The sequence below is a fragment of the Mercenaria mercenaria genome, chromosome 1, assembly GCF_021730395.1.
Source record: "Mercenaria mercenaria strain notata chromosome 1, MADL_Memer_1, whole genome shotgun sequence".
NCBI lineage: Eukaryota > Metazoa > Mollusca > Bivalvia > Venerida > Veneridae > Mercenaria > Mercenaria mercenaria.
The window spans coordinates 111831629-111937859 of NC_069361.1; the positions used below are offsets into that span (position 1 = coordinate 111831629).

At 36.2% G+C, this 106231-nt stretch overlaps 1 protein-coding gene across 1 annotated transcript; it reads left to right on the top strand.

Annotated features, from left to right (window-relative positions):
- The first annotated feature begins 29295 nt into the window (after positions 1-29295).
- On the top strand, positions 29296-94387 carry LOC123526459 (DNA repair protein RAD51 homolog A). Its single transcript, XM_045305620.2, has 10 exons — positions 29296-29393; positions 38509-38626; positions 41178-41315; positions 52959-53076; positions 55715-55806; positions 57923-58017; positions 65579-65692; positions 73954-74083; positions 81390-81511; positions 83082-94387. Exons 2-10 carry the CDS (start codon positions 38540-38542, stop codon positions 83203-83205), a joined length of 1020 nt encoding a protein of 339 aa, XP_045161555.1. The 5' UTR covers positions 29296-29393; positions 38509-38539; the 3' UTR covers positions 83206-94387.
- The last annotated feature ends 11844 nt before the right edge of the window (positions 94388-106231 follow it).

Consider the following 106231-nt stretch of genomic DNA (forward strand, 5'->3'; position numbering starts at 1 on the left):
TAACTTTGCGCCTTTGATAGTTTGAGCAAAAAAAAAGATATAACGCTATTTTCTTAAATATCTAAACTGTTGAATACCAACAGTGTTTTAATATATTATCAATTTTTAAACAAGAATTGTAGATTTTACAATATGTCTCCCTTTATGATTTTATTAGATTGAAGTGTTCCCTGTGCTCAAAACATTTTAGATTATATAATTAATTGTTTGTGTTCAGAATTAACTCTTAGGACACAAATACACATTTTTAGACTTTGGGAGGTCCTAAACTTCAAACTGGAAATCCGTCTACCAGCTCCGTGACGAAATAGGAAAGTAATGGACCAGGCTCGCTGTCTTTACATGGATACCGCTGAGTTGAATCACGTCTTACAACGTTGTACTGCGTCTATAAATCATATAGTAGGCAAACGTAATCAATCTATACAATTAAAGAAATTAAAGTTCCGGTGCACGTGTTGCATATGAATCATAATAATATCTAAATACAGCCTTAATACCGTTGATTACCGTTAAATTTTGTAATATATTTTCAAACTGACCCACTCCGCCAAGAGCGCAATGTTGAACCTAAACATAAGGTTTGAATGTAAGTAAGCACGATTCATGGACTCATGTCCAAAGGTGAGCAATGTGGTATATAGAAAAGAAAAAAAGAAAGAAAAGAAATCAGTTTTTATCCTTAAGACGGACTAAACAGAATTCGAGCTGTCAGAATAATTTGTATATCTGATATATTGATAACGTAACACATAAGCACAGATAGTGATCGACTACATATTTATGCTATCATTGCTATAATTATTGTTGAATTGCTGTTAATAAAAGGATTTGGCTCATTTGTGGATCCCAGCATCACACATTATGTCATACACAATAGTTAAAGGGAACCAGATATGTGTTAGAGCAAATACTCGTTGTAAAATACTATGTATAAATTTGGACCAATCAGATACAAATTCTATAAATAGCACCAGTCAAAGCTTACGTCTGCTAAAGTATAAATAGGTAGATGGATGACAGAGAGATCATTTTCTGTATGGAAGACACATCGAGGATTCAACTAATAATTTATCCCAGTCCCTTGATAAGGAAGTTATTGCAACTACACTGTCAGGGCGGATAAATGATTAAAATGAAGACGTTTGAAGTTCATAGACTAAAGAAGAGTTGCAGAATTTCAACAAGGTTTTGAGCTATAGGGCCAGCGCATAGAAGTGTTACCTTAAGGGTAGTGGAATGCTAGTGGAATGCTATAGACGATAGCAAATATAGGCTGAGTATCGGAAAGCTGAGACAGAGACCCAGAGTTTGGTAATCTACTGAGATAGTAGGAGAGTTCCAGCTTATAGACACTGTTCAGCGTTGTTGGCGAAGTACAGCCAAGGCATCGGGGTTATATCTATATGATAGTTATATGCTACGTGTGATAGCATATAAGCGCTGAGCACCCAGGAGTCAGGGCAAACATATAGAGTTGCAGCTTTAATTAAGAGGACATAGGCTGAATATCTATGCGATAGGACTCGTACGTTGTTGTTCAAAGACATTGTCTGACGGGATCTTCGACAAAAAGACCAGTCAAGTATCTCCAGCCTATAGGAGTTTGAGCTGATTATCGTTAATTGAAGATTATAGTTTGAAACATTCAGTAATTTGCCTGATCCCTGAAATTATTTAGCTCATAATAGAAATCATTTACGAATCATTGGTACACGAATCATTTAGGTAGCCAGAGGAAAATTTTATATATGAGATATATAGTTTCACCAGCTATACGTTTTAACAAAGGACATTCTACATCGTTTGTCAGCTAGTCTAAGACATAGTCACCTTAGTGACTGGACCCATTTCATTGTTCAAGATACTAAAGGCGTAGGCACTTCCCTGGGTCATATAATTCGTATCCTGACACAAGCGTGAAAAAAACGCATTTTCAAAATATGAAACCATTCAGCTGACTTTCAAAAGGTCACTCCTTGCTTTTACCATGGTGGCCTCATTGGTCTGATGTAATACACACAGGGGCTCAATGAGTCTTTCTCTACATTTAAAAGCTGGAAGACCACCATATGACATAAATAGCGGCGGTTTGATAAGCAAATTCTGGAGAATTGAATGAATATTCGAAGACCTTATCGTATAACACATTTTCGGGGCGTCAAAAGCATTTAGTATTTTTTTAAAGCATTGGTTGAGTAAATTCGTTTTCTTGGAGTTTCAACAATATCGTGTTAAACAGAAGTAGAAATTACACTCATTTCAATGTCAATCGAAACAACCTTGTACATTTATAAGCACATATTGCAAACACGTTTAGTATAACAATAGAAATGTCACTGATAAATAAAGAAATAAGAAAATATCTACATTTGTTGTGTGTACATACTACATTACTATTCCAACTTGTCCGTAACAAAGCTATTTACAAACGAAATAGATCAAATATTACACAACATGTATATTTGAATATGTTGAAAAACACTATTGAATCGAACTAAAAATGGATATCTGTAAAATACAGTTAATTATTTAACGTTCAAGCAATCACAAAAGTTATGACGTCAGTCTTTGCAGTTAAAAGGCTGAACGTTTAATAGCATAATAAGTCATCGTGAAATTCAAAGAAAGAGCTAATGCAATTTCTGTTAAAGCACGTTGTTATATCCATCAATACTCTCGTTGTTCAATCCAACAGATTCTAACCTTTCATTTGTCAAAATAAAATGCAGAAATCAGTTGGTAATCTTTTCAGTTGTCATTAAACATACTGACATAAATATCATGATACAAATGATTTCATTTCCAAAAGTTTAATAAAAGAGCTCTTACCTTGAATCGTCCTTTTTACAGAGCTTCTCTGTACTTGAAAATATTCGTTTATTCTTTGTTACTTTCAAAAAATTCATGGCTTTGCACTTTTAATTTGTTCTCAAACTAGGATAACATTAGAAAGCATCATGTAAAGAATCGAACAATCAAGTTTTGTTTATTCCGGTACTTTCCGCAAGAGGTTTGTGCAAGATTTCATTCCTCACATTTAGACGCAGGTGACAGTTGAATTAATCAAAGCTAAAGCGGGAACCAATTTATGTTATTTGTATAGCTTTAAGTGACTTATATTTAACTACACAACACAAAAATCCACACCAAGAATGCATCATGAAAATAAACTTCTTTTAAATTATTGCTTCAGCTTCAGGACTGTTTCACGTAAGATTGATGTCGCCGCATAATATTTATTGCTTTAACATTCTGTATTTTTGGAAATGAGTATGATAGTTTGCTTGAAAGCACACTAATATTCCTTTGTATGGTAAAGATAACATCCTTGTGATATTTGAACGTTCTTGTTCTAGTCCCAAAAGTTGTCTATCTAAGCGGCTTACAATTCTTTTTTTATTTATTTAGAGTCGTGTTATATAATAAGGCGATTTTTTAAAATTTAAATGTCCAGTCGAAATTTCCTTTTCCGTAGAAAATAAACATTTTATGCCATTTAATGCCACAGTCATACGTCCGATACTACATAAAAGCAAAGTATCTGTAGGACGTCTAGGACCATTGGAAAATGCAATTAGAGACATAGAGACAATCATGAGAGCAGATTATGGCGGTTTTTTTTTCATGTATCGGAAAACAACAAATTTATTGTAGCAGAAGCGTACTTTCTTTAAAATATGTCTCTATTTTGTTAATTCAAAGGCATAATCATCATTTTATATTTCAAAATATGAAAAATTACTACAGAAAGTTTATGAAAACATAAAAGCAACAGGTTTATATGTATTAAAGTACATAGCATAGGTTCGTAATAGTACAATGTTGCTACATGTATAGCTAAAGATAAACAATAAATATTTACTACCGCTAAAATCTGAAAGTTTCTTTGAAAAAAAATACAAAATTCAATTGTGAACACAGTTAATTTATATATTAAATAACGTTAAATGATTGATGAGGATATCGTATATTTTAGGTCAATATCTAAACTTCGCAATTTAAAATATTTTAGTGAAAGACGGGCATTGGTGTTAAATATTCTCCATCTTACTTCTGTTAAATGAATCATTGGAACTTATACGAGAGTGGATATAATCTGTTTATTTGACATTTCAAATCGTGATTGGCTTTGTTTGTTGTTCAGGTCTATTTGCGTTTGATGTGATAGATACTCGAATGCCTAAGGATCTTTGTGGACGGAAAAAAATGATAGCTGATGTTCCATTATGCAATTTCGCACCAACCGAGAAAAAGGCTATCTACTGACGATATGATAATTTGTTTACTTATACATTAACAACAAAAACATTATCATTCATTGCCAGAGAGCATATAAAGAACAGTGTAGTTCTGTTGACCACAGTCTGTCATTCTAAAACTTTCCTATATAAGAAAGATAAAAGATCTACTATAATTACCCAATACAGTTTTTCGGAGTCGTGCATCTATATTGGAAAATGTGTTGATATTTTTTTCAATTTGTATGAAGTACAATTTCCCAGACTAGTTTTTTCTTGAAATGAGCAGTCGATCTGCATAATATAGTTATAAACAATTCTATATCGACAGTTTGTCTTAATTTAAGATAAGATGCCACTTTTGCAGTAAGTTATTACACCACAAAATATACATACATTGCACCTTCACAAAGTTTTAGTTCCCTCACGGTTGGAAAATGTACCCCAGATATAAAACACCGATGATAAACGAATACGCTCTGGATTTTGCCATCAAGTTTGATTTTAGTATATTTGTATTTTATATTGACACATTCATACATATACAAAGGATAACAAATAGCTTTAATTATTCTCAAAATTCCGACTATTTCAAAGACATTTTTAAGTCCCGTCCCGAAAACACATGCACAAATATCACTTTAAGTCGAATTCCGTTTATCTCGAAGTATAACGCTCGATCCGTTGGAATTTGAGATATCGGGTTTCAACTGTGTATTAAACAGCATCTCTTAGCAACCTTCAAATTCTTTACAAATATTACTTTAATTATTGCGTTTTATGGTCTGTTGTTCTCCAGCATGTGGCAGGTTTTATTCGATTGTCCGCTCTCGATCTATTTCTGATTGTAAAAACCGTCGATCTTACAATTAAATAGTTCGTTAACTTACATTATTTGGGTCGCATTAATTATTCAAGTCCAGTAAGACTTAAATTCAGAAAACTAGTTCATGAATTCGACAATATAATTCCGAAAGTACTTGACAATAAATTGGGTAACGATTTTATCAGTATTGAACACAATAATTTTAAGGTAAGTAAGCAGGGCATTAAGCTTAGTTATACGTCATTTTTGATAGAATCTGTCTCATGGCTAAAACAGAATCAATAAATAATACAGTAATAGACATATCCCTGAGAATGTAATATATTCTTTTATCAAAGAATGAGACAGTATGTTTGTTATACTTTTAGCAAAGGATATTTTCATCTTCAGTTTTTTTTCTACCTCAGAAACTTGCTGTAAAGACATTTGAGCTGAAGGTATAGGAGATGTGACTAAAACTCTTCAAATGATCAATATATCGTAGTAATGAAAAGATTGCAAAGCAAACATGATAGCGAAACAGCTTCTGCGTAAATATCACTGTAGTAATATTATCTATAAATTAATCACCGAAATCTGGTAACACTAACAGGGGTTAGATTTATCTATGTAAAGCGCCTTTCAACGTGTTCATCATTAAAATGGCGCTATATAAATCTTGTACAAAATATAATATATATTTACAGCATAGTAACGACTGGAGTACAGCAGTACTAAGACTTGCCAAGTGCACCGAATGGAATAGGGAAATATTCATACTGGCTTTTATTATGGTTGACAATTTAGAAAGAAACAATGATGATTGAGGAAATACCATGTTCCCAGAACTCTGTCAAACAGACAAACTATAGAAGTGAATGTATGGATGTGTTCATGATTAACATGCATACAACGACGACCAAAAGAACAAATAAAAGAACACAGAACACAGTGTGGCAAACTCCTTGGAACAGTCAATGTCAAAAGCACAACTGGGGAGTTTCGACAAATCCTTCACTCTTTATAACCCGGCTAGAATTTAAGTCAACAATATATCAAAACAACATTTTTCTTTGAAGTCTACTTTATTTTATCCATACTGACAATACTCTTTACTATGATATGAACAGAGTGCGTGGAAAAGTAAATAATTTTCTTCAATTTTCGTCGTTTTCTGTCTTGACCATTTCTGGAAGAATCCTTCCTGTGAAGGATGGTTTTGTTGGTAAAGTATTCTATTTTCAAAGGTAATTTGTTGTTGTTTTTTTTCATGCATATTATAGTTCCTTAAGCCTGATTAAGCTTTTCTTTAATAGCATATTACTTGTTAAGTCATGCTTGCAAATTCTATCTAATGTTTTAGTCTTATATTTCTGTTACCATGGCAACAATGCAAATTTTCTCAAAAGCAGACAATTTGACATTTTGAAGAAATAAATCTATGATACTCATCCATTTATTACATCATAAAGTATTAAAATACGATAGTTAGTCTGTAGTTTTAATAACAAACAGTTTTTGCTATTTTCTGTCATAACTCATCAGTAAGAACCTGCTAAGAAGTTCATTGTTCCGATAGATTGTGTTTCATGGATAAAGAAATTTGACAATAGCCAATAGCTTTTAGATTTTATGGTACACTTTCGAGAGCATAATCTACTGGTTACAAAAGCTCTGAAACAATTCTGTCATGGAACTGCATGTTTTTGCAGAAATTAATATACATTTGACATAGAATCAATGCAAGAATTTTCAAAGCTATGTACAAAAATGACAATAGACTGAATTATCACATATATAACAGAAATAATAAATTTTGGCAGCAATAAAAAAAATATACTTAGTAGATATTTTTCTCGCAAACAATTTACAGACGATGATATATTCTAATATCACGTGAAGAAATGAATTTTAATAATTTTCTTTAAGAAATCCGGGAACATTTATGAAAAGAGTAATTTTCTGATGTGCCGGTTTAGTTAGCATAGAATTTGATACATGTAGTTTTGAACAGTTCGTAAATCTAAATTATGTAGTAGATCTACTATAATTTACTATTACAAAATTGTTCTGAAGCCAATTCGCAGCACACTTCACCAAACATTTCTCTTGCTAAGACAATTCCATATTAATAACTCTTATTGTGTCAACAATGAAAATAACGTTTTAGGTTGTTTAGCTAAACTTTTACTTTATTTTGATATTTGTTTCGTATAAACAACTGTATTGCCTTCAGCATAGATATATGTACTTGAAACATTTGTTCGTGATGAATGGTGCATTTCTCTTTAGAAATGTTTTAATTTTCCCTATCGGTGTGCACGTTCAAAGTCATTTATCAGTCATAATGTTTGTCTGATATCATTTTTCGTGTACTGTAATATAAATAAATGATTTAATCTACTACGTAATGAGCTGACTTCCTTTGCATGTTTTCCTACACATCTTTTTCTAGAAATAGCGCTCGAATGGTTACTAATCTATTGATTTTTGTTTTACTCCAGATATTCAATCGAGTGCTTCCTTTGCCAGATATACATAAAAGTGATACGTACACAAGAGGTTGCTTGTCTCAGAGACCTTTAACTACTGTCATCCAATTTTGCTTAAACCTGCATTAGTGCTTTAATTTTTTCTCACTGGTACATCATTATCATGAGAGATCATTATGAAAACAAAATCTGTATCTTATCGGCAGTTTGCGAATTCTGTCTGGCAAATTTGTTACTTAGCGAGTTAAAGTATTGTATAAAGTATAAATTTAGAGCGTTGATGAATACGTTGAATATATTCCATCAATAAAGAAAAAAATGTATAGGAAGTACAATACTGACACCAAAATGAAACTGTACACTTGTTTAAGAAATAAAAGTTCTACCCTTAGGCAAATTTGGTATCAAAATGTTTGAAAATCTTTTCACGATGCCTTATTTTTGAATCAAATTCAGGTAATTATTAGTGCATTGTTTTACGCTTGAATAAAGTAGGGGTTAAAAGTAAAAATTGCGAATCTGTATTGTTTCCTAAGTGCTTACTTGCCTTCAGGTATTTGTCAAGAAACATGGAAATCAATCAGTGTCTGTTATGTCCTCCTCTTCTTCTACGGATCAAGACAAGTATTTTCGAACGCATTGACCTGACGTTACGTCTTATAACGTTGTTGGGCATGGCATTCCATTCATGAATTAAGGCGGCAGTCAAATCATTGATATTGTTGATGACATTGTTTTTCCTTGCTCTCCGCCCCAGCAAGTCCCACATGTGTTCAATGGGGTTCATGTCCGGAGAGCAAGCCGGCCATGGGAAAACGTTAACGTTATGTCTAGCGAGATAATTTCTGGTATGTATAGCAGTGTGTAGCCTTGCGTTGTCATGCATTAAACAACCAGGGTTTTTCTTGTAGGAAGGGAACAATTACTGGACGTAAAACATTGTCAACAAAACCTTGGAAATTTAAATTTCCATGATTAACCACAAGGTCTGTTTTCCTACCGCCCATGATACCTCCCCAGACCATAACACTTCCTCACACCGAAACGATCTCGCTCTAACAAACAGTTCTGGGCAAAACGTTCCCCTTTTCGCCTAAATACACGACCTCTACCGTCAGCAGTGCTAATATTAAATGCGACTCATCACTAAAGAGCACCCTAGACCACATGGCACGGTTCCAGCGTAAATGACGGCGGACCCAGACCAGACGAAGATTACGATGTCGATTATGAAGGAGGTCTCCTAGCCCTTAACGGATTTGTATTGGCTCGGAGCCGGTTTAGAACCGTTTGCCTACTTATTCCCTGCTCTACTGCAGTGCTTGTTGCAGTTTTGAACCTCTGACGTAAGTGCGTCAACGTCATGTATCTATCCTGACGTGCCGTTGTCACCTTCTGCCTGCCGGATCGTGGAAGTTCTCTAACGCTTCCATTTTGACCGTAACGTTTTCGGAGTTTCATGATGGTATTTCTGTGGCAGTTAAACTGCCTAGCGACATCAGAAACGCTGACGCCGGATGCAAGTTGCAGGAGTGTCAGAATTCGCTCATTTTCTTGAAGCCGTGGTATCTTGTTAACGAGTGAAATTCAAATGTATTGTGATTTTATTATTGCATAACCAGTAAAGATATCGGTCATTGACAATCTGCACTTGTAAACATGATGCACGGGTAGCACGTGCAAAAAGATGCATAATAGCCTTCGGTCAGTTTGAAGGGCATCCATGCGCTTAAATATTGGGTAAATTAGTGAAGATTATTTTGTCACTCATGATAGTAAAATCTATCTTTTTAAACTTAGTAACGAAAAAACTTCGCTCAATATAAAAGTGCAGTTTCTTTTTGGTGTCAGTATAGTATATGACGGGGAAGAATTTCAAGACTGAATTTGTAGAAAAGGAGACAATTAATAACATCTGATGGAAGTCGTTCAGGTGATTAAATTATTACTCTTAACCTTATCCACTTCTTCCTTGACTCATATACCAGGCGTAAGCGCATGTAAATGTCGTGCTTAAAGTGGAATTATATGCATTTTTCAAGTAAACATCCAGCTGAAATAGATGTGTGTGTAAAAAGGGTGGAGGGAATTATGGCTTTTAATCCAATATACGATAAGTTTCCAAATATGACTTTTCTTATTTAGACTGGGTCAGTCTTTTTAAGAAAAGTTAAACTGCACACAGGAGGTGCTAACCCTTCAACTTCAGAAATCTTCAGGGAGATCACTGTGTAGAAGATTGAAGAAAAGAACTATTATTTTATTAGTCCGATTTCTTCATTTCTTAAGCATCAACGTAAAATAGATATGCGGCATTGTTACACTATGTGCAGTAAAATGAGCAGAATGCCACTTTAAAAATTGAATATGGGAAAGGTTGGACGAAATGATCGTCTAAAACATAGACAGGAAAACTCATTTTATCTATACCCTTATCGCCATTCAGTCAGTATATTTTTGGTAAGCACCCCTTTTAACAGTTAATGGTACTGTCCAAATTGAAAGATGGGCATGTTCGTCATAGAAATGTAGCAAGGTACGGGTTAATTCATTCATTTATTTATGTATTTATTTCTATTGTCGTTGATACTAAATCCATTAGACACCAAAGCGATTGTTCGAGGACTTTTAAAATGTTAGTTCTAGATATTTTAATCAGAAACTGTACAAATAATGTAAAAGGGATTCTGTATGATTACGACATATCTACTTATATACTTTTACAAACAGTACACTGACTCAAAATTGTTCTCATTAATCTAGTACGAAAGAAATATTTCACCAGGGATTGAGAACGCGAATTAGTACCGTTTCAGAATGCTTATTTTGAATATTACTATTGTTGCAAAGATTTGTATTGACTTTAATATTAATTTTCATAAATTATCCGAAACTTCTGCCCTGGATTTTTAAGCTGAAAAGGGGGAAATACTCTAATATCAAATGTAAAGTATACAATCTGTGGAAATACATGTTAGAAATATAACGGTTTAAAATCTTACCTTCGACCTTTTCGGAACAGCATTTCTGCACTGGAAGATAGTTTTACGTTTCTTCGAATTTTCAGGAAATTCATATTTTACACTATAATTTGATCTCCAAATCCATTCTGTATAATTTCAAGAAATCAAATATTCTTCGATATAAATGCTAATTGTTTCCATTGTTACCGTTATGCATTCCAGCTAGGATTATATAGACAGACATTTTGTCATTTAGTTTGCTACAGCTTTTCTGTTTCAGAGACGCAGGTGTCTTTAATTCTTATTACCTCAGAATTGCAGTGATTCTCCTTAATACACAAACTCGTTCTGGCTGACATACATCTGTTTTCTGTTTTCTCTTTAACAGACAATGCGCTCATGTTTCATTTCATATTATGTCTGCCTTTTAAAGTTCACAGATACCGTTTATTTTCTGGCTTGCAAGAAAACAAATTCCGTTGGTAGTTTGAAGTTGCTTGTTCACAATGGTAGTGAAAGTCTTGTTTCAATTTCTTCTTTTCCATAGAGTATGATATAAAAAGTGTACACGGAACTGACGTTTCCGGTGACTTTAACCATAGCGGCAAAACCCATTTTGGAACCGTCCCAACCATAAACCCTTCCCCCTTTCTAGATTACTCAAGTCTAACGAAGTACATTTATTTACAAAATTCATGCCTACATCTTGATAAAAGTCTATTAAATTGATAGCTGATTTTTGATACATATTACACAATTTTGATTACAAGAAAACATATTTTTAAGAATTCTCGCCATACCTCTTAACATAAAAGCATGACACTTAATTTTTAAACGTCATTGTTTTTTTGTTTTCTTTGAAGATCGTGATTTCGCACTGTACCTCAATGTCAAATAAGGACGTTCATTTATCATGTTTTTGTTTAATCAAACAATCATACTTTATGGCTTTTGCCAATTCATTTTCAAGTACAACCTTGAAATATATCTAGCATTGCTATTAAAGCGCAATCAGATGGCATCTTTCCTTTATATGAAATGCACACAAATGTAATTTTGAACCAATGAATTTAATAAGTTAGACCTCACAATCATAAATTATTCTTGTACTAGTAGGCTAGATACTATAGAGATTCTGCAATTAGATTTACAAATGAAAAATATTTGGACATTTTTTTTATCATTAATCACTCGCAATGGCAGTGGAAGTTTAAAGCAATGCCTTAAAACTGTACGCTCATCCCTGCTGTCCACAGAAAAAGTTATTCGTAGTAGACAAAAGTTAATGGTCGTATGTCACATTTAAGTAACATTTTTTGTCAATTTTCCACCTTTCTTTTATTCTATTCGAGGTTTATTTCACGACCAAAACGACCCCTTACTCAGTCTTAGATCCCTGCTAGAAATTTATTTTTTTAAAAACTTTTGTTACCCCTCCCCACGCCACACACGCACACGCACACGCGCACACGCAAACGCACACGCACACGCACACACACACACACACCCCTACTACTAGATCCCTGCTAGAAATTCATATTTTTATAAACTTTTTTTAGCCCCCCCCCCCCCCCCCCCCACACACACACCTACCTTCGATAGTAATAAAAAGCGGAGTATTTCTTCTAATTTCAACATAATTTATAGTCTTACATTTACATTAACTAGATATTGGATTATTTAAGAATCTGAACCAAACTTGATGTAGATTCTGAAATTATTTATAGTTCCAATCTATCTTGGTTGCAAAACTAAGATAGGCAAAGGTAGGTAATAATGATTATATAAACTTGTATTTCTTTTGATTTTTGGCTAAATATGTAACTTTTAATGCAAGACATTTAAAAATATAATATAAATGTTCTTATATTCATATCATTCCTTAGGAAAAGTATGCTCGGCAAATTTGTTAAAAAAAATTAATATAACCATTGAAACTATCATGTATTTAGCTCTCAGCGAACACAAATAAGTGTAAGTGATAAGATTTTAATATTTTAAACCAGTCACTAAATTATTATAAACCACCTTTAAAACGGTTCATCACATAAGCAGGATCGATTAAATTGGTAAAACCTACTGAGTAATAAATATAGTTGTGAAGAAAAAAAATCAGAATTATACGGAAATATAAAATGGTTAAAAATGTTGTTGTTTTTTTTTACATTTAAATAAATGACATTTGAACTCTCTTTCTATCAGCAATAGACATTTTGTCATTTCAAACTGAATGTCATATTTATAATTATATAAATGCGTAAATGCTATTCAAGCTGTTCATAGGCATTAAACACAAAGAGTCATAGAAATCATTTAAAATAAATAAATAAAATACCGCCTATTTCTACTCAGTTATAAACAACACTTCTTACCTTGAACTTCCCTTTTTGCAAAGCGTTTCTGTACTTGAAAACCATCTTTTACTCCTGGTTATTTTCAGGAAATTCATCCTTTACTCTATGTTCACTAGCCTGCAGACTAGTACGTTAGAACTCAACATTTGGATAATTGAAATAATAACATTTAACTAATTTCTGTTATTACCATTTACTTAATAAGAAGTTCGTGCACAACTTTATTGTTTTCATTTTAGGTGCAGGTGTAAATGTAGCCGTCCTAAAGCTAAAACAGGAGCTAATTTGGTGATGTTTATGACTATAAGTGACTTATGTAATATCAACACAGCGTGAAAACAAAAGGCTTAGACGTAAAGTATCTGTGGTAAAACCAATTTTGGTTTACGTTTCAGCTTTAGCTGCAGCGCTGTTTCATAAAGTTTATGTTGTCGTATAACCGTCACTGCGTTGTTCTCCGGGAATTAGCCATTGGCAATGACGTGTAGCTGTGTGAAATATCAGGCGCACTTGCAATTCATATATTATATTGTCTTCTTTGTAAGTTTTGTTCGTGCGGCATATATATTAAGTTATTCAGGGGAGACCGTTTTCAATGTTCAGGTCTTTGTGACCTAGACTTTTGACCCCGCGGAACAAAACGGTCCATCTACTTTATTAGCCAAAAGGTTCTGGGTCAAGTGGTCAAGCTACTGGGCGCAAAGCGTTTTCAAGGTTCCGGCCCCTGTGACCTTGACCATTGCTTTACAGACCCCGAACACAAACAGGATCAACTACTTTATAAGTCAAATCATGCTTTCAAGTAGCTTATATTAATTTATTTTTGATCGAACCCACGACCTCCCGCACTCGAAGCGGGCGCTCTACCACCAGGCTATCGAGGCGGTTTTCGAGTTTAAATGTTCTGAGTCAAGTGGTTGGTTCTCAAGTTATTGGGCGGAAATCCTTTTCAGGGTTCTGGCCCCTTTGATCTGTTGACCCCAAAACTGATAGATGTCATCTACTATATAAGCTTTATCATGCTACCAAAGTTTGAAGGTTCTGGGTCAAGTTGTTCTCAAGTTATAAACGGGAAACGGTTTTCGATATTCAGGCCCCTGTGACCTTGACCCTTAACCTATTGAGCCAAAGCTATAGGGATCATCCGCTTAAAATGTCCTATCAAGCTTCTTAATTTGAAGGTTCAAGATCAAGTGGTTCTCAAGTGGTTCTAAAGTTATTTGGCGGAAACGGTGTTCAAGTTTCAGACCCCAGTGACCTTGACCTTTGACTTACTGACCCCAAAAACTATTGGGTTCACCTACTTTATAAGCCTAATCATGCTACCTGAAGCGACAGAGAGGTGCAAAGCAATATAATCCCGTTTCTTCGAAGAAGTGTTGGGCATAAAATATGAAGTCGACGGTTATTGCAGAGAATTGAACATATTTTATTACTCTTTTTTCTGCATATACATTACATGATATTAAGGGTTTAATCACATCATAAAACGGTTCTCCCCAACAGTATTTCACACAAATGTATAGAATTTGGATGATTACATACCAAAAAGATGTTAATAAACAGACCAATTTCCAAGAAAAATAGAATTTAACCAAACAAAAATAAATAAATGCATTTTAAGAGTTCCGTATTCTATGGTTATCTGGAGCGGGTTTGAAAGTTATATAATAAGTCAAATACTTGACAGGAATGGCGTTTAATTGCAATGATAATTATTTATATAATTAATCTACTTTCAAAACGCTGACAGTACTTTAGGTATTTCCGAACTTCGCTGATGATGTCTAAGTTTTCCTCATCCGGAAGTATTGGTTCTTTTCCGAAAAGGCATTTGCGAATTAAGAACAATACCTCCGCCAAGCGGTGCAATATACGCCCGAATGGTTATATCAGAGAATGAGAGCTTCACTGTTGAAGCCCTAAAGACAGGAACAACAAAGGGAAGAAATTCAAAAAATATTCTAAGTCCACAAAAATATCTAAGTCCGCAATAAACCCTTACCAGGTATAAATATGTCAAAACACACCTAAACATTGGAGGTACCATCCATGTTGTACCACAAAAAAGTGGTCTCGGTTTTTTCTCTACGGTCAATAATAAAAAAGTTACAAAATAAGCCATTTATAGTAACATAAAGGGAACTAATTCAAAAAAAAATCTTGTAAGTGAACAAAAACGGATCTGCAAAATAAAAACAAGAGCACCGCAATGCAGAGCAATATACAAACGAAACAAAGTCATATGACCTTGGCCCCTAAGTGTGACCTTGACCTCGAGGCCATCCGAAACATGCGCTCTGCACGTCGTCCCGATATGGTGAAAATTTGTGCCAAGTTTCTTTGAAATCCTTCAGGCAAAGCGGACAGGAAACAAACTCATATGACTTTTGGCCCCAAATGTGAACTTGACTTTGAAGCGAGCCATTCGAAACATGCACTCTGCACGTCGTCTCAGTGTGGTGAACATTTGTGCTAAGTTTCTTTAAAATCCTTCAAGCAATTCAAGAGTTACAGAGCTGACAGGAAAGAAACTGACAGGACTTTTGGCCCCTAAGTGTGACCTTGACCTTGAAGCGAGCCATCCGAAAGATGCGCTCTGCACGTCGTCTCGATGTGGTGAACATTTGTGTCAAGTTTCTTCGAAATTCTTCAAGGAGTTCAAGAGTTACAGAGTGGACACAAAATTGCTAATGGACAGACGGACACCGGGCGTATAATAAAGTGAGTGTGAACACCTAAGCCGATCGTTGAGAGATTTGTTTGTTAATTTTTCTGGCTGTCCGTCAGAGAAAATTTGTGTTACACATATCGCAAAAGGTATTGAATTATCGTCATGACATTGTATAATTATTTAACTCAACATAAGGAGTTGCGCACCCGAGTTTTTAGCACTTCTGAGCCCAAAGTGTTCGTTCAACGTGAGCTATTATGGCAGCGATGTGTCCGTCATCGATAAATAATGTTAACACTAAATATTGTATTTATACATGAGTTTACATAACATGTCTTCTGTTGCTATTGCGTATGTTAGGGTTACACCTGGCGGGGATAAGTTTTATTTACACTGTTCTGAGACTTTGGAACATGATGGGGTAAGAGTGAGGTTAGGTGCACCATAAATCGGTTTAAACTCCCCAACTGACCGTTCCAAAGCGGTGCCCCACTGTGTAACTTTCTTTTATTTCGTTTTGCCCTAGTGTGTTTGCTTTGTGTGTGTGTATGTGTGTGTGTGCGCGCGCGCGCGTGCGTGCGTGCGTGCCTATGTGTGTGTGTGCGTGTGTGTGTGTGTGTGTGTGTGTTGGTCTACACATCCGTGAGCTGGGTTAACGTTTGGGTAGGCTGCGTTTTTGGGACGTGGCTTTCCCTGTTGGATATTTACCTTTATTTTTATACAAATCACGATCTAGTTTGACGATTGAAATCTGGGTCATACGGTTGTATTTAAGAAAAAAAACATTGTTATCACTCTAGGGGCAGTATTTTCTACTAGATCTTGTGACATTGGTTCGGGATATTTGCGTTTATCAAATGCTGGTTAAATTTGAAACTGGGCCAGAAACTAAATCACTTTATGATAGAAGCTTGTATACACTATACAGACTAAATTGTTTACCTGACTTTCATGAAAAATAATCATAATGTTTGCTTTTATCAAGTGTAGGTAGTTTGAAACTTGGTCATCTAGCGTCAGAAAAGTAGGTCAGTTAGTTAAATCATAGAAAAACATTATTTAAACTAGATACCATATTTTCTACATCAAACTTAGTCTTAACATATCTCTTTATAAATCGTAAAACAAATTTAAAATAGGATTTATTGTCTTTGATATAAAACTAGGCCACTAGGTCATATCTTAGAAAAAAAATTCTTAACAATGTTTAGACCTTTTTACTACCAGGTCTACATAAATATTGGTCAGAAATTTTGTTGTTTTTTTTGTAAAATCTTGGTCAAGCTTAAATCTCAGTTGTATTGGGCCAATAACTAGGTCGCTAGGTTAAATCTTAGCACTACAGAGGCAATATTTTCTGTTTGATCAAAATGAAAATTTAGTAAGAACATGTGTCTTCATGAAGGCTAGTTAAATTGAAAAAGTGCGTTATCTGGGTATTATAACTTTGTTAAAGACCTGCTCCAGTCCTACCTTTTAATCTTAAATTGTCACGGAAAAAGCATGAAAATCCTGACTATGAACAGTGACGCCTGTCAAAATAGAGTCTATTTTATATAAAATTCTATATAAAATACCTGTAGTTTTGCGTGCTTAAGTGTGGCGCGTGGCCGTTAACTTTTACCTATTGTAATCATGGGTTGCATACACACAATAGAATTTGAATAGCCGCGGAGCAGGGCTTTAAGCATCTAGAGACAGAGTAAAGATAATAGGTAAGGGTTGATTTCTCGGAAGCACAGAGCACCACAAACACAACCTCAGAGCCACGCATTCCACGTTCGACCTAGTTTCAACCCGTCCGATATTTTGTTAAGACAAACATTCTAACTAAATTGAAATATACGATTTGGCCGTGTTCAAAGTGGAATCGTTTACGTTGGACGACGACGGCGGACGACTGACACTGGGTGGTCACACTAGCTCACACTGACCACTCCGTCTCAGATGTATAACTTCCAATGTTGCAGAACATTTCAGTAAAATGTAAAGACGGTACGTCAAAACTTTTGACGATATGATTATCACAAATTTTCTCTGACCAACAAACAGACAAAGCAAAATCTATAGCCCCTTTTGAAAAGTGATGCAACAATGAGCCAGACCTAATCACCATTATGAGCTTGTATTTCCTACCGCATATAATATAATTAAATTATGTTGAGATTGTTCCCTTGAAAATGTCTATTAATAGGAGAATATTTAGACCAAATGGATGAAACGTACGTTTCGCGCGAAAATGTTGTTCTCTTTGGTAGCTTCGTGTCGTGCGCTAGAGTTAAGATGTCGTGCGCTCGAGATAAGATGTCGAGCGCTCGAGATAGTATTTTTGTTTCTTTAATGCATGCATCATATCTATGTGTAGAATTCCATTGGACTTACTGTAATATGCTATAGTACAACAGTCATAGATGATTATGTAATGAAAACGCTTCTTTTTGTATGTTATAAAAGCTGCAGGATCATGTGGATAAATTGTTACCCGAGTCCGTTATAAGCCATAACGCTATTCTAGCATAAAACATATAAAGGAATTAATTTAAATGAATACCATGGCGTTCTTTTCCAACTCGTTTTAAATTCTACACTACAAGACCGTTATACGTTTACGTTTCACCTTACGGAACTCGCAAATGTCAAAAAGGTGTTTTAACAGCACTTTGCTTAATGTTTAACACCTTTCATTCCTCTGTTAAACGAAATAACATCGGTCTGATGCTAGAATATGCGTGTGTTGATGTATACGTTTGATATAATTTGTCAAATGATCATACATATTCTTAACAGTTGCTAGTTCTAAACTTATTACAGACTACTTTTTCTTCGCATTAGAAAAAAACGTCTTTTTCATCAATAAAGTTTGTTTCAAAATATACATCTGTACATTCTTACCTTGTTTTTCTGAACAGTGTTTCAGAACTGGAAAATATTTTCAAATTCCTTCGAATATTTAAAAAATTCATATTGTTCGCAAGTTTTTAACTCCAAACCTTTTCAGTGCAATTTTTATTTTCAAATTGAAATGCTCCTCAATAAAAGTGCTCAGAATTTCATTAATATACTAACGTATTCCTTACGGGATTAATTACTTAGACGTTTTGTCGTTACGTTCAATTTACATTCCTATTTTGGAGACGCAGGTGCAGATAATTCTTTTATCTTGCTTAACTCACTCATGAGCCATACGCTCGCAAAATATAGTGTTCTAACACAGAACATATCATGTTTTATTTTGGTAATACTAAAGTTGTTTAAAGAGAGAAAAGAAGTACAGTATCAAGTAGAATTAAAAAAATGGTAATATTTTTTTCATTTTCTTATTGTTATGTTTCTTAGAAACTGACATGGCCTGTTTCGTTGGGCCTTTAAAGTGTGTTGGCACTAGGTATATGCGTTGTCACACCCTATATGGCTCCTTTCGGATATAGCACCTCTGGGAGCTGTATACGGAGCAAGTATTCGTATATAGCTCCTACGGAGCTACATTCTTCGTATATAGCTCCCTTGCAAAAATTGGAGCTATAAACGGAACACATGTAGCTCCGTCCCGCATATAGCTCCCCGGTCTTGTTATGCTATTGGTATTAATATTACTCGTACTCTTCAATCTGTGGAGGCAATAAAGATAAAGATATCTATCTATTCACATTTATATAGTGAAAAACGACTACCGAGCTGCAATGCCAAGCTCGGCCATCGACATCCATTTTTATATGACTGAACAAAAAGGATATAGAGCTGGAATGCCAGCCTCAGCAATTTAAATTTAATTTTTCATAGTAATAAATGAATGTCGAGCTTAAATGCGGAGTTCAGCTACCAGCACCTAAGGGTCATGCTCAATGTGTCGCGACATTGTCTCTAAGAGATAACTTTTTTTATCGTGATAAAGCGAAGTTTTCTGAAAAGATTATCTGAATAGTTGAAAGTTTTCTGCAAATATTATTGCGATAATTTAAATTGTTTTCCTTCAAGAGATTTTCCCAAAAAATGGAAGAGAAAATACGTCTTCAAATTTCAATACACTGACCCTGATAGGAAGAATAAGTTAATGTTTTCAACTGACATTCCAGACGACCCTTATCAAGAAACCAAGAGTTGTTATCACCTTTCTTCATTCAGTAAAACAACTAAAGTCTTGAACAGAAGATAAACCTTATGAACCTTTCAAGCAATAGATCCATTTTTATCAGAGCCTCCTGACAGGGAAAACAAGTAAGTTGTTGGTGGATTGTCACGCGGCCCTTTGGGCCCTTCGGGCAGCGTGACAACCGACAACTTATACTTATTATCTCGATACTTTTTGCGTAAGTGCCCACAACTGCCATTTATTAGCTAGAAAAAGAAATCTTGATATTTCGAACTTTTCTGAAAAGTTTTCTGGAAATATTTTTGACCATATTATCTCGTTTCCTGGAAAGTTTAGAATATTATCATGGCATCTCGTGGCAGTTTCGAACATATTTTCACAAAATATTATTTATTGCGGATTTTTTTTTTTTTCAGAAAAAAAACACACATTTCCTGGAAAGTTTACATTATTATCGCGATAGCTACCTAGCTATCTCCTGGCAGAAATATGCCACCATACTTTCACATAGTACAGAAGATGGATGATTGTCATAGTATGATCAAGTATATATTTCGACTAAATCAAGGACATAACTGTCAGTCCATATTAAAAAATCTAAACCCAGGTGCGTATCGTCATTTATTCGAGGAGGCGGCGTCGAGTATATGGGATACACTTTAATTTCGGACCCTGTAAAGATGGTAATGAATAATTTCGGAGTAATAAACTGAACACAGTGAATAGTTTGTAAAAGGACCAACGATATTGCACAATAGATTTTAGTGAATAAACAAAAAAAAATGGCAAAAAGAAAACATAAAAAATGTATGTAATGCAACTTATTATGTGATATAAAACAATGTTATCTGTCTTTCCTCTCCTAATTTGAAGAGCAGAAAATATTTTTTTATTTAGAATTTCGTCTAAATGTTGATCCGATTTATTGATAAGGGAGGTTACTCTGTAAGTCAAGTTTTCTATTTCTGATCTTAGCATGACCTATAGCTACTTACCTATCTCATTTTCTGATAATAGAATACACCGCAGATATACCATACTGCAACGCGTGAATAGCGGACAAGTGAGAATTCATGTATTTTACAATGACCTTTCAGTAAACTTCGAAGAGAATATTAAAAAATAAAATTACGCAAAATTACCCTTTGCCTGCAAACAATTCCTTGAAAAAAAACGTATCAACAAATTAAATAAAGGAATCAATAAGCATACATATGTTGAAATGAACGAAGGAAGTGCCGCTGTTAACTTTATATTATTAACCTTTTGTCTTATTTTCTTTGTTGATAGATACAGTGATGTAATTTCAGAATGCGCACAACCAAGGTGTGCAATAAAGAGCCAGCATCTGGCTGAATTTGTCAGTGACAAGTTACTTCTTCTTTAAATGTGGTTACATCGAAATATCAAAAGCCATGGGACCATAGCTTATCAAAGCATCAGTGACTTTCAAATAGATTTCCTTGTTGAATTTATATTTGTATTTATATTATGACTAATCAGTAGCTCTGGTTGTATTATATCTTGTTACTTGTTTCTTTTTTTCTTTTTTCTTTTCTTTTTTTTTACTTTTATAGATAGTTTGTTTTTGTATCTGTCCATTCCTGACTTAAAAAAAGATTTTCATTAAAACATTTTCTACACTTTGGCAGTGGGTTATTTGGCTTGCTAAATTTCTTGTAATATTATATTTGAATCAAGACACTGACATATTCCTCGTAACCTTACGGTTAAACGAGGACTTCAAATTAATAGTTCGTCCGAAAAAAAAAGAATTCTATGATATTCCAAAAGTTATAAGAAAGATTCATGCTTTGTGAATAGGGGGAATATAGAGATTATTCATGTTACATCATTCTTTTCTTGGCCAAATTTTTTGGTTGTTTTGGCAACAGAAACAGTAAAATGTTGTGTGTAATCTAGATTCTGAAATCTATAATGTAGGTGACTAAAGTCCATGAAACTTCATCAGTGAATAGAAAACACTAATTACATTACATGATAATAAAAATAATGGTTTCTGTGAACCACAACTTTGAAATAATTATCTTTTAACATTTCCTAACAAACTGCATTTCTGTGAAACTTCATACACACGCTCCTGCATATAAGAACTTTTCACAGGTGCTGACCTTAGTGAAATAATTACTTTAATTTTGTATGTAAAGGGACCACCTACTCGCAATGTCAATGTCATTGCAAGTAGAGGATTTGTATTGCATGGTAATACTTTTCTATCATGTTTATACTTCATGTTTTAAACAGTTTATAACATATATTGTTTTATGTGTTAATGTTGATAATTTGTAGCCAGTCAGACTAATAAAGCAATGATTAGGTGATTTCTCATATTGCAATAAATGTACTTTAGACACAACACTGGCGGCGTCTTTGATGCTTGCATCAATGAATTTCCTTGTCATTTTTGTAAAGTTTAGTGATTATCAATCAATCGGTACTCATTTTCTTGACGTACATACGCTCGCTCTTTTACTCATTCGTACGCACGGGCAGAGAAGAGCAAATCTTTATGCCTCCCTCTCTTCCCAAAGGGAGACGAAAAAATCATATGTCCAAATAAAACTCTGCCAAATACTTATGTTTTATATTACCCTTACATTACTGTTTATAGTATTTTAATCAATGTTTAGGGAGTCATATGATGGGTTTCGTTCGGAGATGCTAGCTCGTATTCCTACAGGATCTTTGCCTTTGTTTTGTGTTTCTACATATCACGATTACTACATTATTACATGACAGTTTTCTAACAGAATCTAAATTCTCATCTAACATTTTCACAGAGTATGTCTAGCACTATTTTGCTGCATATCTTGTTTTATGTAAATTGTATGTCATCATGGGTGTTGTAGCCTATTTGAACATAATAAAGTTATCTTATCTTATATTTTTCCGCCGATAGTTAGACACTTTATTTTAATGGAAAGTTTATCTCGTTAACGATTTTTGCTATATTCTTTATTGTCATGTACCGGCTTTTTCGACATAGCAAACTAATGGCGTGTTTCAGATAGTTTAACAAAATGAACAAGACCTAATTAATTATAAGAGGTTGTAAATGATTCGTCGGTTGGTCTTAATTGGTTAGTTTTTTTTAACAAAACAAAAATCAGTTTATTATAACATCATTTATTTTACAACCACTGTAAGTCGTTTCTTTACTTTGATTTCTGAGGAAATTGGTGACCATATAATATTAATGAACCAAATGTGCATGTCGGTGCAAATTACAAAGAAATGTACCTGTACATTTATCTCTTCTCTTGCAAATACTTGGCATACCGATTTTATTCATATCCGGCATGTCTGTTATATACTTATTTGTGTCTTCTTTCCGTCTTTGTTTCAACCATTCAGTCTGTCTGTTTGTCTGCATGTTTTTTCTTTATCTATTTATCAACGTTTTTAGAGAAAAAACATACTTTTATTCTCTTTTGCTAACATTGTATTTATAAAGTTATGCCTGTGTAAAGATTTTAGCATTGTTCCGTCACTTTAACAAGGCTTTAATAGCTCTATATTTCGTACACCAAGACGGAACACGTAAATTCAGTTGTAATGACACCATAAAAATGTGTCATGGTTACAATTCAGATATTATCATATCGTAAACTGTATTTTAGAAGTCTCGTGATAATTAAATGAATGATTTATTTGTCCTATATTCAAGTAATATTGCCACAGAGAAAATCGGGATCGTTTTTTCTTGATTATGTGCTAATTCAATCATTTTAACTCTTAACTCGATTAAAATACAATATTATCCCATCTATTTTCATCTACCACATCCAACCAGCAAGAGTTTATCAGACAGATATTGTTTTGTCCATGGTTTACAAATCGGACCGATGTTGATGACACCTGTCAGATATTGGGCCATTTTTGTGGGGGGGGTTTTAAATCGCTTGAAGAAAATACATATATAAACGTTCAGATAGTAAAGAAAATAGCAATAATATCACAAAAATAAATTCATGAGGCTCATATTTGTTATATCGGGTATATACCGGATTTTTTTCGGACCTGTTAAAGAATATATATATTGTCAACTTACAGATATCTTGCTGGTACAAGCATTCTCAGTAGACAATTGCATCAAATGTATGATTATTTGAATGTACTATTTTCAATGCATTCGAATTTTAAAACGAAATATTTTCAACGGAACATTTCATTTATTCTATTACTCGATGACATTTTTGTTTTCGAAAGACAGTCCAGTGATAACATCAGGTAACAGACGATATATTCAGTTACGATTTTCAAGGACTTTGTGCAAAATGAAGATAAAACTCTAAAATACACTATGACATTACCTTAACAAACTTTATCTTTTTTTAGTCCGTGTGGGTATTTTCGTAGGAAGAACATGGGCACGGTAGTGTTTTCGAAGTTTGGGTCCAAGGAAGGGGAGAGTTGGGGAGGGGTGCGTGATATTTTGCATTCCTCTGAGTTTTAGAGAAAGAAATTTCTGTTCACATCCACGATGTCATTTTTACCTAAATAATATGTTATTAATTACATCTTGCTGTTTTGTTTATGTTTTAAGCCTAATTCCAATATGCTATGTTTAAAGGTGGGATTTTGACGCGAACTCACTAAATACCTGGTCTTCTCTATTCTATACTATGATAGAACTGACGAATGTCTACTGACTGCAGCACACATCAGGACCGATTTAAAATGCCTGTGACTTATATTTCTACGAAGAATATTGTCAGTGCTGAATAAAAATCAAAAGAAAAGTCATGTTTGATGCAAGAAAGATATTTTCATGTCAAACAAAAAATGAGACCCCAAATTGTAGTGGTGGTGTATGAGCTATGTTTTCATGACAAATTCTGTCATGCTATTATTTCATTTTGAAAATGCAACCTAAATGTCAAGCATAGTTCTGTCAAGTGATTTCAGCAAAAGTTGCGAAGAAAGTATGGAAAATGGCTCTACGGATCAAAATAAAATCTTAGAACTATTTGAATCCGCCATTATGCGACTACCATTTTTGCGCCATTTTCCTATTTAGTGTCTGTATACCTTTTGGGGTTCTCCACCTGAAAATTATGAAACATTTAAACGCCAAATCCTGAATTTAGCTAAAACATTTGGTTGATATTTTCTCCAGGTTCAAGACATATGGTTTGTTTTCTAAAACAATTGGGTGTGGGTACGGAATCCTGTTGGGGCCATTTATAATGTCGCCGTCGCGTTTGTGGGGTCGACACACGACAACGCGAAGTGACATAGCGAGATTACGAAGTGACACCCGACAATCGCAAACGACGGCGACAATCCCAAAAGACAATGTCGCGATATCCACTTTGAAATGTCGCCTGTCAAAAGCACGATATATCGCGATGTCACTTCGCGTTGTCGAGCGTCGTATCGCATTGTCGCTATGCCACTTCGTAATATCACGATGTCACTTCGCGTTGTCGTGTGTCGACCCTGCAAACGCGACGGCGACATTATCAAACGACATGCGGTAATTTCAAACGACACTCGGCAACGCGAAGCGACATTTTCCTAATGTCGTATCGTATGTCGCGTGTCGCGGGTTTGGGTGAGGGTCGACGCGCGACAATTCCAAACGATACACGACACGCGAAGTGACACTCGACAATACGAAGCGACATTTTCATAATGTCGTATCGCATGTCGCCCGTCTACCGGTGAAAAGGTAAAATATTTCCGTACTTTTCCGTACGGAAAATGTCCGTGTTTTTCATTAACTTCAAATAATTGTAGAATGTTCCAAACAAAAGATATTTTAATGAAATAACTTTTATAAATTAAATTCAAACATTGTCTAAACGGATATGTAACTTGTATAATTTTACCACCGACGGTTTCGTCGGAGAACCGTCTCAAAATGTATCAATTTTCGTGAAAATATGCGTACTTCTTCATATATTAAATAGAGGGGTGGTCCTTGTCTGAGAAGCCATATCTTCATAACCTGATGTCCGATTTTAATAAATGATACCTTGTTGCAAAGGACAAGTCAGTACCTAGAGAAAAGAGGCCACGTCAGGTTCGAACCCGGTCGGCTAGGGGTCTCCCTTTCGCTCATATGCCTTGGTTTTCGGTCAGGGCGCGAACTGGCAACCACATCCAAGTTATGCCTAAAAACAAAATGAAGGTAGAAACCCGTCTTTCCCGTTGCAGTAAATAGATTATTAAAGTCAACCTTAAGTTTTGAGGCCAAAAGTAGGGGGAAAGCATATATTACTCCCCTCCTCCCCGTTTCCACACACAAACACACACTCATACGCAAACGCACCGGTATGTCTAAACACCGAACATGAGTCATGTCCGCGGACATGACTGGTAAATACCGAACATGAGCGATAATTATTTTATTAAAGTAATTTATTATGTTTTTGTGATCTAAATTGATTATATATGCTGAAAAACTAGTGCATGCAAAAAAATAATTAAAATTAAACCATATTTATGCTTTTATTTTTTATAAAAAAGAAAACTGCCGATCTGGCTCATGTCCGTGAACAGACTGGTAAATACCAAACATGAGCGATTATTGTCTTATTTAAGCAGTTTTTCATGTTTTCTTTATTAAGACTAATTATTAATGCTAAAACACTAATGCAAACCAAAAATAATTGAAATTAAACCATATATATGCTTTTATTTTTTATAAAAAAATAAAACTAACGATCTGACACATGTCCGTGAACAGATTGGTAAATACCAAACATGAGTGATATTTTTTCTATTAAAGCAATATATTATTTGTTTTTGGTTTAAAATGATTATTAATATTAAAAAACGTGTACATGCCAAAAATGTCCAAACGCACACATACACACACACTACCACCTTCAGCATCCCAACCCTTTTGCTCCTAAATCTAAAAGAAGTCATTTTGGGGCAAAAGATGGGACCTCTGGGACATCTGGATAGGACAGAATAGAAATGCAGTTATCTACTAAGACTCCTCAGAAAGGACATGTTCCTTTGTGAGGGGATACTCCAAACTGGTTTATAAATAATTCAGTTGAGTTCAAACCTGCCAAATACTTTTATGAAAGCCTTAATTTATAATTAGAAGTCTATGTGAGAAGTGTGAATTGTGAGAAGCTTCATTTGGTCTAGACTGAAAAATCATTGTATATCGGCATAGGTATCGAACTTTCTGTACTAAACGCGACTGCTGATAAGCCATTTGAAAAACTGATAATCTCATAGCTTTGATCGTTATCTTCCGTCTATCTCCGAAATTTAGCGGGGACCCATAAACCATAAACCAGTCTAAATTGTGAGAAGCTTCATTTCGTCTAGACTGAAAAATCATTGTATATCAAACCAATGCCAGCAAATATGGTCCAAATTTCAGCCGATATCAAACATCCCCTGAAAACCGCTTTGTGACCGATATTACGACCACTTCGCAAAACTGATATCGGTTTGTTGTGGATCTAAATGTGGAGAAGGTCAAAACTGTAGAAAAAAGGAGTTATATGTTAACTAGACTGTCCTGTATTAGACTGGTGACAGTGTAATTAAGAGAGATTTGCTGTGATGTTATGACCTTGGAAATGGTCGGTGACAGATATTTTGAAAATCGAAAAATGCAGTTGTTTTAATGATAGTGGTATTCGTTTCGGATACTGTCACGTCATCATTCTTTCCTTATATGATTACAACCAATTTAATCTCATTTAGAATTTCTTACCTTGATTTTTTTCTCTTGAACAGCACTTCTGCACTACAAAATATTTTCATATTCCTTCGAATATTCAAGAAATTCATATCTTGCACAAATGTTAAACTCAGGTTCCTTTCAAAACAATTTCCCAGATTGAAAATTTCAGCGAATGTGAAAAGGATCTCAATAATACAGTTTGTATTCCTACCGGATCAATTAGTCAGGCGTTTTGTCTTTTGGTTTAAGATTACATTCCTATTTTAGAAACGCAGATGTCGTTACTTCCTACTACTTTAAACCCTAGATATTCCTTTCAGTGCAAAATTCCGCCCATTAATCATACGCTCAAAGATACACCAATTTTCTCTTTAAAGGCTTTGTTCCATTCCCGTTTTCATTTTATGTCCCTGAAAAGAGAATATGCAATATTTGACGCATTTTAGTTACATAATTATTTAAAACTCATATCAGAATAAATGTTCTGTTTTTAATGATATAGAATCGTTCTATGCTTCCAAAGGATCTTCTTTCAGATTTTATTAACTATCACAACAGCAATATTTAAGTGTCGTGTGGCGGCCGTAAAAAGTCTCTCCGTACTTGGATCCAGTGTTGTTATATTTTCTGGTCCTTTGGGATCATGGAGTTCCTCGATGTTCATTGGTAATAAAGCTCCGCTGAAGCCGGTGCTAGGGGCGTGACGGGTGTTGCACTTTCCACTTACTCTCATGAACAGACTCAATCAAACCGAGTCTGCTATTATTTTGCTTGGTTGCATTTTATGCTTCCAAACCTGATCTTCTTACAGATTTTATTATATTGTTGATATAAGTCAAAACATGGTTCTGCTATATGTTATTTCGCTTTTAATATGCATTTTATCTAAATAGGTAGATTAAACAGGGAAGCACTGTTTCATGGGGCATGAATGGCGCCGACATGACAACAACGCGTAATGTAACTTGATTATTATTTTTTTTTTTCCGTCTCACCGACACAATTATAAACCATACGGCGACTTTGTAATGTGTCTTAACAATGTTAAACTATGGAAAGCAACTCGTCTCGCAAAATAGCTAAGATGAGCGTACACATCTAGTGAGTTATTCTATACACCTAATAAAAGATAGAGTGTATGTGGTTTAAGTGCAACACAAGCCTGTTATAGAAACATCTTCTATATAAATTTTAAGCAGTTCTAATAGATCAAAATGACAGCAATCTTTCTCGGCGCTTGCATGGCACCAGGTTAGAGAACACCAATTGTTTTCCCATAGACTTACAGTATAACATTATGGTGTGTGCGACCTTCCATAAATCGAAACATGTATATCAAAACATATTTTTCCAAGAACTGCCTTAGTTCCACAAAAATATCGGACGAAAAAAATCATATGAATAGTGATACCTTATTTTAAGTATTTTTTGCGTGAATGAGATGACTTGATAAGTTCTCTGTACTTGTATGCATTGGTTGTCTCTTACCACCAAATAATATGTCGACGTGACGTAAAATTTCCATGGTATATAACACTCTCGGCGCTTGCCTGGCAAAGGTAAAGGTAAAATGTTTAAGGTAAATTTTATTTACCGTCGCTTTGTGAAACAATTAACATAAGCTCTGTAGAGCTTTTGAGCGACCCTATTTTAAGAACAGTTAAAACCATTACCTTAGCCCCAGAAATTTGCTGGTACCCTTTTACAGCTGGGTAGACTCAGGCAATCCTGATAAAGTGCCTTGCCCAAGGACACACCGCAATGGCAGTAGCCAGGATTCGAACCAGGGGCCTTCACCTCCGTAGGAAAGTGTCCTAGCCCTCTCGACCAATGCGTCCACACACCAGCTAATATAATATATTATACATTCACTTAAGGATCGCTGATAAGCGGCAGATAAGGTTCTTTTTATTGGATTTGGAGGGACACTTTAGCCTTTTAAAATTGTGTAAAAAAAACCGTGTTGAACGGGATTTATCCAAGTCATGTGCTCTGAACCAATCAAAATTCAGAAGTGATTAATCGGCGGGATTTCCGGATTTTATGTAAACAAGGGAACTTCTGCGAAATAAAACATTTAAAAACAAAAGAAGGTAAAGCCTCTGTTGATTGCTCAAGACTGATCGTTTCTTTCAATCTTTGACCGATATTCTCATCTGATTTACATGATTTCCTACCGTGTGGGAAAATGGGAAAATTATGAGTTGTAGAGTAGGCTCAGGAGCTGAGACATGACCTCTATATACTAGGCTCAAGATAAGATCATTTGTGCAGAAGTCCAATATCTATATTTCAGTACTGAATACAGGCTGACTCAGACCATGGCTGATTCGGACCAAATTTACTTGGCTTATTCGGCCCAAATTGTTTAAGTTTTCCTGACACTAATGTCATGAGTAAAAATAAAATTTATGAGTATTAAGTTTAATGTCTGATGCAAAGAATAATTAAAGTCCTTATTTAGATGCATTTTAGTTTGTCAAAACTTCTTACCTGCTTGTACGGTGTATATTTTATGTCTTTACTTCAAGTTAAACCTCTATATAAGCTATAATCAACATTATTTTCTTAAATTGCTGAATCATCCAAAATTTATGGTCATTATTGACTGTTAAATATAAGTTTGTGGCCTGAATCAGCCAAAATATATGGTCATTATGTACTTTTATTCGAAGTATGTGGTCCGAATCAGCCAAAATATTTGGTCCGAATCAGCCACGGTCCGAATCAGCCTGTTTCCTTCAGTACTGCATGGCAGAGAGGTGGTCTTACCGGAGTGCCTTCTAATGAATCGAGTGTAATTAACCTACACTCATTTTCATCAGGTTGGTCAGATAATCAAATTAATTGTACATGAGTCTCGATATTTTGATGGAAGTGTCCAGGGGTACGGATCCGTACCGCTAGAACCTGATTCTAGAGGTACGGATCCGTACCTCTAGACAATCCTGTTAGAGGTTTTCTAGGGGTACGGACCTCCTTTTTCTGGAGATTTAGGGTTATTTTTATCTTAAATTTTGTTGAAAATGAAATAACAAGTAAGTCTTAACCAGTCTTCACTTAAAACTTGGATCTAACTGGTTTACAGATACCAGTGTTCACCCGATTGTTTACCTTCTCTTTCAAAACCTAAATAACCGAAGAACTCCAAATGAATGCTGATTAGTTTGTTGTCAAATTTACTGTTGATAACGGCTAGATTAATGAATGAATCTACCCCTTAAATGATTTCTATTTGAAAATAAATAGGCCTAAATTAGGCATAATAATATGCACCAATTTTTTTTGTGTTATTTTACAAGGTACAATGATAATCGGCATGGAACTGATTGTTTAATAATCAGTTAAGCGAAGTAAAAGAAACTGTTTTTGAAAACATCCCATGTATCTCGTAACGGTTACCAAATGTGTGAAAAACATGAATACACTATAGGGTTAATTATTAATTAAAAATAGCTTTTTCCCCAACATATTTAACATTATTATGTTTAATCTTTATATCTTTTTTTTCTGTCAGTTCGAATCCTCGTGATTTATTTGGTGTTCCTCGGTTATTTATGTTCCGAAAGAAAATGTAACAAATCGGATAAATGTTAGTATCTGGAAACCATTTAGATCCAAGTTTAAGGTGAATTCTGCTGAAATGTTATTTGTTATTTCATTTGCAACAAAATTTGAAATGTAAATTACTCTTAATCTCTAGAAAAACTGAGGTCCGTACCCCTAGAAAACCCCTAACAGGCTTGTCTAGAGGTAGACTAGACACTAGACCCTAGACACTTCCTATTTTGATAATGGCACTGGTCAATATCTCTCCTCCACATACACTCGAGTAACCGCAAATTGTGATACCCTTCATTTCGTGATACTGGAAATATTTACATGAAGCTCGCGCACAGTTTGGTTTTCTGACGTCATAACCTGGAAGCAAACTTGAGAAACGTCAAGTCATCTTCTGCACTCAAAAAATGCTCCGTTTAGTACTTGGAGGCAGGGAAAACAGTTTTAGTTTCCATACTAACATGAAATAGTATAAACATACTAGTGCAATAATTCACCTTACTTCTTCCTTTTAATATACAATACATCGAGGTTTCCCTAAAATAGCATGTTGCAACCAATTGCTTACACTTTGCACAAGAAGGTCGCGACCTCGGAAGACTGGTTCAAAAGCTTTAATTAATTTATTGAAATAGAGAGAAAAGGGTACATCCATATATGGCTAGAGACTAGAAAAGACTTTTGTACAGTGTAAACAATCATGAAGTATTGTTGTTGGTTAATAAGAAGCAGCATGCCCACTCATTTTTAAAGTTGAGGGTACATGTACCCCCTGCTTTTGCAAAATAGGGATACACTTCAAAATTTGGGGGTACACTACATGGCAGATCTGAAAATTTTCTATTTAACTACTGAAATTTGTATTTACATGTTGTTTTTTTTTTGTTTTGTTTTTTGTTTTTTTTACATACAGAACTCTCGTGGGTGGGGTATAACAGATGAGATAATTTTAGAAAATATAAAGTGTTTTTCCAAAGTTAAGATAGGAAATTCTGAATCAAAAGACCCCTCCCTATATTATACTAAATATAAATAAGTTTTCAGCAAGGTTCATGTATTCCCAATTTCGTGAACGGAACACGATTCGTCCGAAATAACATACAGTCAACTGAAGACTGGTAAAATTCGTCCATCAATAATAAATGCCCAAACTATTACAGATATGCAATGTGTATCAGAATTGCAGTTAAATATCGAAAAATAAAATACTGTTAACCTTTTGCTGTGTTTATTAAAGCTAAAATGCCTTTTTGCGTTTCGTATCCATTCTTTTTTGCACACAACCCGTGTGACGTTCGACTAAATCATTTACCAAATCCCTCTATACAGCTGACAATTACGGGACCGACAATTACGCCGAGAATTTGGTGATGGAAACAAAATTATAACGTTCGTGGACCGGATCTGCGTTTTAGACCATACCAAACAATTGGCAAGTGCGCAATGAAATAAACAGCGATTTGGCAGCTGAACTGGGGTTCTGAATCTCTGCATGCATGTACCCCCAACAAGTGATTTTTATGCGTGCATTTGATATTTTGTGCATGATTCACGTACTGCAGTGCGTGAATGGGCATGCTGAAGAAGGTCATGCTTATTTGTTTCAATCAAAGCATATTTTATCAGTACACGGGTAACGGTCATATTCATTGATAGATAGATTGTTCATTGTAAACTTTTTTGTAAAATTGATGTAGGTGTATAGAAGCCCACCTCTAGCAAAACGATAATACAGGCAGTATTCTCCAACTATCCTTGGCAAGGCCAACGCGAGTGTTAATTTGTGTATGCAAATTAAATTATAACAGTATAATGGTGTCAAAACTGATAGAAAACGAATAAATTTCAAATGTTATAGGGTCTCTGTTATTGTAGTACCTTTCATTTCGTTTAATTCAACCATCTCGCAAAGGTAACGGAAACTGTTCTACCAGTCTAAATGGAAGTCAGTTCCGGTTGATGTTTAAAAATGGCAACGCCCATCAGTTAGCAACATAAAATACGTTTTGAAACTGTGGGGATAAAAGGAGGAAAGATTTTCACTTTATATCTAAGTAAAATAGTTTGAGACTATACAATTATTATTCAATAAATTGTGCGCTGTTTCCTTACCATAACGGAAACTGATTACTCGAGGGTACATCATAGGAAGGACCTTTTCTGTGGTGAACCTTCCGCGATGATTCTATGCGGCAATTTTTGAATCCGATTTTAACTTAAAAAAACAAAAATATTAGTGAAATTTTAAGATATCTGGAAAGAATATCCATTTTTAGCTCGACTATTCATAGAATAGTGAGCTATTGCACTCGCCCATGCGTCGGCGTCCGCGTCGGCGTCCGCGTCGGCGTCCGCGTCCCGATTTTGGTTAAGGTTTTGTATGTAAGCTGGTATCTCAGTAACCACTTGTGGGAATGGATTGAAACTTCACACACTTATTCACTGTGACAAACTGACTTACATTGCACAGGTTCCATAACTCTATTTTGCTTTTTTACAAAATTATGCCCCTTTTTCGACTTAGAAATTTTTGGTTAAGGTTTTGTATGTAAGCTGGTAACTCAGTAACCACTTGTGGGAATGGATTGAAACTTCACACACTTATTCACTGTGATGAACTGATCTACATTGCACAGGTTCCATAACTCTATTTTGCTTATTTACAAAATTATGCCCCTTTTTCGACTTAGAAATTTTTGGTTAAGGTTTTGTATGTAAGCTGGTATCTCAGTACTTACTAATGGGAATGGATTGAAACTTCACATACTTGTTCACTATCATGATCTGACATGCACTAAGCAAGTCCCATAAATCTACTCTCTTTTTTTTCAAAATTATGCCCCTTTTTCGACTTAGCAGTTTTTGGTTAAATTTTTGTATGTAATCTGATATCTCAGTATCCACTAATTGGAATGGATTGAAACTTCACACACTTGTTCACTGTCATGATCTAACATGCACTGTGAAGGTCCCATAACTCTACTTGGCATTTTTACAAAATTATGCCCCTTTGACTTAGCAGTTTTTTGTTAAGTTTTTGTATGTAAGCTGGTATCTCAGTATCCACAAATTGGAAAGGATTGAAACTTCACACACTTGTTCACTGTCATGATATGACATGCAGTACAGAGGTTCAATACCTCTACTTTGCATTTTACAAAATTATGCCCCTTTTTCAACTTTTGTATTCATTCAATTGACAAGGCTGTTGAATAGTCGAGCGTTGCTGTCCTCCGACAGCTCTTGTTTTCCTTCCATTCAATTAAGGTTTGGCAGTGGCCAGGGGCGTAGCTAGCCCTGTATTGATGTGGATTCATAGGTTTTGTAGGGGGTTCGGGGACATGCCCCCCCCCCCCCTTCACGTCTGAAGCTTTCATGATCTCTACTGAACAATGTTGGCAAAAAGCCGGTCAATATGAGTATTGACCGGGCCGGCGGTCAATACTGGTTAAAACCGGTCAATACTGGTCGATTGAATACTGTGGTCACTCTTGGGTGGTCAATACTGGTTTATTCAACACTTTTACATAATGTACATTCACTGATTAGCATAGTCTGTAATAGTAAATGTAAAAATAATAAAGCAATTTGAATAATATAAAATTTTGTTCATTAAAAAGTATTATGGTCAATACTGGTTGATTCAATTTTGGTCCTTGGCAGTGTGTCCTAGTCAGGCTTAATTCTGGACAATATACTTAAACTGGTCATTTGTCAATACTAGTTTAGTCAATGCTAAATTTTAGCATCTTACAGTAGCCTTTGTTTTTAATTAATTAAAGTATTTATTACTATTAATTACACTCATTGAAATGGAGAGTACTGATCAATTCAAATTTTGGTCCTACGCAATATCCCTGATCAATACATATAGTGATCAATACTGGTCAGTTGATTACTTTGATTGCTTAACTTATTTTATAAAAATAATGTTACCATGTTCAAGCTTCGCATTAATACAGTGGGATTATTGATCATGACAGCTAATTAGTGACTAGCTAGACAGGCCAGCTGCTCTTGGCTTTGAAGGTTCTACTTCTGCCATGGCCACTGTTTTGCCATACAGCTCATCCCACACAGAATCGTCCGCTCTCTTGGCACGGAATGTTGCTATATGTCATCTATACCTGGCTCTCCCTGACTGCCTCAACTAAGTCGATATTTTGCTTCTGTAAAAGTTTATTCAGCAGCATTACACCCTGATTGAAGCACAAACTCAACAACAACCAGAGAGACGATAAAGTCGAACTCAAAGATGCTACACCTATAGCTGCGTGCTTTGGAGTCTCCTTCTCGCTCTAGCACCTCGAGGGCATTTACTATAGTGTAGTGGGGTATGCGGCTCTAAAGGTGTAGAGCAAGTCTGCACAACTGGCCCATTTTGTCTCAGAGACTCTGCAGGCGGGTTCGCTTGTTCATTTCTTCTCTAGCAACAGGGTCGTTTCCCAGCTCTTCCAGAAATGCAAGTAGACGTTTTGCAGAATACTTGAATGCAATTTAACCAATTTGCTGCACTGTGTCCAGCAAGTTTCTAACAAGTGCTTCTTTGCAGGCGTGCACAATGGAAAGATTCAAGCTATGGGCTTTGCAGTGAACGTACATGGCTTGTGGAACTAGTTGCTGTACCCGAGCTTGTACACCACGATGACACCCCGACATATTACTGGCTCCATCGTAACCCTGTCCACGCATCTTAGTAATATCTAACCCAACATTCCTCTGGCCTTCAATGAACTTGCTGAGCAGAGCTTCTCCAGTAGTTGCCTCTGCTTAAATAAACCCAACGAAACCTCAGGGACGTCATTTTCTGTCTCGGAATAATACCTCACACACATGGCGATTTGTTCCATAGTGGAGGCATCTGTCGCCTCGTCTGCAAGAAACGGATAACAAACAGCATCATTGCATTGCTTCACAATTTTGTTGCTGATATATTCTCCACACAAAGTAATCAATTCGCTTTGGATTTCAGGGGATGTGTATGTTACTCTTGAGTTTGAAGCCAAATGAGTTTTCAAGATTTCACACCTAGTAGCCTTGTCATTCAACAGCACCATAAAGTTACTGTTGCTGTCGTCATTGCTTCTAAGTGGGATATTTTGACGACCACAAAGAATGATTACCTCTATTATCGATCTTAACACATGTCAATTTCTGGCAATGTGTCTGCGTGGCTTTTAGACAACTGTGCTGTAATGCTCTTTTGTTTCCCTTTGACAATTTTCATAAATCTATCAGCACTGGCACAGCAGCTATGATGACTTGAACCGTCCACGACATGCCTCATGATATACTTTCCTAGATTCGACCATTTTGATACTGGAGTGCTGATAAATGTTTTTACCTTTGAAGATGCAGATCCAGTGATTTTTTTGCCCTTTTGGGAAAAGGTCCGGTACCGGATAAAATGGGGAAAATAGGGGGGGTTTTACTCGGATTGGGAATTTTTATAGTTAATTAATAACATCATTTATCTATCTATAAATACTGCATGACACCCTTGTGAGTATTTTATGCAGTTATGCATTTAGAATGCTTCTTCCTTTAATTCCATGTAAATATCATCAAACAAACTTTGAATGGTTAAATCATGGTGAATGTCAATGTAACTAAGTTTTCCTTCTGCAATCCGGATTCAAAATGCAAACTTAATTTGGTCATTTGGGGAATTTTTGGATGATAATTTGGAAAAAAGATTGCATTTTTCAGTTGGGAAAAGGTCCTTTTAGGGGTACTTTATAAAGAAGGAAAAAAATCCCTGAGATCCAAACAGGAGACAGGGTGCACAGTAGATGGAATTTTCAGAAACTGAATATCGTAGCCACTCGTATTTCTGTAACGAATCATTTGAGAATTGACACTTGGTGCCATACTCTGGGCTGAAATATTAAATCATAATGAGAAGTTGATAACAAAGAACCGCATCACGAATAAACCTACCTCCACCATGGATTTAGATCAACCTGCATGCAAGACATATATAGTCTGCTTTTCGCTGGTCATCAACTCGTAAACAAAGGGAGATAATACTAGCAAGTCATGAACATAATGTGCATTTCAGAAGTGGACTGACCCGAGTCCATGGTCCCCCACAGGTGCCAGAAGGTATATTTCCGATTTCCTATGAATTGGCCCAATTATTATAGTCAATTTACATAAATGACTATAAGTGATGTTCAACTAATGATAACGGACTTAAATGGAAAAATCTGAGCCTAAGGAACTTATGCTTGACTGTTCACATATACTAGGGACATGTGAATATAAGAATTTGGGAAGAATCGGATTCATTAATTGAATAATTCTGCTTCATCACATAATGTATGCATATTTAATAGACGTATATACCGGCCATGCGATTTAGATGTCCAGCATACTTAACGCAAACCTCGTTGATCTGAAGCAAACAAATGATCATCTAAGTATTTTTAATGCTAATATATGATATTTATTTACAAATGAGTGAAATGGCCTGTATATTGTTGTGCTTACATTGACTTGAACTCGAATGTTTTTGCCCATTCTCTGTTGTTTTGAAGAACTGTCATCTTCAACGCGTCGTCTGAAGTACATGACAACTTTGCTGGATCTGGATACATCGTGTGAGATTGCCGAAAGTTTATCTGGCTCATCCTCTTTTGTAGGCTCAGTTGACTGATTCTCTAACTCGTCAGATAGCGTTTCTTCCGACCGGACAGTAAAAAAACTGTCAGTTCTACTCTGCAACATGTCAGTTAACTTGTACAAAACTACAATGTCTAGAAGTCCCTAAAATTGTGAATAAATGACTCGTATAGTATGATGATATAAATGTCTGTGACTTTCAGTAATGTTATTAAAATTACCTCATTTAAATTATTACGTATATATTTAATGTTTCTTGAATATTTCAAGACTTAGTTGAAGTTATCCAAAAACAACCGAAATGAAGACCATATATATATATCTCTTTTTAGCTCACCTGAGCACGAATTGCTCAAAGGTGAGCTTTTGTGATCCCCCTGTGTCCGTCGTCCATCTGTCGTCATCAACAATTTGACTGTTAACACTCTAGAGGTCACAATTTTGGCCCAGTCTTAATGAAACTTGGTCAGAATGTTACTCTCAATAAAATGTTGGATGAGTTTGATATTGGGTCGTCTGGGGTCAAAAACTAGGTCACCAGGTCAAATCAAAGGAAAAGCTTGTTAGCACTAGAGGTCACAATTTTGGCCCAATCTTAATGAAACTTGGTCAGAATGTTACCCTCAATAAAATCTTGTACGAGTTCGATATTGGGTCATCTGGGGTCAAAAACTAGGTCACCAGGCCAAATCAAAGGAAAAGCTTGTTAACACTCTACAGATGAAAAATTCATAATTTCATGAATTCCATTTCGCTGGGGGCATAACACAATTTTTTGCCACTTTTAGAAGTATAAACACTTAAAATGCCTGAATGCTGACAGATTCACTCCCCGTTTGTTGTGTTGGTTAAGGAATTGCAAAAAGTTGTAATAAAGCACCACAAAAGAACCCTTACTTCATACTGTTCATCAGAAATACCATATAACATGCTCAGCCACCAATGTGCGCACTTTATTGTGATATTGCAGTTAATCAGAAATTATGGATCTTTATCACAATTCGAAGGATTTTTTCTCATCAGTTTTACAGGAGACATTTCTCAGTTAGTCAGTATGGCCCAGATGCAAGCGCAAAGGTCAGGCCAGGCAGAAGAGGTGGATGATGAAACATTTGGTCCTTTGCTACTCTCTAGATTAGAAGTAAGTTCCTTTTTCTCATCCTTTTCAATATGTACATGTATTCATAAACCCAATTAAACAAGTCTGATACCTTATATTCTATAAGTAATTCACTTCCCACTAATAAATGCACCCCACTAAAAGAATACTAGCAGTATAGTTGTGGTCTAATTGTTAATTTATAGTTTATGTTTGCTAAAAAATATGGTACCTCATTTTTGGCTTTAATAAACACTACATTTTGCTAATATTATAGCCTCTAATAGCATTAATAAGGCCCAATGGAATATATGGTAAGATAAGAAATGCATATACAATGTGTAAGAACTGTAGATGCATGTATACACAGGTTATCTCCCATCAGTCTACTGCAATAGAGTAGGGTCCACTTATTCATAAATTTGTTTTAACTGTCGTAAGAAAATTACATTGGCACAATTATATGTGTAGAATATTATTACCAGGAGAAAGCCTGGTATCGTATTCTACAAATATTTTATCATTTTCATTCAGTGAAGGCCTAAAAATTTCTGTTTTGGTCAGTCTGACCCTACATAGCAATCCAACCCATTCAGAGGGGCCACCAAACTTAGACAGAAAGCAAGTTGAAAACGGGCACTGCCTTTGTATGGTAGTAACCTATAGAATTTCTTGGGTTTTTAATGTGTTTGGGGCATGCCCACTTCACACTGACCCTATATTCAACTAGATAGACAAGACACTGTAAATCAAATAAATCTGTGCCAAAATACAGGCTTTCAAGTAGTCCTACTTTTCGAAGAAAAAGTAGAGCTATTGGTAATTGCTCTCGCCGAAGCGTCAGCGTCGGCGTCGCCATTGGTTAAAGTTTTACTATGTTACTATCAAAGCTATTGACTTGAAACTTAAAATACTTATTTACTATCAAAGTCTACACCAGGAGAAACAATTCCCTTAACTCTGATTTGAATTTTGACAGAATTATGCCCCTTTTTAACATAGAATTTTTGGTTTAAGTTTTTGATAAAGTCAAATATCTCTGTTACTATTAAATCTTTTGACATGAAACTTAAAATAGTTATTTATTATCAAAGTCTGCACAAGGAGAAACAATCCCCATAACTCTGTTTTGAATTTTGACAGAGTAATGTCCCTTTTTAACTTAGAATTTTTTGGTTAGTTTTATAAAGTTTTTACTGGCAAAGTTCTCATTCAGAGTCAAGCACTGAGAAAAGTCGAGCATGCTGTCTTACGGACAGCTCTTGTTAGGTCTGTTCCTACTTTTTTCCTACTTTTTGAAAAAAACTCCTATGCCTACTTTTTATTTATAAAAGAAGAAATATGCTGACAAATGTTGTTAGTCTATTTGCAGAATGAATGTTGTTACATAATATAAGGACTGTTGGTATACTAGTGAGGCTCTGCTTTGTACAATTGGACCTCAGAGCATCATGAAATAGACAGACCTTATATATCATATATATCAGGCCCCCCCCCCCCCCCACCAATATGAACAGAGGCGCCCTCCCATACCTACCCCATCTAAAGGTGATGCTTCTGTTCTAAACTGGCACCCCCCTCCCCCACCCCACACACACACCAATCAAACAGCTCTGGAACCGAGCCTGTATATTGTGATTGAGGTTCATTTGAAGTGTGTACCGCCTCAATAGCCTAGTGGTAGAACGCCCGCTTTGAGTGCGGGAGGTCGTGGGTTCGATCCCCGGCCGCGTCATACCAAAGACGTAAAAAATGGTACTAGCAGCTTCCTAGCTTGGCGCTCAGCATTAAGGGGATAGTGCTAGGACTGGTCAGCCCGGTGTCAGTATAATGTGACTGGGTGGGGTATCATGCCACGTGTCTACGGCGTGATATTCCAGTGAGGCAGCACTATAAAGTTGGGCATTGTGCTCACTGCTACAAGTAGACACTGTCGTTTATATGACTGAAAATTTGTTGAAAAAGACGTTAAACCCGAACACACACACATTCATTTGAAGTGGCCTGCTGTGTAACTTTGAGTAAATATAAGAGATTTTTGTTTTCGTAAGTTCCTACTATTTATTATTAGATTCCAGAACTTTTCTCCTACTTTATATCAGAGGCCCCTACTTTTCTCCTACTTTTTCATCAAAGATGACGAAAGCCTGAAAATAAGCACAAACATCAGTGACAAAACACCAGCAGGGTTGGTATTTTTACCAATAGGGGAAGGGGCCCAGGCCTGTGATTTGGGGAAAAAATAGCTCAGTATTTGGGCAAAGGGGAATAAAAAAAACCTGATGTAAAGTCAATTTTTGGGTAAAACTGCATGATTCAAAAGAAATTTTCTGAGGGGAAGGAGCCAGTTGATGGCACCTATTATAGAAGGGGAATAACCTGACCAGACTGTAAAACATATGAATATGGTCAATCCATGGTATCTAATATGTCTGAAACCAAGAGCACAAAGTTTGAAGACAGAACTAGGCAAGTTGTAAAACAAAAAATCCACTGTTGTATTCTGTTATTGGTGCTCAGTCTTGCATTATAACCCTTTAGCCTGTCAAAAAATCTTTTAAGTCTGTTTTAATTCCAGTTTATTTTATTTTAGGCTCATGGAATTAGTGCAACAGATGTGAAGAAGATGGAAGAAGCAGGATTTTATACTGTGGAGTCAGTAGCTTACGCACCGAAAAAAAATCTGTTGGCCATCAAAGGCATCAGTGAAGCTAAGGCAGACAAAGTTTTGGTAATATATTTCATAAATTGATAATATTTCCTGTGCTTGTTTTATGCAGTAATTATATCCCCAGAAACAGAAGTATAAGAGAGAGTTTGCTGTATTGAATTCACTCTGTGTCTGTCCATCCTTTATTCATTTCCAGAGCCATGTTTCCAAATCCACTGAATGGTTAGATAACTACACATTAATGTTTATCATCATCATGCAAGGAAGTGCACCCATGACCAAGGTGAAGGTCTTACTTGGATGTTAAAGATTCTTCCATTCTTCATATCAAATTGGTGGAAAGATTTTCACACAACATATAAGATTTACCTTATCAAGACAACATGCAGATTACATGACCCAGGTCACCAGGTTGAGGTCACAGATCATTTTACCTTCCCTCTAAAGTGAAGTCTAGAAGGTAGTTATCATTTTCATTGATAACTCTAGTTTTATACTACCCGGTAGTTGATTTTAGCTTGGGATGCTAGAAATTTATTTAAATCACTTTGACTTTGCTTCTTGGGGGAAATCCATTACTGGTGCTTCATAAAAAGGCCTGGTCATAGACTTTCCAACACGACTCGAACTTGCAACCTCCAGTCCACACCATGTTCAGTAGATCACTGCTGTCCAGTTGATGTAAGATTTAACATATATTGATAGTTAATTTTAATGTATCATAATTAGCATTGCTTTTAAATGTTTCTTGTATTTATCCTACACAGTTTTCTCACTTTGTTGGGGAAAAAAGAAAATTTACAAGATAAAAGGGCTAAAATGTTTGTTTAACCAACTTGATTTTTGCACAAATTCAATTATGTTTATGTATTTAGGATGTTGTAGAATAACAAAGTACAGCAAGTAATAAATCTGGTCTACAGCCAATCAATAAGCTGCATGACAGGAAGTCTTGGTAATTAGTGCTATACATAGATGCCAGTAATTGGATATCTGCTGCTAGCAAAGATTTATGTTTGTTAAATTAACTTTTAGTGTTTCTAGATAAGTTTCTGTAGCCAGGAATAGGCTGAAAATAACAATGCTTTATTTCTACACATAAGGCCACACCAAATTTAGAGCTCCAGATAAGATACGTATTTGTGTAAATTACGCTTTGAAATAATGCATATACGCATGTCTGATCATTTCTAAGCATATAAAATCGTATAAGAAATTATAGAAACGCCCGCAATGACTTTTTACTAGTGTAAACAAAATCTGAATCGTCTAAATGCTTTACGTAACGGAGCACGGTCAGCATTAATTCTCCCATATAGAATGTACACACGCATTGAATATTACTCTATAAACCTAAGTAAAACTTTATTATACATTCAATGCATGCGTAAATCAAATAGTTGGGAAACTGAACTGCAAACAAATTCATGGATGTTACACCCAATAAATATGTTATAAAACCAATTTCTGTTGTTGTTGTTTTTTTTCACATTTACAAATTTTCACCTTGTAAATTTCAGATTATACCATTTTACTCATTCACAAAAATTATGATGAGTAAATACTCACAGGCCAAAAAAAATATCTGGAGCCCTGCAAATTGAAAAGTTGTTCATCGCATTTTTTTCTGAAAAAATTGACGGCAAGCGAAAAAATTATTTAAATATTTTTTTTTTGTTTTTGAGAAAATCAGGAGTGAGCGAAGAGCGAAGAAATGTATTTGTCTTGATTTGGCTCTCGATTGTCTAATAACAGCCTTAAAATAGAATGTACAGCCATTTTACTTTAGAAATAATTCACCAGGGATTGAGAAAATTTGACCTGCAGACGTACATAAAGTGAACTCATGAAAAAAGGTATGCTTTTGAAAATGCTGTTAGAAAATATGTAATATACAACAATGCATAACCTTAAACCATAGATATGTGACTTGAATATGTACTGCCATGAAAATGTAACATTTTTAGCTCGACTTTTCAAAGTTTTTGATAAAGTCAAATACAGTCGAACTTCGTTCGCTCGAATTCGGATAATTCAAACACCACCTTTCACTCAAACTCATCGTCAGGTTCCAGTAAAATCTCTGCATAATGTATATTGGTCGATAACTCGAACTACCGATAACTCAAATTTTGTTGGTCTCGACGAGTTCGAGTATCTCTGTTACTATTAAAGCTTTTGACTTGAAACTTAAAACAGTTATTTACTGTCAAAGTCTACACCAGGAGAAACAATCCCCATAACTCTGATTGAACTTTGACAGAGTTATACCCCTTTTTAACTTAGAATATTTTTGTTTAAGTTTTATATAACGTCCAATAGCTCTGTTACTTTCAAAGCTTTTGACTATTATGCCCCTTTTACTGGCAAAGCTCTTATTCAGAGTCAAACACTTGGAAAGTCGAGCATGCGGTCTTGTTCTAACTTTAAACTTTCTTAACAGATTAAATTTATTGAAACAAAGGTCTGAAATGGAGATTAATGTGCATTAACATTATTCTACTCGAGGATTGGACAATTTGAAAATCTAAACTGGTCTGAACACCACTCATAATGCTAATTCCTAACCCCACCCACTTTCGTATACAAATGCTGATCATTTTGACAGGAAAAACAGAAAACAGAAAAGTGACATGCATCAGTACGTATTTACCCTTACAAAAATAATGTAGATTGATGTTATCAAATAAATTAGTATGTTTTTTCATCCAATTTTCAATGAAATAAATCCAATTTTTACAGCCACTCAATTTGGTAAACATTTGAAGAAAATGACGTGATTAAAGTTCATTTTAGAACAATATAAGCATTTGTACACTGTTACTTCCGTAAAAGGTAGCACACCAACAAATTTTGGGTTGATTTTTTAGCTCACCTGTCACAAAGTGACAAGGTGAGCTTTTGTGATCGCGCAGTGTCCGTCGTCCGTCGTCCGTCCGTCCGTGCGTCCGTCCGTCCGTAAACTTTTTGCTTGTGACCACTCTAGAGGTCACATTTTTCATGGGATCTTCATGAAAGTTGGTCAGAATGTTCATCTTGATGATATCTAGGTCAAGTTCGAAACTGGGTCACGTGCGGTCAAAAACTAGGTCAGTAGGTCTAAAAATAGAAAAACCTTGTGACCACTCTAGAGGTCACATTTTTCATGGGATCTTCATGAAAATTGGTCAGAATGTTCATCTTGATGATATCGAGGTCAAGTTCGAAACTGGGTCACGTGCGGTCAAAAACTAGGTCAGTAGGTCTAAAAATAGAAAAACCTTGTGACCACTCTAGAGGTCACATTTTTCATGGGATCTTCATGAAAGTTGGTCAGAATGTTCATCTTGATAATATCTAGGTCAAGTTCGAAACTGGGTCACGTGCGGTCAAAAACTAGGTCAGTAGGTCTAAAAATAGAAAAACCTTGTGACCACTCTAGAGGTCACATTTTTCATGGGATCTTCATGAAAGTTGGTCAGAATGTTCATCTTGATGATATCTAGGTCAACTTCGAAACTGGGTCATGTGCGGTCAAAAACTAGGTCAGTAGGTCTAAAAATAGAAAAACCTTGTGACCACTCTAGAGGTCACATTTTTCATGGGATCTTCATGAAAGTTGGTCAGAATGTTCATCTTGATGATATCTAGGTCAAGTTCGAAACTGGGTCACGTGCAGTCAAAAACTAGGTCAGTAGGTCTAAAAATAGAAAAACCTTGTGACCACTTTAGAGGTCACATTTTTCATGGGATCTTTATGAAAGTTGGTCAGAATGTTCATCTTGATGATATCTAGGTCAGGTTCGAAACTGGGTCACGTGCGGTCAAAAACTAGGTCAGTAGGTCTAAAAATAGAAAAACATTGTGACCGCTCTAGAGGTCACATTTTTCATGGGATCTTCATGAAAGTTGGCCAGAATGTTCATCTTGATGATATCTAGGTCAAGTTTGAAACTGGGTCACGTGCAGTCAAAAACTAGGTCAGTAGGTCTAAAAATAGAAAAACCTTGTGACCGCTCTAGAGGTCACATTTTTCATGGGATCTTTATGAAAGTTGGTCAGAATGTTCATCTTGATGATATCTAGGTCAAGTTCGAAACTGGGTCACGTGCCTTAAAAAACTAGGTCAGTAGGTCTAAAAATAGAAAAACCTTGTGACCACTCTAGAAGTCACATTTTTCATGGGATCTTCATGAAAGTTGGTCAGAATGTTCATCTTGATGATATCTAGGTCAAGTTCGAAACTGGGTCACGTGCCTTCAAAAACTAGGTCAGTAGGTCTAAAAATAGAAAAACCTTGTGACCACTCTAGAGGTCACATTTTTCATGGGATCTTCATGAAACTTGGTCAGAATGTTCATCTTGATGATTTCTAGGTCAAGTTCGAAACTGGGTTACGTGCGGTCAAAAACTAGGTCAGTAGGTCTAAAAATAGAAAAACCTTGTGACCACTCTAGAGGTCACATTTTTCATGGGATCTTTATGAAAGTTGGTCAGAATGTTCATCTTGATGATATCTAGGTCAAGTTCGAAACTGGGTCACGTGCCTTCAAAAACTAGGTCAGTAGGTCTAAAAATAGAAAAACCTTGTGACCTCTCTAGAGGCCATATATTTCAAAAGATCTTCATGAAAATTGGTCAGAACATTCACCTTGATGATATCTAGGTCAAGTTCGAAACTCGGTCACGTGCCATCAAAAACTAGGTCAGTAGGTCAAATAATAGAAAAACCTTGTGACCTCTCTAAAGGCCATATTTTTCATGGGATCTGTATGAAAGTTGGTCTGAATGTTCATCTTGATGATATCTAGGTCAAGTTCGAAACTGGGTCACGTGCTGTCAAAAACTAGGTCAGTAGGTCTAAAAATAGAAAAAAAAACGATGTCATACTTAAAACTGGGTCATGTGGGAAGAGGTGAGCGATTCAGGACCATCATGGTCCTCTTGTTTCAATGGGGCAAGCGCATGCTAAAAACAAAAAAAAATTGTGTTTCTGAAAATATACGGGCGGGAAATCCGATGAACAACTTTTTAATTTGGTGAGGCCTAAATGAGCATTATTTTATTTCTGGACTGAATTTCAGTTGGAATTAGTTACCATTATCAGAGTTTGTTCATTAAACTTTATGTTGCCTACCGGTATGTTTAAAACCTGAGTTATTAGATTGGGGTATGTCATTGGTCGGGCGGGCGGCGGCGTCAAACTGGTGTTTCCGGTCAATAACTTTTGTTTCGATAAAGATATTTGAATAAAACTTAGTATGTATGTAGCTTATATCAAGACAAAGGCTGGGTTTGATTTTGGGGTTTCTGGGGTCAAGGTCAAGGTCACTTACTTAAAATAGAAAAAGGGTTTCCGGTCAATAACTTTACTTAGGAATGAGCTATCATGATGAAACTTGGTGTATAGAAAACTTATATAAAGTTGTAGCTTGGGATTGATTTTGGGGTTTCTGGGATCAAGGTCAAGGTCATTGTTACTAAAAATAGGGTAAGGGTTAGGTTAGGGTGGCACTTTACTCGGGAACCACTGCATCCAGGACCTTCAAACTTCACGTGCTGATAGTACTTATTGAGTACACCACCCCTACTGACTTTGGGGTCACCAGGTCAAAGGTCAAGGTCACAGGGGCCAACGTTAACTTTTTGCACGAAGGCACTTTACATGCAAACCACTTCATTCAGGACCTTCAAACTTCACATGCTGATAGTACTTATTGAGTACACCACCCCTACTGACTTTGGGGTCACCAGGTCAGAGGTCAAGGTGCTGCGGGGGCATTTGTCACCATTAGTGACATCTCTTGTTTATTCTTATGAAAAGTGTTGAAAACCTGGTTTCGTGGCAATGCCGCGTTTCTTGTTTTAAGGAGGTAGGTTACCTTGTTACAAGGCTAAATTCAAATTAGTTGAACCGCAGCATCTTTTTGTATTTCGTGTAATATGAAGTTTTAACTGCTTAAATCTCAGTTTCGTTTGTCTCTGTCCCTTCAATTTCAATTTTTATCCAGGTTTGAAGAACATGACCCTCCAAAGGTATTTCATATTGAAAGAAGAAGGAAAATACGGATATTTAACACTTTTCAGTGTATTTTTGTTTCATTGATATCCGTAGAAGTCAGCATAATCTATAATTTTACTAGTATGCACGTTAGCTTTCTAATATAAGCTTAAAATGTATATGTCGCGGGGCTCGTGTTTCCATGGTAACGCATTTTCTCTCATTTTTAAACAACTATGTATGAAAGTAGGGGTTTTCGACGGCTTCAGTGCCATTCTGTTAATGACCAATATGGAATATTTGGAAAATATTATTAGCAAAATACCAAGCACTATACATGGTACCCTATTTTTCTTAAAGTTTAAAGTAACCATGGCAACAGAGATGTTTAAAATGGCTTATATCTTGCTTTTTGTCGTAATTTCTTATAAAATAATATTGAATAAGATTATCTTTCTAGTTGATGTAGCTTTAAAACATATTATTTCTAACATAAGTTATATTTTCGTGTTATCTGCATTTATTCAAACAAATTTCTAAGCTTAGAATATTTACAGCAGTATCCCCCGTCTGGCATTTTTCATGGAAAAATCGTTCAGCATGCTACTATTATTCTCATGGATACTGTTGAAAAGAAAATAAAAAGCCGAAGCTGTGTTTCTTAAATAGACTAGTGTCAACCAGGGGTCTAGCTAGGTCCAATTTTTTGGGAGAAGTCACTTCTCCCTCAAGCTGATTTAGGGAGAAGTGAGGAGACTTTAGGGAGAAGTGGGAAGACTTTTCCTACTGCAATGATGTTGAGTGATTTGAAAGGTGGCTGTAATGTTCTTGATAAAAAGTATTGATGTGACCATTCATTTTCTTAGTTAGATCATTTCCCATACAGTGGTTATTGTTTCGTTAAAAAATTCTGAAAAAAGTCGTTTTCAAAATTCAAGCCGATTCTGTAAATGTAACCCGCCGAATTTTGGTTATATCTTGTATGAAGTGTTTATTATTAACACCGAGTCATTCACCGAGGAATGTCAGTATCTCACTCGAATAAAACTGAAAGTAAACTGAGTAATCTAGAAATACATATTCAAATAAATTCATCGATGGAAGTCAATTTAAACATAGTTTATACATTACATGTCGTTCTTTTATCATAGATAACAAATAATTGTGTACCAAATTCCAATTAATCGCATGGTTAATCAGCAGATTCTTTAAAAAAACTTTGCTTTTTGCACTCAAACATGTTGACAATTAAGAACGAAGTGTCAAAGATGTAAACGCGACGCTAATTGGCTGAACACAATCAACGAGGTGTATCGGATAATTTGATTCGCTTTCACACTTCTCGGGGAAAATCTCGCAAGTACCTGAAGTAGGCGGAGCTTAAATTATGCTCCCGGCGTGTGTTTGTGTATTCGGCACTCGATATGACACCGTGCAAATTGTCAACAGTCCGGGTAGCACTAATTAGTGAGTGCGGAAATCAAAGAAAATCGGGCGACTTGCATTTCGCTTTGAGGTTAGATTTGAGCGAAGTTTGAAGTTCTAGAGCGCCTATTTCGCTCAAGTCGCCCACTCGCGAGAGCCCTGGTCAACGCTTTTGAATTTTACATTTAGATACATAGGTCACGGGCTTCGTTTCCATGGTAACATCAATTTAATTAAAGAAACAACAATTTTCTAGTGAAATTTGAACAATTTTAGATCTTAGTTTTAGTATATAAGTAACAAATTATCAACGGAACCTGAAAAATAGGTATTACAAATCAAACTGCTAGATTTTTTATTTGAAAATGGCCGTAACAAGTAACCTCTCACCCAACTATATTCCAAATAACATTGGTTACCATCATCCATTTTCTTACATTCCGCAGAACATTTCAATATAACTACATAAAAGAAGCAAAATATTGATTATTATTCAGAGCAAAAGACTCATAAAAACATTTCAGCAAAAAATGGTTATTTGAAAATAGTTTGAAAGAAGAAAATGCACAGAATTACGTACTTTCAAGATAAAAGCTATTAATTTTGCGCGGTAACTGACACGTAACGTCATGACGTCAATGACGTCATTTTAAGGCAACATTGTTTTGAAGCGTTTCTGCGGCAATTTATTCATTATTTCTGCATTATTAAACCACAAAGCGTCAGATCGAAGACAGGTCTATGATTTGTTTTCAGAAGAATGAATATTCAAACACATTTAGTTTGTCGTAAACGTCGTCGTAAATCGTCACGTTAGCTTCCGGTTGGACATGCGCACATACAAATATAAAGGTAACCTACCTCCTTAATAGTATTTTGACCAAAGACTTATAAATGACACTATATAGGTGTGTTATTATGTATGTGAAGTTTTGCACTGAAATTTTTGTTAGGATTTCACACAGTTAAACCAGTCTAGCTGTTGACGTGGTCAAAAAACATGCATAAAGGGCCTAACCATTATGTTACTAATATCTCCAAAAGTATTTTACCTAAAGTTGTGAAATAGGAATGAGAGCTGGTATGCAAATCCAAACCACAGTGACAAGGTGATGGGCCATGACAGAATGATAAAGTAGTTAATGATCGTATTTACCTTGCAGAAATATTTATGTATTTTTAGCTCACCTGTCACAAAGTGACAAGGTGAGCTTTTGTGATTGCGCGGTGTCCGTCGTCTGTCCGTGCGTCCATCCGTCCGTAAACTTTTGATTGTGACCACTCTAGAGGTCACATTTTTCATGGGATCTTTATGAAAGTTGGTCAGAATGTTCATCTTGATGATATCTAGGTCAAGTTCGAAACTGGGTCACGTGCCATCAAAAACTAGGTCAGTAGGTCTAAAAATAGAAAAACCTTGTGACCACTCTAGAGGTCACATTTTTCATGGGATCTTGATGAAAGTTGGTCAGAATGGTCATCTTGATGATATCTAGCTCAAGTTCGAAACTGGGTCACGTGCCTTCAAAAACTAGGTCAGTAGGTCTAAAAATAGAAAAACCTTGTGACCTCTCTAGAGGCCATATATTTCACAAGATCTTCATGAAAATTGGTCAGAATGGTCATCTTGATGATATCTAGGTCAAGTTCGAAACTGGGTCACGTGCCATCAAAAACTAGGTCAGTAGGTCTAAAAATAGAAAAACCTTGTGACCACTCTAGAGGTCACATTTTTCATGGGATCTTGATGAAAGTTGGTCAGAATGGTCATCTTGATGATATCTAGGTCAAGTTCGAAACTGGGTCACGTGCCTTCAAAAACTAGGTCAGTAGGTCAAATAATAGAAAAACCTTGTGACCTCTCTAAAGGCCACATTTTTCATGGAATCTGTATGAAAGTTGGTCTGAATGTTCATCTTGATGATATCTAGGTCAAGTTCGAATCTTGATGATATCTAGGTCAAGTTCGAAACTGGGTAACGTGCGGTCAAAAACTAGGTCAGTAGGTCTAAAAATAGAAAAACCTTGTGACCTCTCTAGAGGCCATATATTTCATGAGATCTTCATGAAAATTAGTCAGAATGTTCACCTTGATGATATCTAGGTCAAGTTCGAAAGTGGGTCACGTGCTTCAAAAACTAGGTCAGTAGGTCAAATAATAGAAAAACCTTGTGACCTTTCTAGAGGCCATATTTTTCATCGGATCTGTATGAAAGTTGGTCTGAATGTTCATCTTGATGATATCTAGGTCAAGTTCGAAAGTGGGTCACGTGCCACAAAAACTAGGTCAGTAGGTCAAATAATAGAAAAACCTTGTGACCTCTCTCAAGGCCATATTTTTCATGGGATCTGTATGAAAGTTGGTCTGAATGTTCATCTTGATGATATCTAGGTCAAGTTCGAATCTTGATGATATCTAGGTCAAGTTCGAAACTGGGTAACGTGCGGTCAAAAACTAGGTCAGTAGGTCTAAAAATAGAAAAACCTTGTGACCTCTCTAGAGGCCATATATTTCATGAGATCTTCATGAAAATTAGTCAGAATGTTCACCTTGATGATATCTAGGTCAAGTTCGAAAGTGGGTCACGTGCCATCAAAAACTAGGTCAGTAGGTCAAATAATAGAAAAACCTTGTGACCTCCCTCAAGGCCATATTTTTCATGGGATCTGTATGAAGTTGGTCTGAATGTTCATCTTGATGATATCTAGGTCAAGTTCTAAACAGGGTCATGTGCGGTCAAAAACTAGGTCAGTAGGTCAAAAAATAGAAAAACCTTGTGACCTCTCTAGAGGCCATACTTGTGAATGGATCTCCATAAAAGTTGGTCAGAATGTTCACCTTGATGATATCTAGGTCAAGTTTGAAACTAGGTCACATGCATTAAAAAACTAGGTCAGTAGGTCAAATAGTAAAAAACCTTGTGACCTCTGTAGAGGCCATACTGTTCATGGGATCTGTATGAAAGTTGGTCTGAATGTTCATCTTGATGATATCTAGGTCAAGTTTGAAACTGGGTCAACTGCGGTCAAAAACTAGGTCAGTAGGTCTAAAATTATTAAAATCTTTTGACCTCTCTAGAGGCCATATTTTTTAATTGATCTTCATGAAAATTGATCTGAATGTTCACCTTGATGATATCTAGGTCAGTTTCGAAACTGGGTCATGTGCGGTCAAAAACTAGGCCAGTAGGTTTAAAAATAGAAAAACCTTGTGACCTCTCTGGAGGCCATATTTTTCATGAGATCTTCATGAAAATTAGTGAGAATGTTCTCCTTGATGATATCTAGGTAAAGTTCAAAACAAGGTCACGTACCTTTAAAAACTAGGTCAATAGGTCAAATAATAAAAAAACCTTGTGACCTCTCTAGAGACCATATTTTTCAATGGATCTTCTTGAAAATTGGTCAGAATTTTTATCTTGATAATATCTAGGTCGAGTTCAAAACTGGGTCACATGAGCTCAAAAACTAGGTCACTATGTCAAATAATAGAAAAAACGACGTCATACTCAAAACTGGGTCATGTGGGAAGAGGTGAGCGATTCAGGACCATCATGGTCCTCTTGTTATTTAAGTAAAGGCCCTTCAGGGGCTTCGCATTTTGCAAAGTAGCAGTATATATAGATAACCTTGACCTTCATCCGTCCGTACAGACCAGATTGCCTACAGCCAACATTAATGACCCGATTAAGTTCATATTTAATGCTCAGCAGTCCTTTTGGCAAGACCTACAAACTGACCTATAGATAAATGACCTTGACCCTCATATGACCTTCAGCTTCAAACTTTAAACCTTTCTAAACAAAGTTTTGGTCCTACAGCACAAATTAATTTAGTTCATACTTGCACTCAACAAGCCGTAAACTGACCTATATATAGATGACCTTGACCTTCATATGATCTTCACCTTCTTTAAACTTAAAACCTCATGTTTGGTCATACTTAGTGCATGATTTTGCGTTATAATTAAATATGAAGTATAATTCTGACTTCTAATGAATGAATTTTAACTACTAAACTAGCACAACACTACCGGCATTCACTTATATAAGTAATATATAAAACAATGTACATATTTGGGGAGTGTTATTTATGGGAATAGTTGGTATACAGTTAATTCTGTGTTAAGCAGCAAGCCAAGTGAGTGACACAATTGCACTGCTTAAGGCAGGTGGCAGCTCAACACAGAATGCCAATTTGGGAAGTTAGTTGACTGGCTGCTTTAGGCAAGTGGCTGCTTTATACAGGTCTAAGACAGATCTAACTATATATGAAATTTTGAAATATTTGTAATTCAGGCAGAAGCAGCCAAACTTGTACCAATGGGATTCACAACAGCTACAGAGTTCCACCAGAAACGCTCTGAGATTATTCAAGTAACATCAGGATCAAAAGAGCTGGATAAATTATTGCAAGGTATGGCACTTGTTACTTATAAAATTGACTTGTGGTGTTTTCAAACAGGTTTTTTAAAATTATAAATGTGTGATTAGAGTGGTAAATGTTGTGTGGCAGATGAATGTGTGACATCTAATTCGTCATGTCCATTGAATAAATTCTGTTAGGATTGAAATATTGATTTAAAAACCAGTATGGCTTGTAGGTACATGTAAGTTAAGGACGCATGATTGTGGCAGTTTTGGGTAAAAAAATCCCAATAATAGAATTTGTTCAAACTTTGTATATGAACACAGCGTCATGTTAGAAACAGAATTATGAAAAACAATCGAAGGTCACCGTGCTTGTTCAGGAGTTATCTGCCCTTGAATATGCAAATTTGTAGACAAATCCAGTTTTAAAGGCAGATAAGGGCACAGTGACCTATGATTGTTTTTGCATTTTTAGTGCAATGGAAGTCCCACAAAATGAATTTGTCTGTCAAAACAGCAGATAATGATGATATGAGTTCAGAGAACACAGAGTTGATGATGCAACAAGATGTTGTTAAATTGTGTAATGGAGCTTGTATTTTGAATTTAAAATATGTACAGTCAAAACTCGGTATCTCGAATTTTAACTCAAGGGACCGTGCTTTTTATTTCAAGATAACCGAAATTCAAGTTATGTGGAGGGACGTATATTGACGAAATGATGAAAAAAAGTTGGTTCCAACCTTTTTTAATCTCCAGCTATTGGGAACACTATAAATATAGTATACCTTGCAATAAATCTTTTAAGACGCAACACAAAATGGTTATATATTTTAGTATACTTTGCAATTTATTTCCATGTTAACATAATCAGAGCTCCCGGAGGATTGATAACATTTTGACCTGGCATTTTGAACGAATGATGCTTTCTCCAAAGAAGCTATTTTTGTACCCCCCGACAACAAAGTTGTAAGGGGGGGTATACTGGTTCAGGTTGTCTGTCTGTCCGTCTGTCTGTCCGTAGACACAATCTTGTGCGCACCATCTCTCCTCATCCCCTTGACACAATTTAATGAAACTTCACACAAGTGATCAGTAACAACAGTTGTTGTGCATGGGGCATGTTAGGTTATTTCAGAAAAAATACTTGTAGAGTTATGGGACTTTGTTTTTTGTTACTATACTATATACATAGACACAATCTTGTGCGCACCATCTCTCCTCATCCCCTTGACACAATTTATGAAACTTCACACAAGTGATCAGTAACAACAGTAGTTGTGCATGGGGCATGTTAGGTTCTTTCATAAAAAAAACTTGCAGAGTTATGGGACTTTGTTTTTTGTTACTATACTATATACATAGACACAATCTTGTGCGCACCATCTCTCCTCATCCACTTGACACAATTTTATGAAACTTCACACAAGTGATCAGTAACAACAGTAGTTGTGCATGGGGCATGTTAGGTTCTTTCAGAAAAAAAAACTTGCAGAGTTATGGGACTTTGATTTTTGTTACTAAACTATATACATAGACACAATCTTGTGCGCACCATCTCTCTTCATCCCCTTGGCACAATTTAATGAAACTTCACACAAGTGATCAGTAACAACAGTAGTTGTGCATGGGGCATGTTAGGTTCTTTCAACGACAAAAATTGCAGAGTTATGGGCCTTTGTTTCTTGTTAACATACTATGTACATACAGTCTGCATATGCAGTCTTGTGCGCGCCTAATCTTCCGAACCCTTGCACACAATTTAATGAAACTTCATACAAGTGATCAGTACCAACCCTAGTTGTGCAGTTATGCATGTTACGTTCTTTTAGATAAATATTCTGCATAGTTATGGGACTTTGTTTTTTGTTACTAAACTGTATACATACAGTCTATATACATACAGTCAACATAATTATGCAATCTTGTTTGCGTCAAATTGCAATGTACTGTGTCAGTGCATGCGGGGGGTACATTCATCACCTTTAGTGATAGCTCTAGTTTTATACAGTCTCATCGCGATTACCTCTAACTAATCTTTATGAAAGATCCCAACTGTTCAAATTCATTAATTCTTTAGTTTAACTTCAAAGCAATTTTCATAACGTCACAAAAACAAATGACCGCTGATTAAAAGAAATCTAATGTTTACATCAAACAATTATCATTATGGCACGTGCAAACAAGTATGACATAATCTCACTTTGATATTCGCCGCACCTTTGATATGCCGGCATCACGGCTTTCTGGCAAGGCAATAAACATGGACATGAGTTAAAAACCAACCACATTCACAATGACATGTGTTAAATTTTAGCGCATATTTTTCTCACTTCGACTTACCGAGTTTACAGTGCACTTGAATTTTATTGACGGGACTGAAAAACCCTTTCGTCACATCCGAAGTCTCGGTAAGTCAAATTTTGACGTAACCGGAGTGGAATTACATATATAAAGAAGGAAATTTGACGGGACTTGAAAATTTCATCGACTAAAGCGGAATTTCGAGGTAAGCTAGTTTGAGATACCGAGTTTCGACTGTAGGTAGGTAATCAGTTTTAAGACCAATGTTTGGATGGCATATGAGACTAGCAAGGTCAAGGTTAAAATTACTTTTTTTTTCCTAAACTGCCTGCTAAACAACTCCAGTTAGAATCATGTGAATCAGTTGTACTCATTTTCAGGTGGAATAGAGACTGGTTCAATAACAGAAATATTTGGTGAATTTAGAACAGGGAAAACACAGCTCTGCCATACACTTGCTGTCACATGTCAGGTAAACAACTATGTTATGTAAACATGTACATCTTACAGGTAAATAAAGAAGAAAAACAATATAGAATAACTTAAAGATCATAATTATGCAGAATGCTGATTGTTTTATGATTCAAAAGCTTTGCAATGCTTAAACACATCTTTCTACTACATGTATACACAAAAAATATGCCAGTTTACTCTAAACCAGCCCAAAGACCCCTTTTAAAATTATGGGGAGGTTTGTATAATTTTTAGCTGCATCATGTCTGAATGTATGACTTTCTTTCTCAAATGTTTATCTGAAATATTCTGAAACCGAACACTTACTTCAACATAATTAACAGTAAGGATTGGCACCAGTCGTTTCAGAGTTTATTAGTTCACCAGTTTGGGAAGAAGAAAATAGCATGATGTATTATTAAATGGGGAAAATCCTGATGTATACCTAGTTCATGGGGGGAAATGGCTTAATTTGAAATCATTTTTTAGGTTGACTTTTCGAAACAAAAGTAGAGCTATTGCACTCGCCCCAGCGTCAGCGTTGCCATTGGTTAAAGTTTTTGATAAAGTCGAATATCTCTGTTACTATTGAAGCTATTGACATGAAACTTAAAATAGTTATTAACTATCAATGTCTACACCAGGAGAAATATTCCCCATAACTCTGGTTTGAATTTTGACAGAGTTATGCCCCTTTTTGACTTAGAATTTTTTGGTTAAAGTTTTTACTGGCAAAGCTCTAATTCAGAGTCAAGCACTGAGAAAAGTCAAGCGCGCTGTCATCAGACAGCTCTTGTTTATGAGAATGTACCTGTTAACAGCCCTTTTTATAGAAAGAAAAAAGCCCAGCTTTCATTATTATCCCCCGCCGATGAAATCGGGAGGGGGGTATTGAAATGGCGTTGTCCGTCCGTCAGTCAGTCCCTCCGTCAGTCCGTCGCAGCCATTTCTCAGTAACTACTTGGTAGAATTTCATGAAACTTGAAAGAAACATGAACCAACATACTGCGATGATGCCCGTCAAGTTTTTTTTTTTTTGATTGGTCAATTTCCCTCAGAGTTATTGCCCTTGATTTAATAAAAAATGTCCGTCTGCAGCCATTTCTCAGTAACTAACAGGTAGAATTTCATCAAATTTGAAATAGACATGAACCAAGATACTGTGCTGATGCCCGTCAAGTTTTTTTTTTTGATAGGTCAATTTCCGTCAGAGTTATTGCCCTTGATTTAATGAAAAATGTCCATCTGCAGCGATTTCTTAGTAACTAGCAGGTAGAATTTCATCAAACTTGAAATAGACATGAACCAAGATACTGTGCTGATGCCCGGCAAGTTTTTTTTTTGATAGGTCAATTTCCCTCAGAGTAATTGCCCTTGATTTAATGAAAAATGTCCGTCTGCAGCCATTTCTCAGTAACTAGCAGGTAGAATTTCATCAAACTTAAAATACACATGAACCAAGATACTGTGCTGATGCCCGTCAAGTTTTTTTTTTTTGATAGGTCAATTTCCCTCAGAGTTATTGCCCTTGATTTAATAAAAAATGTTAGTCTGCAGCCATTTCTCAGTAACTAGCAGGTAGAATTTCATCAAACTTGAAACAGACATGAACCAAGATACTGCGACTATGCCCTTCAATTATTTTTTTTTCAATTGGTCAATTTTCCATATAGTTATTGCCCTTTAATTGTTTAAAAATCCACAGATCTGTACATAACAAACCAACCAATTGGAAGAATTTCATTAAACTTCTTTCATTCTTTTCCATGAACATTTATTATAAACATGTGATGTTGTGTACCTACACCTTGTCACCACCTTACCTTGGTCCCATCCCCCCCCCCCCCCCCCCCCCCCCCCCCATTTTTTATTTTTATTTTTATTTTCATTTTTCATTTTCTATCAATATTTATAATCAACATGTAAACTGTTGTATCCTCACCCCACCCCCCAGCCCCACCCAAACAAACTATTCATTTTCTTTTAATTTGATTTTGACTAATGAAATTATTTGCTTCTTGGTAACATTCTTTACTTTTTGCTGGATATATTTTTTTGCTGTTCCTCAACTCTGACCCTTTCGGCGGGGGATTCCAATTCATCGAATTTGCTTGTTGAGTTTTCTTTTTCAATAGTTACCTATAGATATGGGTGGAGGAGAAGGCAAATGCTTGTATATAGATACAGAGGGTACCTTCAGACCAGAGAGATTACTTGCTGTGGCCGAAAGGTAAATATATCTTACATACCGATAACTGCTTATGATAAGACTGTTATTGAAACTAAGTGAGAAAGTAGGTTTGCAGCTGAGTCTTTTGTTTTAGTTGAGCTTTCAAAAGTTGTATTGTCTCATGTGATGTTACTGTTCCTCTGAATGCAGTAATTCCAGAAACATGACCTTTCTTTAGGACTGAAGCATTCAGTTTCACAGTCATACTCTGAATGGTTTTTATCCTCCAGACCCATGTTACCAGAATGCTGATTCTGTATATATAAGTTTTATATAAACGAAAAATTCAGAAATTTTGTATGTGGGTAACTCCATTTTCAATACTGTATAGTGGGTTATATTCATGGAGGCTTAATTTTCGCTATATTCGCGGTCAACATTGACAGTGTGAAGATTCACCAAGAGAGGCCACTCAGTTACAAACTTTCCTCATTCTTACATTGTTACTTCCCCTGACAAACACAAAATTCTCACAGATGGTATTGAAAAGAAAATCAGTATGATGGAGCACAAAACAGAAACACAAATAAAATACATGTAATCAGTTAATGTTATTCACCAAATACTCCCTTTATCGGTACTTGCTTCGATCCTATAAATATAGAAATTATGCACATGTGATCAGTAAAGCTGTGAAAAACATCGTATTGTTATATAGCGGTTATACTTTACAAATAGATTTTTGATAATTGCATCTTGCGCTATTATACTTTGCTTAATACAATCACCGTACTGTATTTTACAAACAACTTCCTATTCATAGTATTGTCTATTTATGATTATAGCAGTTACAGTAAAAAAGAAAACATGTTTTTTTTTATCCTAGCATTAATATCAGTGTGAAAAACATACAAACTGTGTGCAGAGCAACCAAAATAAATCAGTTATCTGCACAAACATGTTCATTAAAAACACGGAAATTGTACGAGTACAACTTGTCACGTGTATTGATACATGATAATGAATATAAATCAGTCAAATAATAGGTTTAACAGACGTGGTGAGATAATTTTATTTCTATTAATTTTCATTGTATTTGCTCAAATATAAACACGGGGGTTTGTATGAGTATGTCGTAAGAAGCTATACTTCCATGTGTTTGGATATGTGAGTAAATATTAGTAAAACAGTGGTGAGACAACAAACTTATTCGCGTGTCTATTATTATTTGCATGTCTAGGAAGAATTACCTCCCTTTCTGTTGTTTACAATCAAGGTTTATAATTCACGGTTGAAGTAGATTCTGCGAAATTAAGACACTGTGAATACAAGATTCATCAAAAAACGCAAACATTTGGCACCATGAATATAACTAGCTATACAGTATTGAACAGATTTGGCATGAGCTGTCACAAGTGGTCATCCAAGATGTGCAAGTAATGAACTTAATAAAGATATTTTTGGGGGTATCCCTCTACCTTGAAAAGCAGGGCAGTCATCAAGTGACCTATATTGTGGCTGTGTGAGATTAAACCCAACAAAAAAACTTACAAAAATAATAAATTGCATTTTAGAACAGAGCAAATATACTTGGTGATTTAGTTGTATTTACATGGTTTAGGGTAGTTTATGAAAGTGGCTTAACTCTTGATATGCTGATTGAATTTATCTGTTGTAGTTGTTTCCCTTCAACTTCCAGTAGAGAAATGGGGTTTATGACAATCCATGAAAAATGTCTAAATAAGCTCTATCTAACATGAAATGAACACTTTTTATAGGGAAAAATACTCTTTACTTACGTTCTTAAAAATATATGTAATCGTATAATAAGCATACCAACCAGTCTTAAGTTAGAACTGGACTAGAGTTATTTAATCTTCTCAAGTACAAAAGACCAGTATAGCCACATTAAAGTGGTATATCTCATTTTAATTATGATAATTGAGGCTTAAATTAAAATTTTATTTGTTTGCCGCTTCCGCCTGACCCACTAGAATTGCGCCAGTCCAAAAAAAAAATTGACCAAAAAAGTATGATCATCTCCGAATAGTGGGGCTATTCTACTCCTACTTCTATACCAAAGGTCAAGGTCACCAAGGTGTTATACTTAGGTTATTTTTAAGGTTAAAGATTTTCGGCAACCTTTGTTTTTCTGTAATATCTATAAACTGTCCAGCATACAAACAAAGTATGTGCAGGGGCTGGACCCATTATACCCAAGGTCAAGGTCACAAAGTTGTTATACTTGGAATTATTTTCATGTTAAATGTTTTTGAAAGCTTTGTTTATAGACATATCTTTGGTTCTCTTAAAGATAATGACTTGAAATTAAAATTATTTCTTTATAATATGTGTTACAATCCCCATAACTCTAATTGTATTTTTGACAGAATTATGCCCCTTTCATACTTAAAATTTTTGGCAATCTTTGCTTTCTTGATGTTACTTTAGTACAATATAAGATAAAGACTTGAAACTTGAAATGTATCTTTATCATCATCATCTGCATGAGTGGTAACAATCCCCATAACTCTGTTTTGTATTTTTGACCAAATTATGCCCCTTTCATACTTAAATTTTTTGACAATCTTCGTTTTCTGGACATAACTTTGATACTATATAAGGTTATGACTTAAAACTCAAAAGATATTTTTACCATCATCTTCTGCATGTGTGGTAACAATCCCAATAACTCTAGTTCTTGACAGAATTATGCCCCTTGTTGTATCTTCCTTTTAAAGTAGACGTTTCTTATTGAGACATATTTTTATACGCCCGTTTGAAAAACGGGACGTATTATGGGAACGCCCCTGGCGGGCGGGCGGGCGGGCGGGTTGGCGGGCGGGCGGGCGGCGTCCACAGACCTTGTCCGGAGCATACCTTCTACATGCATGAAGGGATTTTGATGAAACTTGGCACAGTTGTTCACCATCATGAGACGGAGTGTCATGCGCAAGAACCAGGTCCCTAGGTCTAAGGTCAAGGTCACACTTAGAGGTCAAAGGTCAAATTCAAGAATGACTTTGTCCGGAGCATATCTTCTTCATGCATAGAGGGATTTTGATGAAAGTTGGCACAATTGTTCATCATCATGAGAAGGAGTGTCATGCGCAAGAACCAGGTCCCTAGGTCTAAGGTCAAGGTCACACTTAGAGGTCAAAGGATACAAGAATGAAAACTTTGTCCGGAGCATTTCTTCTTCATGCATAGAGGGATTTTGATATAACTTGGCACAAATGTTCACCACCATGAGGCGGAGTGTCATGCGCAAGAACCAGGTCTCTAGGTCTAAGGTCAAGGTCACACTTAGAGGTCAAAGGATACAAGAATGAAAACCTTGTCCGGAGCATTTCTTCTTCATGCATAGAGGGATTTTGATATAACTTGGCACAAATGTATACCACCACGAGACGTAGTGTCATGCGCAAGAACCAGGTCCCTAGGTCTAAGGTCAAGGTCACACTTAGAGGCCAAAGGTCAGATACAAGAATGACTTTGTCCGAAGCATTTCTTCTTCATGCATGGAGGGATTTTGATGTAACTTGATACAATTATACACCATCATGAGACGAAGTGTCATGCGCAGTTCCCTTCTTTAGAATTACTTCCCTTTGTTGTTACTATAAATAGCTTATATTGTAACTTTTTCATTACTAGTCGTAGGGACAAATCGAGACCACTTTTCTGTAGTACAACATGCATGCTACATCCAATTTTGAGGTGTATTTTGACCAGTCTCTACCTGGTAAAGATTTTTGTGAGGACTTACAATTTTTTTTTTGATTTTTTTTTTTTTTTTTTTTTTTTTTTTTTTTTAAGATTAACTTCCCTTAGTTGTTACATAAATAACTTATATTGTAACTTTTTTATAATTGACCGTAGGGAAAAACCAAGACCACTTTTCTGTGGTACAACATAGATGTTAGCCTGGTAAGGAGTTTTTTTGTGGACTTCGAAGACAAAACACTTAGTTATTACTAAACAACCACAAAATTAAAATTCCATTTGCAAATACAGGTGCTAGAGTAAAGGAATTTGCTGTGACGGGCGTATATTGTGACATTCTTGCACTCTTGTTATTTTACTGTCAAATCGCCGAATAGTGGAGCACGCTGTCTTGCAGACAGCTCTTGTTTTTATTTATGTTCATTAAATATTATTTTTGTCACATATCTTCTCGTTGAATTTGCAGTCTGGATCATGCTTTAAATTTCATTGAGAACGTCATTGATCGCCGAAAGAATTATGTCAATCAAGATGTCCTGACGTAATGGAATCGTGCCACCTATTATTTACTGTATCTCGCACATGAGTAGATGTCGATAAAATCCGTGGAGACCGATTGATTCTTCCATTTTCCCGCCAACCAGCACATGAAGTTTATAATGCATTGACCTAGAACACGTGAATATTCCGTGTGTTTCCGTAATTAATTTTCGTTGAAGGAAACTAAATAATGATAAACATTGAATTTATTAATTAATTAATTAATTAATATCGCATGTGCAGATCCATCCCGTTGTTGTTAGATGGAGTCCTCTGTGTTACGATATCATTTTGTATTTCATCTGTGAACTTAACAGATGGGAAAATTGTCACGCTTTAATATCATGTTTTCGTGCAATTTCATGAAAAACTACTCTACTATTCAACATTAATATTCGTCTTCATGCATAATAGTTCTGCAAAACGAAATGTTGACTAAAATCTTCACGAGTCGGACAAGTGTTTTGTTCAATAAACGGACAACGTACACGAAGAAAAATACAGGTAATATGGATACAATTACATTACATAGAATTAAAATTGGTCTGAGCAGAATTCGAACCCATGGTGACGTGCGTAAAAGCTGAAGAGCTTACCACTACGCCAGCTTGCCATTGGTTCACAAATTTATATAGACGTTTTCGGACAATAATTTCGTAATCTAATGGCAGTTTCGCATACACACCAAAAGTGAACAGGGAAAAGAAATAGAATGCATTGCTGCTAACGAGAGTTCCAGAAATGAAAACAGAGCTGAAACGAAAACGTGCTTGAATTGAGAACAAATTCTCTGTATGGAGAACCACTGTGGAGAACACTAGTTGAATTCTTCTTTGCCCATACAAATACAATGTAGTAAAACAATTGTACAGAATCCTCGTGATTCACATGTTTATAAATCACATGTACCCATTTCATTAACCGAAGGCGACGTAGTGCCTTTTGTATCAGTAACATATCATCGTCATCCATAGACACAGGAATTTCTTCTATATATTTGTGAAGGCACAGCCGATTCCGAAAGGTTCTTATAAGAAAATATATAGGTCGCTAGGAAACCTCGTATCATAATGATCCCCGGCAGTCCTCTATTAAGTAGTTAACTTGCTGACTGCAGTTTTTACACTCATTTTCTTTGCAAAGCTGTGGCACGAAATTGTTAGCCCAAGGTATTTAAGCTGTTGCGCACGTGTTTTGTCTGTTTTTCTGCCGAATTGTTTGGTTACATTGCCAAAATCAATAAGGATATGCATCAGTGCAAAGTTAATTCTAAAGATCGCAAACATCCTTTTTAGCTCGACTATTCAAAGAATAGTAGAGCTATTGGACTTGCCCGTGTGTTCGCATCCCGATTTGGTTAAGTTTTTGTATGTAAACTGGTATCTCAGTAACCGCTTGTGGGAATGGATTGAAACTTCACATACTTATTCACTGTGATAAACTGACTTACATTGCACAGGTTCCATAACTCTATTTTACTTTTTTACAAAATTATGCCCCTTTTTTGACTTAGAAATTTTTGGTTAAGGTTTTGTATGTAAGCTGGTATCTCAGTACCCACTAATAGGAATCGATTGAAACTTCACACACTTGTTCACTATCATGATCTGACATGCACTAAGCAGGTCCCATTACTCTACTCTTGTTTTTTTTTTAAATTATGCCCCTTTTTCCACTTAGCATTTTTTGGTTAAGTTTTTGTATGTAAGCTGGTATCTCAGTATCCACTAATGGGAATAAATTGAAACTTCACATACTTGTTCACTGTTATGATCTGACATGTAATGCACAGGTTCCATAACTCTACTTTGCATTTTTAAAAAATTATGCCCCTTTTTTGACTTAGAAGTTTTTTGGTTAAGGTTTTGTATGTAAGCTGGTATCTCAGTATCCACTAATGGGAATAAATTGAAACTTCACACACTTGTCCACTGTGATGATCTGACATGCAATGCACAGGTTCCATAACCCTGTTTTGCATTTTTACAAGATTATGCCCCTTTTTTGACCTTTGTTTTCATTCAATTGACAAGGCTGTTGTATAGTCGAGCCTTGCTGTCCTCCGACAGCTCTTGTTATTTTAATATTTATACAAAGAAAACATTATATTTCCATGATAAAATACAAATTGATTTGCAAGGTGAACTTTTCTGTTAGTTTGTCGCCAGATTAAAGCAAATGATAGGTAGCCCTGCAACTTTTTTTTTTTACTTTAAATTACAATGTATTACTGACAAAGTCAGCTGTTTTACGATGTTGTAAAAAAATATTATGAGACTTGTGAAATACTTGTTATCGTTTCCGAAGCATAACTGTCTTATTATTTTCTGTTATTCTTTAAGTAGTATGTGGCCAAAATGATCATAATGTTTGTTTTAGCCATTTAATAAAAGTGTTCGAAAATATGTTTACTAAAACATGTACTGCACAGTATCATCATTAGAAATGACAAGCCTTGTCGGAGTCAGGACATGCCGATCATACATGTATGTTTTAAAATAAAAATGCCCTTGACTCAACAGGATTTTCCAAAAACATATTGCTAGATCCATATATATCGTCTATATATTTTCGTAGGCAGACTTTCCGAATATTTGGTTGAACATGGGCGCAAGTTGTAAAGAGCCAGTCTGAACGAATGAAAACACGTAAATGTCGGCCCATTTTAAACGCCATAATGGACTTCCAAATGGAACGGGAAGCAGACGTCTCATTAATTATTTTGGCGGGAAAACTGCACGTGCTTTCCATGATGCTACTCTGGTATTGACTGCGAATTTACAGTTTATTTGCGTTATAATTTTGTATTAAATATCGGACCATCTTATACGCCATAATGGATTTCCAAATGAAACAGGAAGCAGACGTTTCTTCAATTACTTTGGTTGGAAAACTGCATGTGCCTTCCATGATGACCGCGTGTTTACAGAAAATTTAGTAGATCTATATGCGTTATATTTTCGTGTCAGCAGCTATGATGAAATTTTACTGGAATTGTAAACAAAATATTCTAGATCTACAACCAAATGAAAATGCATGCTTCAGAGCTTGAATTTATTTCGTTTCTGTAGGCCAGCGGCTGTTTCTGAAATGGTTGAGTTTATATTTTTCATTCAAGTTTTTAATATTTCATTGATGTGTTCAGTTTCCAAAAAGAAAGGATGTTAATGTTTAAACAGCAACAGGCTGATAATGACGATTCTTTCACTTATTTTGAAAAAAAAATTAAAATTACCGACACAGTCCTTGAAGTACTGGGTCGGAAGCGGCAAACGAAGATATTAAGGGTGGCCTGACCAATTCTGCCATTTTAGAAGTGATGTTTTACTCTGAAATGTTTACTGATTCTCAACAGATATGGATTATCTGGTAGTGATGTACTGGACAACGTAGCTTATGCTAGAGCTTACAACAGTGACCACCAATCTCAACTCTTGATACAAGCTGCAGCAATGATGGCAGAATCAAGGTAATGTTACTTGTCAAGCTGCAGCAATGATAGCAGAATCAAGGTAATGTTACTTGTCAAGCTGCAGCAATGATGACAGAATCAAGGTAATGTTACTTGTCAGACTGCAGCAGTGATTGCAGAATCAAGGTAATGTTACTTGTCAAGCTGCAGCAATGATAGCAGAATCAAGGTAATGTTACTTGTCAAGCTGCAGCAATGATGGCAGAATCAAGGTAATGTTACTTGTCAAGCTGCAGCAATGATAGCAGAATCAAGGTGATATTACTTGTCAAGCTGCAGCAATGATGACAGAATCAAGGTAATGTTACTTGTCAGACTGCAGCAGTGATTGCAGAATCAATGTAATGTTAGTTGTCAAGCTGCAGTCATGATGGTTGAATCAAGGTAATGTTACTTGTCAAGCTGCAGCAGTGATGGCAGAATCAAGATAAGGCTATTTGTCAAGCTGCAGCCATGATGGTAGAATCAGTGTAATGTTAGTTGTCAAGCTGCGTCAGAAGTTGTAAAAACAGAAATAAAGTTAGTTGTCAGTCTGCAGCCATGATGACAGAATCAAGGTATGATTAGTTATAAAGCTGCAGCCTTGATTGCAGAATTAAGGTAAGGTAAGTAGTCAAGCTGTAGTCATGATGGCAGAATCAAAGTAAGGTAAGTAGTCAGGCTGTAGTCATGATGGCAGATATAAGGTAAGGTCTGTAGTCATGATGGCAGAATCAAGGTAAGGTAAGTAGTCAAGCTGTAGTTGTGATGGCAAAATCAAGGTAAGGTAAGTAGTCAAGCTGTAGTCATGATGCCAGAATCAAGGTAAGTTAAGTAGTCAAGCTGTAGTTATGATGGCAGAATCAAGGTAAGGTAAGTAGTCAAGCTGTAGTCATGATGGCAGAATCAAGGTAAGGTAAGTAGTCAAGCTGTAGTCATGATGGCAGAATCAAGGTAAGGTAAGTAGTCTAGCTGTAGTCGTGATGGCAGAATCAAGGTAAGGTAAGTAGTCAAGCTGTAGCCACAATAAAGTTAAGTAGTCAAGCTACAGTCAAGATGGCAGAATCAAGGTAAGTAGTCAAGTAATTACAGTAATATTAGTTGTCAATCTGCAATCATGATGATAGAATCAACACAACATTAGTTGTCAGGCTGTACTCATAATGATAGAATCATGGTAATATGTTGTCAATCTTCAATCATGATGATAGAATCACAGTAATGTTAGTTGTCAATCTGCAGTCATGATGATAGAATCATGTTAATATTAGTTGTCAAGCTACATTCATGATAGAATCACGGTAATGTTAGTTGTCAATCTGCAGTCATGATGATAGAATCACGGTAATATAACTTGTCAGTCTGCAGTCATGATGATTGAATCATGTTAATATTAGTTGTCAGGCTGCAGTCATAATGATAGAATCAAGGTAATATTAGTTGTCATTCTGCAGTCATGATGATAGAATGACGGTAATATTAGTTGCAAGCTGCAGTCATAATGATAGAATCACCATAATATAAGTTGTCAAGCTGCAGTCATGATGATAGAATCACCGTAATATTAGTTGTCAAGCTGCAGTCATAATGATAGAATCACCATAATATTCGTTGTCAAGCTGCAGTCATGATGATAGAATCACCGTAATATTAGTTGTCAAGCTGCAGTCATGATGATAGAATCGAGGTAATATAAGTTGTCAAGCTGCAGTCATGATGATAGAATCACGGTAATGTTAGTTGTCAATCTGCACTCATGATGATAGAATCACGGTAATGTTAGTTGTCAAGCTGCAGTCATGATGATAGAATCGAGGTAATATAAGTTGTCAAGCTGCAGTCATGATGATAGAATCACGGTAATGTTAGTTGTCAATCTGCACTCATGATGATAGAATCACGGTAATGTTAGTTGTCAATCTGCAGTCATGATGATAGAATCACGGTAATATAAGTTGTCAATCTGCAGTCATGATGATAGAATCACGGTAATGTTAGTTGTCAAGCTGCAGTCATAATGATAGAATCACGATAATATAAGTTGTCAAGCTGCAGTCATGATGAAAGAATCACGGTAATGTTAGTTGTCAATCTGCACTCATGATGATAGAATCACGGTAATATAAGTTGCCAATCTGCACTCATGATGATAGAATCACGGTAATATTAGTTGTCAAGCTGCAGTCATGATGATAGAATCACGGTAATATGAGTTGTCAATCTGCACTCATGATGATAGAATCACGGTAATGTTAGTTGTCAATCTGCAGTCATGATGATAGAATCACGGTAATATAAGTTGTCAATCTGCAGTCATGATGATAGAATCATGGTAATATTAGTTGTCAAGCTACAGTCATAATGATAGAATCAATATTAGTTGTCAGTCTGCAGTCATGATGATAGAATCACGGTAATATTAGTTGTCAGTCTGCAGTCATGATGATAGAATCACGGTAATATAAGTTGTCAATCTGCAATCATGATGATAGAATCATGGTAATATTAGTTGTCAAGCTGCAGTCATAATGATAGAATCAATATTAGTTGTCAGTCTGCAGTCATGATGATAGAATCACGGTAATATTAGTTGTCAGTCTGCAGTCATGATGATAGAATCACGGTAATATTAGTTGTCAAGCTGCAGTCATGATGATAGAATCGCGGTAATATAAGTTGTCAAGCTGCAGTCGTGATGATAGAATCACAGTAATGTTAGCTGTCAGTCTGCAGTCATGATGATAGAATCACAGTAACATAAGTTGTTAATCTGCAGTCATGATGATAGAATCATGGTAATATTAGTTGTCAAGCTGCAGTCATAATGATAAAATCAATATTAGTTGTCAGTCTGCAGTCATGATGATAGAATCACGGTAATATTTGTTGTCAAGCTGCAGTCATGATGATAGAATCGAGGTAATATAAGTTGACAAGCTGCAGTCATGATGATAGAATCACGGTAATGTTAGTTGTCAGTCTGCAGTCATAATGATAGAATCACAGTAACATAAGTTATCAATCTGCAGTCATGATGATAGAATCACGGTAATGTTAGTTTTCAGTCTGCAGTCATGATGATAGAATCACTGTAATGTTAGTTGTCAAGCTGCAGTCATGATGATAGAATCACAGTAACATAAGTTATCAATCTGCAGTCATGATGATAGAATCACGGTAATGTTAGTTTTCAGTCTGCAGTCATGATGATAGAATCACGGTAATATAAGTTGTCAAGCTGCAATCATGATGATAGAATCAAGGTAATGTTAGTTGTCAGTCTGCAGTCATAATGATAGAATCACAGTAACATAAGTTATCAATCTGCAGTCATGATGATAGAATCACGGTAATGTTAGTTTTCAGTCTGCAGTCATGATAATAGAATCACGGTAATGTTAGTTGTCAAGCTGCAGTCATGATGATAGAATCACAGTAACATAAGTTATCAATCTGCAGTCATGATGATAGAATCACGGTAATGTTAGTTTTCAGTCTGCAGTCATGATGATAGAATCATGGTAATATTAGTTGTCAAGCTGCAGTCATGATGATAGAATCACGGTAACGTTAGTTGTCAGTCTGCAGTCATAATGATAGAATCACAGTAACATAAGTTATAAATCTGCAGTCATGATGATAGAATCACGGTAATGTTAGTTTTCAGTCTGCAGTCATGATGATAGAATCACGGTAATGTTAGTTGTCAGTCTGCAGTCATGATGATAGAATCACAGTAACATAAGTTATCAATCTGCAGTCATGATGATAGAATCACGGTAATGTTAGTTTTCAGTCTGCAGTCATGATGATAGAATCACAGTAACATAAGTTGTCAATCTGCAGTCATGATGATAGAATCACGGTAATATTAGTTGTCAGGCTGCAGTCATGATGATAGAATCACGGTAATGTTAGTTTTCAGTCTGCAGTCATGATAGAATGGAGGTAATACTGTAAAATCATTTAAGTTCGTGGGCATGAAATTTCGTGGTTTTTGTCAAAACAGCAATTTCGTGGGGATATGAATTCGTTCTGAACATAAAATGAATGGGAAGTTTACTTGTTCTTTGGGATTAAATTTCGTGTATTGACTCAACCACGAAATCCATGAAAATTAGTCCCCAACGAATATTAATGATTCCACAGTATAAGTTGTCAAGCTGCAGTCATGATAGAATCACGGTAATATAAGTTGTCAATCTGCAGTCATGATGATAGAATCACGGTAATATTAGTTGTCAGGCTGCAGTCATAATGATAGAATCAAGGTAATATTAGTTGTCAATCTGCAGTCATGATGATAGAATCACAGTAATATTAGTTGTCAGGCTGCAGTAATAATGATAGAATCAAAGTAATATTAGTTGTCAGTCTGTAGCCATGATGATAGAATCACAGTAATATTAGTTGTCAATCTGCAGTCATAATGATAGAATCACGGTAATGTTAGTTGTCGAACTGCAGTCATGATGATAGAATCAAGGTTCAAGCTGCAGTCATGATGATTGAATCACGGTAATGTTAGTTGTCAAGCTGCAGTCATGATGATAGAATCAAGGTTATATTAGTTGTCAAGCTGCGGTCATGATGATAGAATCACGGTAATATTAGTTGTCAGGCTGCAGTCATGAGGATAGAATCAAGATAATGTTAGTTGTCAAGCTGCAGTCATGATGATAGAATCACAGTAATGTTAGTTGTCAAGCTGCAGTCTTGAGGGTAGAATCAAGGTAATGTTAGTTGTCAGGCTGCAGTCATGATGATAGAATCAAAGTAATATAAGTTGTCAAGCTGCAGTCATGATGGTAGAACCAAGGTAATGTTAGTTGTCAAGCTGCAGCCATCATTGCAGAAGCTGGGTAAGTTGTTAGGCTGCAGTCATGATGATAGAGTCATGGTAATGTTAGTTGTCAAACTGCAGCCATTTTAACAGAATTATTGTTAGAGCCCTCTGCCATCACAAAGCATTTTAGCATCCGATATATGGGTGAGATATATTGATTTTGTGCTGTCTGTCAATTTTGTCGGTCTGACACAAAAGTTTGTCTGGACAACTTCCCTAAAACAACTGGTGGGGTTTCAACAAAACTTTGCAGAAAGGTTTAGTACCGCGGTTACTTACATGTTTTTTTGGCAGTTTCTAATTGACGACACTGTAATGGGGTTATAGCCCCATAAAAGTCATTCTTAGATAAAGTCTGTGCAAGCTGTCTTACAATATATTTGAAATGATAATATCTGTTATATAGGATGGTACTAAATATTGCAGGTAATATATATTTATATTTTACATGACTGTATGGTCTAGCACAGCTTATTCTTTTGAGAAAGCTTCTTGAATTTGTCACATTTATTTTGCTAATATTATAGAGATAGTACTTTATTTTTTCTGATCATAGATATGAAGTTAAAAAGCTTTGAAATGCAAGCAAATGGCCATATATTTCTCAGTATTTTAACCAGAAGTGTATAGTTACGAGCATTTAAAGTTTTCATAAAAAAGAAAATTTTGTGATCAAGGAAATGTAACTCTTCTTGAAGATGGAGAGCAGAAACATCAAAGGGACATAATATATTGGATATTTATGCCCCCTTCGAAGGAGGAGTATATTGGTTTGCAGCTGTTGGTCGGCCTGTCTGTCTGTCCGTAGACCAATCGGTTTCCGGATGATAACTCAAGAACGCTTAAGCCTAGGATCATGAAAGTTGATAGGGAGGTTGGTCATGACCAGCAGATGACCCTAATGATTTTGAGGCTAATAGGTCAAAGGTCAAGGTCACTGTGACCCAGAACAGTTTAACGGTTTCGGATGATATCTTAAGAACGCTTGGGCCTAGGATCATAAAAGTTGATAGGGAGGTTGGCCATTACCAGCAGATGACCCCCATTGATTTTGAGGCCAGTAGGTCAAAGGTCAAGGTCACAGTGACCCGGAACAGTTAAACGGTTTCTGGATGATAACTCAAGAATGCTTGGGCCTAGGGTCATGAAAGTTAATCCAGAGATTGGTCATGACCAGCAGATGACCCTTATTGATTTTGAGGTCAGTAGGTCAAAGGTCAAGGTCACAGTGACTCGTAACAGTTAAACTGTTTCCAGACGGTAACTTGAGAACGCTTGGGCCTAGGATCTCGAAACTTAATAGGGAGGTTGATCATGACCAGCGGATGACCCTATTGGTTTTGAGGTCAGTAGGTCAAAGATCAAGGTCACATTGACCCAGAACATTTAAACCGTTTCCGGACGATAACTTGAGAACGCTTGGGCCTAGGATCTCGAAACTTAATAGGGAGGTTGATCGTGACCAGCAGATGATCCCAATTGATTTTGAATTCTGTAGGTAAAAGGTCAAGGTCGCAATGACCCGGAACAGTTAAATCGTTTCTGGATGATAATTTGAAAACGCTTGGGCGTAGGATCACGAAACTTAATAGGTAGGTTCATCATGACCGCAGATGACCACTATTAATTTTTAGATCAAGGTCACATTGACCCAGAACAGAAGAACTTTTTTTTTGCCAAATAACTAGAGAATGCTTTGGTCTAAGATTTGATACGGAGGTCACTTATGACTGGTAAGTGACCCATAATTATTGATTTGAGGTCAGTATGTTAAACGTCCAGTGCACAGTGACCAAATAATTTCTGTTCCTTGTGCAGTCACTGAATGCATCAAGGGGGCATTTCGTGTTCTACAAGCTCTTCGATCCCAGGCTGCATCGTACCAAAGACGTAAAAAATGCTACTAGTAGCTTCCTTGCTTGGCGCTCAGCATTAAGAGGATAGTGCTAGGACTGGTCAGCACTGTGTCAGTATAAGGTGACTAGGTGGGATTTCATATTACGTGTCTGCGGCGTGATATTCCAGTGAGGCAGCACTATAAAGTAGGGCATTGTGCTCACTGCTACAAGTAGACACTGGCAATTTTCGTATAAAGAAAAAATGTAATATAATTTTGCCAACATTTTTATCAGTCAAAGCTGCCCAAATTTCTCTTGACATGTTTCTTAGAATATGAACTTACTAACTGGTTGTACCAGTGAAATATAATTTACACCGAATCTTTAATATTTGCCCTTTTAGCAGCATGCGAACGGCAAAGACAGCGAGCTTTGTCCAAATTTAAGCAATAACTTTACAAGTTTTGAGAGGAATTCAATTGAAAGGAAATTACAGTTAAAAACTAAATACCTTTCTGCAACACAGGAAGTCATTAGCATTCACTGTCAATCACTGTTATGACTATGATCGACTGTTATTCATTCATTTCAATGATTCATAGACATAGACCGTTGTTTGCATTTTTACTCGTAACTGGTACACTTGTAAAAACCACTATATTTGCAAAAATCGGTGTACGCGAAGAACTCTTGTATGGTCGCTAAATATTACTCAGCCTTCAAGTCCATATCTTTAACTTGAAATATAGAAGCATTGCAAAACTAATAGCATGAAGTTTGCTCATGTAAGAAAAAATTGTAACAAGCTTTATACTGCAAATACAATCAACCTGATGAAAAACCTCATTACCTGTATATGGCCTTGCCCTGCTGTATCTGCAAATAAATTGTTTCAGTATAAAAAAATCTTCAATTCCTATGTAAAACAAATCAGGTTTAATGTAAATGGAATGTCAGATATATATTGATCTGTCAGAATAATTATTAATGAAGTGATCTTCATATCTGAACTTTATGATTCCTTCTTCTATAATTATGTGATACATGTATGTATACAGTCGTCATTGTATTAAGAGACCGCCCAAGGGACTGCTAAAAAGTGGTCTCTTAATGAATTTCAATCAGGTGGAGAGAAACGTTATTTTAACTGTTAATGTAACTGTATTTATTATGAACATACATATTTGTATATATATTTCAAAGTGTATACAGTCATGTATTGTCTCTGTTTTATACAATAAAATCATCGCCATTATCATCATCAGTCATCACCAACATCAAAACATACTCGCTAATTACACAGGTGAAGTAATGCCCGGCAGGAATTTGGTACCTGGTTGCTTTATAGTACTTTTATCGAATATTTTACCGGTCGGGACTACATTAATGTGGTCGCTAGTCATTTAATAAAAAAACGTTTAATGGAATGAATTCTTGTACTAAAAACGTCCGGGAGGGATTTTGACCGGTCGTTTAATAAAAAAGTCACTTAATAGAGGTGGCCGCAAGTACGATGTCGACTGTATGTTCATGTTTGAAATTCCATGACCTGTGTTTTAAAAGATACTTCATCTGTTAATTGATTTTAATTGCAGGTATGCTCTGTTGATAGTAGATAGTGCTACAGCTTTGTACAGAACAGATTACTCCGGGAGAGGCGAACTGTCTGCTAGACAAATGCATCTTGCCAGGTTTCTCAGAATGTTGTTACGACTAGCTGATGAGGTAAAGTTTTTTACTCACCTGAGCTTGTTTAAACCAATTTTGTGCTCCCAACATTTTTAGTTCATCTGAGCAATGCTCAGGTGAGTTTTTATGATCGCTCAATGTCCAGCGTCTGTCTGTCAACATTTAGCTTGTGTATGCGATAAGGCTGTATTTTTCAACTGATCTTCATGAAATTTTGTCAGAACAATAACCTTGATGAAATCTAGGCCAGTTTCGAAAATGGGTCATCTGGGGTCAAAAACTAGGTCACTAGGTCAAATCAAAGAAAAACCTTGTGTATGCAATAGAGGCTGTATTTTTCAACTGATCTTCATGAATTTTGGTCAGAATGATTACCTAGTAACCTTGATGAAATCTAGGTCGAGTTTGAAAATTGTTTATCTGGGGTCAAAAACTAGGTCACTAGGTCAAATCAAAGAAAAACCTTGTGTATGCGATAGAGGCTGTATTTTTCAACTTATCTTCATGAAATTTTGTCAGAATGATTGCCTTGATGAAATCTAGGTCGAATTCGAATATGGGTCATCTGGGGTCAAAAACTAGGTCACTAGGTCAAATCAAAGAAAAACGTTGTGTATGTGATAGAGGCTGTATTTTTCAATTGATCTTCATGAAATTTAGTCAGGATGATGGCCTCGATGAAATCTCGGTCAGATCGGTCATCTAGGATCAAAAAGTAGGTCACTAGGTCAAATCAAAGACAAACCTTGTGTATGCGATAGAGGCTGTATTTTCAATTGATTTTCATGAAATTTGGTCAGAATGATTGCCTTGATGAAATCTAGGTCGAGTTTGAATATGGGTCATCTGGGGTCAAAAACTAGGTCACTAGGTCAAATCAAAGAAAAACCTTGTGTATGCGATAGAGGCTGTATTTTTCAATTGATCTTCATGAAATTTGGTCAGAATGATTGCCTTGATGAAATCTAGGTCAAGTTCGAATATGGGTCATCTGGGATAAAAAAAAACTAGGTTACTAGGTCAAATAAAAAAGCCTTGTGTTTGTGATAGAGGCTGTATTCAATTGATCTTTATAAAATTATGTCATATTGATTGCCTTGATGAAATCTAGGTCATGTTTGAATATGGGTCAGCTGCAGTCAAAAACTAGGTCAAATCAAAGGAAAACCTTGTGTATGCAATAGAGACTGAATATGGGTCATCTCTGGTCAAAAAGTAGGTCACTAGGTTAAATCAAAGAAAAACCTTGTGTATGCGATAGAGACTGTATTTTTCAATTGATCTTCGTGAAATTTGGTCAGAATGATTGCCTTGATAAAATCTAGGTCAAGTTCGAATATGGGTCATCTGGGGTCAAAAACTAGGTCACTAGGTCATATCTAAGAAAAAGTTGCTTAAACTCAAGAGACCACGTTTTTGGTCCAATCTTAATGAAAATTGGCCAGAATATTTGTTTCCATGAAATCACTAGATCAAACATGTTTACACTGTTATGGTGTGTTTCTCAGGCGAGCGACCTAGGGCCATCTTGGCCCTCTTGTTTTGTGAGGTTAGGGGTTGGGGCCACTAATGTTTTAAATTGGTATCAATGATTTTAAGCAAAATAATGACTACTGCACATTTTTAGCTACGCTGCAGGGGTGAGCACACATTGTCATAAGTCAAATCCTTCAACATTTTCTTCAAAAAGCATTATTTTCTCTGACATCATTTGATTGAAGTAGGCGGAATTTGGCTTGGTCCTGTTTCAAAGGTGTTCAAGTTGAAAATAGAAAAGTGGCCGATTGGTTACGGTTGCTGACTTTGAATCAGTTGCCACTCTTTGATGTGGGGTGGAGTAGAATTCTTCATTGGAGGAAACTAACAGGCTTATGGAAGGTTTGAGGTTCTACCCAGGTGCCCATCCCTGCCAGAAATAATGCTCCGAGGGGCACCTGGGGTCTGCCCCCATCATCTAAAGCTCAAAAAGTTTGACCTACATTGTATAGATGTGATTCTAAACTCAACTAAAAGAAAGAAAAAAATAGATAAATCATTTGAAAACAAACCCTTTACCACTGAGGGCTGTTCCAGGAAAAAAGGCCTGGGGGGTTAGGAACGAGTACCTTTTTTTTTTCTCTAGGTGGGGGGTATTTTTGGTATTTAAATTTCCTTGGTTGGGGGTGTAATTGGTATTTTAATTCTGTTGGTGGGGGGTATTTTGCACACTAAAACATATAAAAATGTTTCTTGAGATTTTCTATGTGAGTATATTTTTATCACGGACAATAATGCGAATTTGATACTTATTAATTTGATCAACGTTTTCTTACGCTCAGGGAAAAATGCCGGTATACGGTACACGAAACGGTACAGTTGTGATGATAGCCTCTCTGTAGCAATCTGCTTCTATCTCTTACTCTTATACTAGGTAATGTCTAATTATCATATTGTGTACATCATGCATGTTGAACAATAAAAAAATCATTTATAAATATTAACAATAAATGTTCCAATCACAGAGAATTTTTTTTTTTTGTTATTTTTGCAGCTGATCAAAGGCTGTTTCCCCTTGCCAAAAATAGCTAATATTTTTCCCTAAAAATGGGTTTATTTTCCCCTAAAGAAAGTCTCATTTTCATTATGACGTCCTTAGAACCCCAGTTGTGAAACATCACCATGTTGTAGGTGTCAGAATACTGTTTTAGAATATAAATAATGGCAAAATGTACCTGATGGTGAAATAAGTAGGTTGAATTCAACAACACATCAATGCAATTACTTTGTCATACATGTCAAGAAATTATGTTTGATATCTTTTATTGACGTTATATTCATAAAATGAATTTATTTACATAGTTATTGACATGTAAAAAATACAAATGAAAACATCTTGACTGCAAAATTCACACAGATCCAATAATTAAAATTATGTGGGTAGGGGGTATCAAAGCAATAAAAATTCTGTTGGTGGTCCCCCAAAAACAATTAAAATTCTATAGGTGGTCCCCTAAAAATTGGAGCTCGTTCCTACCCCCCAGGCCTTTTTTCCTGGAACAGCCCTGATCCAATTTTGAAATTGTCGCAACCAAATTTTCCTTGAATGGCCGTTGACCACAACAGTTTGAATAACTTTGCTTCATTAAAGTGCTGCTCTGGGATGTCTTCACCTCACTGTGTGTATATTGTTAGAGCTTCAGAAAAAATTCTTTTCACAACTTCAGAATAATTTGATCCTCAACCAAGATTGTTCAAATTATTTAGACTTCTGATTAATCTCCCTTTCGGTTGAAAAAAAGTGGCAGGGGATATGGCTGTGCCTCAGACTATTCTAGCATCTACCTGCTTACCTCAGTAGGGAGAGTGCAGGTCTATGGATCATGGGGTTGTGAGTTCTATCCCTGAGCAAGGCATATGTTCTCTGTGACGAGGGATAAAAGACATGTCTGAAACAATTTGTCCTCCATCTCTGATAGATCATGGAATGATGATACTTAAATGGGAAGAACATGTTAGTACAGATACAGGAACACTGGTTAGATTAACTGGCCACCGTTACATAACTGAAATACTGTTGTAAAACAGCAAGAAACACAAAACAAACAGACTACCCTATTAACTTTAGAATCTCAGATCAGCAAGTTCATGATTCAGTGAAATATGAGCCGCGCCATGAGAAAACCAAAATAGTGGCTTTGCGACCAGCATGTATCCAGACGAGCCTGCACATCCGCGCAGTCTGGTCAGGATCCATGCTGTTCGCTAACGGTTTCTCTAATTGCAATAGGCTTTGAAAGCGAACAGCATGGATCCTGACCAGACTGCGTGGATGTGCAGGCTGGTCTGGATCCATGCTGGTCGTAATGCCAATATGTTGGTTTTCTCATGGCACGGCTCGTATATTGTTTCTAAACCTGAAACTGAATTTTATACGAACAATTTGATAAATTGGCATTTAGGAGTGCAAATTCGAAAAGGTTCTCAAACACAAACATTCAGTACACCAGAATTCAAACTAGTATCTGAATATCATTTAAAGGTGGTCAGTCACATTTAATCAACATTTAATGACATTTTTTACTTTTTGTATATTCTGATAGAGACTTATTTAAGGAACAAAAAGACCTATTACATAGAGTTAGATTCCTATTTGAAATGTATATTTTATTATTTTTATAAAATTTTGTAATTACTCCCCTTTGATATGAAAGTATGTAAATAGCTGGGTATTTCTGTTTATTTCTATACAATGTCTAGTTTTACATTTGCATTTGATAGACATATCAACTATTGAACAATCTGAACCAAAATGCAAGTTTTAAAGCTGTGTGTAGTTTCTGAATTCATTTATTTCCAATCTATCTTGGTTGCGCAACCAAGATAGGCAAAGGGAGGTAATAATAATTTTTCAAACTTGCGTTTCTAATGAATTCCATCTAAATACATTACATAAGTACTTTATACTTATGATAAAATAACTCTATCTTGGTTGGGCAACCAGGATAGGAAAATGAAATTTTAAAAATACCTCCAGTGAAAATCTAATTTGTATTAAGTGTTAAGTGAACATAAATGAGTGTAAATGATCAGATGCTAAAGTTTCGAACAAATCCGTTACATGGCCAAAATCTGATTATCCACCTTTAATGCAGGTTTTATTTTTTGTAACATTTCCAATTTGCAGTATTCCAAGATATTTCTAGGGCAGAAGAATATTTATTTATACAATCTGACTACTCCTGCCCACACTGACCTCGAAGCAGTGAGAATATTTTCTCAGTTCCCTGAATGCCATTTTGTGTTAAATGTCAAAAAAATGAATTCTGCTTTCGTAAGGATATTGGCACTTTAGCCAATATGCCTATGTAAATAATGTACTGCTGAAAGGTTATCAGTTATGTATGGAATATTTTTTATCCCCCGCTGATGAAATCGGGAGGGGGGTATTGAAATGGCGTTGTGCGTCCGTCCGTCCATCCGCAGCCATTTCTCAGTAACTAGCTTGAAATAAACATGAACCAACATACTGGGATGATGCCCGTCAAATTTTTTTTGGGATTGGTCAATTTCCCTTAGAGTTATTATGTCTCCCTACACACAGTGGTGTGGGAGACATATTGATTTACTCCAGTCTGTGTGTGTGTGTGTCTGTCACAAAGCTTGTCCGCACTCTAAGTCGAACATTTCTCATCCGATTTTCACCAAACTTGAACAAAATGTGTTTGACCATAAGACCTCGGCCAAGTTTGATAACTAGCCAAATCGGTCCAGTCGTCTTGGAGTTATGGCCCTTGAATTACCAAAAATCGGTCTTTTTACTCTTGTCCGCACTCTAATTCGAATATTTCTCATCCAATCTTCACCAAACTTGAACAAAATGTGTTTGACCATGAGACCTCGGCCAAGTTCAATAACTAGCCAAATCGGTCCAGGCATTTTGGAGTTACGGCCCTTGAATTATCGAAAAATCGACCTTTTTACTCTTGTCCGCACTCTAAGTCCAACATTTCTCATCCGATCTTCACCAAACTTGAACAAAATGTGTTTGACCATGAGACCTCGGCCAAGTTCGATAACTAGCCAAATCGGTCCAGGCATTTTAGAGTTACGGCCCTTGAATTACCGAAAAAATCCGTCTGTTTACTCTTGTCCGCTCTCTAAGTCGAACATTTCTCATCCGATTTTCACCAAACTTGAACAAAATGTGTTTGACCATAAGACCTCGGCCAAGTTTGATAACTAGCCAAATTGGTCCAGGCTACTTGGAGTTATGGCCCTTGAATTACCAAAAATCGATCTTTTTACTCTTGTCCGCACTCTAATTCGAATATTTCTCATCCAATCTTCACCAAACTTGAACAAAATGTGTTTGACCATGAGACCTCGGCCGAGTTCAATAACTAGCCAAATCGGTTACATTTTTTGTACTAAATACAGATTTGTTTTTCACTGTGATTGACTTACTAGCTTATATGAAGTACTGGCTTTGTATTTAGGGTCACTATTAATAAAAATAGAAGAAATTTTTAAGCATTTAGTATAACAAGATGACCTGTCCATTACAATATGTAATTACTTACTCGCAGGAAACAAACTTCCATGTCCTAACATGATGTAATAGGACATCAATGTCCTATGAACACATTCTAGTTTCTCATGAACTGTTTAATGGATCTTCATCAAAGTTGGTCTGCAGCATCCTTGGATGGACCTTTCTCAAGTTTATTTAAACGGTTCCACTTTATTGAACTTTTGGGCTACCAGAGCTGAAACAAACAAACAAAAAAACTTGAAAACTTCTTTTTATGAACCACTTGATGGATCATTAAACATGGCCAGTAGCATCCTTAAGGTTTTCCATTTGGTTCATTTTCTGTATTTGAGAGCAGCCATACCTAAAAATAGAAAAAAAACTTTAAACAGTTTCTTATAAACCCACTTAATAGATCTTCACCAAATTTGTTTTGTTGTAGGCCAAGTTGTTTTGCTTGATTAGCCTTATTTATAGCTCAAGAAATTAACTGTTACTGTGAAATCATTAATATTCGTGGTTGAGCCAATCCACGAAATTTAATCCCAACGAACAAGTAAAATTCCCATTCATTTTATATTCAAAAGTTGAAATCCACAAATTCATATCCCCACGAAATTGCCGTTTTGACAAAAACCACGAAATTTCATGTCCATGAAATTAAATGATTTCACAGTATTATCTTTCTGATGAGCCCACTTGCAGAAGCGAAGACATAGTTGTCCAAATGGTTGTTCGGTGTATGTGTGTCCGTCTGGATTCGTTTGTCCGGACCATAACTTGGACATGCACGGAGCAATCTTGTTTATATTTGGCATGAATGTTAACCAGTGAGATGGAATGTCATATGCAAACCCCAGGTTCCTATCTCAAAGTTCAAGGTCACAGTTGGAGGTCAAAAGTCATGTCAGATCTTGTCCGGCCCATAACTTTCACATGCATTGAGGAATCTTTTTTATATTTGGTATGAATGTTTAACTCAATGAGATGGAATGTATCTCAATGGTCAAGGTCACAGTTAGAGGTCAAAGGGCAGGCTCGACATGTTGCCTGTGGGCATCTAGTTTTATACAGTATGCTTGCTCTTGGTAAAGGACTCTTTAGATAAGATGGTACATGTACCGGTATATGAATTAACTTTTGTGGATTTATCTCTCCATGCAATAACCAGCATTAGAGTCCGTAGATATATTTCTGTTACAGTGCTATTTTTGAGTCGATTATACAATATATGCAATCATGTAATGTTTTTCTGTATTTTTCAACGTTTTATATTCTGGTACCTTCTATTTTTCGATCTGTTTTACATGATGTATAGGTTTGTTGTTTCAGTTTGGTGTGGCTGTAGTTATAACAAACCAAGTAGTTGCTCAAGTTGATGGAGCTGCAATGTTCTCTGCAGATCCAAAGAAACCAATTGGAGGAAACATTATCGCCCATGCCTCTACAACAAGGTAGGTTTGTTAAAATAGACTATAACCCATGCCTCTTCAGCAAGGTAGGTTTGTTAAAATAGACTATAGCCCATGCCTCTACAACAAGGTAGGTTTGTTAAAATAGACTATAGCCCATGCCTCTTCAACAAGGTAGGTTTGTTAAAATAGACTATAGCCCATGCCTCTACAACAAGGTAGGTTTGTTAAAATAGACTATAGCCCATGCCTCTTCAACAAGGTAGGTTTGTTAAAATAGACTATAGCCCATGCCTCTACAACAAGGTAGGTTTGTTAAAATAGACTATAGCCCATGCCTCTACAACAAGGTAGGTTTGTTAAAATAGACTATAGCCCATGCCTCTACAACAAGGTAGGTTTGTTAAAATAGACTATATTCCATGCCTCTACAACAAGGTAGGTTTGTCCTCTACCAAATTGTTCTAACAGTTCTGCTTGGTTGCATATAGGGGCCGCCAAAGCTCAAAATAGAAAAATCTTCAGACAACACGTTTAACAGCTAGGGGACTTTGTCACTTTTCCCTTTATGTGTATATTGATGTTCTTGTCAGAAACTGCAGGCGGAACTTTAAAACAATTTTAGACAAATGTTTCTTGGAAATTTGGAGTGTGATATCAGGGTTTGACTGTCTACCATAATTGATCAAATTATTGCCTTAAGTTAAAAAATGGCCATGCCCATGTATGCGACATTTATAAACTATAGGCTAATATAAAAGAAACTTTGACTATCTTCCTCTCTGAATTCATAATAGCTAGAGCCTTGATATTTATATAAACCTAACTATGTACTTGTACCATTTCGTTAAATACAAACATGCCTTTTACACAAATGGGTGTTTGGCCCTCGAAAGGTACCATTAGAGCTAAAAATAGAAAAGCATATAAATATCTTGTTCTAACAAATATGATCTTCATTAAACTTGCTCTGTGGTGTCCTTGTACAATCTTCCCTGAAATTTTTTCAAATGGGGGCACATGACCTGTTTTATTTTTAGCTTGACTATTCAAAAAATAGGTAGAGCTATTGGACTCGCCCGTGCGTCGGCGTCCGTGTCCCGATTCGGTTAAGGTTTTGTATGTAAACCACTTGTGGGAATGGATTGAAACTTCACACACTCATTCACTGTGATAAACTGACTTACATTGCACAGGTTAAGGTTTTGTATGTATGCTGGTATCTCGGTACCCACTAATGGGATTGGATTGAACCATCACACACTTGTCCACTGTCAAGAGCTGATAAGCACTGTGCAGGTTCCATAACCCTGTTTTGCATTTTTACAAAATTATGCCCCTTTTTCTACTTTGTATTCATTCAATTGACAAGGCTGTTGAATAGTCCAGTGTTGCTGTCCTCGGACAGCTCTTGTTTTGTATGGTAAGCACCAGTTTGACCATTCATCATTCAGTGTATCATACATATAAATAGTCAGGTAGTCAGTGTCAAATGGGCGTCTTAGGGCAACTATGACCCTCTTGTTAATTTTGAAGATAGCCTGTCAGTACTTCCTGTCAATACCTTTTAAAATTAATGATATCATTATCTTTTTTTTATTCTATCCTATAGATTATACCTTAGAAAAGGAAGAGGAGAGACAAGAATTTGTAAGATTTACGATTCACCATGTCTGCCAGAGGCAGAGGCAATGTTTGCAATAAACGCTGATGGCATAGGAGATGCCAAAGACTGATTCTTTGTTTTGAACAGAAGGCATAATTCAGTTCCTTACATTAGTGAGATAATGTTTCTTTCTGAGATTCGAAAGGAAATGTTGTGTTCAAAGATTACTGGCATGCAGATAGAGTGCAGGAAGTTGATGGCCTTTATCATGTGACCAACATCAGGGTGGCCATCCCATATGACAAGGATATCATACACACAGAGAAAATATCCTGATTCAGGAAGCATTTAGCCTATATTTTCCTTATCACTTGACAGATTGTCATAAGGCAAAGAGCACCGAAGACAGAAAAATGAGTGCTTTCCTCCGCAAACAATTCTTTGTACTTTTCCCAACAGCAAAAATGTGTACGTTATCTATACAGTTGGTCCATGAAGTTACTGAGAACTGATGGCAAGTGCTTTGTGTGGATAAAAGCACTCATTTCTTTGTCTTCAACACACTTTATTATACGCCCGAAGGGACGTATTATGTTATGGTCTAGGTGTCCGTCTGTCTGTCCGTCCATTAGCAATTTCATGTCCGCTCTGTAACTCTTGAACCCCTTGAAGGATTTCAAGGAAACTTGACACAAATGTTCACCACACTGAGATGACGTGCAGAGCGCATGTTTTGGATGTCTCATTTCAAGGTCAAGGTCACACTTAGGGGTCAAAGGTCATATGAGTGTGTTTCGTGTCCGCTCTGTAACTCTTGAACTGCTTGAAGGATTTCAAAGAAACTTGGCACATATGTTCACCACACTGAGATGACATGCAGAGCGCTTGTTTCGGATGACTAGCTTTAAGGTCAAGGTCACACTTAGGAGTGAAAGGTCATATATGACTTTTCTGTGTCCGCTCTGTAACTCTTGAACTGCTTGAAGGATTTCAAAGAAACTTGGCACAAATGTTCACCACACTGAGGCGACGTGCAGAGCGCATGTTTTGGATGACTCGCTTCAAGGTCAAGGTCACACTTAGAGGTCAGAGGTCATATATGACTTTGCTTTGTGTATATTGCTGTGCATTGCAGTGCTCTTATTTTTATTTGGCAGATCCCTTTTTGTTCTCTTACAAAAAAAAATTTTGAATTACTTCCCTTTTTTTGTTACTATAAATAGCTTTTTTTGAAACTTTTTTATTATTGGCAGTAGGGAAAAACCGAGACCACTTTTCTGTGGTACAACATGGATGGTACATCCAATTTTTAGATGTATTTTGACATAACTTTACCTGGTAAGAATTTTTTTTTGGACTTGAATTTTTATTTTTGGAATTTTTTCTTTTTGTTGTTCCTGTCCTTTGGGATTCAACAGTCAAGTTCTTGAAATTTTACTCCCATCCTTTGATTTTACCCCTTCGGGCGTATATTGCCCCGCTTGGCGGCGCTCTTGTTTTCTCTGTTTGTACAGTTTCTGAAAGTCACATGGGTTGGTCACCTTGCAGCATGCAATATGAGGAGAACAGTTGAATTTTATTGCAGTGAAGATATTCATTTACTTCCTGCAGTGTGTAATTATTTATTTTGATGCTACAGCTGTTCTATATTTGTCCTCATGCCAGTGAAGTAGAAATGTGAAGGCTTGTAATACAGTATAGTTATACAAAAAACTGTACTTCAGCAGACAGTGCTAATATGATACAGTTAATATTATTTAGGGCAAAGTGACACAGACAGGTTAATTACAGGATAAAACAGATGACAGTAATGGATTACTGTTGCATCAGTGCAAGCCAGAGAAAAAAATTATATGTTAAATGTGCATTAGATGCATCTTAATTGTGTTTACAGACAGAATTATGTCAGACAATCCTATGGCTGATCCTACTACAAAATGCTAGATGTAGTGTAAAAAAGAATTGTTCTGTTTTAACTGTAAAACCGTAACCAAGTACATGCATCATTAATTAAGTGTTTACTTCCGTTTTGTGTTAGTAAGTCCTTAGGAAAAATACTGATTTTAGTTTCTTTTCAGAAAAAATTTTACAGATTTCTATAATACAGTGAAACACCGCTCGCTCGAGGTCGCAAGGGGATGAGCAAAATGCTTGAGTTATCCATGGTTTCGAGCGACCCAAACATTGACCAACATAAGAAAATTGAAGTTTTATTTTACCAATTGTCATCGGCACCATTTGCAGAGGAACCGGTGATGCGTTATAATAACAAACTCGTGACAAGAAAAAAAAAACGTATTACAAACGTTATCTATGATGTAATAAGTAATAACATACTTGCTTTAATCTAAAGCAAACAGTAATTGGTAAATATTTGATCAATAAAACTTTTCTTCAACCTTTCATCAATAATTAATCTCATTATCATATCAAATATACCGACAAACAAACATTTAGGATAGTCGGGGAATAGACTATGCAATTCTCACGGCGTGCGAAAATTTTAAATTAACCGATACATTCTGATTGCCGAAGCTGTGAAAACATTTGACACCTCTGCTCGAGTTAGCCAGAAGCATCAAAGAGTAAATTAATACACAGGGACCAGGTGTCATGCTCGAGCGATCGAGTTATCGATGCTCGACTCAGCCATGGTAATTTCACATAGAAAATAGAAGGAAATCGGCCGGGACCACATGAATTGCTCGAGCGAGCCCGGGTGCTCGAGTCATCGATGCTCGAGCGAGCGGTGTTTCACTGTAGCTTAATTCGACTGACTCTTAATTTTGCGAAATATTGATCGCACACATCAGATAATGCAGTGGTACAGAAATAGTTTTTTAGCTCGACTATTCAAAGAATAGTCTAGCTATTCTACTCACCCCGGCGTCGGCGTCACACCTAGGTTAAGTTTTTGCATGCAAGTACATACAGCTATCATTTAAAGGCATATAGCTTTGAAACTTATTTTTTCTTTTTCTAGGTCAATTACCAACCTTACTGGGTCAAGTTCCATAACTCTGACATGTATTTTGAGCAAATTATGCCCCCTTTTGGACTTAGAAAATTCTGGTTAAAGTTTTGCATGCAAGTTACTATCTCCAAAACTAATGCAGATATTGAATTGAAACTTCACATGTGTCTTCGGGGTTATAAAACTTATTGATAGCAGCAAGTCCCAAAACTCTGACCTTCATTTTGGCCAAATTATGCCCCCTTTTGGACTTAGAAAATTCTGGTTAAAGTTTTGCATGCAAGTACATACAGCTAGTACTAAAAGGCATATAGATTTTAAACTTATTTTTTCTTTTTCTAGGTCAATTACCAACCTCACTGGGTCAAGTCCCATAACTCTGACATGTATTTTGAGCAAATTATGCCCCCTTTTGGACTTAGAAAATTCTGGTTAAAGTTTTACATGCAAGTTACTATCTCCAGAACTAATGCAGATATTGAATTGAAACTTCACATGTGTCTTCGGGGTTATAAAAATAGTTGATAACACCAAGTCCCAAAACTCTGACCTTCATTTTGGCCAAATTATGCCCCCTTTTGGACTGGAAAATCCTGGTTAAAGTTTTGCGTGCAGGTACATACAGCTATTACTAAAAGGCACATGTGCCTTCGGGGTTATAAAACTAGTTGATAGCAGCAAGTCCCATAACTCTGATATGCATTTTGGTCAAATTATGTCCCCTTTTGAATTTAAAACTCTTTTGATATTTAACTTCCTGCTTCTGGGACAATATTTCGAATAGTCGAGCTTGGCTGTCTTACGGACAGCTCTTGTTATGAAATTGTATTCAGAGTAGCAAATATTTACTATGGAAAATACCGTGTGGAAATGAACACTTAGTGATTAATTTAAAGCTTATAAATATGATTGTAAACTTCCAATTTTTTTAGCTATTCTACTCACCCCGGCTTCAGCGTCACACCTTGGTTAAATTTTTGCATGCAAGTACATATGGCTATCATTTAAAGGCATATAGCTTTTTTTTTTTCTTTTTCTTGGTCAATTATGAACCTCACTGGGTTTAGTGCCATAACTCTGACATATTTTTTGGCCAAATTATGCCCCCTTTTGGACTTACATGGTTCGCACAGGTCCTTGAAAGTCCTTGAATTTGATCCTAAGTCCTTGAAAAGTCCTTGATTTTTTTCTTCCAAAAATCCCCTGAAAAAGTACTTGAATTTTGAAAAAAAAGGTAGAAAAGTCCTTAAATTTTGCTAAAAACTGGGGTGCAAACGTATTGTAGGGGAAAAATACAAAAAATAAATAATAAATAAGTCAAAACGAGCGAAAAAACGGTGTAAAATAAAAATACATGCACACCCACGGAGGGAACGCTAGTTGAACACCGTTTCGGTACGGAAGTTAGATTCGGAATAGCGATTTTCACAACGTTAAAATATTATGCGCAAGGTCATTGTAGCGTGACTTATCAACAACAACAATAAGTGGCCCAAAAAATAAATGTAGTTTCGCGAATAAATGGCTTACACAGGATGATTATTCATCGTGGTTAAAGGAGTTTAAGTCAGACAAGCATAAGTGTATCTGATAAACTCATTGATGTCGGAACTATGGGAGAAAGTGCGTTGAAATCACACGCGAAAACAAGAAGTGAAGTCCCTTGAGGACAAATTGAAAACTAGTCTTGAGAGCTTGAAAGACCTATAAGAAACATGTACTAAGTATGTATACAGGCAAATATAGCTCATAAAAGGTAATCCCATTGAAGATCTCATAAAGGTTAAGATATGCTATTGTAGCTTATGGAAAATAAAACTGTTCTGTAACTTTTCTTCTGTCATAATGCCTTATGAAGAGCCTAAATGGTTTTGTAATTTAAGATTTAAAGCGATTAAAATAGTCCTTGAAAATCCATAAAAAGTCCTTAAAAAGTCCTTGAAAAGTCCTTGAATTTTTTTTTGCCAAGTCCTGTATGAACCATGACTTAGAAAATCCTATGCAAGTTACTATCTCCAAAACTAATGCAGATATTGAATTGAAAACTAGGTGATAGCCCCATAAAACTTTTTTTTTTTTTCTAGGTCAATTTCAAACCTCACTTGGTCAAGTCCCATAACTTTGACATGTATTTTGGCCAAATTATGCCCCCTTTTGGACTTAGAAAATCCTGGTTAAAGTTTTGTATGCAAGTTACTATCTCCAAGCATCAAGTCCCATAACCCTGACATTCATTTTGGCCAAATTATGCCCATTTTTAAACTTAAAACTTCTGGTTAAAGTTTGCATGCAAGTTACTGTCTCCAAAACTAATGCAGATACTGGATTTAAACTCAATAAATATTTTAACATTTAGGGTAATATTCCTGCATGCTGTTACTTAAAGGCATATAGCTTTGAAACTTATTTTTTCTAGGTCAATTACCAACCTCACTGGGTCAAGTCCCATAACCCTGACATGTATTTTTGGGAAATTATGCCTCCTTTTGGACTTAGAAAATCCTTGTTAAAGTTTTGCATGCAAGTTCACAGTGTATAGACTCCCTGTACGCCCAACTGGAAGTCGCCAAAAACTAGGCGTTCAGAAATCAAAACACAAAGTTTTGCTGTCGCGGATGGCTTGGATTTTCATTGTTTATTTCGTTAATATCGTATAAAGTAAGTGTACTTTTAATCAACGTATTGTTTAAGAGCTACTGTTTACGTAGATACCAAACACGCCTATTAAAACTCTTAATATACTTCATTTCAAATCAAATAACGTGTGGGTATTTGTTCGATTTTGTAATAAAACTATCAATTCTTTGAAATGCATATATCTTGAGCTTTTGCAAAGAATTAAAACCTTTGCTACTTCGTAGATAAATATTTTACGCATCGATAAATACTAGCATGGCTCTATGGTAACGAATGTGTTTGTAGGAAAATGTGTTTTTCTGAGACATATATGCCGATTACACTGTCCCACTAGTCGATACATTACTGGCCCACTAATCGCAATTTCTAAAATCCGGACTGAACGCTTAGTCGAAAAACTGTACACCTATTCAGAACTTCTTTTCATTCATGTATTTCAATAATTTGACTTTGTGTTATGATAACCAACAGTTAAAAAGTAATAGTTATAATATCTTTCGTTTTTGTAACAGTCACGGACCATTTTATATGTTATTACTGCAGTTTCGAATCCACTTTTCGTAAAGGTTAGTGTTTATTAGTAAGTAATTAGCAAATCAATTTAGTCTAGCGCGGCACTGCCGCGCGACTAATTCAATTTGGTAAATGCGTACTAATAAACTCTAACCTGCATAGTGTTTGAAATTATTTTTTGTAATAATGACTAGATTCTTTACACATAAATCACTAACGCATCATTCATATAATCGTTACGTGGCACAACTCAGTGTTTGATCCATTTCCGGCATTTCAGAGACTTGTTCGAACTTTACCTCGGGAACTTTATCATCATTCACAGAAGAAACAGCTGCCGTCGGCGCGGTTATTGGTAATTTCTGTTTATTTTAACATCCGGCTCCAAGTCACAGTTGATATCAGTCAAAATCAAGCAGATTGAAGCTAATATCCAGTTTTTTTTTTTGTTTTTTTTTGCATTAATAATTATTGCAGTAATCGCTACAAATCAAAATGAAAATGACCTGGCTCCTTACGTTTACATCAGTTGTTCTACACGTATAACTAACCACCGTCTTGGAAGGTATATGAGCGGACTCGTTTTGGACACTTTGATTGTACAAAGTTTTCATATAGACAGCGCGTTTGTCTGTTGGCGGAGCTTAAACTCAAAAAACAAAAAAAAAAAAAAAAGAGAAAAATTTCAAGAACAACACAGAGTGACATTCACCTTGGGTATAATGGGAAGTCCCTGCATAAAAAGGCTTTGTTTGCACAATGTTTATGTGAAGTTACAGTAAAGTATAAGCAAAAGTAAAACAAGAAAAAGATGTGACAGAAAAAAGGTTGCCGAAAAACTTAACTTTAACCGAAACCGGGGCGAGTAGAATAGCACCGCTATTCCCCGAATAGTCGAGCTGAAAATACAAAGGAAAAAAAAACAGTGTCCTGTCAAGCTGAGCGGAATAAATATACAACATGTATATTTTTCTCGTATGTTAACCGAAACACGTACACAGATTATATTTCTTGTCCAAGACAAGGACATCGTTGGTGAAACAGACCAATAAATACTGTTTCACTGTCGCAAGTAAAATACAAAACAAAACTTATATTTATAAATTCAATAAGTACAGTGTATAGAGCCTACAAGCCGAAACACGTCGTCATTTCTTTATTGAATAGGCGTACAGTGTTTTGGCGAATAGTGGGACAGTTTTATAGAAAGTTTTGCGACTAGGCGGTCAGTGCATAATTCAGATGCATGTTGAATTAAACAATATTTAAACTATTCAGGATTGTAAATTCATATTTGTAGGTATAAACTCACTTGCATGGATTTATAATTTAACATTCGGAAGCGGTTCTGACATGTATTTCACTCGCAGTTCCTAAATAATGGGCATTTTTAGCCTGAATGTATCGTCTTTTGCTTTGACCTGCTGGGTTTTGGATGAAAATACGTTTTAATTTCATGTGTTAATGTCTATTTAACGGCAGTTTGTTGCAGAGACATTTATCATACATTGAAAAATATATACAACAAGAATATTTATTTCAAAGAGCCAAAGAAAAACATAAAAATACTCACTACCGACAGCTTCCAAAAATTTGAAAAACGAAAATGAACGCCTAGTTATTGGCGACTTCCGTTTGGGCGTACAGAGAGTCTATACACTGTGAAGTTACTATCTCCAAAACTAATGCAGATATTGCAATTGAAACTTCACATGTGTCTTCGGATTTATGAAACTAGGTGATAGCATCAAGTCCCTTAACTGTGACATGCATTTTGGCCAAATTATGCCCCCTTTTGGACATAGAAAATTCTGGTTAAAGTTTTGCATGCAAGTTACTATTTCCAAAACTAATGCAGATACTGGATTTAAACTCTATAGATATTTTAACAGGGTAATATTCCTGCTTTTTGGACAACAATTCAAATAGTCTTCCATTGACTGCTTTACAGACAGCTCTTGTTAGAATAAAAAAGAAATTTGTTTTGGTGAATAGATAAATCAGACATTTATAATGATGAAATGATTTTATACTATACAGATTTTAATTATGCAGAATCATCATGAAAAAAAGTGAATTTACATAGCAATAAAACAGCTAGATGATATGCATGTCATCAGCTTTAATTATAGAAAAGTGAATAAATTGATTTTCAGCACTCAGCTGGATTGTATGATACATCATTTTAATTGAACCACCTTGTTATTGTCAGTGAAGCATTATACCTAAGGTTTTCCTTAGCCTCAATGTTTTGTACAGGGTAAACATAAAGTATGTGAGTAGAATAATATTCTACTTCCTTCTACAGCCCTCTTAAGATAAAACAGTTGTTAACTGGTGTTTAATAATAACCAGCTTGATTGTATCATGGTATGTTGTAGAAATTAACTGAAATATGTAATTGCATATTATAACCATATACATTTACTAGCAAACATTTTCAAAGGGGCATGTGTCCAGATGTACATCTCAGACATATCCTATGCCCATTTTTGCATTAGATACTGATTTCAAATGTTGAAAATCCTGAAACATAATGCATGGTACTGTTAATGCACATAAATACATAAATTTGTTAATTGTACCCCCCCCCCCCCCACCCCCACCCCCCCGACAACAAAGTTGTAAGGAGGGGTATACTGGTTTCAGGTTGTCTGTCCATCTGTAGACACAATCTTGTGCACACCATCTCTCCTCATCCATGTGACACAATTTAATGAAACTTCACAAAAGTGATCAGTAACAACAGTAGTTGTGCATGGGGCATGTTAGGTTCTTTCAGAAAAAAAAACTTATAGAGTTATGGGACTTTGTTTTTTGTTTCTATACTATATACATAGACACAATCTTGTGCGCACTATCTCTCCTCATCCACTTGACACAATTTAATGAAACTTCACACAAGTGATCAGTATCAACAGTAGTTGTGCATGGGGCATGTTAGGTTCTTTCAGAAAAAAGTTGCAGAGTTATGGGACTTTGTTTTTTGTTAATATACTATATACATAGACACAATCTTGTGCGCACCATCTCTCCTCATCCACTTGGCACAATTTAATGAAACTTCACACAAGTGATCAGTAACAACAGTAGTTGTGCATGGGGTATGTTAGGTTCTTTCAGAAAATAAATTTGCAGAGTTACGGGATTTTTGTTTTTTGTTACTAAACTATATACATAGACACAATCTTGTGCGCACCATCTCTCCTCATCCCCTTGACACAATTTAATGAAACTTCGCACAAGTGATCAGTAACAACAGTAGTTGTGCATGGGGCATGTTAGGTTCTTTCAACGACAAAAATTGCAGAGTTATGGGACTTTGTTTCTTGTTAACATACTATGTACATACAATCTGCATATGCAGTCTTGTGCGCACCTAATCTTCCGAACCCTTGCACACAATTTAATGAAACTTCACACAAGTGATCAGTACCAACCCTAGTTGTGCATGGTGCATGTTACATTCTTTTAGATAAATATTCTGCATAGTTATGGGACTTTGTTTTTTGTTACTAAACTGTATACATACAGTCTATATACATACAGTCTACATGATTATGCAATCTTGTGTGCGTCAAATTGCAATGTACTGTGTCAGTGCGTTCGGGGGGTACATTCATCACTTTTAGTGATAGCTCTAGTTTTAGGTTTACTTTAACTACATGTTGTAATTGTACCCCTCTTGAAAGAAGAGGGGATATATTGATTTGCACCTGTTGGTCGGTAGAGCAAATGGTTTCCGCTTGATAACTTGAGAACCCTTCAAACTTGGCAGCATGGTTGTGGTAGCTTATGAAGTAGATGAACCCTATTGTTTTTGGGGTCAGTATGTCAAAGCTCACAGGAGCCTGAACCTTGAAAACAGTTTCCACCCAATAATTTGAGAACCATTTGACCCAGAACCTTCAAAACCCTATAGTTTTTGGAGTCCGGTCAAAGTTGTCACAGGGGCCTAAACCTTGAAAATGGTTTCCGTCCAATAACTTGAGAACCACTAAACCCAGAATGTTCAAACTTGATAGCATTAGTAGGCACATGAAGTAGATGACCTCTACCATTTAGGGGCCAGTATGTCAAAGGTCAGTGTCACAGGATCTTGAACCTTGGAAACGGTTTCAGCTCAATAACTTGAAAACCACTTGACCCAGAATCTTCAGCTTTGATAAAATGAGTGGGCTTATGAAGTAAATGACCCCTATTGTTTTTTTTTGGTCAGTACGGTTCCGCTCAATTTCTGGAGAACCACTTGACTCAGAAACTTCCAACTTGAAAGCATGACTGAGCTTATGAAGTAGATGACCCTATTTATTTTTTGGGTCAATAGGTCAAAGTCAAGGGACCTGAACATTATAAGGGTGTCTCCTCAATAACTTGAGATCCACTGGACGCAGAACCTTCAAACTTAATAGCAGGATTGGGTTTATGAAGTTGAATATTTTTGGGGTCAGTAAGTCAAAGACCAAAGTCAAAGGAGCCTGAATTTTGAAAACTGTTTCCACTCAATAACTTGAGAACCACTTGGCCCAGTATGTATAAACTTGACAGCATAATTGGGCTTATGAAGTTGATGACCCCTGTTGTTTTGGGGGTTAGTAAGTCAAAGGTCAAGGTCAATGTGGACACGAGACTGAAAATGGGACAACCCATCATGCGGGGAGAGGGGGGTGGGGGGGGGCTCTTGTTGTTCATGTTTCCTGTATGAAGTTGGGTCTAGTAGACCTATAAAATAATCAAAACTAATTATAAGTCTTGGATATAGCTGTAAAGTAGAATTTACAGCATCTTTTCACTATCTAGCAGTTCATAGAACCCACTAAATTCACTTTGTCTTTACTTTTAATTTACATTTACAAACGTATAAAATCACTTTCCAGTTGTTAAAAAATACTTTATTCTAGATGCATGTCCCTTTCAAACTGTCATTTGTTGTATTATTATATTTCACAGAGTCAGGTACCCTTGAGTGAATTATTCTGATACTTAACAACCTCAATCACACATTCGTTATAAGTGGAATAAGTCGTCCATAACACACAGAATGAATCACTTATGAGTATTTGACTATGATTTTTTTAGTTTTGTTATAGAATCATAGAAAGTGATGCTCTTTATTATTGGAATGAAATGTTATTACAAATCTGTAAATATAGCAAAATAAATAATGCAATAATTTTGTGGAAAATAATTGTGTTATTTAATCTTTGTATTTAAGTGATACAGGTATTTATTTGTGTCCGGTAAAAGTACATGTCAACCATGTTTGTAAGGTACCCAGGCTTGAAATCATTGGTTCCTATCTTGTTATGACCAAAGGGAGAAAACTATTAATCTGGTTTGCATAAGGGTGGTGGGGTTTTTTTTTTAAGTTCCTGAAACAATATTCTGGTTTTACCTTTGGTCTTATTAAACTCTAATCTAAAATCTAGTTCAGTTTTGAAACTGGTTAACCTCAGATCTTAAAATAGGTCACTAATTAAAATCATAAGAGACACCTTGTTCACACTTTAGAAGCTACTTAGTCTTTCTTAGAATGTTTCTCTCTTAATCTATGGAAAAAATGGTAAATTATAAATCTGATTACCTGAGGCCAAGAACTAGGTCACACAGTCACATCATACACTCTAAAGGTCTCTTTGTAAACTTGATCTTCATAAAGCTTTGTCAGAATGTTTGTCTAAACTAGGCACTAGCTCAAATCATAGAAAAATCATGTAAATATTCTTCAAGCCATATTTCACTTTTGATCTTAACATATAAATGTCAAAACGATTTTTCCATGAAATCTAGATGAACATTGAAACTGAGTTTTTTAACTAGGTAATTTTATTATAGGAAAATGTTGTTCACACTCCAGAGGCTACTGTTTCTACTTGATCATCATAGATCTTTGTCAAAATGCTTGTTTTAGTGAAAGTTTGGGTAAATTGAAAAGTTGGTTGCCAGGGATAAAAGAAGAAGGTAACTAAATTACGTCATAGAGAAACGTTGTTAACACTTTGGAGGCTACATTTTCTTCTTGATCTTCATAAAACTTTCTCAGAATGTTTGTCTTTGAAAAAAGGTCAAGGTTGAAACTGGATTATCTAGGTCTAAAACTAGGTCACTTGGTCAATTCATAGAAAAACCTATTTAACACTCAAAAGGCCACATTTTCTACCTGATGTTCAAAATAATTGGTCAGAATATTTGTCTGGATAAAATCTATGATAACTTTGTAACTTTGTCAATTGAATGAAAAACTAGGTTACTAGGTCAAATCATTGGAAAACAACTTGGTAAATGATCTGCCTGTTTAACATAAAACATGGTCATAATGTTGTCTCTATGAAATCACAGAAATGTTTCTTTGGTGAGCCTGTACCAAGTTTGTTCAAGTTATTCCAGTTTGTTAAAAACATAGCCACCAGAGGGAGTATATGTATACAGTATTTCCATATAGTGGATACTTCAAAAAATCTTGCCCAGTTTCAAAAGAATTCCAGAGATATTTTCCATGTCAAAATTGTTCAAGCAATCTGTGAAACACAGGTGAGTGATCTTGTGTCATGGCTCTGTTGTTGTTTTTTAATTCAAAGTTACCTCCTCTATCCTTTGTAAACTTTCAGCGACCATTAGAGTTATGTCAACATGCTTTTATGCCATTTATAACATTTTTATGCCCCCCTTTGAAGAAGGTGTATATTGTTTTGCAAATGTCGGTCGATCGGTATGTAGACAAATCGGTTTCCGGATGATAACTCGAAGCCGATTGAGCCTAGGATCATAAAGTTGCTAAGGAGGTTGGTCATGACCAGCAGATGGCCCCTAATGATTTTGAGATCAGTAGGTCAAAGGTCAACGTCACAGTGACCTGGAACAGTTAAACGGTTTCCGGATGATAACTTAAGAATGCTTGGGCCTAAGATCATAAAAGTTGATAGGGAGGTTGGCTATTACCAGCGGATGACCTCTATTGATTTTGAGGTCAAAGGTCAAGGTCACAGCGACCGAGAACTGTTAAACGGTTTCTGGATGATAACTCAATAACGCTTTGGTCTAGGATCATGAAAGTTGATAGGTAGGTTGGTCATGACCAGCAGATGGCCCCTAATAGTTTTGAGATCAGTAGGTCAAAGGTCAACGTCACAGTGGCCTGGAACAGTTAAACGGTTTCCGGATGATAACTTAAGAACGCTTGGGCCTAAGATCATAAAAGTTGATAGGGAGGTTGGCTATTACCAGCAGGTGACCCCTATTGATTTTGAGGCCAGTAGGTCAAAGGTCGAGGACACAGTGACCCAGAACAGTTAAACTGTTTCTGGATGATAACTCAAGAATACTTGCGCCTAGGGTCATGGAAGTTGATAGGGAGGTTTGTCATGGCCAGTAGGTGACCCCTATTGATTTTGAGGTCTGTAGGTTATGCCCCCCCCCCCCCCCCCCCCTTCAAAGAAGGAGGGGTATATTATTTTGCAGATGTAGGTTGGTTGATATGAAGACCAATCGGTTTCCGGATGATAACTCAAGAATGCTTGAGCCTAGGATCATGAAAGTTGAAAGGGAGGTTGGTCATGACCAGCAGATGACCCCTATTGATTTTGAGGTCAAAGTCACAGTGACCCGGAACAGTTAAACGGTTTCTGGATGATACCTCAAGAACGCTTTGGTCTAGGATCATGAAAGTTGATAAGGAGGTTGGTCATGACCAGCAGATGACCCCTATTGATTTTGAGGCCAGTAGGTCAAAGGTAAAGGACACTGACCCAGAACAGTTAAACCATTTCTGGATGATAACTCAAGAATGCTTGTGCCTACTATCATGGAAGTTGATAAGGAGGTTGGTCATGACCAGTAGATAACCCCTTTTGATTTTGAGGTCAAAGGTCAAGGTCATAGTGACCCAGAACAGTTAAACGGTATCCGAATGATAACTTGAGAATGCTTGGGCCTAGGATCACAAATCTTAATAGGTAGGTTGATCTGACCAGCAGATGACCCCTATTGATTTTGAGGTCAGTAGGTCAAAGGTCAAGGTCACATTGACGCAGAACAGTAGAATTGTTTTGCCAAATAACTAGAGAATGCTTTGGTTTAAGATCACTTATGACTGGTAAATGACCCATAATTATTGATTCGAGGTCAGTATGGAAGCACAGTGACCAAATAATTGTCTCCCCCAGGAGACATATTGTTTTTGCCCTGTCCGTCCTTCCGTACGTCACACTTCATTTCCGAGCAATAACTGGAGAACCATTTGACCTAGAACCTTCAAACTTCATAGGGTTGTAGGGCTGCTGGAGTAGACGACCCCTATTGTTTTTGGGGTCACTCCATCAAAGGTCAAGGTCACAGGGGCCCGAACATTGAAAACCATTTCCGATCAATAACTAGAGAACCACTTGACCCAGAATGTTGAAACTTCATAGGATGATTGGTCATGAAGAGTAGATGACCCCTATTGATTTTGGGGTCACTCTGTCAAAGGTCAAGGTCACAGGGGCCTGAACATTGAAAACCATTTCCGATTAATAACTAGAGAACCACTTGACCCAGAATGTTGAAATTTCATAGGATGATTGTACATGCAAAGTAGATGACCCCTATCGATTTTGGGGTCACTCCATTAAAGGTCAAGGTTACAGGGGCCCGAACGTTGAAAACCATTTCCGGTTAGTAACTTGAGAACCACTTGACCCAGAATGTTGAAACTTCATAGGATAATTGATCATGAAGAGTAGATGACCCCTATTGATTTTGGGGTCACTCTTGTCAAAGGTCAAGGTCACAGGGGCCTGAACATGGAAAACCATTTCCGATCAATAACTAGAGAACCACTTGACCCAGAATGTTGAAACTTCGTAGGATGATTGTACTTGCAGAGTAGATGACCCCAATCGATTTTGGGGTCACTCCATTAAAGGTCAAGGTCACAGGGGCCCGAACATTGAAAACCATTTCCGGTCAGTAACTTGAGAACCACTTGACCCAGAATGTTGAAACTTCATAGGATGATTGGTCATGAAGAGTAGATGACCCCTATTGATTTTGGGGTCACTCTGTCAAAGGTCAAGGTCACAGGGGCCTGAACATGGAAAACCATTTCCGATCAATAACTAGAGAACCACTTGACCCAGAATGTTTAAACTTCATAGGATGATTGTACATGCAAAGTAGATGACCCCTATCGATTTTGGGGTCACTCCATAAAAGGTCAAGGTCACAGGGGCCTGAACATTGAAAACCATTTCCAGTCAGTAACTTGAGAACCACTTGACCCAGAATGTTGAAACTTCATAGGATGATTGGTCATGAAGAGTAGATGACCCCTATTGATTTTGGGGTCACTCTGTCAAAGATCAAGGTCACAGGGGCCTGAACATGGAAAACCATTTCCGATCAATAACTAGAGAACCACTTGACCCAGAATGTTGAAACTTCATAGGATGATTGTACATGCAAAGTAGATGACCCCTATCGATTTTGGGGGTCACTTATTAAAGGTCAAAGTCACAGGGGCCTGAACATTGAAAACCATTTCCGGTCAGTAACTTGAGAACCACTTGACCCAGAATGTTGAAACTTCATAGGATGATTGGTCATGCAGAGTAGATGACCCCTTACGATTTTGGGGTCACTCTGAAAGGTCAAGGTCACAGGGGCCTGAACATTGAAAACCATTTCCGGTCAGTAACTAGAGAACCATTTGACCCAGAATGATGAAATTTCATAGGATGATTGGTCATACAGAGTAGATGACCCCTAATGATTTTAGGGTCACTCTGTTAAAGGTCAAGGCCACAGGGGCCTGAACATGGAAAACCATTTCTAATCAATAGAGAACCTCTCGACCCAGAATGTTGAAACTTCATATGATGATTGTTCATGCAGAGTAAATGACCCCTATTGTTTTTGGGGTCACTCCGTTAAAGGTCAAGGTCACAGGGGCCTGAACATTGATAACCAGTTCCGATCAATAACTTGAGAACCACTCGACCCAGAATGTTGAAACTTCATAGGATGATTGAACATGCAGAGTAGATGACCCCTATTGATTTTGGGGTCAGTCTATTAAAGGTCAAGGCCACAGTGGCCTGTTCGTGTAAAATCATTTTTTGGAAATAACTTGAGAACCACTTGACCTACAATGTTGAAACTTAATAGGATGATTGGACTTGCAGAGTAGATGACCCCTATTTATTTTGAGATCACTTGATCAAAGGTCAAGGTCACAGAAGCCTGAACAGTGACTTGAGAACCACTAGGCCAAGAGTGTTGAAATTTAGGGGGATGATTGGACATGCCAAGTAGATGATCCCTATTGCAACCAACCATCAGTGTCTCTTTGACTTTTGCTCCTGACCCCTATTGACTTCTTGCCTATAGGACTTTGCATTGGGGGAGACATGCGCTTTTTAGCTCACCTGTCACGAAGTGACAAGGTGAGCTTTTGTGATCGCGTGGCGTCCGTCGTCCGTCGTCCGTCCGTCCGTCCGTAAACTTTTGCTTGTGACCACTCTAGAGGTCACATTTTTCATGGGATCTTTATGAAAGTTGGTCAGAATGTTCATCTTGATGATATCTAGGTCAAGTTCGAAACTGGGTCAGGTGCGGTCAAAAACTAGGTCAGTAGATCTAAAAATAGAAAAACCTTGTGACCTCTCTAGAGGCCATATTTTTCATGAGATCTTCATGTAAATTGGTCAGAATGTTCACCTTGATGATATCTAGGTCAAGTTCGAAACTGGGTCACGTGGGATCAAAAACTAGGTCAGTAGGTTTAAAAATAGAAAAACCTTGTGACCTCTCTAGAGGCCATATTTTTCATGAGATCTTCATGAATATTGGTCAGAATGTTCACCTTGATGATACCTAGGTCAAGTTCGAAACTGGGTCACGTGGGGTCAAAAACTAGGTCACTAGGTCTAAAAATAGAAAAACCTTGTGACCTCTCTAGAGACCATATTTTTCATGAGATCTTCATGAAAAATGGTCAGAATGTTCACCTTGATGATATCTAGGTCAAGTTTGAAACTGGGTCACGTATGGTCAAAAACTAGGTCAGTAGGTCTGAAAATAGAAAAACTTTGTGACCTCTCTAGAGGCCATATATTTCATGGGATCTTTATGAAAATTGGTCAGAATGTTCATCTTCATGATATCTAGGTCAAGTTCGAAACTGGGTCACGTGCGGTCAATAACTAGGTTAGTAGATCTAAAAATAGAAAAACCTTGTGACCTCTTTAGAGGCCATATTTTTCAAGAGATCTTCATGAAAATTGGTCAGAATGTTGACCTTGATGATATCTAGGTCAAGTTCGAACTGGGTTACGTGCGGTCAAAAACTAGGTCAGTAGGTCTAAAAATAGAAAAATCTTGTGATGTCTCTAGAGGCCATATTTCTCAATGGATCTTCATGAAAATTGGTGAGAATGTTTAGCTTGATGATATCTAGGTCAAGTTCGTAACTGGGTCATGTGCGGTCAAAAGCTAGGTCAGTAGGTCGAAAAATAGAAAAACCTTGTGACCTCTCTAGAGGCCATATTTTTCAGGAGATCTTCATGAAAATTGGTGAGAATGTTCACCTTGATGATATCTAGGTCAAGTTTAAAGGTGGGTCACATGCCTTCAAAAACTAGGTCATTAGGTCAAATAATAGAAAAACCTTGTGACCTCTCTAGAGGTCATATTTTTCAATGGATCTTCATGAAAATTGGTCAGAATTTTTTATCTTGATGATATCTAGGTCACATGTGCTCAAAAACTAGGTCACTATGTCAAATAATAGAAATAACTAGGTCATACTCAGTTCAACACTGGGTCATGTTGGGATAGGTGAGCGATTCAGGACCATCATGGTCCTCTTGTTTACAAAAGCATTTTCTAGTTTCTATTCCTTGTGCAGTTACTGCATGCATGAATGGGGGCATTTCGTGTTCTACTTCTTGTTTAGGTATGTACATGATAAGTGTATAACTCGTCCGATACTTATGAGAACCAAGATTTGAAGCAACTTGTTCATTAAATTTCACGACATTGATGCAATTTGGTATTTTTACGTCAGTACTTAGAACTACATCAAAAGTCCCAAAAGCTCAATGAGCACTTCAAGCGTAAGTAAGTATAAAACTGCTAGAAGATCTGAAGAAGTTAATCAAGTTAAATAAAGATGAGGGTGTGCATGAAAAAACATACCTCCTCCATGTACAATCGTGGTCTGTTTGTTGTGCTCGAAACATTATTCCCAACATGCATAACTAAGGTGTTTCGCAAAGACATGGATCAAAATAGTGACAGCAGATTCAAACCATATTGCATATTGGTTTTCTGCTATAATCTAAGCAAAACAGAACTTCATTAAGGATGAACTTATTGGGGTGCGGCTCCAGCGCCCAAATTCCTCAAAATTTCAACATTGACTGGCTGGCTACATTTTCCTTTGCTTGTTATTGTTAATTAGGGAAGATTGTACTATAATGTTATTATTTAAGTGATTTCATAATTTAAAAAACTGAAAAACAGTGTAGTCGGGAAACGAGGGCTGTCATGATCGGGCAAGGTTGGTAGTTTTATTGAAGGTGTTGTTCTAGACAACAATATTGTTATAAGTCCCGGACAGTCCTAGTTAGAAACCAGTTCGCACGTCACTCAAAGTGTCATTGTGCCCTTGTGACCCAGGTACTATACTTGAACGAAGTTTATTTATATGCCGATTGATTTAACCCTCTTGTAAGATATTGCTAGATCAAACAATTGGCTTTGTACAAGTCCGTTGACCTGATATGACCCAGTAGAAAGGTACATCTGGCGGTCAGTATACATGTTTACAGTCGGTCAAACCTTGCAAGTTTATATAAGCGGCATTTTTAAGTATCTCAAGTATTTCTTTCATTATTTCAAGAACGTTTGGGTGGATGTGATAGTCGATAGGGCTAGTTAGGTTGCAAAGTTATATCAGTCAGTATCTTACATGACCAGGTTATACTTGAATTAGTCTGAAAAATGAAAGCGAATGTTGAACTGCATTTAGCCTTAATTTTTTTTTATAAAGTACACTCGACGTTCAGCCTAAACTGCAACGAAACTACTGCAGTACTGGTCTAGTGGATAAATATGCAGGATTCTCTAATTACAGGCCTGATCCGTTCTGGCCCGGCCCGATGAACCCATTTTTTCACCTTTCCTGGTCATTCAAAACGGCACGGGCAGGCACCCGGATAGTCTAAATAATAGGACGTTTTAGGACAGCGTGATAACTTCTGACTGTCGTTGTCCCGTCACGTCCAAACTTATTCTGCATTTTTCTGTTCGGAAATCCCCAATGAAATATCCGTTTTTTCTGGTGCATGTTAGAGGGATAACAAACATAAAATATCATCCCGATAAGCCAAATGAGTAAGACTAGCACCCAATCAATAATCTTCGCTAAGCCAATGAAAGAATTCTACGTACATAGAAGAATTTCAAACATGAAAGTGATTCGAAATCAGCAAGCCATGAATTTCTCTGAGATTGCCGTGTTGCACCATAAGAACTTGGAGCGCTGGGTATTTGAACTTTAAAAACATATAACCGTAAATTACAGCAAAAAATCATAAACTCATATTTTGGATAATTTGCCAGACTATTATACCAAAAAATTACAAAGTATCAGAACACTTGACTTTAAGGCCAACAATGTCCACATTTTGAACCACACATGTAATAATCGCAGGAGAAAACGTATGCCGCGCCTTAGACTGGCTCCCGTCCCTATGTTTGTTCTTATTTACATATATCAGTTCTTCATTAACCATGCAGCCAGGGAGCCAAGCTAGCCGCGCCTAAATACTTTTAAACAGTCTTGGAACCGTTTCTCTTGCTGTTTTTTTTGGAATGTAATGGATAGGTTATCAGTCTGGCCTTCCTGCACAAAATGTAAGTATTTTTACCTAGACCTTCTCTAAAAAAGCAACGGGAATCGAGCCCAAGATCAAGAACTTTTATACCGAAATTACTCCTCGTGTATTTTTAATAATACCACAGAGCTAAATAAGTCTAAACGTTCTGCTATTTGAAAAGTGCATGTAGTAAAAATACTCGGTGGACAAAAACTAAGGTATGTAGACTTGACTCGTTAATGACATCGGATGCAATACAAAGCAGATAGAGGTGACACGAAAAATGTGCATGACCAGGTCAAAGTAATATTGTACATAAAACGATCTACATGCTACATGGGACAGAATGCATTCCCGTTCAGTTCAGTTAAATGTTGTTGTTTGTTTTTTGCTGTTGTTTTTTTTTTGTATTTCTTGTTAAAAATGAGATTATCTCACTTTTCACGCAATACATTTGAGCTAGTTTTTAAGTACATTGTACCATTATCTTTCGAAACTGATCTTTAAAAGAATTACAACAAAACAGAATGCATTTTACGCAATTGTGAATTTTTCACTGCATTATAATAATCAATTATTATGAAGAGATAGTACTGTTACTACCGGCTATCATCTGCATGTTAGAGCCTACACGAGGGATTGCGAAGAATATCGGTTAAAATCCAGTTCGAATGTAACTCGAATCCACATCTGGCGTATCAGGAGTCAAACGCGCTATCCCATGTTTTGTGAATAAAGAACCGCGAGTATCTACAGTTTTTTTATATAAGAAACACGGATCGGGAAATATTCCTGCAGGCCTACTTGTTAGCAAAGGCAACGACAGAAGCAGAGCCTCCAAAATAAACAATTGTTTCATCTTCCAAGAGGCGATAGGAAGTTATTTCAAGAGGGGATAGGAAGTTATTTTATGTGTTGCGAGCATAACACATATATGGATAAAAATTAAGGTATTAGATACAGTTATCAGTAAATTATCGATGTATTAGAGTTCAATAAATCTAGTATTTTCACAGTGAAAATATCGAATATATTTTTCACTTGTGAGAAACTATAAATTGAGTAAATTTAGTCAAAACATGAAATAAAAAGAAAAAAAAGTATTACATGTAAGATCAAAATATCATTCAATCATGAACACCATAGATATCTTGCATTTTCGCTCGTGGCTATGCCTGTCGTCAAAATATTGCATCTGGTGTTCACTCGTGAAAAGATAATTCAATCTCACACTGAAACAAATAAATACCCTGACTATAATATGGACCGATGACAGACTGAACAAGAATTTAAGGATGTCATGTCATAACTATTGTTATCGCTGGTAGGAAGTGTTTCTTCGAATAGTTGAAAGAAAACAATCCCTCTTGCATAAGTATTCTTACGCCTTTGTCACAATTTTAAATGTGTATAAACTACGTCTGACTCGTTTAACATTTCATATCATCAAGTACTAATGATGGTATTACGTTACTATGATTAATATGATCCTGATGCGAAGGTCGCGGGTTCAAATCCCGGTGAAAGCAAAATTTGACATCCATCTCCACAATCTACATCCAAAGTAAGTACTGATCAAAATTACGTAAAACTGAATGTCTAGCGCTTAGTATATAAAGAAGAAAATATATTTTACAAAATATTTTAGTTAATTTGAAAAGAAAAGACTTGCGGTAAAATGTTTGATGAGATCGTGGAGGTTTATTTCTGTAGATATATTCCATGTATAGTTAAAAACTGGAGACTTCATGAGGAAAGGGTTTGTAAAAAATAATATATGATAATAATTATACATTTTTGTGCATATTTCAAAAATACTTAAAACAATTAAATTCTTGAAGGTAGGTGGACCTTGGAAATTACTGTCCGGTTATAAATAGGGTATGGGAATACATGCAAATGCTGAATTTTAATTTTATAGTGTGATTATTTATACAATGAACATTGATACCGTTTTTCATGCTGAAGTTCTATTTTAACCAGTTTTCACCGTATAGGGCTTAGATGAAGCTCATCTGGGGTCGTATTTGCAGGCAAGTAGACTAGCTCCTATACTATGATATAAATATTTTTAATTGTGAATGTAGCCGGCCTATATACTATGTCCAATTTCTTATAATCAGTTCTCTGAAAATCTCTAAAATAGACTGGCATTTGTCACTATTACAAATGACAAAAGTTAAAATTTTGTGACAAATTCTTTATTATCAGGCTAGTAGCTAGTCTTGCAGTCAAGCTATGTACGGTAATGCATACGAAAGCAGGAAGCGTTCCGAATATGGCTCCATGTACACGGATTAAAATGCTTTCCTACTACTGTTTAGGAAAAAAATAAGAGTTAGCTGTATGACAGTTGTATAAATGAAAGCCCACATGGAAACACTATAGCTGTTTGCCTGCACAAAAAACAGCCCAAGTCGTATGTCGAGGAAAAGTGTATGGAGTTATCAAAGTACGTCGGGAGGAGTTTCCAAAATACGGACCGTATATTATATACTGTTTAATATGTTCCGTTACAATGAACTGCAAAATAAGCGACGGAACAATCATAAAAATCGACCACAGCTTTAACTGTCCATCTAATAACGAATGACAGTATGCTTTTCAATTTCGAACTAAGTTCACACGTAAATGTAAAATGTAAAATCGTGTTCCTTTTTTAGCTCACCTGAGCACGAAGTGCTCAAAGGTGAGCTTTTCTGATCGCCCTGTGTCCGTCGTCCGTCGTCAACAATTTGACTGTTAACACTCTAGAGGTCATAATTTTGGCTATAATGCACTTTACCGGTGCGCACTTCCTGCTAGGATTTTAAAAGGCAGGGTGTGCTTGTTACAATCACTATTATTGTAGCAATAATCTATTCAATAAACAAAAAAGAAAAAAGGGGGTGTGGGGGCTGTAGCCCCCATAAAGATAAAGAGAGAGTATTTATTGAAAGTGCGTACCGGTAAAGTGCAGGTGTCCCATAATTTTGGCACAAACTTAATGAAACTTGGTCAGAATGTTACTCTGAATACAATCTTGGATGAGTTCAATATTGGGTTATCTGGGGTCAAAAACTAGGTCATCAGGTCAAATCAAAGGAAAAGCTTGTTAACACTCTAGAGGTCACAATTTTGGCCAAATCTTAATGAAACTTGGTCAGAATGTTGCCCTCAATGAAATCTTGGAC

Coding starts and splice junctions, on each gene's coding strand:
- LOC123526459 (XM_045305620.2), top strand. CDS start 38,540: ATGGCCCAGATGCAAGCGCAAAGGTCAGGCCAGGCAGAAGAGGTGGAT. Junction 41,316..52,958: donor CTAAGGCAGACAAAGTTTTG/GTAATATATTTC, acceptor TTTGTAATTCAG/GCAGAAGCAGCCAAACTTGT. Junction 58,018..65,578: donor TTACTTGCTGTGGCCGAAAG/GTAAATATATCT, acceptor GATTCTCAACAG/ATATGGATTATCTGGTAGTG.